This window comes from Oppia nitens, unplaced genomic scaffold (assembly GCF_028296485.1).
Source record: "Oppia nitens isolate AA-2021 unplaced genomic scaffold, nextdenovo-longstitch-racon4-pilon3 scaffold6_pilon_pilon_pilon, whole genome shotgun sequence".
In the NCBI taxonomy this organism is placed as follows: Eukaryota; Metazoa; Arthropoda; class Arachnida; order Sarcoptiformes; family Oppiidae; genus Oppia; species Oppia nitens.
In genome coordinates, this window is record NW_026533250.1 from 5,701,782 (window position 1) to 5,831,739 (window position 129,958).

General features: G+C 27.1%; 5 protein-coding genes across 6 annotated transcripts; 2 read left to right on the forward strand and 3 right to left on the reverse strand.

The window, feature by feature from the left end:
- Positions 1-3,561: 3,561 nt before the first annotated feature.
- On the forward strand, positions 3,562-5,376 carry LOC128962189 (V-type proton ATPase 21 kDa proteolipid subunit c''-like). Its single transcript, XM_054308542.1, has 2 exons — positions 3,562-3,952; positions 4,682-5,376. The coding sequence occupies exons 1-2, from the start codon at positions 3,823-3,825 to the stop codon at positions 5,188-5,190; spliced, it is 639 nt and encodes a 212-aa protein (XP_054164517.1). The 5' UTR covers positions 3,562-3,822; the 3' UTR covers positions 5,191-5,376.
- Positions 5,377-9,545: 4,169 nt separating this feature from the next.
- Positions 9,546-94,165, reverse strand: LOC128962086 (serine-rich adhesin for platelets-like). Of its 2 annotated transcripts, XM_054308419.1 has the most exons (11): positions 93,106-94,165; positions 84,884-85,252; positions 31,286-31,576; positions 30,281-30,775; positions 29,457-29,704; positions 27,779-27,927; positions 26,847-27,047; positions 15,525-26,454; positions 10,498-13,877; positions 10,246-10,404; positions 9,547-10,149 (listed from the first exon to the last, which is right to left on the reverse strand). In XM_054308419.1, the coding sequence occupies exons 1-11, from the start codon at positions 93,186-93,188 to the stop codon at positions 10,021-10,023; spliced, it is 16,434 nt and encodes a 5,477-aa protein (XP_054164394.1). In that variant the 5' UTR covers positions 93,189-94,165; the 3' UTR covers positions 9,547-10,020. The 2 variants fall into 2 exon arrangements, with proteins under 2 accessions (XP_054164395.1, XP_054164394.1); XM_054308420.1 differs by lacking the exons at positions 84,884-85,252; positions 93,106-94,165 and adding an exon at positions 75,999-76,098 and having other exon boundaries at positions 9,546-10,149.
- A 1,846-nt stretch (positions 94,166-96,011) lies between these two features.
- On the forward strand, positions 96,012-98,562 carry LOC128962088 (TGF-beta-activated kinase 1 and MAP3K7-binding protein 1-like). The gene has a single exon (XM_054308421.1). The coding sequence runs from the start codon at positions 96,409-96,411 to the stop codon at positions 98,092-98,094; it is 1,686 nt and encodes a 561-aa protein (XP_054164396.1). The 5' UTR covers positions 96,012-96,408; the 3' UTR covers positions 98,095-98,562.
- A 589-nt stretch (positions 98,563-99,151) lies between these two features.
- Positions 99,152-100,836, reverse strand: LOC128962089 (meiosis regulator and mRNA stability factor 1-like; the record flags this gene model as incomplete). Its single annotated transcript, XM_054308422.1, has 1 exon — positions 99,152-100,836. A coding segment is annotated over exon 1 (1,572 nt), but the record flags the coding sequence as incomplete, so codon positions are not given.
- Positions 100,837-109,679: 8,843 nt separating this feature from the next.
- Positions 109,680-110,924, reverse strand: LOC128962806 (uncharacterized). The gene is made up of 2 exons (XM_054309207.1): positions 110,648-110,924; positions 109,680-110,380 (listed from the first exon to the last, which is right to left on the reverse strand). Exons 1-2 carry the CDS (start codon positions 110,922-110,924, stop codon positions 109,680-109,682), a joined length of 978 nt encoding a protein of 325 aa, XP_054165182.1.
- Positions 110,925-129,958: the final 19,034 nt, after the last annotated feature.

Here is a 129,958-nt window from a genome sequence, read left to right on the forward strand (position 1 = left end):
TTTGTGTGTGTGTGTGTGTGTGTGTGTGTGTGTGTGTGTGTGTGTGTGTGTGTGTGTGTGTGTTAGTCCTCTATACAAACTGTCCCATCAATTTGCAACCTAACTGTCCTCTCACTACAAAAAAATTATCAATGAGTTTGTACAGTAAGTAATGTTTCAGTTAATGTTTGTGTGGTCTCTACTACTACTACTACTAACTGCTTACTAATTGGTGGTTATTGTAATGAGAAAAATATTTTTTTTTTAAATGTTTCATCAATTATACAGCAATTTATTTTATATTTTTCGGGCGATAAGGGAATAGAGTCTACAAATTAATCACTAAAAAACAATATCCAAACCAAATATATTTATTGTTAATATCAATAATAATATCTTATTTTTAAAAAAACTTAATATGATATTAAATTGACTAATATTTTGTTAAAACACATTTCAAACTACTTTAAACACACGGTTTAATGGGATATTTTTTTGTGGATAAATAACTATATATTTTATATAACAACAACAATAAACCAAAACCAAGTTTTAGACTTTAGTTTAGAGTCTTCAAGTGATATTTTAATACAAAATTAAAAAGTCTACTTTTTTTAAAAAAAGAAAAATTGTTTACAAACTTTAACTAATTAGAGAAACACCCAAAATATGTCAAAATGTAATAATTATCTGACACACACACACACACACAAACACACAAACATACAAACACACACACACACACACACACACACACACACACACACAYACATACTATGGCTTAGAGTCTAACATTTCATTGATCAATAATAATATCAATAATTTGTAAAACAAAAAATGTGATATTTTTCACATTTTTTTGTTGATCTCTTTCTCTCTCTCTTTCTCTCTCTCTCTCTCTCTCTCTCTCTCTCGAATTGACTGATGTTTTTAAGTTTTGACAAATGTATAAATGATTTGTTATTTTACAAATCAATCGTAACCAACTATTTTTTGTTGTCAACCATATAAGTAGATATAAGTTGACAGTGTATGTGTGTGTGTGTGTCCTAAAGTACTTTATAATTATTGCAATGTATAGCCAAAAGAGTAATTACTGTACCAACAGATTATTAGTATAATAAAAATTTGTGTAAATTTCACAGACATTTTCCCATTTCCTATTACATCCGTATATTTATATATAGTATTTCCCCATCATTTAGCATACATAGCATATAAATTTAGTAAATTTAAACTATTTAGTAGTATATGCCATATACAGCATATACAGTGTGAGATAGGATAAGCCAAATAATAATAATAATAATAATAATATAACTGTAATAATGTGCACGAAATACTAGATTTGCTTTCAATCATTGTTTTAATTGCTCTCTCTCTCTCTCTCTCTCTCTCTCTCTTCCCAAAAGTTTTAACAGTAATATTACATTATATACATATATATACAATGTGTATATATATAAATTTATATATATCGTATTACAAGTATACTACTAATTTGTTTTTGCAATAATTAGCAATAATAATAAATGCAACTAAATATATAAGTTATATATATATTTTTAAATATATCATATATGATTAGAATAATATAAATGATTGTTTTATATAATGTTTGATGTAAAACATTAGTAGTCATACTCTATTATATTATCTATAAAATATTTAAATTTAAATTTAAATATATGAATTTTTCTTATATTATAATAGAAATACATTCAATTGCTTTTTGCATATGATTTTTGTTTGTCAATTGATGTGCACATTCATAGACAGTACTAGTACACACACACACACACACACACACACACACACACACATATATATATCATATATATAGGTTTAGTCATATAAAAAAATTGTTTAACAATAAAAATAATTTCAATTAGGGGTCTCTCTCTCTCTCTCTCTCTCTCTCTCTCTCTCTCTCTCTCTCTCACTCACTCACTCACTCACTCACTACTAATACTGAAAAAACACATTTAATGCATTTGCTTAATAACATAAATACATGTATGAATAGACTAGTATTGAATATACAGAATATATTCTCTCTCTATATGTGTATGTATTCAAACTATTAATTACAACTATAACAGTGTGTGTGTTTGTGTGTGCCATAAATGCATTAACTTTTCTATATATATGTATTGAATTATATGATACATAAAAATATCATTTGACTTGACTATTGTGTATAATTCACACATATATACACGAAAAACATTGATATAATGCATTTTCAACAACATTAGTGTCACAATCACACACTACTACTACTATATAATATTAATAAAAACTTGTTATTTGAATAACACTCTAAACATAACCTACATTACTGTATGTTGAGAGTACAGTATATATATATATTCATATTAAACATCAATAATAATTGTTATTATTATTACTATTAAGAATCTATTTTATATACAGTTGTTATATATATGTACATCAAATGTCTAATAATAATAACTTCCTGACTATGTCCCTGTCCATGTCTAACCTACCCTTTCCGAGACACACACACGTGTGCCGGTTGGATGGTTGGGGTGGGGGTGAATGAGTGCGTTATGCACTTAACCATTAGATACATATGTATTATTATTAGTTTGGGAATAGATTACTTTTTTTTTGTTTAACCAAAATATATATATATATTGAAAACTTATTAAATTGTTTATAATATAAACTTTAAATATAAATATAATATATTATATAAAACTATAATATAGTATATATAAGTTTTAAGTCCCTTTAAACGCTATTATTAGATAAAATAAAATAACTATTAATTGAATAAATATTGTTTTATAAATAAAATGTTACAGTTTTTAAAATAAATTTATTATATTGTTATATATTAAATATATATTTGAGTATATATATGGTATATATGTATATATATTTTTAAATTATTGTTATAATAAAACTATTAAAACTATTTGATATTATTTTATTAAAATAAATCTATTTTAGTTGAATTTATATTTATATAAATTTATTTAAACTAATTTATTACAGTATCAAATGTAAGTTTTAATAGTAATTGAAAATTATCTTGGTCAAATAATAATAATAAATTAGTTTTAAGTTATATTTTAATTGTTAAATTCAATTAATAAATTAACTAGAACAAATAAAATTTATTTAATATTATTGTTTTTTTTTATTTTTTAAAAAACATTAAAATGTATCCTGGTTAAAACTTTGTATTTTGATTTGTAAAATATTTTTTTATTAAATATTAAAATTTTTAGTCCCCGAGAGCGCCATCTTTTCGAAAATTAAAAAAAAATAATATTTTTGTGTTCGAATAGAACAAACAAATCAACAACAACAAAATTTAAAAAAAATTACTCCCCTTTTTGGGTCATACAAATCAAACGTTACGTTTATTAATTCCCTTTAAAAAAAATATTAATATAAAAATTTTTAATTATTGTACACTGTACCTATATATAGTATTAATAAATATATAAACTAGTTACATTATCTACAACAACAACAAAATTCGAACAAAATGTAACGTTGTTTGTGAACCGTTTTGGTTTCAATTAGTATTATTATTATTAGTAATGTTTACGCCATTTACAGACAGTGTATGTAATAATACTGTATTAAAAAATATATATGATATGAATGAAACATTTCTATAGAATTATTAATTAATTATTAGTTAATTAAGTCAATGAATACATAATTGTTTGGAACACTAATTGTCGGGTCAAACGGTCAACACTAACAAACATACTATTGATTATAGCATTTGATATAACAGTTCTATTAATTACTACTAAATAATATATAATAATAATAAATACCGTATTTTCAACAATCAATATGTCATTACTGTATTCAAGTCAAGCAGTGTTAGCATCGGTAACACTATTCTCACTAATATGTGTCGGACTATACTATATGCTGACCGGTCGGGGCCGGCGTTTCGGTGATATTGCTTGGCTTCTTGAAGGTAAGTCAACTGACCAAACTGTTGTCCACTGTCTGTCCACCGCAACTCCCGAACCCTTACTATCTCTCTGTCTGTCTGTCTCTTTCTCTCTCTTTCTTTCTCTCTCACTGTCTGTCTGTCTCTCTCTTTCTCTCTCTCTTTCTCTCTCTCTCTCTGTCTTTCTCTCTCTCTTTCTCTCTCTCTCTGTCTCTCTCTGTCTCTCTCTGTCTCTCTCTGTCTCTCTCTGTCTCTCTCTCTGTCTCTCTCTCTGTCTCTCTCTCTGTCTCTCTCTCTGTCTTTCTCTCTCTGTCTCTCTCTGTCTCTCTCTGTCTCTCTCTCTCTATCTCTCTCTGTCTGTCTGTCTCTCTCTCTCTGTCTCTCTGTCTGTCTGTCTGTCTGTCTCTCTCTCTGTCTGTCTGTCTGTCTCTCTCTTTCTCTCTCTCTCTGTCTCTCTCTGTCTTTCTCTCTCTCTCTCTCTCTGTCTCTCTGTCTCTCTATCTCTCTCTGTCTCTCTCTGTCTCTGTCTCTCTCTCTATCTCTCTGTCTCTCTCTCTCTATCTCTCTCTGTCTCTCTCTGTCTCTGTCTCTCTCTCTCTCTCTATCTCTCTGTCTCTCTCTCTCTATCTCTCTCTGTCTCTCTCTGTCTCTGTCTCTCTCTCTATCTCTCTGTCTCTCTCTATCTATCTATCCCTTCCGTCACCTGTTTTATCCGCCACTTAATTAACCGTATATTTTCCGACAAACCTATAGGTATATCGCCGTATATGTGGTGTTCACTTGGTATCGGTCTATCCATATCCCTATCAGTAGTCGGCGCAGCCGTCGGTATACTAACAACTGGCGTATCGATAGTCGGCGGCGGTGTTAAAGCTCCGCGAATTCGTACGAAAAACTTGGTCTCAATTATCTTTTGCGAAGCCGTAGCCATCTATGGTATAATCATTGCCATTGTTATGCTAAACGGTATCAATGAATACGATCCGACAAAGTTTGAGACCAATCTGAAAGAAAAAGCGGCCAATTATTATTCGGGTTATATTATGTTTGGCGCCGGTCTGACCGTCGGTTTTGGCAATCTATTCTGCGGACTGGCTGTAGGCGTAGTCGGATCGGGTGCCGCACTGGCCGATGCCGCCAATCCGGCACTGTTTGTCAAGATATTGATTGTCGAAATATTTGCTTCGGCTATCGGCCTGTTCGGACTGATTGTGGCCGTCATATTGAACGCCAGAGTCAATATGGGCACTAAGGATCACTGAGTTGGACGGCGGACAATGTGTGGCCAAAACGTATGGACAGACAGACAGACACACATAGAGAAGCCTATTATCATTCTAGTAGAAGACCTAACCATTCCTTCTTCAAACACATACATAATCATTGTTATTATTTTATTGATATTATTATTATTATGTCATCGACGGTAAACATAACTATTTCCCGATGACTAGACATTTGCTAATCATTATTATTGCTATTAATATAATATATTAAAAAAGAGATATATATATAAAAAAATCAATGTTTTTAATTGTGTTTTACAAAAATAACTATACAATTGAATTGGATATGTATTTAAATTTTAGTTAATTATTATTAGTATTAGTGGTATTTTTTTAAAGATTTAAAAAATTATATTTATTATAATTAAATTAAATTTGTTATTTTTTGTGTGAATTGAATGTATTTAATTAATTATTATTATTGTATATTTAATCGGAAACAAATTGTACTTTAATTATGAGATTATTATTAATATTATATCATTATAATTATAAATAATTTGATGATATATTTAATATGATTGTACAGTAAATATATAAAACTAGAAAATTAATTAATTTAAAATAAATTAAACAAATATGATTTAATTTTAATAATTTTTATTTATTAATAGTAATAATAATAATAATAATTGTTATTATTATCATAATTATAATACAGCAGTTACTTTACAAATAAAATTTCACATCATATTTAATAATAATAATAATAGTAATAATAATCTATATATAAGTTATTTAATACAATAATTTGTTTGTTTAATAAATTTAAATTTTTTTTTATACAAAGAGAGATAAAACAATTACAATTAAAAATAATTACTATAAAATATTTATACAATCAATAATAATAATAATAATAGCATTATAGTATAGTGGAAAATAATATTTATAATAATAATATTGATGATGATGATAATAAATAATTAATTAATTAAATTGAAATAAAAATCAAATAATTACCTATTTGATTTTTAATTGAGCAAATAGTGTGTGTGTGTGTGTAAAGTGTTTATAATTAATTTTGTTTTTATCAATCAAAAATAAACACCTCATTAAATACAATATACATTAATACATATATATATTTATATATATATTTAATTAATATATAATAAATATATTTATAAATGCAATTATAAACAATAACAACAAAAAATTGTTTACTGAATTAGTAAATATCAATACATATATTTGGAGAGAGAGAAAAAAATTGGTTACAAATAAAAAAAAAACAAAAATTGTTTTTTTCAAAATTTAAATTACATGTATTCCCGGCTCGACCCCCTCCCCCCCGTCCCCCACTTTATAGATATTCTAAAACATAGATTTAGCAATTTATCAATTTATTTTCTGTATGTACAGCTTTATTATAATTATTGTAAAAAAAATTTTTTTTAGTTACTATTTTATTAGTTGCTATTTTTAAATAATTTGCTAATTGATGTAATAATATTTTATTTAATGAATCTATTTTTTTTTAATATCAATATTATCAATGATGTTCAACTAATTACTACATATAATGTATGTGTATGTATGTAATGATATTATAATTATTTTTTAAAAATTTAATTTCATTAGTCTAATAACCTTTTTTTTGATTTTATATACATTGTATATAAAAAAAAAGTTTTAAGATATTACAGTATTAATATTATTATTATTAGCAAAAATTTATTTAAAAATAGATTTTTTTACAATTAATTTATCTATTATCTCTCTTTCTCTCTAATTATCTATAAATTATTATTTTTATTTTATTTTATTATCATATTATTTATAAATAATTTATAATTATTTATTTTTCCCTGATGCAAAATTTATTGATTATGATGAGATAATAATATTTGTCAATATATATTTATATTTATATATTGTATATAAAGCATTGTTTTTTGTAATTTTCATTTATTGAAAAACTAAAAAATATGTTTTATGAATATCATATGCATCTATAAATTTCTCAATTAATTTCTAGCCTTTATTTTTATACAAACAATTTTTTTTGTTATAAAAAAATAATATGAAAAAAAAAACTAAATTAATAAATTAATATAACAAAATAAATAATAATATCAATATTATAATATTTAATAATAATAATAATATATACAAAATATTCATCATAAATATATATATTTTACAGCAATTAATAATATCAATTGTACTATACATTAGATATAATTTTTTTTTTAAAAAAAACCTGTATAAGCATATTAAGCCCGGACTGGTTACCCCCAACATACCGTTCCCCTTTACATTTAACTAAAGGGAAAAACATCAATGAAAGGGGTGTAGTGTCCGGGATATATACCCATAGTTTTTCAATACCTAATGATAAATTGTGTGCGTTTTTATCGTCAAAATATCAACTGATTTCATAAATATATATTATATAATAATTAATGATTTTTTTCATACATTAATAATAATAATAATATCATCAATAGTTCGTACAATGATTACAAACAAACAAATAAACAGAAAATAAAACACAAAAACCAATTTTTAAGGAAAAATTTTAAAACAATTAAAAAAGAGATAATAAAAACAGATTTTTTTATGAACTAAAAATTAATTACCAATTTATAATAACACTAATAATTAAAAAAAAAAATTTGAAATGAGAAATATTTATAATATAAAAAAACAATTAGTATAATAATATTTTAATACAGAATATTCTGGTCTAAAATCTATAACAATTCAACAATAATTGGGGAAAATATTAGTTTTGTATTTTGTCTACAAATAATCTAAAAATAAAGCAATTATTTTAATAGTAAAAATTTATAAAATTAATAAACACTCAGAAGTTTTTTAATTTATTTAATTAAATTGTCAACTTTTATTGAATTTTATAATTATATATTTGCAAAATAATTTTGTTTAAATTTAATATTTAAAAAAAAAATAATAATAAGAAATAGTGTTTTGATAAATAAAAAATAAAACAAAAAATAAAACGAAACAAAAATATTATTATCACTAATGAAATAAAAATATTGTTAAATGTTTTTTTCAAACCAGAATTTTTTTCTGTAATAAAATAATATTATTATAAATTTAAATATATATATAGATATATAAAAGCAATCGGTGTTTAGAAAAATACTAATTAATAAAATTCAAGTAAAACAGACAAATCATAATAATAATAATATTAATTAATAAAAAAATTAAAACATTTTTTCAATTTTACACAATTACATACTTTATAATAATAATAATTAAATATTTACATATGAATTACATAATTTATAATTATATATATATATATATACTCTCGATTTTTTTTGAAATTATTTTCAATTTATGATTGATTTAAATGTAATGTTATGTAATATGTTTTACTACTCATATATTTATGTTTGAAAATAATGTACAATCAATTAATTATTTTTATATAGCAAAAACATGACCGAGAGTATTTTTTGTAATATATATATATATGTTGTTATCATCAAAACAAAAATTATTATTAAAACAAAAAAAACAATATATTTATATATTTATAATATATGTCCAAATATTATCTCTCTTTTTTATCTTAATCATCAATAATTAATAATAATTATATTTATAATATTTATAGTATTTATAATGACTTCGAGATCACTATATATTTGTATGAAATTTAATTATTTCTCAAAAAAAGTTATTATTATTATTATTATTAAAAACAAAATATTTTTTTATCAATTTATCCACAAAAGAAATTTTTTTTCATCAAATATTATTATTTTAACATAAAATATAGAGAACAACGGTTTATATATATATATATTTTAATATTTATATTTTTTAAATTTATAATCAATAATAATAATAATATAATAGTTTTTCAATTTATCTCTCATATATATCCAATTATAATAATAATAATCAATATGTTTACAGACCATTTAATAGGTAATAATCAATAATATTAATAATAATAATTATTAAACAATAACATTATATATTTTTTAGGTCTCTTTTTTCAATGATTTTTTTTATGTCAAATATTAAACGCCAATTAAAACCTCAATTATACAACATATACTGTTTATATACATATATATGTATGTGTGTATCTATGTATGTATTTGTGTATGTTTTACAATATTTATAATCAAAAAATTGTTTTAAAAAAATCAAATTATATATATATATATATCAAATTGTCAATTAGATAACATGGGTTGGGAGGGGGATAGATGTCATTGATTTATAATTATTTTATAATATTTCATAAGCCAGTGTTCAATGACATTTAAATTGACAACAAATATATATATATATATATATAAACTAAAGATATCATTTCAATTATTATTGGTTTTAAAATTTATCATTTTATAGGGATTTAATTAAAAAATTAATTTTTAATTAGTTTTTTGAAATAAAAATGAATGATATCTTTAGTTTTTTTATATATATAAATGGTTTGATGAATGAATGATATTAATGAATGATGTAATGATGATGTGTTGGGTGTGTATGGTATGGTATGGTATGGTTTGGTATGTAATGGTGATATGATTCCCGGTTGTGTAGTAATAGTAGGTATAGCTTTAATGATCGCACGCTTTATATAATCCCTGTCCTTTTTCTGTTTTGTTTTACTAATCAATTATTACCAATTAATTAGTTAATGGCAGTGCACTGTATTTATGTGTGTTTAGTGTGTATATATCCCGTTCCTTATCAAAGATAGGTACTCTGTCAGGTGGTTATTGTCATAATCATAGTCATTGTCATCAATAATCTGGTCAGTCAGTCATATATTTTGTTGTTGTTGTTGTTGTCGTCGTTAGTGTCTTAAACGGTTGCAATCACTACCAATAGATGTGATATTTCTTGAAGACTGTGCAATAGGTCAGGCGCTATGCGCACCAGGTTTTCATGCGAGAACTCGCACGTCGGGAATATATGGACCACATAGGCCGGCTATATTATATCGGGTGCAAAACAAACAAACAAACAATATATTAGTTTATGTGGAAATCAATGATAAAAAATTATAATTGATGTGCCCATCCATACCTGTTGAGTTCCCGGTGCGTTCATGTTGACAATACCGGCCGCCTGTTTGCTTTGCAAATAGGTTATGAAACCAGTCTTCAAATTGTTGGACTGCTGGAGTACGTCCATATGATCGCGACCGCACGGTAGGGCCAGTAGTATACAGTGTTCGTCGATAGACTAAATTATAAATATATAATTAATTACAACATCGATCAGGACAGGGATCAATCAATTAATCGTTAACCGACTGATTCACTTGACAACACATACCTGTATCTTTCGGGCCAATCCTTGCAGTTGTTGCGGCTCTAAGCGCATACGTTGGGCTATTCTCAACGGTGATACGCCTCCCTCGGTAAACGGTGGCAACGAGTCGCGTGCGATACGGGCATTGCCCGACACGTAGTGCATCTGGACGGCTGCCTGGTCGTTTTTCAGGGCAAACAATCCCTGCCACATAACCGGATAGCGCTGGAGTAGGGCGTCGCCGTGTTGTGGCACTTGGCTGGCGTGTTGGGGACCGGCCAGTGCCATGGACTGGTGATGCGGTCCTTGTTGCTGGGAAACGGCATGCGCTGGTGGCGGTGGTCCGTGAATGGGCGGTTCGGAACCCATTTGCGGTGTCGGATGCATAGTACTCGATCGACGCATCAGACCCTCCTGTTGGCTCAGTTGTTGGTTGTGGAGCTGCTGTTGCTGCTGCTGTAGTTGCTGCTGAAGGGTGTGTTGGTTCTGCATATTCAATGCCAACGGACCGGGCGATTGGCCCGACATCTCTTTCTGTTGAGGATATTGTTGTGCCATCATTTGCTTTTTAAGTGCCTCCACGTCGTTTGGTGGCGGCATCGGTGATCGTGTTGTTTCTTTACGATAGGACAGTGCACCCGGCGAATGAGCGGGCGGTTGCATCGAGTACTGCGGCAATGGCGATGTCAATTGGTGTCGTTGGTTCATTGCGTTCAGTTCGGCCGCCGACGCCGCCTGATATTTTCGGCTATCGTCCAGCTTGACTACTGGCGACCGGCGCATCAGTTCCTGTTGTTTCAGTTCTTCGGCTCTTTGCTGCAGCTGTTGGTGTGGCTGCATCTGTGACGGCCGTCCCTGTACAGCGCCGTAGCCGTGAACAATGGCCGGACTATCCGTATAGCGTTCGTGCGGCGACAGCATATGCGGAGCAAACTGCCGAATACCTGGCGGTGGATATGCCATACCCGGCGGTATGCGCAACGGTGTCAACGGCGGCGGCGGTTGCATTGCCGACAACAGTCGTTCGTGTGTACTCTCGGCCTGACGCTTGATCTCGGCCTCGGCCTGTCGTTGCAGTGCCGCCTTATAGTCCTGTTCGTCTTGTTCCCGAGCAGACAATCGTCCGACCGATTCGCGGCCCGATTCTTTAGCCTGTTTGTTGGCCTTATCGCGCAACACACGTTCCCGTTCCTCCTGATCGCGGCGTTCGCGTTCTTTCAATTCGTGAGCGACCACTTTCGAGTCGGGTACCAGCGGCATCTGAAAGTTGCCGGGCGGATAGACAAATCGGGGCGATATGTTCATAGCGGCCGCTGCCCGAATCTGAGCCTCCTGTCGGGCCCGGATATCGTTGGGCAGACCGCTGTACGGATTCATCATTTGCATCATCTGCTGGCGAACCAAATCGTTGGCCATCATTGCCTGCAAATCGTTCGGATGGATGCCTACGGCTAACGGATTGATACCCATCATTGCCGCTGCTGCAGCCGAATGACTGGGCGGTCGTAACAGTCCGGCCATATGCGGCGGTAGAGCCGATTGTGGGTCAGGTGTAGCCGACTGCTGTTGGCCAGGACCACTGCGATTTCCGTCGTGATGGCCGCCAGTCGCCGGTGTCATTGACCGTTCCCGCGACGACTGTTGTTGCTGTTGTTGATGTTCTCTCAGTGCTTTCTCCTGTTCTCTTAGCTGTTCCCTTTGGACCCGTTCGAGGAACTCCTTCTGGTGTTCTCGGGGTATGTGGTGTTGATTTTGTAGCAACTCTTCGATAACACCGCGATTGGCTGCCGCCTGCAAGTGGACACTGGCCTCGTGAGCCGGTGCCGGATAACCGGCAACCTGTACGCCGGCATATTTGTCGACAACGACTCGCGACGATGTTTTGCCGCCAATAGAGTCGCGTCGCGATGACGATGAAGACTCGTGTTTCAGATGTACTGGCGGTGACATTAGCGACGACTCGATAGCCATCGATGTATGACTTGTGACAACACTGGTCGGCATTGATGGTGCCGGTGGTTTGGGCTCCAGTGTTAGCTTCGAGTGAGCCGGAGGTGGTTGTGGTGTCGGCTGTGTTGAGATCAACTGTTTGCCGGAATCGTGGTATGACGTGATGGACGGTCTGTGATGTTGAGTGACCGGTGGTGTTGTAAATATTTGTCTCTGTTGTTGTTGTTGTGCTAGAGCTGACTGTGTTGTGTGAACCGACAAATTTTGCGGCCATTGACCCGGCATTGGCTGAGCAATTGGCACCAGTGGCTGACCGACTGGTGGCGGATATTTCGGTGTTATAGTTATAGGTTGCGAATGTGGCGGTAGAGTAGCCGCCGATGTTATGGCTGGTGTCATTTGAATGCCAGATTCGGTGATTACCGGCGATTTGGTGGCCATAGTAGATGTAAATGCCGGTGTAGTCGGCGTTATCGGTACAATAGTGGATACCGATGGACTGGTTGTCGCACTGGTAATAACTGCTTGTTTGTCAATATCGGGCAAATTAAATGGTTTTCCAGTCTTCAGTTTGACGGCAGTTGTCGAGCCGTGAATGCGCTCCGATATGTTCGGTATGTCCTGAATGTTGGTACTGGTAATTACCGACGGTATGGGTGCAATCGGTGCTGTTATAACACTCGTAGCGCTTGTATTAGTGGCGGTGGTGGTGTTGACCAACGATGATATCGCTGATCCAGCGATAACGGTTGCCGGAGTGACAACAGCGGCACTGGTATGTTGCGATTTGCACGCCTGTATGACAGCCGTGTGTTCGAAGGCTTTCTTTTGGTGACCTACCGGTTCCAATAGACCGGTAACGGGATCAATGAGTACTGCAGGACTGGCTCCGCGCGAGTCGTCCGCATCGATGGTAGTAACGCTGCCGGTTGTAGTGGTATTAGTTTCGACCAACTCTTTGGCCATAACCGGCTTCACCGCTAAGTCCGATGGTTTTACTAGACTATCGACACCACCAGCACTAGTAGCGCACAGCACACTATCGTCGATAGCTTTCTTTTTCTGGTCAACAGTGGTCTTGTTGTTATTGTTGTTGACTGTGGTAACAGTGGTAGCGGCAACCGATGTTGCAATCTTTGGTAGTTCCACTTTGAGCACCGGTACGGTAGCCGAGCCTTGTGGTGGTAATCGGCGATGCACTGGTAGGACTGTTGTAGTTTGCGACTCAGGTATAATAGCCGTAGTTTCACCACTACTACTACTACTACTACTAAGAGTGATGGTCGATGTAGAGTTAGTAGTGATAATGTTGTTGTTGTTGTTAGAGGTAGTGGTGTTGGTGCTGGCCGTCGGTTGGGCCGTATGGTCATTGCTGTTGCCGTCGGACTCGGCCGTTATGGAGCCCCGGGTCGATGAACGTGTTATTCGGTAGGAGCGCAACACATTTTTATTATCTAATTATTATTATTGAATAAAATAAATTAAAACAAATATAAATTTATTAATAATAATAATTTGATAATCAATTTTTAACATTTATTAACAAAATGTGTTTTTTTATATAAAAAAAATAATTATTAATAACTTATAAAATACATGTTATAATAACTATTAATAAATAAAATTAATTATTAGCGAAATTCAATACTTACTAACTTTACACACATACAGCACACATACATAATAAAAATCAAATTAATAAATATATATATAATTTAATTGAAAACTTTCCATCAAATTAAATATATATATATTTATAAATATATGTATATATGTTTACCATTGAAAAATTCAAACATAGAAAAAAAACTAGTTTTAAAATTTATAAAATTATATATATATTTATATTTATAATTATAATTATCTACTGATAATAGAGGCTATTATCGATTTAATAATATGATATATAAATAATATATATATATATATATATTATAATATTTCCTAAGCTATTAAATGTTGTTATGTCTCATGTTTTCGCACCACTGATAACACAATTTTTTTTAAAAAATACTTATTAAGTAAAAAATAATAATAAATAAAATAAATTTCATTTTGCTATTTAATCAAATCGATAATAATACTAATAATAACTATTATAATAGACTAGTACATATAATGTATTTATAAATTATTTTATTTTTTAGTTTTCAATGTATCACCACATATCATCAGCACATTTATCATTAATAATAATAATAATAATAATATTGATACTACATTGTGCATACATAAGCTAATAAACTAGACATACCTATAAACCAGACACTATTATATATATATATATATATATATATGTGTGTGTGTGCACACAATTATTATTAAAAAATAAATATAAAACAAATAAAATAATAATTATTAATTATTTTTTAGGTTTTTGTATTGTTATGTTATGTTAGTACCGTATATATATAAAAAAAATTAATTATTGTACTTAACTGCATATGTATATAAATTTTTATATAATTATTTTTTTAAGGAAAAATTATATACTATTAATACTATATCAGCTAAAAATAAACACAATATATATTTATACACCACTTGTGTGATATAACTTTATATAAAAATTTTATACAATTAGCAACACTAACCTCGCACACACACACACACACACACACACACACACACACACACACACACACACACACACACACACACACACACACACACATAGACACACATACATACACACATACATACATACACATATACACACACATACATACATACACAAAAATGTACTGTAAATATTTGATTATACAATCATAAAATAAATAAAATATATTATAAAATTATATCTAATAAAATAACAAAAAATTAACTAATCATTCATTCACTTTTTATAGCACTTATATAATAAATTTAATAAACAAATATATATATATATATACTGTATATACTATTTGTACTAAACTAATTAATTACACAATTATATTGAAATTAATTGCAATAAAAAACAAATAAAAAATTTCAATACAACTTTCATTTGATCCATAAAAAAAATTTTTAATAAAAAATAATTGAAAAAATCTTATCGATATATCCAATAGAAATATAATAGATATTATTATTATTATTATTAAAACAACAATACATACCGTCGTTATGGTCGTCACCGACACCCAAGTCGACCACCAATTCTTCACTTTTGCGCGACGATCGGGTAATACGTTTCGATGACTTACCACCACTACTACTACTACCACCACTATTGATGTCATCTTTATTATGATGACCTTTGATAACATCTTCGATAGTCTCGTCAATGGTAGTAGCCTTCAGGTCTTGACTCTTGGCCAGACGGGCCGATTTGCGTACGGCTTTACTCTGCTGGCCGCTAGTGTCTGTTGAGGAGGCGGCTGCGGCGGTACCAATAGCTCCAGTAGTCATTTCCGCTGATCCGCCAACTTTGATCGCCGCTGTCGGCAACGACGACGACGATTGAATCGTCTTAATGTTGGTCTCAGACGAGTGGTCGGGCTCGGCGTGTAATGCTTTGGACGTCTTAACCACTTCGGCACCCGAGTCTTGGCCGTCCTTCGAGTGCAATCGTATAGTAATTGACAGCTTTCCGTGTTGTGATACTTCGCTGACGTACTCTTTGCTTGCAATTTGTTGGTCAGCCGCCGAGTGAGCCGACGATGACGCCGACGACACTAATGGATGGCTGCTGTGATGACTGTCCGACACTGATGACATGGGAGGCGTCGGTTCGTCAATAACCAGATGTTTCTTACCGGTTGTGATGGTTCCGGCTGTGGCAACAGTGGTCATAATAATCGGCTCGTGAGCCGTTATCGTCGCAGGCGTATCGGTAACCACCGAATGGACACCAATCGTTGACGACGACACTGATTGAGTGCTACTGCTCTTTGAGTGGTCAGAGCTGCTTCCGCTGCTCTTCGAGTGTATGGATTCGAGTTGCAGTTGTGTCGGTGTGTCCTCTTCGTCAGAATCATGAAAGTCGTAGACATCGTACGACATCTTCGCTTTGCGTTCGGTCTGACTCTTGTCCGATGACAACGACGACAACGGCGGCGGCACCGGTAGAGACAATACTATACGTTCTTTCTTTTGCGGTTCAATAATGTCCGCCGATTTGATTGTCGACATCGTCGGTGTCGGCAACAGTTCAGTGGTCGACACTTTCTTTTTGCGGCCTCTTTTGCCAACTCGTTTGACACCTTCTTCATGAACAGGTGTTTCGTCAATCTTGAGACTGTGGTCTGTATCTGATAACTCGTTGCTGTCATTTTGTTGATCGTCGGGTGTAGTCTCGACAGCTCCCGTACGGCCACTGCGACGCAACGATCGTTGCGGCAATGGTTCGACAACTGCTTGTTTGGCACCTCTTTTCGGTGGAGTAGTAGTCAGTATCTGTGGCGGTAATGGCGGCGGCAATGGTGTCAACGTTGGTGTTGTCGTCGATAATGATGGTGTGGTAGTTGACATTGTTGTCATAGTAGTCAACAACGGTTGTGCGCCGCCAGCAGCACCCGCCAGACATCCCGTCTCATATCGAGGCAATTGTAGCGACGATTCCGAATACTTGCGAGTCTTGGCTCTGCGGCCACGTCTCGGCCGTTCGCAGGTCTTCTTGTCGTCCGTTTCGCTTTCGTCACGACTTTCTTCGGCTTTCGACTCGTGATGGGCGACATCGCGACTGGCCATCAATTTAGCGTCGGTAGTAATGACCGCCGCAATCGCTTGTTGTTGTTGTTGTTGCGGCAGTTCGCTAACTTTGTTGACCACCGCTGTTTCTCTGTGATGTACAACATCACGATGTTGTTGTTGTTGTTTTGGATCAAATTCAATATCTTTTTCGAAAACCTCAGTCTTGTCGGACACACGGGTAGTGTCGCGTAAGTCGGAACCGACAAACGGTTGTTGTTGTTCGGCAATTACCAGTCGTGGCGACAATAGTCGCGGCACTTCAGCTGTTCTATTGTCGACTGGTTTTGTTAGATGCTCTTCGGTGTGTATCGTCGTTGTCGACTTTATCGGTTTTTGATCCAATTTGTCGACAATACCGCTAACATTACTACCGGTACTGACGTGTAAGTCATGCAAAGATGACTTGTTGTCCAAATCTTGTTTAATAACAATACTGTTGTCGACTACAACTAATTTATTAATACGTTGTTCAGCCATTTGTGGCTCAGACTTGACCGTCGGAACGGCGCAAACATTGCCGCCGAAGACAACTGGTTTCTGATCTTTCGGTAAGTTAATAATCTCTGGCGACTTGACGACATTGTGCTGTCGTTCGACAACAACAGCAGCCGCCGGCGCTGCCGGAAGCGCAACGTCATCGACAACAACAGGTATTGGTTTTGTTGTTGCTATAGTCGGAATTGTTGTCTTAGTTGGTGTTGGTGTTGTTGATTGTGTTAAACGCAATGCAGTCGACCATTCATTGGCGACATCTTTCTTGTTGTCGATCATTGGCGTCGTAGACACCGGAGTTGGCAACGGTAGCTGTGGTGGTGGTGTTGGTAGTGGTAGTGGCGCAACACTAATCTCACGTTTCGGTTCAATTACCACCAGATGTTGATGATCGGTCTTAATCGATGGTCGCAACTCATCGGCAGATATTTCCGACTTTATGTGCGTCGACGGCATCGGCGGCGAACACTTGTCAGCAGCACTGATACCAAAGTCATCGTTGGTTATAGAGCTAAGGGCAGCATTAGTTTCGTCGGCGTTAACCGAATCGGGTGCCGGTGCAGGCGATTCGGCAATTTGTAGCGGCGGTTCTTCGTCGGCCAACATTCCCATATATGACGACATGTCGTCAATAGGATCGACAGCCGGCGGTACGTACTCTTCTTCTGGTTCTTTATTATAGTCATCCTTGAATACCGGATCACTCATGTCCTGCAACAGTGCTGCCACTGCCAGATCGTCTTCAATGGCTCTCTGGTCGTCCAATAATTCAGTTTCCTTGTTATTGTCGTCAGGCTTGTCGGCCAATGTGTCGACATCTGCGACACCAAACAGTATGTCTTTGCTGTTGCCGACAGTAGTGGTAATGGCAAACATTGTCTCCTCGATCGACACAGGCTTTGTCTTAACGATCGACGACGATGAGGACAACGGCGACGATTCTATTGGCATCGACTTGTGTGCGGCCAAATCGGCCATCAGATCCTCGAACGGCCGTTTGCTGATAATATCCTTCTGATGGTCGTCGCTATGGCAATCGTTGCGCTCTTCCATCAGCTCCTTCTGCAACCGTAGCGACTGTATGGCCGCTTCTTCCTCATAGCGACGCTGTTGTATGACTTTTGGATCCTCTTTAGTAGTCTGTTGTGGCGTTGTCTGCGGTTTAATCAGATTTGTCAGACTAGTAGTCGTCGGCTGATGACTGCCAATCGCCGGCACAGATGCCGTATTGTTCTTAGTCGACATTATCAGATCATCGCTGGAACTGTTACTTGAATCCGATATCTTGTCAGCCATCATACACTCTTCGAGCATTCGGGCGTTTTCGAGAATCTCTTCGTCCACTTTGCTGTCACCTGAAGAACTGTTGTCGTTATCTCGTCCGACCAACAGATCGTCATAAGTGGGCGATGCCATCGATGCAGACGACGACGATTTCATCATCAGCTGAAGATCGGGTGTCTTTGGCGGCGGCGATATCGATGGCGACGATGAAGACACCGACAGACTGTTTCGTCTCTTGAATAATATATTGTCGTCTTTTGTCTTCGGTTTTGTCGTATCGGTTAACAACTTCTTGGGCGACGACGACTCTCGTTCTCTTGTCGTCTCTTTTTCGTCTTTCTTTGGTTTTTCATGCAATGACGACTTCGACGACTCTTTCATCGACTCTTTGCCAACATCTTTGTCCTTCTTATCCTTTTCTTTATCCTTTTCTTTCTCTTTTTCTTTGTTTTTCATTTGTTTCTTCAATTTCTTTCGTTTTTCCTCTTTGGCCGCCATTTTCTCCTCTTTGGTCAGTTTCTGTTCAAACTGTTTCGGCCGCTGTTTGTTTTCGCCGTCTTTTTCCTTATCCTTTTCCTTAATCTCTTTCATAGTGTTGACAGCAATCGTCGACTCTTTCACCAATTTTTTCGGTGATTTAATGCCCGACTTGTCGCAGACACTCAACACAGACTGCTTGTCCTGCGCTGCTTTGGTTACCGATTGAATGTTTGTCGACAACTTGTTTGTCGGCGTCTTCGGTGTGTTGGCTGTCGCTGCCGCCGCCAATGTAGCCGATTTGTCGGCCGTGGCTTTCGTTGTCTCCGATTTCTCCCATTCGGTGTGCGAGACAACACCTCTTTGATGCTCTTTATGCGACTCTTTGTGTGGATCTTTGTGTGGATCTTTGTGTGACTCCTTATGCAACTCTTTGTGCAACTCTTTGTGCAACTCTTTATGCATTTCTTTATGCAACTCTTTATGCAACTCTTTATGTGATTCTTTGTGAGACTCTTTATGCGATTCCTTATGTGATTCCTTATGTGACTCTTTGTGTGACTCTTTGTGAGACTCTTTGCTCGGATAGCACTTCAGGACATGGGTTCGGGTTTCGCTGTCCGAGTGCTCCGATTCGCTGCTTTTAACGTCCGGATAGTCGCGTTTGAGTCGTTCCTCAAACTCCGACATTCCCGACGACCGCATCTCGTGATCGGACGAATCATTTGGTTCTCGTTTCGTTGTCGTAGTGGTCGACGATTCCGACGAATGTTTCATCGGTTTCGACGACGACGACATCTCATCTCTGTTGTTGGCCGACGACGAGTGGCGCTTCTCTTTCGACAACTTCGAAGCCTTTGACTTCTTCTTCTTGCGTTTGGCTAACTTCAACTGTTTGGTGTCCTCATCGGTACTCGAGATATCTTTGCGCTTCTTCATCGACATCAACAACTCTTTGTTGTTGTTGTCTTTGATGCTCTCCTTCGATATAATGTCTTTAGTATCAGCTTTCGATAGCTGTTGCTGTTGTTGTTTATTCTTTGACTTCAGTTTATCCGTCAGTTTATTGTCAACAGATGTTAGAGAAGAAGACCTTTCAGCCGACGACGACAACTTAGTCTCCGATTTCATTCCGAATTCTTTCAGCGAAAACTTATCCGATTTTGTTGTTGTCGTCGACGATGACGACAGCGACAACTCTTTGTCTTTCTTTGATTTTTTCTTCAATTCTTTCTTTTTCTGTTTCATCTGCTGTTGATGTTGTTGTTGTTGTTTGTGTGAGACAACAACCATATCATCATCGCTGGACTCATCGGTCGACTTGTTGTGCTGTTGGTGTTGTTGTTGTTTACTTTTGAACCGATCTTTGTTAGACAATTTGTTGGCCATCGTATGTTTCGGCGAACTTAGAATCGACTCGAATAAGTCATCGTCTGAAGAGCTGTCTGTAGTATAGACTGACGACTTCTCTTTGTGAGACAACTTCGATGACGACGACGACACAGTATTCTTGGATTTAGTAATCATAATATCCGAATCAGAGTCGCTGTCTTTGTCTCGACTGTTTGTAATCGACTTTTTCTTCTGCAACGACGACGACTGCATCGATGATGAAGACTTTTGATGACTACTTTGACTACTAGTCGTCTGTTGTTGTCTGTGCGAAGTACGACTGGCGTCTTCATCGTCATCGTTGTTGTCGTCATTATTATCATCGGACGAGTCATCCGACGAAGATTCGATAATTACTTTGCGTTTCTTTTGCGACGATTTCTTTTGTTTTGCAATAATACGTTCGCGAAGACTATCATCAGAATCGGAATCAGTGTCCTGACTGGTCGTACGATTTTTGTCGTTATCGTGTTTGTGTCGTTTGTCTTTCAATTGGCTAAACTTTTGCCGTACATTGTCCTCGACTTTGGCCACTTGACCGCGAATCTGGTTGGCACTCGAACGGGCCTTGACTTTGTCGTACATCGAGAAATAGATTGGTTCGTCCGGATCGGGTATAGACAACAGCATCCGAATCTCTGATGCCTTCAGTTTTCCGTCTTTTGACGACGACTTCTCGGACTTCTCAGACTTCGACGACTTGTCCTTCTTTTGTTTGTCTTTGTTATTGTTATCCGACGACGACTTGTCTTTCGATGACGACTTCTTATCAGACGAATCCCTACTATTGCTGTTATCAAACTTCTTGTCTGATTTCATGTCTAATGATTTATTTTTTGCAGACTTTTCCTTGTCTTTTGACGATTCTTTTACAGTGTCTTTTGACTCATTCTTCGACGACGACGACGACGACAATTGTTTGTTGTCTTTCATATCTTTATTATTATTGTTGTTATTGTGAGTCTTCATAAGCTTCTTATCGCTCTTCACTTTATTTGTCAATAATTTATTTTTGTCAACATTTTTGTCGCCAGACTTTTCCGATTTCTTATCCGACGAAGACTTTTCTGTTTGAAATTGTTTTTGTGATTTTTGTTGCATCAGATTATCCGATGAAGAACTAGTAGTAGTGGTGGTGTTAGTGTCCTTCAATTGGGAACCACTTCCCTGTGAATGTTTCGATAGTTTATCATTTGTCGACAATTTGTTGGCCGTCTTAGCCGACGAGGAATCGTTGGCCATCCGATGCCAATCCGACGACGACGACTCATTGGTCTCGTCGTTAGTCAAGTGTTTCTTGTTCTGCAAATTGTCAACCTTTTTAGTCAACAAATCGGGTCTCGGCGTCGTTGACGACGATTGTGTGATAGTTTGGACAGTAGTAGTAGTGGTGGGAAACAGGTTCTGGGCTTTGGATGAAAAGCCTCCGGCGGCCAAATGCGGCGGAAGTGAACCCGAATGTTGTTGCAATTGTGACGCCTTTTTGTTGAACTCGTTCTTCAGTGGTAAACCAGAAGAAGAAGAAGAAGACAAGTCTTTTTTCAGTGTCGACTGGTCTTTGAGGAGTGCGTTAGCCGTCAGATTGACGTCCTTTTTGAGTCCGACCCGTGGATCGCGATTTTCGCGCGGATCTCGATTCGCACATTTTGGCACATCTTTGCCGACAGCACTGCCGCTGTTGGCCGGTATTGTCGACTCTTTTTTGATGTTAAGTCCGCCCAATAGATTTGATTGCGGCAGACGTGTCGCTGCGGGAACAGCGGTCGATGCCGTTGAGACTGTCGACGACGACGACGTCAGAATTGAGTTCGTCGGTGTCGTTGCCGATACAGATGACGACGAAGACGTCGATGTAGATCTCGAGAACGGCGAAAACGGATTGGAAACGCTTCGAGCGGGCGCTGATGATGGCGCCGGCGTTAATGGCGTAGTCGGAGTGATCGGCTCCTTTTTGGCCGATGGTATTCGGCCGGTCGGTTCAGACAGTTTGCGTGTTAGCGATCCGGGAATCAATTGATGATGACTACTACCGCCGCCGCTGGCAGTGTTGGTGCCGCTGCCGGCGGTAGTCGTCGTGTGATGCGTGGATGTGATATGAGTGGACAGTGTAGACGATGATGATGTAGACGAAGATGAATGATGTGTGGATGAGTGATGCAGAGATGAGCTCTTTGGCGTCAGACTATCGGTGTTTGCAGTGACGACGACTGTAGCTGTAGATGAATGCGATTGCGTGGATGAAGAAGACAACTGCAGCTGAGTCGTCGGCGTCGAGAACTCTTTGGCCGCCGCTTTCGTCCGGAACACTGGCTTATGATTTATCGGTGACGTTAGCGACGGCTCGTATGCAATGTTGGCGATGTCTTTTGGTTCGTATTTTTCATTGATTAGTTCCAATCGTTTCGAGTCCTGATCGAAGATCGACGACTTTGATAACAGATTTTTCATTATATCCGACGGTTCGCTACTTTGCGAATCAGTACTCGAAGTCGAATTGATTTGACTTTTCTTTTTGATATTATATTTACTGTAGTCAATGGTTGGAGTCTTTTCGGTTTTCGGTACAATAGTAGTGGCCGTAGTGGTAGCCCCGGACCAGGCATTAATCTTGGCGTCCAGCGCTTTGATACGGTCCTCGATTGACGGCGATCTTTGCGGCGACATATCCGGATCGGATATCTCGTCAAATGTCGGTTCCAGCTGTTGTTGTTGTTTGACCGACAGTTTTGCTGCCATCAGCGCATCGACACCAGTAGTATTGGAATCGGGATTATCAGTGGTCGACACCAGCATCTCTTTGCTGTTGTCGATGATCATCGTCGTCGGCTGCTGTTGCGGTGGCGTCGGCGCCACTGCCGCTACTACTACTTGTGTCGGTGTTTTCTGGTCGACAACGACTCCTACAACACTGCCACGTGTTGTCGTGGCGTTGGTCTTAATCTTTGGCACTGCACTGTTGGGTGACATCTGTCCCAACGGTGACATAATTGTCGTACTTTTAGGCGACGCGTGCGACGACTGTATGGGAATGTTGGCCACTTTGGCTGACGCTGTGGCACCACCGCCGCCCGTACTCCCATTGCCGCCGCTGCCGACGGCAACTGCGACAGGAGTGCCCACTCTACTGGTGATAGCAAACTCGGGTAACGGTAGTGTCAGCGGCGACACAACTAGTCTGGTCAGTGTCGGCGACAGTAGCTTTTGGTTGACAGCTTTATCACTGCTGGACGACACCTCACTGGAACAGTGTTCGTCTAGTTTCGGGGTAGTCGTGTGCACCAAATCCTGTTTGGTAATCAATGTCCGATCGATGCACTCGATGCCCGTAGAGGACACCCTCGAAAGTACCGAAACATCTGAATCGCACGACATCTCGTAGATTGCGTCACTTCGTTCAAGTTTTCGGTGCAATTGTTTACAGTTAACGGCTGTATGGGTTGAACACAGTTGAGCGGTACACGAGCTGGCAGTTAGCGATGTCAGTGCCGACAGAGCTGCCGCTGCGGCCACCGAACATGTCGACGACGATAGTGCACCGCCAACAGACGATGGCTGCCGACGGGGATCGGGCCACGAATGGTTGACCAGCGCAGTGGTAGCATCGACTACCCTGAGACCGGGCAGTACCGACGCACCGGTATCTTTTGAACCGTATGAGCATTTCAATGACTTTGTACTAATAATACTATTATTATTATTATTATGCTTGGATCGCAACTTGGATGTCAATGTATTGTTGATGGTGGTAGTGCTAGTAGTTGTATCGGTGCCGATAATATCGACCAATTGCTGATGAGTGGAGCTATCGGTGCTCAACTGTATACAGTGTTCCAGTAGACTAATGACACTGCCTTTTGATTTGATATCACTGTTGATGATGGCACCGCCGGAACTGCTGGTGCGCCGTTTGAGCAATTTGGCCAACTTGCGCGACATAATCGGATCGCCGGCTACCAGTCCTTCGAGGTCGCGACCAGCGGCCGAACCACCCGTACTGCCTTTGGACGAGGCGTTTGTCGACGACGATTGCGAACTATTACTACCGGATCGTTCTTTATGGCCGGCAATGTCGACGGCGGCCAACAGTCGCTTCTTGCGCTCCAAATGGCCAATGTCTTCGCTACTGCACGTCGGTGTGTCCGGCGATTCGCTGTCCACTCGTTTACGTTTCAGCGACTCGCGGATACTGACACCGCCGCTGCCGCCACCGAAACCGTTATCACTGGAGTCGGACACCGAATCGGATCGCAATCTCAGTTCGGTAGGTATGTCGAGAAGAAGTTGGGAATCATCAGTGGATTTTCGTCGCCAGACATTTGATGAGCCGCACGACGGCTCAAATTCTTTGTCAATGTCGCCATCAATACAATCCGTACGAAGTGGCGAAGCAAAACTCGACGAACAAGGACTAGCAGTCGGACTTTGCGGTGTATTTTGGCCTTTCATTGCCGTATTGTTGGCGGCAGTTGTTGCGGCACTACTGTTCACTAATGAGGTGTTGACCGTCAGATGTTGTTGTTGTAGTAGTTGTTTGTCTTTTGGACTCTTGCTATGACTCAGCCTCCGAACCATCGGCGGCGGTGGCGAATGACATATAATGTCTGAATCACAGCTCTTGTGCTTTGGTCGTCGCCGTTGGCCGCCGTCCAGCGATTCAATTGACGCTGACTTCCATTCGTCATCACTGGGCCGTCGACTGGAGCACCGGTCCTTTAGGTCAGTGTCCAATTTGTTGATGATATCACTTTTCTGGTAGGGACTTGTGCTGCGGCCGTCCCGGTGTCGGCCGCCGACTACGACAATGTCTTTTGGACTCTCACTGCGCCGACCGGAGAGCGGCGAATAGGATTTACTGCACGTTTCGGAGGTCAACTCGCGGCCGCTGTTGCGGTCGCCGCGACAATAGCTGTCCCGATCGTCGTCGCGAAATGGTTCGCCATTGTCGTCGTAGTCTTCGAGATCATAGCTGCGATGGCGGCGCTGGTCGACAACGACAACATCGTCGACATAGGCGTCGGCCGATTGCGGGGCAAACCTTTGATAGGCTCGTCCCCGGAAACCGGCCGGCGGATTCCGTGCAAACAGAGGTGACTGTGGCCTGTAATTGCGGGCCGATGTGCGTGACTGATAGCGACTGTGTCCACGATTGTTAGTCGTCGGGTGTGTATCGTAGCACTGATCAAAGTCTTGCCACTGATTAGCACCCCCTGAACCGACACCACCGCCGCCGCCACCGCCGATATTGTTCGACAGTGGCCTACGTTGTTCCCATTGACGATCCGTCGGTGTCAACTGGCCGGTCATTTCCATGTGATCGAAGAAAGCTGTTTGGCACTCACGGCTGGCAAAGTCGACCTGCATTTTGCAGCCGCTCATTACCCGACCTTTCAAATCCTGGACGGCAATCTGGGCGCACTCCACATTATCGTAAAAAATTAGTGCATTACCCCGTTGCCTGTCCACCAATATGTTGACCACTGTACCGAATCGGTTAGCGTGCCACATCAGTAGTTTATCGGTAATCGTATCGATAATGCCGTGAATCCAGACACAAGTGGTTGGCATACTTTTGCCGAAACCGAGTTTAATACGATTTTGGCCCAAATTTTCGCCGTCCAGTTTGCGCATCGCCTTCACGACACTTGTAATGTCCGAGTATTGAATGAAGGCATAGGATGTCATGTTTGCCTGTTTTTTGATATCGATTTCCTGGTGGTGTCGATGCAAATGAATTGATAGAAACAAACAAAATAATAAATAAGAAAATAAGTATAAGATTAAGTGTGTGTATATATATAATCGATGAACAACAACAACAACAATGACATGCACTGGGTATGGGGGGTATAACTCGGGCTCTGTTAGCTCATGGGTTTAGAGTCTATATATATTGATACAAATAAATCGATTTTTAAGCCAATACTGACAGTTTGAACGACAAGTTTTTTTTAAGCCTATCATTTGTCTCTCTTTCTCGCTCTTTATCTGTCAATTGTATTGACAATCGATAGATAGATCCAGAGAGCTAACAATATGGTGAGAGGGAACCGGTAGGTCGATAACAGCACACATAGACAGACAGACAGACAGACAATACTTACGATAATCTCTCCGAACTGATCGAAATGGGCCTTCAGATCGCTGGTCGACACATCCTTTTCAAGATTGCCGACAAACAGCGTTCGGGTAGCTTTCGGATGATGTTCGTCCAGTTCGGCCTCTAGTGGCCTAAAATCGTTGTCCTCGGCATCGATACCTTCGTGAGCCGACACCTCAATCTTGCAGCCGAAAAACAATTTATCCTAAAAAATAAATAAAAATATAATAATTAAATAATTAATTATCAAATAATGATGGAAACAAATCAATAAAATAAATAATTATTTCATATTCATTAGTGAACAACAATAAAAATTATTATTTTTATTTTTTTCCAATAAAAGAGAGAGAGAGAGAGAGAGAGAGAGAGTTGTAATATATCTTTTTAATAACAAAACAAAAAATAAAAGACTAATTTCATATAATAAATAATAAATGGGAGAAAATTTTATTTTAGTGATCATTGAATGAGAAACATAGTAAATGAAATCAACAAAAATATATATATATTTTTATCAAATGAAATATCACATCATAGAGAAAACGAAAAATTATTTAATGTATTAATGAAATACTGCTGTATATAAAGTTGTTTTTTTAAAAAAAAATATTGAAAGAAAAATTGATTTACACAGCTATCCAACCAACAAAATAAAAAAAATATGGACTCAAATAAATATATGACCAAAAAAATAACTAAATAAATCAACAATAAAAAAATGTAACCCAAAAAATATTGTATATAAAGACCAGACATTCTTGAGTTTATGATATATCATAATAGAAAAAAATAATGATATATATCACTGGAAATGGAGATATTATGAGAGAGAGTGAGTGAGAGAGAGAGAGAGAGAGAGAGATCATCAAATAAAAAGGAAAGGCATTATTATTATTATTATTTAATTGACTGATATATCGTTACGAGACTGACCTTTGACTCGACCAGTGCTTTGTCAACGTCTTCCGGCTTTTTGAAGCATACGACCGCAAACCTGTCTGTCCCCTGACCGACCACTTTGACCATTGTGACCTTACCGTGCTTCTTGTACTCGTGGAACAGACCATCTTTTAAGCTCGAGTCTATTAGGGTAGTAGTAGTAGTGGAACAGTAGGATTAAAAATTTATTTATATATATATATTTATTAGGTATGTCCCATATGGGGGTTATGCAATTTATTATGTTATGTATGGCACGTGTATGTGGATGGGTGTGTGTGTGTGTGTGTGTGTGTGTGTGTGTGTGTATGTATGGCGGTATGTGAATGCCATCGGCACTGGCAGACAGAGAGTGAGAGACGGTGTGGTGTTATAAGATATATAAAATAATAATAATAATAATAATAAAACTAATGTATAGAGAAATGATAAATACTATATATTTTTTTTAAAAAAAATCAAAATAACATGAATGAGAGATTATTTAGATTTTTATTTTTATGAATAATTTATTTCATAACACACACATAGCAAAGATATATATATATATATATATACAGTACAAGTATTGATATGTTATATCCAATGAATAATTAATTTTATCAACATTTTGTATATATATATATATATATATATATATATATATATATATATATAGTATATAGTATATAGTATATATACTGTATGTGTCGGTGCGGCAAAAATCACTATTAACTCACAATTTTATGTACGCTTTTAAAATATGTCTATCCGTTTAAAAAAATAAATAAATTACTGTACATATAAAAAAATCATCAATAATAACTATAATAAAAATTAATGCTAAAATTATATATATATATATATATATATATAATAAAAATATTTTTTTTAAATGATGCAAATTTAAAAAAAAAACAACAACAAAATTTCTATTTATAAATTAAATGCTTAAAAAATATATTATTATTATTATTACTATTTTCAACATTATGATAATAGCTATAAACTAGTTTTTAATAGGAAAAATCTAGCTAATAATAATAATAAAGTAGTTAAACTATTATTATTTTTATTATATAATAATATTGAAATTGTCGGCAAACACTAAACTAAAACATTTTAATAAAAGAGAGAGATAGAGAGAGAAAAAAAAACTATTATTTCAATTATTAATAATAAACAGTACAGTACTCTACTGTTTAAATGTTTATGACTTTATTATTAAATGACTTTGAAAGTGCAATTCATAACAACAATATCATTATATTCAATATTATCATAATTATAATAATAATCATTATTATTATTATTATTATTATTTAAAAAACAGCCATAATATACACATATAAGCCATAAATATATATATATATATTAAGTCTAACAGCAAACAAACTAATGGCCAACTATTTTGTAGAGCTTATCTCCTGTATGTACAGTATGTATGTGCACACTGTATAATGACAATAACCCCTTTCCTTTTCGATGCTAATTATTCACTAAATAATTAATAGTAAGCACAGTTGGCATTATTGTGTGGTATGGGTGCTCGTGAGATAATGGCGGGGTGTTCAAGCATTATAATTATTTTTAATGTGTGTGTGTGTGTGTGTGTGTGTGTGTGACTAAAATATATTGAAAGGTATCGTCCGATAGGGGAGGGGTGGTGTGGGTGGATGGGGAACACACATACCTGTCGACCTGACGGGCAGATTCTTGACGCATATGGCCAACGGCCGACTATCGTCTTTATCAACTGAACTATCGGAACCGGGAGTTGCGGCGCTATTGTGTAGTGGCGTATGATTTGAACCCTGAGATGAGGTACTGATGTTGTTGTTGGTGGTCGTGGCGGCCGATATTAGCACTGAGTTACTGCCGCCGACGCCTCCGCCGCCGCCGCCACCACCGGAACGATCTTTGCGACTGCTGTACAATGATCTACAATAAAAACAAAATGCAAACAAATTAATTAATTAATAAATGGTTTTATGGTGACTATGAATCAAAATGTATGTATCATTTAGTAATTGATGATAAGTTGTTAGTTTTTGAAGGATGGGAGGGAAGCGGGAGGAAAGGGATCACTCACACAGACACACACACACAATGCAAGCAAAATATTTATTAATATAATAGATATTATAAAGAGGATAGTATAAAGATAATAGGTGTGTGTGTGTGTGATGTCAGTGGCATACAAATTGATGTCAAAACAAGAGAGAGAGAGAGAGAGAGAGAGAGAGAATAGGATAATAAATTATACGGTTTTGTCTTTCGAGTCAAAGACATTTGAAGACAATAAGTCATAGTATATGAATGGAGAAACTCATCTAAAAATAAAGAGATTAGAGGAAAGGGAGAGACCGTATTGAGATAAAGGGAAGGGCGGGGTAACTGTTCTTAGAGATAATGAGTTGGGGGGGATAGTTAGATTAGTAGAGCTCCGGGATGAAAGAGATGCAAACATTTCTTTTTGTATCATCAAAAAAGCTAAACCAAAAAAAAGAGACATACAATGGGGACTGAGATTTGGCCGGTGATGGGCTTCGGCTGCTGTGGCTGGACGTCGATATGTTTGATGAGGACGATGGCGACTGACTGCGCGCCGAACTAAGCGAACTGGAACGGGATGGCGACGGAGAAGCCGAATGCGAACGCAACGACTTCTTCTTTTTGCGCTTCTTGAGCGGCGGCGACGACACCGTAGACGATACGCCACCGCTGGTCGTCGTCGTTACCGATGTCATACGTCGCTGCTGAAGCAAAACGTTTGAACCGCCGCCGCCGACTCCGCTTCCGCCTGAGCCCAGTAGTAGTGGCGGCAGACCCACGCCCTGTGCGCTGCCACCACCACCTCCTCGGGCTGCTGACGATAGTGTGGTCGTCGTAGAGGTATTACTATTATCATCGAGTAGTTGTTCAGCTGATGATGGATATCGTTGTTGTTGTTGTCCATCAAAGTGGCTTTGGCTGCCGGACCTATTGTACGCCCGAAAGTGACTCTGACTTCTGTGAAAATATCAGAAAATATAAATATTTTTTTAAAAAATTATTGTTTTCATTGCACACACATATAAAAATAATTTAATAAATAGTATACACAGTATACTAATAATACTAATAGAAATTTTTGTTGATTAAAATTTATATGTATTTTTTATGTGTTATATTTAATTAGTTTTTTTTGGTTGTTATGTATTTTTGCAATACTTTTTTTTAAATGGGTTGTTATGTGTTTAGGGAATAGTATTAAATATATATATATATATGATATAAATATAATATATATTCAATTAAATTAATTCAATTAAATCCAAACTACATGTACAATATCTAACTAACTGTCCACTAGTTATTAGTTAAAAGCAATTTAAACTTATTGGATATTATTATTTTCTATCAATATTATACACACATTTTTATTTTTTTATATACAAGTTTAACCATTTAATTTAATATTATAATTTAATAAAAAAATTTAATAATAGGAAAGCCATGTCACGGCTTAAAGACACGTACCTGTCTATGCCATCATTATAACTATTATTATTACTATTATTAATATTATTATTAATAATATTACTATTATTATTATTATTTGTATTATTATTATTAGTAGTAGTAATGTTTCGACTAAAATGTCTATCACGAGATCGGCTTCGGTTGGGATAGTCGTTAGGGTCGTCCAAATACCCGACGTTCCTCTTTATATAAGGATTGTCTAATCGTTCGTAGCTATTGTTGTTGTTGTTGTTCAGTGAGCCACCTGTCCTGCCTTCCCTACTATCGTATAGTCTATCATCTGATAACCTGTAGATTATAAATGAGAAAAATATATAAGAAATTTCTTTAAAATATAAATTATATATTATATACAGTATATAGTCAGTCATATGATTAGATGTGATATATATATATATATATATATAACCCACTCATTCATACACTTATACATACACACAGAATATATAGACTTATTTTTAATGGAGAAAAAATCAATACCAGTGCTACAGTATTACACATCACTACTACATACATACAGTATAGTACACACTATAAAGTAATGGATAAATTTAATATAACAAACTTAACCTAACAGTGCTGAGAAAAAACTAATATAATCTCTATTATGTGAATATCAAATGCTATTACACAACATATACAACAGTAAATTAAATTGATTTTAATTATAAATACAACTCTATATATATAAAGTCTGTATATATAATAGTAAATCTCTAAAATATTTTATTTGTAAATATATTGCTATTTATTTTACAATCATATATACAGTATATATACAGCATATATTTACTGTATAGACATTAGATAGATAGACAACTATTCGAGGAAAGGTAGCTTTTTTTCCTAGTGTTTATTATATAATTTGCATTTTGCTATTGTTTATAATCGGGTAATGCCATAAATCAGTTTTTTACTATACACACAAAACAAAACAAAACAAAACAAAACAAAACAAAACAAAAAAAACTGTATTTCCATTTGAATACGTGAACTCAATGGCATAGAGTTAACCTAACCGTGCAAACAACAACAACAACACACCAAAAATTGGCAGTTCAATGGGTACACTATTGAAAATAATAATAATAATAATAATAATAATCATGATAATATAATACAACACAACAACAATCAGTATTATTATAAAACCAGTGTTTGCCAAATTAGATACATTGTATTTAGATGGCACATACATATATATACACAGCAGACACATAGAGAAAAACTGGTAGTTTTTTTTTGTATAATAGATAGGAACTGGAGGTATAGAGAGAGACAACAGTCCAGACATATTATATAATTAAAATTTTTTTGTATTTATTTAACCCGAGAGTCTACTAAATACATCACATAAATCAAGAGATCAATATCATCATTGCTTAGGCATATATATCATATCATATATATATATGCAAAATGTACGGTAAAAGGAGGTGTGTTTTCAAATTACAAAACTTTTTTTTTTATATATACAGTATATTAATAAAATATATTATATAACAAATATTCAAACAAATTATTATTATATATTGAAATATAATATTATAATAATTTTTAAATAAAAAACAAACATTAAAAATATTAAATTGTGAATACATTATACATTTAATGTAAATTTGATACATAGTATCTGATATTTAAAATTTACATTAAACTAAAATAAAACACATACACACACACACACACACCACTAGTCGCAACTAATATTATATATAGTATATATATAACAGCAATATTACTAATTGAAATAATAACAACAAAACAAACTAACTAACAAACAAACAAAAATAAAACTATCATTAAAAACCTAATGAAGATAAACTTATTTTAACAAAATTGTTTTTTTTTGTGTAACATATATACTGTATATACATAGTATACATATAGCTTAATGATTATATTATATGCCAGTGCTTGTAGTTTTTTTTCAATGACTTTTTTTAATACATATAAGTACAGTACATATATATATACTACTCTATAGTCCAACAACAACAACAAAAATTGTTGCGCCAATTGTCAACACAATTGCTTAATTGCAAACAAACTAATATTACATATACCTTACCTATCTTTCACACACATAAAACATACCAGTCCTTCATTAAACTCATTTTATTATTTAGTAAATTTAGTATATTTCTAAGCAAATAAGTTTATTATATTTGTAACTTATATATATATATATATACAGTATTAATTAATGATACAAAAATGATACAATATAACACTATTAGTGAATCAATTAGTATTATTATTATTATTATTTCTCAATATTTATTTTAATTAAACATTTCACATAAATCCTATGTAATGTAACTAAAACTAAACTAAATATTAGATACAATATATATATATATTTTATACACAAATACAGACAATGACATCAATGTTAGGAAATGCTTGGAGAAAATCCATTAGAAAATTATTTTATTTTCTAATGTAATGTTTTTTTCTGTTTGAACAAAAAATTAACTCAATTTGTGCTTTAAATAGGATATCATTTATTATTATTATTATTATATAAGTCTATTGTAAAAGAAATATATACAATCAAAATAACAAAAAAAATGGTTTAAATGTTAAATCCAATGATACAAAACAATACTATTAATATAACGAGAAAAAAACACATTGAGATAAATATATAGACAGTTATAACATATAAAAAATAATAATAAGAGTACTATCATATCATTTTGAGTTTATATATTTTTCTCAACAAAAAAACATTAGATAAAAACTTTATTTTTTTATATAGAAAGACAAAAGTTGAATATAATGTAATTAAAAAAGTTTTCATAAAAAATTGAGTTTTTTTTTAAAAAAAATTGTTGGTGTTATTTGAGATTTTTATTGCAATTGGATTTATTTAATATATAATCTAAAAGTGTATATTATATACACACTTTTGAAAATAATTTCAAATTTCCAACTAAATCCCTATATATTTAATTTCAAATCACAAATTATATTTATTTATATATAAATTTATATATTATATATATAATCAAATAATAAAAAATATAGTTATTATCATTATATATACAGTATATATATACAATATTAAAGTTTTGAGTTTTTCAAACCCTAAATGTGTTATTGAAAATCAATCAGAAACATTTGAAAAAATATGATATTATATAACTTATAGATATTATATTAATAATATGAAATACTTGAAGAAATATATATATATAAAATAAAAACTTGAAATTGATTTGAACATAATATATATATATAAACCAAAATTTTTTAAGTACTGTATTTATATTTTATAGATATTGCATTAAAACACACACACATATAGATTAAGTTTTCAATTGATTGTTTAAATAGTGAAAGTAATCGATAAAATTGAGAAAATATTAAATTTATATAATAATAAAAATCGATAGATAAAGTCTATGGTAACGTTTGGTTTTTACGATAGGAGACTAGCAGTCAATCAATAAATATATATATATATATATATATATATATATATATTATTTTATATATATATAAAATCATATTTGATTGCAAAAAAGTAGCAAATCTAAGCAAACAGTCAGTCAAAGTAAAGGAAATCAATTGCAAAGTAAAAATCAAAATATATATTGAATAAAATGACAGCACAGGGAGTATACTATATATATATATATATAGTCATAGACATCACTCACTCAAACTCTCACTGTTTTTCTCTCTCTCTCTCAAGAATTTGCAGAATATTCCCTCTCTATAGACAAGAATCTATATTATAAAAAGCAATACAAAGATGGGGAACAATATAGTGATTGAAAAAACATTGAACAGACAGTAGATGAGAGAGAGAAAGAGARAGAGAGAGAGAGAGAGAGAGAGAGAGAGAGAGAGAGAGCAATCAAATAATGTTGGATTTTGTCCAATAACTGGCAATAAATCTTTTATAAACAAATAACTTTGAAATAGCATAGCTATGCACATAAACATACTCACACTAGAAAACCCAACAAATACTAGTAATAATAATAATAATATATAATATATTATACAATACAAAAAGTTTCGCCATGAGATTGAAGACAATAATAATAGACAATATATTCGCATAAATATAGCGATAAAAATAAAAATAAATTATGTTTCAAAGGGATCTCTCTCTCTCTCTCTCTATTTGATGCAATCAAATCAAACAATAAAAAAGTAGATTTCCATTTAATCAGTAGTAATACCCGATAGATATTTTTTTTGTCGATATTTTTTCACAACACACACACACACACACACACAATAACACCCAACAAAATTAAAAAACATGACACAAAAAAATCTAATATATATGCAAAACATATATACAATTTAGTTTGACGACAACTATAACAACAACTACAAAACTGGTGTAGGAGTGTGTATGGAGGTATGTATGGGTAGTAGAGTAAGGAATAGTAGGTTAGGTTAATGATAAATATAACAAAAAATTTAGACAACTAACCAAAAAAAAGATAAATAAAAATTTTTATTTTATTTTATTTTTATTCAACAAATAATCCATTTTTCTGCTCAAATCTTATACTAAATCTATGACATAATGCAAACGACATATAAGTTTCTACTGTTTGTAAAACAGGATATATATATAGTTATTTCAATACATTTTTTATATTATTAAAAAAATCTTTTCTCTAAATAAAACCAAAAGTTAAACATCAAAAACTAAAACATATGTTTAGTCAAAGATTTATATATAAATATGTTATTATTATTATTATTATAACTATTTCATATTAAATGTTGAACAAAAATTGCAAACAATTTTCATGATTGAGGATTATATATAAAATACATATTATTATTATTACAATTATAAATATGTTTTATATATCAATATGTATTTAAAAAAAAAAGTTTATATGCGTAGGCTTTTATTCAAACTAACATTAACTTATTATATATACTTTAATATTCAGACATAACATCTCTCTCATCCATTTGGGGGTCGGTATTAGATCAAAGAGGCATTTATATGGGAATGGCATATTAAATACAGATAAAGTACTATACTATACTATAGTATCTATATATACACACACATCCAGCAAATGTGTTGATGAGATTTAGAGATCTGTATTGCCATCAAAATCTCATATGTTATGATCATTAAGCAAAAACATATACTCTCTCTCTCTCTCTCTCTCTCTCTATATATATATATATATATATATATATATATATATATATACAATAATATACGGTATATGAAAGCAAACACATTCACAAAGTTTTATTATATAAGCAGCAGTAGTTAATGTAAGCATTGGCATTGAAAAAATATACAATCAAATATACATATATTTGAAGTGAGCACCGGGAGTATAGAACCAATAAATGCTTGTGAGTAAAATTTGTAAAGTATTTAAGAGGCTAAACAAGACGCACATCACTACTACTATTACTATTACTAATACAACTAAATATAATGACTGAAAATTAGACCAAAAACATGAACAGCAATGTAATGATGAAAAACAAAAAACAGTAGTAAAACTGTGTGTGTTTTATATAAACATCATAAATATAGTACTGTATATAAAGTGTACTTATTTTTGCTAAACATCACTACTATTACTATTCCTGAAACTAATGGCAGCCAATAATGTATATAATCACCGGAACGTTATGTATTCCCATTGGAATAACCATACAAGTGCTGGCTGTGTGTGTGGCTGATGTTGACTGTGCGATCAAGTGATAGATAGAGAGACAGATAGAGCACCGGGATGTACTTAAAAGAGATGCTTCTCTTAATTAGGGACAAACATTAAGAGTACATGTTTGCCAAACAAATACTCTCTCTCTCTCTCTCTCTCTCTCTCTCTCTCTCTCTCTCTCTCTCTCTCTCTCTCTCTCTCTCTCTCTCTCTCTCTCTCTTATAAGCAAATAAGTAACTAAATACAAGAATTTTGCAAATTCTGTATATATTTATATATATATATATATTCCGAAAAATTCTGGGAAAAAACAACAAAAAATATTCTAACGTTAAGATATTGTTCAATGATATGTTAGTTTTTTTAATGACACAAACATACAGTATTTAATACATCATAAATATAACTAACAATTTCAAAAAAAAACAAAAGTTTTAGTTTTTGTTTGTTTGAATGATTGCCTCAATTCACAACAAACTAAGGTCACAAACACACACACATATATATAATGCTATTTATATGAAAAAAATGTTTTTGAGTAAAAATTTCCGGCAATTAATGCCAAAATACAATTATTGTGAATCACACAGACATATACTAGTGTTAGTCTGACGTATAAATATAAGTCTATTTATATTTATATATATATAACTTATATATATGAGATAATTAGCATTTTTTTTGTTTTGTTTTGTTCAATGAGATAAAAATCAATTGTTTTGTTGCGGTTAAAATTTCACAAACAAGTTGAATACATCATCAATTGAAAGTGATGTGTCAAAAATAGCTATGGGTTAAGGGATAGACAGCAAACAACAACATAGTTTTTGAATAATAGTGCCCTTTATTTTTTGTGGGGTTTGTAATCATTATTATAGTTCAATGAGATGATGCCATCAAAGATCATATATAATATTAGAAAAGAGAGAGAGAGAGAGAGAGAGAGAGTGTGTGAGAGAGAGAGAGAGAGAGAGAGAGAGAGAGAGAGAGAGAGAGAGAGAGAAAAGAAAAATCTCATTTACTTAATATATATAACTTACAGTATTACAGTAATATATGAGCTAAAAATAAATGGGAAAACAATTTTTCGCACACAATATGTCGTGTATATATGTATTTCAATTTAATATAAACAAAATAAAAACCAACAGTAAAATTGCAACTATTAATCTAAATCGTAAAATAAATTGAATTGATTGTTGACTAAAACTAAATACAGTATTATTGTATATAATATTCAATATAGATATATATATATATATATATATATATATAAAAGTTAAAGAATATCAAGAATATTCATATTTTTTGTTTTGTTTTATTTCTCTACTATTATACAAATTTATCGTAATGTTTGCTTATTATACATATGTATTATACATATTATTTATAATAATAATACTATTATATATATATATATATATATACTGTATATCAGTGATGGACCTAACAAAACAATAATATAACAAACAAAGATAATAAATTACATTTAGAGGGATATAAATATAAAAATTTTCATTTTATTATAATTTATAGTATAAAACTAGATTTATTATTATAAAACCCATAGAGATATTGTGTGTTTGTGTGTTTCAGCGGATCTTAATTATAATTAAGTATTTTATCGTTTAGATAAAAACTAATGATAAATAGATAGACAGTTAACTGAAATATATTGAAAGTAAATATATATTTAAAACAATAAGTAAAAATAATATTGAAATTTATTGTTTGTAACAAACAAAACAAAACAAAAAACTACTGATTATAAGTTTTGCATTGATTATAAAAATTTAATTAATTTCTCAAATGTATAGTTTTTTATTTAGAAAAAAATTATTTTAATTAAAAATTTGTATTTTAGTCTCTCATACACATAAACACAACAATTTTAATAATTTATTTTTTCAAGTTTCGTCAAAAATTACAACAACAAAATTTTTAGTGCTGTATATTATAAATATTTAAATTAAAAAAAAGTTATATTTTTGATAAAATATGTAAAGTACTAGTACTTTTAATTTAATTAAAATTATGCAACTGTGTGTATTGTATGTGTGTAGTTACGTGTGAATGTATAAAATGTAAAATTTTTAAATATATATAAAAATATAATGTCAACAAAAATTTAATTACAAAAACACTTTTCAACTGAACATATACTGTATATATATAAAGTACATTAGATTACATCTAAAATAAAAGTGTATTTTTTAAAAAGTCTAACAAAAATCAATAAATATTTTTTTTACTTAAACTCAATATATATAGAAAATAAATTAAAGCCATAAAACATATTTGTTGTGTTCATAAAATTCTCTATAAAAAATATAAACTATATATATATATACTGTATATATACATCAATTTTGTTTCAATTCAATAACAACTTTAATGCAATAACAAAAAAATGTCAATTTATGAAACTCAAGACACAACTGTGCAAAAAATATATATAAGAGATCCGGAATCAGACAATAATAACAGAGAGAGAGAGAGAGAGAGAGAGAGAGAGAGAGAGAGAGAGAGAGAGAGAGAGAGAGACAGAATATTTATTGGTTAATATTATAAAAAAATAATACTAAAAATTAAAACCAATTTTTGCTTTTACTATGATTTCAACCTAACAACTAAATAATAATAATAATAAAACTGTTAATCAATTTAATATAATATGTGTTGTGAGGTGTTGTTAGTTTTGTGTGCCCTATCTATAGTTACAAAAATATACAGCATATATATATACAGTATATATAGAGTAATATTGTGTGTAATATTAATAATAATAATGTATGAGTAGTAGACTGTGTGGTGTGTGATAAGTCATATGAAGATTTTGACGTCAAATATTGATTTAATAATAATAATAATGAAAATAATGCAAAAATAAAATGAAACGACACGTAATGCAAACTGAAAACTCTAATAACAACTATAACAACAACAACAACAACAAAATTTTTAAGTATATTTGCATATAAAGAGAGAGTCTCTTAATAAAAGCCAAACAGTTTTGTTGACAAAAATTTGTTCAAAAACTCTCTCAAGAGGTGTGCAGTATAGTAGTCATCATAATATATATATGATATTATTATTATTATTATTACTATATTATACTAAATTTAATATAATTTTAACTAAAGTGCAGTCACTTATACAGTAGTACAGTATATATATACTCCCAATGAGCTCCGGGAGGGAGTGTAGTTATAGTAGTAATAGTAGGCATATTTTTTGGCATATCAAATTTTTAAAGCAAAGTTTGCACTTTTAGATTTAATACTATATATATATAATTTAATGAGATTATRTATATATATATTTTTATATGGATAAACTCGTAGATAACAACAACAATAATAACAATAACTATATATTTATATATTTTCACTGGAAAAACAAATTGATTGAATATACAGAATATTCTTAAGTCGATAAACTTTCTAATAATAATAATAATAATAATATCGTTATATTTTCAAACTAAATATCCAATTAACTAAATATTCATAAAAATCTCAAATTTGCTGACATTTTTCCAACACATACAGACAGTCAGACACTTATCTATATATATATATATATAAATTTATATCATTAAAAATATTTTATGTTAATATATGAATGACACTAAACTATACAGATTTAGTAAAAATTATATATTTATATATTTTTTTATTAAATAGACAGTCAGTCAAATATATACATATAGTTATAATTTTAATCAACAATTTTAATGAAAAATAGTGATAATAGTATAATAAAATAAAATAGTTTAAGCGTAAAATGCATAAATGAATATATATTTATACAGTATTTAAATTTGTAATTTAAAAAAATATATAATACAATTTATTCACGCATAATGTAATTTCATTTATATAATAATAATAATAATAATAATATGAAATATTTGCAACATATATATAGCAAAATAAAATAAATTATATTATTATTATTATTATTTCTTATTCTCCATTAATATTTTAATAATGAAAATCTAGACTTTAAATGACAGAAAAATTACTGAATGTATATCTCATATAAGCCGAAAAAGATGAACAACAAAAAACAACAACAAAACAAAACAAAAATATATAGAAATTAATATTAAAAAACACATAAAACAAAAAAACCAATTTTCTTTCATCTATACTAAACGCTAAACAAATTTCTCGCTCTCTATTATATCCAAAAAAACAAAACAAAATTTAATAATAATACAAGAAAATTATATTATATTAAATAAATATCTAATGAAAAAATATATTATATTATATTTATATATTACATTATATTATATATTTGTATATATATATATATAAAACAGGAACTATTTTTTTTTGTTGAAAGATTGAGATAACGCTGACACTATAGCAATATATATTTATCAAGTTATACATAGTGTATATAATATTATATAATACTATATCTAATCCCTGAGCAAAATATAATAATAATAATAAAAAAAATACAAAATATAATTAAAGCAAATATTTCTTATATATATATATATATAACAACTTATATAATATAAGGAAGAAAATATAATAATAATATAAAAGATAGATATATAAGACTCATATATATATATATATAAGAGAAACTCAATTGAATTAAATACTGCCATAAATTCTTAACATAAAACACATATTATCTCTCTCTCTCTCTCTCTCTCTCTCTCTCTCTTCAAACAGCCTACCAGTGCTACTATATATATGACAGCATAGTACCAAAAAAAATATAATATTTATTAATATGGACTTAAATCATAGCCATTGAATGATAGATATGCCTATAATTCATACTACACACACACACACACACATACATACATACTAGCAATCAGTTATTGAATAGTGAATTAAATATAATTTCTTTTTTTTGTTATTAGTGTTCAGTTATTACTAATATTATATATTTTGTTTTTTATTATATTAGTAGATATGTAGTAAATAATTTCAACATTTACAGATGAATTTCATATCCGAAAAAAATACCCAGATTATTATTAATATTATTATTATATACAATATTTCGTTATATAATTTTTTGTGTGTATAGTTAAGTCAGTCAATAGTAGAGCAATAATATGTGTGATATAATATGTGGATATATTATATTAAAAAAAATTCAATTCAATAATAAAGATAAACTATCAAATAAATAAAAAAAATATCTTATAATAAGTTTATATGTGATAGATAGGCGTCCAAATAAATAAAATAAAATCTAATAATTTTCAACCATAAAAAAAGTAAAGTTATTGCCATGTATTTCATGTGTCATATCAGATCCATATCTCTCTCTCTCTCTCTCTCTCTCTCTCTCTCTCTAATATAATGTGTTTTATTTTATTTGTATTTTTTATGAAAAGAGGATTTTCAGACAAACAAAATTCTGTACTTTAATATACAGTATATATATATATATTAAAGTATAATATTTGCCCAAAAACTTTATGAACACTTTATATATATATATATATATATAATTTTTTGACAAACAGTGAGTGAGTGAGTGAGAGAGAAATTAAAAGATAAGATAWATATATATATATAAATTATATACAGTATATAAGCTATAAATATATATCAAGCAAAATAATACTAGTAATTCATTATAAATATTTATTGTGTGTATGTCTAAGATTTTTAAGATAATGATGATAACAAATATCATGGGTGTGTGTGTGTGTGTATGTGTGTGTAATATTACATTATATAACTTATATTATACAACACATTATATCACAACAACAAAATTAATTAAATTTCGTATCAAATTATTGCGAATAATAATAATAATAATAATATTACTAAATGTAATCTATGAAAAAAATCAATTAATTTATATATTAAACAACAACAAAAATAATCCAATTCATTATTACATTTATTTTTTAATATATATATACAGGATATTGTTTCAATTCAATTAAAATAATAATAATAATTTTTTTTATAGGAAAACTATTTTTTTATGAAAAGATATAATAAATTGGTGATAATTTATTATTCAAAACAATTTAACTAAAAAAATAACTAACTTTTTTTTTAAAAAAGTGCATTAAGTGAGATAACCATAAATTTTTTTTAGTAAACCCTGGATATCACACACACACAACTAAAATATTATATTTAATTAAAAAACCAATTTTTTGTGTGTGAATATTATCGACCAACAAAAAAAAACAGTTAGTTAAACACACACACACACACACACACACACACACACAGAGAGAGAGAGAGAGAGAGAGAGAGAGAGAGAGAGAGAGAGAGAGTAAACTTGAAAATCTAATACAAACAATAAAAATAAATTACATTTTATTATTGTATTTTCAATTTAATTACATTTGGTTATATGGATACAGTATATATATATATATAACCATAAATATACATAAATATATATCATTTAATAATGTATCGCTTTTTTTATATCCAAACAAAAAAGTCTAATAAATTTATTTATATATTAAAAAAACAGTTTATAATCATCTATTTTCTCATGACTTTAATTTATATTATTGTTGTTGGTTTTTGTATGCTTTTTATACTAATAAGAGGATGGATGGGCTGTATAACCAGCAATAAAAAATTGATTGCCTAAACAAACACCTGTACTATACAGACACACACACTAAACAATGGACAGTCAATTGAATAGATTTATATAATAATAATTTACAATCAATACATTCATCCAATTCAAAAAACAACTATAAAAAATTGTTTTTATGTCTTATAAGAAAATATTATATTATATATAAATCAATGACTTTTTGTTGTTGTTATTATTATTGCTGTCTATTGCTATCGCTATTGTATTATTGAAGAAGTCTAGAGCTCTTAAAAAGTCAAGTTTTTGGCTTTTATTTAAAGTGTTAGATAACACACACACACACACACACACACACACCACGATAGGCCCAGTAGTTTTCTCATAGCTAACCATACCATACCATAGCTGCTTTAGCCAACAACAAAAATTAGATACAGGCAAACAACCTAAACATTATTACTAACACCCGTTTCAATCAATTTCCTGATTCATGAGCTATACTATACACTCACACACAGCAGTCATTAAAAATTTTTATATATATATATATATATTTTATTTTTAAATTATATAACTATTAATCTATAGATTAGATACACCTCTCGTTATATTAGATTTTATATATACAGTATATAAGGGTTTCAAATTAGGAAATGTATATAAATAAAATTTTTCAAAAAAAAAGTCAACTAAACTATTTAAAAAACCTAACAACACGCGCATCACCTATTGGTTCCTTATGTTATATTATGTACTAATACTTCAATCAAAAAATTCAAATAAAAATAGATGAACTTTTTTGTTGTTGTTGTTGTTGTTCACAATGATTGACAAATAGCTACTAAAATAATAGTAATAATAATAATAATAATAATCTAAAACATATTTTTAGTAAAGATAGTGATTAGGTTTTTGTAAATTTTTTAATAACATATTTGTTGTGTGCAATCAATAATAACATTTTTAGAAAATAGTTTATATGTTGATAATCAATATAATTAAAAAACAATTGCTTATGAAATAAGACAACAACAACAACAAAAAACTTAATTATTATCTATAAATTTATTATTACTATACACATACACACACAGTATTACCCCTGTATATAACCAAATAAAAACAACAACAATAAAAATATATCTATCAAATGTCCTGCCGTTTTTTATACATACATACAGTATATACAATATATATATATATATTATGTCTATCATACCTATGACCTCCCCTTTTCCTACAACACACACACATGACTTAAATACCGATAATAACAATAATATAAATAATTTATTCATAAATACATATACTTATACTTATAATAATATTGTACACATAATTGTGTGCCAATTCACTGGCAACTTTTTTTTAAAAAAAATAAAAAATCATAATTATAATTCATCACAATTACATATGTATTTATTATAAATACATTATATACAACAAAATAATAATAATAATATACATATTGAATAATAATGTCATTGTTTTCTAAATAATAAAAAATATATAGTTTCACAGCAATTGTCGACCAATTGTCTGGTTAATTGGTTAGTTCATACATACATACATACATACATACATACAGTATATACAGTATACAACAACAAAATTGGTTAAAACATTTTACCAGTCAAACTACTGGTCCAACACACATACACATACATACACACCACTTATCAACGCACTGGTAGGTTATATGAGGTCATTTAGTATTTAATTATAAATAATTTATTTTTCCTAAACACTATAAACCATTATAAATCAGTATTATTATTATTATCATTATTATTATTGTTAAACTTAATCAACATTAAATTCATGGGCTAATACAACACATAAACTATTATAATAATAATGTTATATCGATTACACGGTTTTAATAACAAATCTAATATTATTATTATTATTGTACAGTATTTCCAATTTAGTGCTGTATATACTGTATATAATTTATAATAATAACAAAAAATAAATAATCATTTTCTTGCAATCACTAGAAGTAAACGCTAAATCATTGGCCAAATGAGTTAACAAAATATTATTAATATTATTAATATTATATAAATTCATTTCCTAATTAAAAAAATCAATCTATTGTATTAATGTTTAGATATATATATATATACAGGTATACTAACAAACAAATGCTATTTAATGCTAAAACACATACATTATTAATACTGTATATATACAGTATATTGCATAAACTTTTAACATTATAAAAACATTTATATAATTTATTATTAAATCTTGTTTTGAAGGGATAGAGAGAGAGAGAGAGAGAGAGAGAGAGAKAGAGAGAGARAGACCAATAAATTATTAACAACAAAAAAACTACGAAAAAATGCATTTAATTTTTTTTTTGATAACAATTATGTGAACTTGAATTTTGATTAAACATTTCTCTTTGGTTGCTATTATTAATTAATTAATTATTTTTTTCAGGTAAACTATTTCCCCCCCTATTATGAAACCTAAAATTACAAATAGTTATATTACACAGTTATATATATATATATATATATATCAAGTTTGTTGGTTGTCATTATACAGTATAAATAAAGCATATATATATATATATATATATATTATTGGGTGTAAAAAATCACTGTATTTATTATTATTATTTAAAAATGTGTAGTTTTTATTCATGTGGGGCTAAATCTAAAATACACCTTATTTTATGAGATTGTATATATCATGAGGGTATGGGATCACCCTTTTTTTTATTTTGTTTTTTGTTAACCAAACAGTTAACTATAAAGTATACATTCATGGTTTGAATCTTTAATATATATTAAATATAAATTACAACACATTTTTCTTCAATATATATATATCTATATAAAGTATTTCTCATTAAAATAAAATACATTACATTAAATAAATTACAATAAAATATATATATACATATATATATATGATATATTACACAATGTATATATACTGTATATTTTCCAATTGAATGAATTTTAAATAATATTAATAATAATACCCAATTTTTTAACATTTTATAAATTATATAATATTGTATTTGAATAAAATAAATTGCAGAAAATATAAATTTTATTTCAATCCCTTATTATTAATAATACTAATAAATTTTAGTTAATCTTTTTTATTTTCAAAAATATTAAGTGCTTTTCAGTGGAAATTATTATTTTTCAATTTATAGCATTAATTTTTAGATATATTTTAAATGACAAATTAAATTAATTTAAATTTCGAAATATTAAATAAAATTATATATATATATATATATATTAATGCATTTTTCATATCAGAAAACTTGAATTATATATTAATTTTGTGCTCAAATAAGCATTTTTAATACACATTTATATACAGTAAATAGTTTGTTAAATATTCAAAAAACAAAAAAATATAATAATAAAATCAATAATTACAAAATAATAATGACTACAAAAATTTTTGTTGTGAATAATTTATTTCAAAAAAATGTTGATCAAAATATCATATTAATTAACGTTTCATACAAAAAACCAAGTCATCAAATATATATATATATATCATATAATATCTTTTAATCAAATAAACGCCAAATTCGACTAAATATCTAAAATATTAATCTCATAAAAATGATTTAAATACTTAAATATTTTTTGAAAAGTTCAGTCATCATTAACATAATTATATTTTTGGTTTTAATAATAATAAAAATGCTCAAAATATATATTTTATATTTTCATAATCTCATATCATATTTAAATACTAAAATTCTGTATATATATATATATATATTAATACTGATACTTATGTATATAATACTACTCTACCGTACTATTACTAAATCATATTAAATCATCTCAAATGTAGTGGACAGGTAGTGTGTGTTTGGGCACTAGACATACAGTCATATCTTTTATGTCTCTCTCTCTCTCTCTCTCTCTCTCTCTCTCTCTCTCTCTCTCTCTGTATATGCTTAGTCTATACATATTTATCTTAAAATATTATCATCAAAAAATCCATAGCCCAATGTGATTGTAATAATGATTTGAACATTTTTATAATAATTATAATGAATATATATATATAGTATTATAGATATATTAATAGATACGATAGAAACCTGACACACGTCGAGTATAATATCATTAAAAAATTTTAATATTTAAATTTTTTTTTATTATTATAAAAATATCTTTTTTAAAATCAGCAAAAAATTCTTGTTCTCTCTCTCTCTCTCTCTAAAAATTATTATTATTATTATTATTATTAGAGAGAGAGAGAGAGAGAGAGAGAGAGAGGGACCGACATTAAGGTATGAAAATTATGTTGAAAAATGTCAACTGATTTTTTTATTCAATAAATAATATCATTAACAACAACTATATATAAAAAAAAACATTTTTTTGTCCACAAAAATACTATTATATACGAGTATTATTGTTATATTATTATTATTATTTAAATATAACATTATTCTATTGAAAAATGAAAAATAAAACACATTATTATATCATTATTAAGAAAATACTGTATAAAACCTATTATTATTATTATTATTACAACTAATATAATGCATAAAAAATATTTTTACTTTTTTTGTTGTTGTTGTTTTTATTATATATAAAATTTTTCTACAATATTATTATTATTATTGCATTACATTATACACGGATATATAATGATGTTTACAGTAATATATAATATAATAGTTAATTCATAAATTGATCCAATAATAAATATATTATATATATATATATATATATATATATATATATGAGCTCTCAGTGCAAACAAATGCATTAGTAATGAATTTATATAAATTATATAATACAATAACATCTATACATACATATATCTAAATATTAAATATATATATATATATATATATTAAAATTATATCACATATACCTTTTATATGAGATATATTACCATTTTGTACATACAGTATATTAATATAATTTATATATACAGTAATATACTAATACCTAATACTACTATAGTATATCAAATATATATACATATATTAAACGAATGGCTAACAAAAACAACATATATATATTAACTATTATTATAATACCGACAACTTATATCATATATAATATAATATAAAAGTATATTTTCAAAAAAAAGTATTATTATATTATTTGTATTATTACAGTATATAAATACTTATAAATGTTTTTGTTATTTATATATATATTTTGGGTGAGCTATTAGTGCTATTATATTACGAAACGAGAGAGAGAAAAAATGGTATGACTTGGAAGGCATCCATTGGAGGAGGACTGGTAGGTTATGGGTACTGTGTATAGTAGTAATGCTTGATGTGTATTAGGGATGGTATGAGTCATCGCATGAGTTGTTTTCTCAACAAAAAAAAATAACTCATACATAATAATAATACACAGTATATTACACACATACTGAGCACCGGGACTACAGATTATACTACTATGAGGACGACACACAACAGTGCAAAAAACAGGTGAAACAATTAGAGAAACAATTTTCCATAGACTTTGTGGGACTTTTTGTTTGTTAGAGTAAAATAACAACATTTTCTGTACATTATATGTAGTAATACTATTAATAATAATAAAACATTTTTTTTAGACATATCTCTCTCGCACTCATACTGTGTTTTTCAACCAAAAAAAAAGTTTTTTGAAATAATTATTTGAATACATTATCTTTTTTTTTTTAAAAAATTAGTTTCATTGCATTCAATGCGATAGCTATTGCAATACATTTTCGATATTATTGTCATATACTAATTAGTCATATGAATACATATATGTAATAATATATATGACTTTCATTTCACTTTGTTTATCAATCATAAACAGTATTAGTATATTGAATATATTGCCAACAAATACTAACAACTATGCAATGCATATATATAAAAAAAATTGGTAAATATAACGATATTATAATTTAGACTTCAATTATATTTGTTCAGCAGTTCATATATATATATTATATAAATATTCAGTAAATAATATCATAAGAGTATAATATACAGTACAGTAAACATTGATAATTAATTAGATATAATGCATATACAGTATATATATATATATTATTTATTTTAAATAATACTTTTCATAGTATACTACTATACAGCTAACTATTATTATTATTATTATTAATACCACACAATTATAATAAGTATGTACAAACATTAGAAATTATTTATGATAATAATAATAATAGCGAAAATAATAATAATATTGTAAAATCCTCTATTGATTTTAAAATACTTAGCAAACAATTTTTAGATTCATACATAAATATAGTTGAATTCAATTCAAACTATATATATATATACAGTATATATATATACTGTATTTGTTTAATAAATATATTTTACTAATAAAAATTACATATCCGTGTATTAATAACAATAATATTATTGTTAGCATTATTATTATAATAGACAAATTTTTGTGAAAAATATTATATATATATATATATATAAATATTATTTATTAATAATATTCATCATTTTATATCAAAACAAGTTTTTAGTTATGTATTATTATTATTATTAATAAAAATTTTTAATATTGATTTAGTTTTATGATGACACACACACATATGGGTTTGAAATTAAATACAATTTCCATTATATAAGAAAAACCAATTTTATTATACTGTATATTAACAACAATAACAAAATATTTTAGACAAAATTATCATCTGAATTAAACCATACAATAAATTAAAAAAACAACAAAAAAATACATTTCCTATTATAAATATATATATATATATATTATATAAGAGGATAATCTTAAAGCAATAATAATAACCAATTTAGGTATTATATTAAATTAATAACAATAAAAAAAAGTTATATAACATATCCCAAATTGTATAATCTTTTTTGTATAATATATATATATATATATATATTATCCTACACTATAAGGAAAGGTTAGATGAAACCAACAACAAATTGCTTAAACAACTATATATATATATATATATATATATAATATTTAAGGGATTAGTTATATAACAAACTTATATAACAAACTTTTTTTCCTACTAATCATCGGATACTTGCAATTTGTGTTTGGTGTCGATGGTCTCATTTGACAGCAAAATAAGCAATAAAAATGCCAAATATATTATATTATATGTAGTATACAGTATATATATATTAACTATGGCTTTATATGGAGTAATAAACAAAAAAATTGTAGCAAAAAAAAACTTGATTTTTAAGACCAGTTTTTTATTAGATTACATTTATTTATTTATTTCAATCTTTTCTCTCTATTATAAGTTTAAGTACAGTATAAGTCAAATAATAATAAAAACTTTTAAAACAAAATTTTATTACACAAAATAAGTAAAGATTTGTTCAAACAAATTATCAACAAAAAAAAATTAAATAAAAATTTTTAAATCAAGTATTAGAAATATTATTATTATTTATAAATTATGTTATTATTGCAACTTTGATTATAATGCAAAAAAATTATTATTATTACTATTAATATTATATAAATATTGCCAAATAATCATAATATATAGTATATTATAAAAAATATAATAATAAATGCTGACTAAATTTGACTTCAATTTTTTAAAAATATAATATTATATATATATATATATTTTTTAAAAACATCATAAATAATGTATATTAACCAACATTTTCATCTAATAATAGCTTAATAGACAAATTTTTCATTCAATCATAATTTCTATCCAATAATATAATAATAATAATAGCCAATGATGTGTAATTTTTTTTATCTATATATTATAAATAATATACATTTAATAAAAAATATTCAAATATTATATTAGATGTTAAAATTTTTCAAACACAACAAAATATTTTCAAATATTTTTTTTCTTATAAAAATATTATATATATATATCTTAAATAAAAAAATACTTTATTTTAAAGGGAAAATAAAATGATAATATATATATATATAAATTTCTATTAAAATTCTTGTATTATAATAATAATAGCAAAAAAATATATTTCATATAAAACATATTTTAATAATAACAGAGAAAAAAACTGCACCTTTTCATTATAAATATAATATATGTGAAAATAATAATAATAATAAATATCTTTTTATTTTATATATATATATATATACAATATTGAAGTAAAAATTATATTAAAAAATAGTTGTTTACCTATCAAAATATTTCTAATAAAATATTACTCATATATAATCATAAATTTACGTCAAAAATATATATATTTATATACGCTTTAAGATAAAAACAATACATCTATTTTTGTAATATATGAATCATATGATACACACATATTGAATTGAAAAGCAAAAATAAAAAAAACTTATTGATGAGACAGACATACAGATAGATATATAAAAATCAATAGTATTATTGTATATATATATATATATATTGCATACAAAAAAAACAAACAAATTTCAACTCTAACCACAATTTTTTATAGATATCTTAAAGGAAAGACATATCATATATATATATATATATATTATTAATACTCTTCAGGCAAACCAATCCATGACATTGCAAACCAATACATACATACAAAAAAAAACTGATCAAAACTTTTGTGTTTGTTTTTTTTCTGGCCATAAAAAACTACCTAAACATCAAAAACACATTTGTGTGGATGGAAAACATATATCTATATATACAGTATTGTATAATCAATTGAATAAGTAAAGCCAACCAACACACACACACACACACACACACACACACAACCAAAACGACAGGACATTAGCTCCGGTATGTCTGACAGAGAGGCATACCTAACCAAACAGTGATGGTGGTAGTTGTAAGATAAAGTCATATCATGGGTAAAAACAATGACACGTAATTTTTTTTCAACAACAAAATAAAGTTTTATTAATGTTTTTAAAAACTGAATAAAATAAAACATTTCTTTTTTGTTTTATATATATATATATATATATATATATATTAGTGTCTGTTTGTTACTCGAGAGAGACTAACAAAAAAAATTCATAAAACAAAACAATAGAAAATATCTTTCAATCTATACTATCCATGAGTGTGTGTGTCTGAAAAACTACCAGTCCTTTACACACACAACCGACCATTTTCTTATATATATATATATGGCATTCAATTTACGACGACATTCATATATATATATTGTGAATGGCATTCAAGTCATAGGAAATAATAGCTTTTTTTCTCTCTTTCTTTATACTCTCTACTCTTTTCATCAAAAAATTTTTAGATATCAATGAAAAAAGTCCTCTCTCTCTCTCTCTCTCTCTCTCTCTCTCTCTCTCTCTCTCTCTCTCTCTCTCTCTCTCTCTCTCTCTCTCTCTCTCATTGAATAGATAAAAGTCATTGAATTTGAGACTACATTTTCGCGTGAATATCACAGTCATTGCTAAGACACAACACCATTACCATTACTACTACTACTACTACTACTACTATCACCACCAAAATGGACTGGTAGTCAAGTCAGTCAGGGATGTAAGAGTGTATTATAGTATAGAGTATATACCATATAATTCAATGCAAATCATTGACTGTAGTATTTAATGGCTACATATTATATATATATATTATACAATATATATATAAAAGTAAAACTCGAAAATTCAATTGATAGTCACTATCCAATGATTGTGCTTCTCCTTCATTATATAAATCAAGTGATAACACACACACACACATACACACAGATATATATTGTATCTATAGCTTAGCTATGGGTTGGCTGGTTATCACAATGGCATCACACATATACAGACACACAAAAGTGCTTACAATTTAGCCAACGATGCAATAAATATGTGCACATAATATATATATCTTAAATGTTAAGAATATTTTCTAAATATCTATTGAATATTATACACAATATATCATATCTTATATTTAATATTGAGAGCTGTTGTATACAATAGTCACATACACACAGAATATTCTTTCTATTGATAACTCCCTGTCCTTTCACTATCACTATTATATATATATACTATACTATACGATCATATATCTCACTGAACTATAGAAAAGCTATTGTTATCAATAATATAATGCAACAACAAAAAAATATGAAGAAAAGGGGAAAAATTTTGTGTGACATTTGATTTTTCAGCAGAAAAATCAAATTATTGTAAAAAATTTTATATACATTATTATTATTATAATACACACAGTAGTAGTATGTGTACAAAAAATATATATACAAATATCAAATACAAATAATATGTATATATATACTGTATATAGATAGTGGACTGACTATGAAAACACATCTATCATATTATTAAATAATAATAATACAAAAAATTGACAAATATATGACAAATATCTTGTATATATATATGGATACTATGGCTACTACTAGACATGTATAACCACAACAAAAAATAAATAAACAAATATAACCATATGATTAAAAAAAACTAACCCAACATATATATATTATAAAAATATTGTAAATATATATTCACAAAAAAATATAAAATATTTTAAACTAAAACCTTGAAATTGTATGAATCCCTAGACTTTCATATATTGTATATAAATTTTTATATTACATATGAAAAACCTGTTTATCATATTTATTTTTTTGTTTTGTTTTAGTTTGAGTGTGACTTTTATTTCAATATAATATTGTTTCTTATTTTATTTTATTTTTTGTTACATTAAATATATGTATATTTTCTTCCTAAATAAGTAAGAAAAAAATAACAAAATAAATAAAAAACCATTTTTTGTGTCTTAAAAAAATACTGTACTCTGAATATTCAATGTTAAGTTTTACACTGAGATTGTATTTGTTTTTATTATTATATAGTTTTTATTTTATCATAGTTTTTATATGTATTAATATTATAATATAAAATCCATATCATAACTCATAATATAAGTCACACAAACACACAGCGAAAAAAAAGACTATTAAAGATATTAAACAAACAAATAAAATATATTTTTAATAACAAAAATGAGTTTTTTAAACCAAAAAAAAAAAATTGTTGAAACAAATAAACACAAACTAATCAAGTATTCAAATAGGAAAATATATTACCGAAAAAAATTAAATAATAATAAAATACGTTTTTTTTGTAATTATAATATATTTTTCTTAAATAAAAACAAGAATATTCCGCAATATTTTTTTTGTTTTTATTTTATGCAAATATATAGTGTATATATATATATATATATAGTATATATATATATATATTTGCTAACATTTAAACATATTAAATAATAAACTTTTTTTGAATAAATTTTTGTTTGGTTAAGTTATGAAAATTATTGTAATAATAACAAAATCTAAACTAATAATAAAATTAATATTTTAATTTTTTTTTTGGTTTAAAGTATAAACCTTTCAAAACTGTTAGTTAACAAAACACATATAAACAGCAAACAAATATATATATATATATATATAAATTTTGATAAAATTATTCAAATTAGAGATTAATATTAAAATATGTAGTGATATATAATATTTTTCTAAAAAGATAAAAATACTAAATAAAATATTAAAATAATAATTTATTTAAATGGCTTATGAAAACTATAAAAATATTGTAATTTTATTTTCTTAGGCAAACTTGATATGAAAGATATAGAAAAACATTACTATTATTATAATAAAACTAAAATTTTAATATATATACCATTATCAACATAATATAATCGTTAAAATTAAAATATAATATTATTATTTTCCATAAAATAAGCTCACATTAAAGTCAACTTAAATATATTATATATATAAATATATAGTTAAATATGTATAAATATAGATATAAACCTAATTTTATAAATTAATAAACTATTTAAGTCCAAAACAAAATAATATCATTTAATATATGTTTTATACATAATTTTAACATTATAAACTTTAGTTTTATATTTTATTAAATGATAATAATAATAATAATACTAATCGTCATCATTATAATTATTATTATCACAATAATAATAATAATAAAATAAGAAAAAATTATCTCCTATTTAGCTTAACATCAAATTCGTGTCTAATTGTAAATGTATTTATAATACGCTATATATATATAACTTAGTTATAAAATGTTTTATAAGAAAAATAAAGTTATCTTTAATATAAAACGTGTCTTTTATTTTAAGAATCTCATAATTAAAGTCTATTTTTATTTATATTATATATCATTAACTTATTATGTCATATAATATTGCAAAGTAATAGACTATTATAAAACTTTAAAAATATAATATCTGTTTAAAAAATACAGTATTTTTATAAATATATATTATCAGCAATTTTTCTTATTGAGTACATTATTTGCAATTTGTTTTAACTAATGGTTAAAATATGTAATATAATAGAAATAAATAATAAAACTTTTTAGTTTATTTTAAAATCCATTATAAATTAAAACAAATAAAATAAAAAAATCTTGAAGTAAAAAATTATAAATACATTTACAGATCGTTATGGTTATCAATACAGTCATAAATCAATATATAATAAAAAATATTTACTATAATTATAATAATATATAAATATTTTAACTTTTAAATGATTTATAACTACTTCTTAAACTATATCTATTCATATATTAATATATATGTATATACAGTATATAGTGTATACTAATGGTTAAAATAATCAAAAACAATAAAATTCAAGCACATTAACAAAAAAAACTTTTTTTCAAAAAATTATTTCAAAAAACATTTTTCTGATAATATAACTAATTTGTAACCATAAGTACAATGCAAAGCAAAAACATATTCAAAACAAAATTATTAAATAAAATAAAACTCAATATAAAAAACATTGAATTGTAATGTTTTTTTAATATAAGTTTTTTGTTTGGTTGAAATAAAAGCTAAGTAAATGTACTTTTAAAATAAAAGTTTAACATTTTTTTGATTAATTATAGTTTTAAAGAAATACAATAACAATAATAACAATGTTTTGCAGTTAAAAAAGTAACCATTTTTACGCTGTTTTATATTTATTTATTAATATAATAGGAAAACGTAAATACCATTAATAATGATAACAATTATAAATAATAAACAATAACTTTATATACAGTATATATATATTTAAAAAAAACTAATAAATACTATTTTATAATTATTTAATAATAATAATGAAAATTTATATTAATAAATAAATATAAAAATTATATTCAATGCATTCATTTAAATAACTAATAATAATAATAATGAAAATGTTATTTAAAAACAAATTAATATTTAATTTATTATCAACAATGAAATAATAATGTCTTTATTATTATTATTATTATCCATACATGTAATGAAATTAAAAAATTATAAATTATTTTTTAACTGTTATTGTTATTATCGTTATTAAACAGAAATAATAATAATAATAATACTAAAAAACTAAATAAATAATAATAATAATTACAATCAACAACCAAAACAAAACAATAGCCAATGAATAGGCTATTAAAATAAAATAAAAGAGATATTAAACTCAAGACAAACACACATAAAACTTAAGTCTCTAATCATAATTAATAGAAATAAAAATAAATAAATTTTTAAAAATAATAATATTTAATAGATATATTAGTAGTGTTAAACACGTCACATAAATTTAGATAATAATTTTATTTAATATTATTATTATACACACTATATGTGTATTATATAATAGTTTATATAATCCATTATCACCTTTGCTAACCATTATTAACCAAATAAAAAATAATTGTCTAAAACATTATTAATATTATATCTAAAATAATGAGAAAATTTTTGTTTTCAAACTAAAAACAAAACTACTATTAAATTTAGTATTTTCATACAATAAAACATATTATGATTATAAATGTGTGAGAAAAATACGTATTTTAAAAAATTCAATATAATTATATTTAAACATAAAAATTATTATTATTATAATATAATTTTTCACTATTTCTCTCTCTCTCTCTCTCTCTCTCTCTCTGTCACTAAATATACTACAATTTAATATACATATATAAGTTTAACATTTAAATTATATAACCTTTTATTTAATTATTTTGTTTTGTGAATAATTGTCGTACAAAAATCCAATGTGACATTTTCTCATAAATAATATATATATTCACATAATTTTTAAAAACATAAAATATATGTAAATATATATCTATATATATATAACTATTGTATACACAAAAAAATCTATCATTAATTACATAATACGTGACGGAAGGGTTATCTCTATATATGTGTGACTAATGTAAAACATTTTTGAATCAAACAAATACAAAAAATTTAAATGAAAGACATTTTCATTTATTATTATTATTATTTCTAAATAATTAATTAACTATTTAATCGTATTGTTTATTAGTGTTGTTGTTATTATTACTATTACTTTTTTTATATATATAAATATTATTAATTAAATACTATTACAATTTTAAACCATAATTTTTTAGACGACGCCAATAAGCTTTTAGGGGGTAAATCCTATGCAAAATATTTAGTTTATTTTATTTTTAAATAAACTGCTAATGTCTTTGCACTCAACAAACTTAAAGCACAGGTAGGTATTTAAGGGATAAAAACACGTATATATATATATACATACATACATACTATATATTAACTTTTTAAAAAATCAAATCTCTCAAAACATTATAATTAAATATAACTTTATATTATTTGTATTTTGTATTAAAGCATAATTTTTATTTTTTTTAATTTTTTAATAAACTTAATAACCAAATAATATGTATAACGCAAAACACCAATTATTAGATCACATTAATAGATAATTAAGTAATTTTTAAATATATAATTATAAATTCATAAATTTTAAAATGTTCAACAAAAACAACAAAATACAAACACATAACTATAAACTAAAATTTTTTAAAAATACATTTTAAAAAATTATTATTGAAAAAATAAATTTGTTAAATTACATCCCTTAAAAATGTTTAAATGTATTACTGACTTAAATATGTTTTTTTTAATTTAATGCGTGTAATAATAATAATAATAATAATGTTTATAAAGGTTGCATAAATAATTATATTTTTAAATTTTTTTTAAAAAAAATCAACAAAAATAAATAAGGGGTTAAAAATACTAATAATAATAATAACATATTACATATAAATAGCTTAATATTACTGTATATATTCATAAAAATATATGCCATTTATAAGGTATAAAATTAAATAAATAGTAATAATAATAATAATATACTTTTTTCAATTAGTTATTATCAATATATTTTTTGTTGTTGTTAAGCTTATGTATGGTATGTATGGGGTATATCCATTAAATTGCACGCTATTATCCAATACACTACTATCCCATCATACATGTCATCCCTAGACTTAGATTTATTTATTTATTTTACTTGAATTAATGAATTTAGTTTTTTTAAAGATTATATAATAATCAGACAGACAACAAAAAAAAAAGGTTTGCAATAATATTAATAATGATAATAATAATAACTAACGCATAAATACAGTGTATATACTTTACATATATATATATATTGTATAAATATTTTCAATTAAATACAGTAACACCTTATGAATGTTTGACATTTAAAAAAATGATTTTCAATGTGTATGCGCTCTCAATAAACACTTTTTTTAGATTCAAAATAAATAAAATAAAATACAGTAATAATTATAATTATATAGTCATGTAGTGAATATATTATTATTATTAAACTTAACATTTCATACTACTATTATTATTAGTTTTTATTATTATATTTTTTAATACCCATATTTTTTAATAGTGTAGAGGGGAGGGTGGGGATCGCCATTGAATTACTATACACTTTGGTATTATATAATTCATAGCATTATTATTGGCAGTCCACACACACAAAAAAACATGATTATATACATATATACAAAATAAACTGTGTATAAGCATTATATGTAATTATCATTTTTAAAAAATAATACTGTATATAATCAAAAACAAAAAAATTATTAAATAGCCAAAACGTGTCAAATATATCAACAATAAAAAAAATCAGCTATTTATGTGTGTGAGATCAAACTTACCCCATACCCCCTCCCTCCCCTATTTAAATAGTTAAGCAAACTAACTATTATAAGTTTTTTTTAATTTATTTAATAATTTGTTGGTAAGATAACCAACAAAAATAATATTAACCATTTTAATGGTAAAGATATTTATTTATGTGTCTATATATATATATAGTGTGTTTTTAATACCAACAAATATCTTGGACAACCATCTCATATCAACAACCAGTCATCCCGGGGAACGGCCTAATTATGACTTTTTATTTCTCTATCTATCTAAATATATATATATAAATCTATCCCAATATATATATATGTGAAATCCAAAAAAAAAAAAAAATAATAATCATAATCATAAACAAGTAGTCAGTCAATCAAATAGTCAGATCGCACGCATATCGGACGTAAAAATCAATTTTCAACAAAAAAAAATAATAATAAAATAAATTAAAGACTGACTGACTATCGGGCAAATAATGCAGACATAAAATAAATAAATATATATAAAAAATAATTATAATAATTACCGATAAAAATAAACAGACATTACTTTTTTATTTATATATATATATACCGGTATATATAATAATAATCATTAGCAAAAAAAAAACTAAATAAATAAAAATAATATCCAATTTGTCCGGGGTAAATTATCCAATGCACACACACACACACACACAACAAAAAATTATATGTGAAAATATATCCACCAAATATTGAATTGCCTATTGACAGCTGAGCACTGGTAGGTAGTAGGTTCCCGAAAAATTTTAATTGCATACAAAATGTGTGTGTGTATTTGCAGTGTATGCCATATACATACTCACTCATACACTATCATAGATTATTTTTTAAAGCCACCATCAAATCACATCCATAATCATAAATATGAGAGACTAAACAAAAAAATTGTTTGACATTACCTATAATGAGATCACAAGAAAAAAAATTTTTAGACAGATATTCAATAATTAATTAATATAAATATTTTCATATACTGTATATATATATAATTAAAAATAATAATTTACATATAACTAATATAATAAATACTAAGCAATAAATTATTGAATAATAATAATAAATAATATTGTGCTAATAAGGTTTTACAGACACACACACACAAAAATAAAATTGTGAAAATTATTATATTAAATATATAATTATATTTATTCACACACACATATAAACTAAAAAATATCAATAATAATAATAAGTATCAGAAAAAAAATGGTTACACTTTTTTTTTGTTTTGTTTATAGTAAACATAGGCACATATAATAACATATATATACAGTTTTGTACTGTATTTTTGTTGTTGTTGTATAATAAATTAAATGTGTTAAATAAACCAAATTTTTTTGTTTTTTTTTGTTATTTTGCAAATTATATATCTTTTTATTTTATTTTCTAATTTGAATTTTTTTTGTCTCTGTTTAGTAGTTTAACTAACATGTTTGGCTTTCAACTAACTAACCTAACTATAGCTCTCTACCCCTGAATTGGGAGTACATTATATAAATATATATATATAAATAAATAGTTAATTATAATATACAAGCCTTATATATACAGTATATAAACTGTATAAACCATTTAAATAGTTTGAAATAATTTTAACTCCAAATAATAAATAGTTAGTTAGTTATTATTATTATGAGAGCAGCAATGACTGTCTTTATTTTATTTTTTTTTGTTAGATATTTTCAGTTTAAATACATTTTAATACACAAAAATTGCTTTCAAACAAATTACTAGAGAAAAATTATAATTAAATTCAAACATATATATAGTATTTCTAAGCAACAAAATAAATGCTCTAAAATTAGTGATATATATATATAATAGTTAAATAAGATTTTTTAAACCAACAAAACATTAAACAGAAAAAATAATTAATGACTTCAAAAAATACATAGTCTTATATAAAGATTTATATATATAAGAAACATTTATATTTATATATTTATAATTTAATTTTTTTTTTAAATATATTATATGTTAAGAGAAAATCACAATAATTAAATGTATTATACGCCTTAAAGTTAGCCCAAAAAACATACATTATATATATATATATATATATCATTGGAAATACAAATTTTTATTTATATAAAATATAAATAATATTAATCTCATTTAACTTAGATATAAATTTATATATATATATATTGTATACGATAACCATATGAGAAAAATACAAATACATATAAACAGATATAATGATAATAAATAAAATAGCAACAAAAACAATATATATTAACCATAAATATCAAAAGTTATTCCCAGCAAAAAGCTATACATTAAGATCAAAAACTATGTATGAGATATAAATTATACGATCATTGGATATATTGTATACATTTTTTTTATTATCTCTCTCTCTCTCTCTCTCTTCCTGTAATATAATAGCATAAAATATAATATATATATATATATATAAATTATAACAAAGTAAAGGGTAGTAACCAACATATATACTGTATATATAAGACAATTATTAATGACAATCGATTTTTGTTTGTTTGTGTGTTTAACACACATATAAACCAAACTATATTAACGACACAATGAAATACAGATAGATATTATAAATTATAGTATTTTTATTAATAGCATAAAAAAGCCATAACTAACAAACCATATATATATATTTATGGCTATATAGTCAAGTAAATCAAACGATAATATAAAAAGCCTAAACCATAAATGTCTGGACACACGGACATTGAGTTACACACAGATAGTATAGTAACTGATAAACAAAAATAAAACAAACAAAAAACTGATATTAAATAATAAATTAGTTTCTCTTTTGCAATTGCACTTCATTGGACACACACACACACACACACATACATACACACACATACATACACACACATACATACACACACATAAATACACACAAAATTAGGGTAAAAGTCTAACACACACACACACAATATATATATAATAAATAATATATCTATTTATTTGATATATTTATTTTTATTTATTATTTAATATATATATTGCAATATATATAGTATTAGTATATATCTTATTTCAGTAAACATACGACAAATTACATTATTAATAATTTAACAAATAGGAAACACTGTACAGTATATGCTGCTGTGTTATGCAATATTGCATTTAATTTTGTTAAAATAAACCCAACAAAACAAAAATGTTATTAACTGGTGGTCTTAACTAGCATTTTAATAATTAACAACAATTTTATTTTCTATATATATATATATATACCTAGAAATTAGTTTATATGGCTATGTCCAGGACAATAGTAAGTTTTTTTTTTGAAATAGCTAATTTAAATTTAATACTATTACTGCTGCTAACAAACATATTATATTTTATATATATATATATTAATAATAACAACAATAATCCCCACTGTCTGTATCAACCATACATATTATATATGTACTGTATATATGTGTGTTTAAACATAATATTAAAATCACATTAAATTACTGTTTGGCACAAAAAACTATAGTCTCTCTCTCTCTCTCTTTCTGTCATCTAAATTATAAATGCAATTAAAGTCAGATCTCAATATACACAGTACAGCCAATACTACTACTACTACTACTGGCACTACTAATACTAGTAATCTAACATAAAAATGGACTTTTTTGTTGTGTGTGTGCATCCATCACATGATGATGATATGGCTTGACTTTTAAATATTTTAATAACACAATAGGAGCTAAAGACAATAGACATCAACTTTTAATGACATTTCCAGTCAGTACTATAGTCTATAGACACACACACACACACACATACACAGGAAAGGGATAAATAGTGAGGGGAAAGGAAATAGAGGATAGGGATGATAGCTAAGAGAAACTAACATATATACATACAGTATATGTGCTGTCGTTGTTGTTATAGTCAAAAGACTAAATGAAATATTAAGTCAATTCACATACAATTCAGTATACAATATGAAAGATAGTAGTATTAGTTGTATTGTATTTAATGGCAAACTAACTATAAGCGCTTGAGCTACCAGTGCTGCTGAGCCAACAACAACACAATACAAAACACAACATACTGTGCCATCAATTCAAGCATTTTGTTTTCATCAACTCATCGCCTGACGAAATGACTGTTCAGTTAATGTTTGTGAAGAAAAACAGAAAATTGAAAGAAATATCATTTTGAATGCAATTTTTTTTATTTTTTTTGATACTTAATAGTTTTCAGTGCATTCAAAATGATAATAAAAAACTAATACTTAAATTGAAAAAATCTTTAAAAACACAATTCATATCCAAACAAAATCCAGACAAACAAATAACAAAAAACAATATTTAGTAGTAGTAGTAGTTGTAGTTGTAGTAATACATACAATAAATAATTAAATATATATGACTTTTAGAAGACCTACAGAATTATAAAACAAATAAAATAAATAAAAAATTATATTTTAAAACATAATAAATAATTTTATATATATATATACTGTGTATATATCTATCTATTATGTAGAGTATTGGCTACAAACACACTTTGTTTGGCTCTAATTCAAACCCCATAGTATTATATATATATAAATACATAGCATATATGATATTTTATATTTGTCTCTCTCTCTCTCTCTCTCTCTCTCTCTCTCTCTCATCACTATTAGAAATGATGAGAAAATATATTTCTATTTTTTTAAAAGACAAAGAGATTGTAAATATAATATAGTATTAAATCATATGAAAAACAACAATAAATAATAATTTATATCAAATTTTCTAATAATAATAATACAGAACAATATTTTCAATAATACATAGAAATATCACACTTAACACTAACACAACAAAATAGTCATAAGACTAGTAGTAGTGATAAGTATTTTGTTTTTGTTATTTTCAAAAAACACAAATTATTATTATTATTATTATTACCAGAAAAAAATCTGTGAGAAAGTCGGTCTGAAAACTAATGATATATTATGTCATAAAATTATAATAAATTTCTCTCTCTCTCTCTCTCTCTCTCTTATAGATAAACTTTTAGTTTAACACAAAAACACAGTATATATATATATATATACAGTATATTCAACAACAAAATTGAGATCAAAAGTGGGACACCAGAGCTAACATTCGGGTAAAACCATTTAAAACACCATTAGATTAGTCGAATAGTAGTAGTAGAGGGGGGGCCTCAGGTAGGCCTCTAGATATATATATACATATTTTATTTTGATAGATATTCAATTTTGAGTGTGTGAGTGTAGGGGACAGGGAGGAAAAGGAAGTCTACCTTAACATAAGGTAGAGAAAATCCAATTTCTTTTGACTCCCCACACACACACATATATATATACATACAATAGGTATTACAATACAAAAACACTTTGCAAAGCAAACAATGGTTTTAATAGATTTTCTCTCTTTCTCTCTCTCTCTCTCTCTCACTCACTGTATATGAGTTCAGACAATTATACCGCAAATGTTAAGATATTATTACATTTCATGCAATTTATTATTAGTTTTTTTCTTGTTGTTTACTGTATTTTTTTGTTAGGTTAGAGAAGGGGGGGGAAGTCGTGTCAAGTATTGTTTGGGGAGAGGGAGGCCTTAATATCTTGTGTATTGGTGCTCTCTCTCTTTCTTTCTTTCGGTATTTAGCTATCTATCCATTTACAGATACATACATACATTAAATTAGGCACTGGTATATACACATACACTGTATACAGTATATATAAAACCATACCGTATAGTGGGTCGACAGTTCATTGCTCGAGTTACCTACCTATCCCACTATGGTATGGTATATACTGTACACACACACACACACACACACAAAATACATATAAGCACTTGCGTCACAATACAACCATAACTTAAATATATGATATAATAGTGAAATTTAGAGATTAAGGATATAATATACAATGTTGTATATATTAAGAGGATATATAGTACAGTACAACTAAAGTGAAAGTTTTATGTATTATATGTATGTATAAAGAAAATTATCCTCAAAATTAAGGGTACGCTTACAACAAAATTGCTATCAAAATGATTTTAAATTTTATTTTTTTTTGGTATTTTGCTGTAGAAAAATACAGTAATTCATTATATATATTATATAAACAACTATTCAGTCATTGCATAATTGGTTATAAAATAAAATTATTTTCATATATATATATATTTAAAAGCGATAAACACTTTTGTAAGTTTTATTTTAAACAAGTTTTATCTCTCTCTCTCTCTCTCTCTCTTGTATTAAATCCGTAAAACATGTACTCAGTATTAAAAATTGTTATTTGAATAGTAGGAAAACATACAACAAATATATTTTGAATAGTTAGAGTTGTTATTAAAAAAAATTTCATTTCAAATCAAATCAAATATATATTGAAATTGTATGTGTATTTAGTTAACATATACTACATTATACAATACATAAGTCCCTTATTTAGTCAAACAACACATACTAATAGAAAAACTCTGTTATTTATGAGTTTTATTATTAATGTTTGCGCGAAAAATAAATATATATATAAGGAAAATACATTTTAAAATTACAATTTTATTAAATTATACATTTTATGTATGTATGTGTGTGTGTGTATTATATACATAAGTGTATATAATAATATTATTATTATATATTACTTTCATTTAATTGATACGAAAACGACATATAAATTAAAAATACGACACAATTTATCGTTTATAAGATACCAATACAACAAACAACAAAAAAACACAAGTTTTTGTTGTTTCTGTAAATTTTTAACTAAAAATATTTATTATTTTAGTGAAAATTTAAAATTATTAGATAAATAAACAATAATAATCACAGTTAATATATTAATATATATATATATATATATATATATAGTTATTTATTTTCTTAAAATTTAATAGTATTTCTGTGTTAAACAAATAAATAAATATAACCTCAAAAACAAAAAAACAAAATTTTTGACTATCACATGATAAATATAATAAATATATATTATATATATACATATAGTAGTAATATTAGTAATAATAATAATAATAATAATAATAATAGGTATTAATAGTTAGGGAAAATTCCTTAAAAGTTATGTAAAAATTATTATCAAACTTTCAATTTCCTGAAAACACCATAAATGGTATTTTAATGCTAATTATTTTTTTTTGTAAGTGTACCTAAATATTAAATAATTATAATAAATAATAAATAAAATTTATATATATATATATATATATATATATATATATATATTGAAATACGAGATATTTTTCTATTTGCTATACACAAACAAAAACTAAAATATATTATTATTAATCATTAATATTACTTTTAAAAAAATATAAGACAACAACAACAAAAAAACAATAATAACTAACTAAACTAGTAATTGCTTAGAAATTTAAAAAAACACTAAACAACATAAACAGCAAATATATATATATATATAATACTGTATATAAAACTTATCGATCGATAAAAATTTATATAAAACACAAACAACACAAAATGCAAACCTCTCTAATAAAGTAAAGTAAAAGTGAAATAAACTTTATATATATATATATATTTGTGTCAGCACTTATGTGTATGTGTTGGGGGAAAAAATATCATTAGAAATGTCGCTATTAAAAGTGCAAACATTGCGACTATTTGTCGATAAATACAATATATATATACCGGTATATAATATATATTATATATAAGTATAGTTGAGTCACACACTCATACAAACAGATAAATATATATATATATATTGCGAAAAAAATATTTATTAGTGTAAATATATATACAGTATATATAACTATTTTCAAATGAAATATAGTTTGTTTGGGTTGAAATGGTAGGGAAATATTTAATAAATCAGCTCCAGGTTTACTGATACACATACATACAGTAGTAGTGTATATAATGTACATTATAATAATAGTTAACTATTAATACACACACACATACACTGTATATAATATATATTTATTTTTTTTGTCGATGTCGTTGCTCATGGCCTTTTAGTTGTATATAAAAGATATATTATATATAGTATATGAGGAAAGGGAGATCAATACATAGAAACATTCAATACAATTGTGAGCACCAGTAGATTCAATTGGAAATTACAATCTAACAGTTGCTAACACACATTGCCTTAAACACATAACATATATAACAAAATTTCAATTTTCAATCCCATAGTATTTTAGATAAGATATCTTTTTAATATAACGTTTCTAAACTCTTAAACTAAATTTTTAATACAAGGAAAGGGATTATTAATAAAATATTATTTATTAAAAAAACACTATACAAAACACTAACTATATATATATATATATATATAATATATTTTCATTTATTTATATAATATATATATATATATATATATATATATATATATATATATTTATATAAATATACACTTATCTTATAAAATGCAAATATTTTTTATTTTTGTATTGTGCAAAAAAATATTACAAGATATATATAACATTTTTTTCTCCATATAATTAATGGCAATACAGTATTACTAGTTATATATTTATATATAATAATCTATTAGTAAATATTAATTAATAGTAACCCTCTGGTGTTAGTTAAAAAACAAGGAGAATATACATGTATATCATATATATAGTACAGTATACCAGTGCCTAATAACACAACTATCCCTTTCGCTAAATATTTTATATTTTTTTTAAAAATATGTTATCTTTTATTGAAATAATTTTTTTTCAACAACAAAAAACTAATAATTCATATTAGATAAAAAACAAAACAAAAAAATCCTAAAAACATTAATAACACATTTTAAAACACATTAGATATTTAAATAATAATCTACTAATTTATAATACACAATAATACACTCTGTATATTATAATACAGTAATAATACATATACTGTATTAATAATTTATTGTTAGCAAAAAAATAAAATAAAATAATAATCATAAATGAAAAATACATTACAATATAACAAATGTAATAATGACAACATAGAAAAAAACAAAAAACTAATATAAAAATCTAAAACATAAAACATTAAATAAAATTTTTAAGCCCAAAATACTATAGCTATAGTGCAATAGTCTACTATTACTACTACTACTACAGTATATACACTGCATATGACATACTTATATATAACACACACACACACACACTCACACACTATGTTTAGAAAATGTTTTGCAATAATAAAACTCTACAAAAAAAATAAAATAAAATAAAAATCGATTGAAAACTACATAAAAATAAAAAGACAAAAAAGAGAGAATATACTATATATATATATATATATATATATATTCTGTCATTATTTTTGATATGTTTCCTACACACACATACAGTACATACAACCAGAATATTCCCATTATTTGAAGGGAAAGGGAGGGCCACACACACAACCACACAGCACATCATCTAATCAATGGATGCACACATACATACTGTACAACCAGCACAACAACAACAACAATACCAACACTACACTGACTGCTGCATATCACTGCCATACCATCATAACCATCATCATAGTAGAGCTACCACCACCACCACTGCCAACAACAACATAACATTATCTCATATTATATTATTATTGAGTCTTTTTTTGTTAAACTCAAGTCAGACATATAACACATTTAATTTTATATTTATTATGGCAGTGGCGAACATTTTTAGGATAGATGGATGAGAGGGATGGGGTGGGCTCTGCCTCAAAAAATGCCTGTGCTCTCTCTCTCTATCTAACTATCTAAATGTATGCACTGATAGTACTGAAAGGGAAAAAATAGCTTTTATATATATATATATATATATATATATATATATATATATATATATATATATATATATATATCAAATCAATCTGTTTTTTATATATGAGGCACACATGTAGTTTAGATTAGATTTTCATATGTGAATAGGGCGAGTCGTCTAACTGCTAGTGTGTGTGTGTATGCTAGGGGAAAGGGATGCAAACACACACACATACAACAACAACAAACACACAGGGAATGTAGAGTTGAATGTATTTTTTTTGAAAGGATAGGATTATATATATATATATATATATATATATATAATATATTAACAGAGAGTGTGGGGAAAACAAACTATTTGAATGATGAGGACTCTCTGGTAGACATGAGAGAAGGGTTAGTCATGAAAAAACATGGCATTCATGCACACACACTAACTAAGGGAGGGTAGGATATGGGAGAGAGAGAGAGAGAGAGAGAGGAAAAACAGGCATAACATAGACTCCGTGAGCTGTTTATAATGGCAATGCATTATTATTGGCATTTATTTTATTTATTTTTTTGTTAAATCGGTTTTTCATACAAAAATCGTGATTACATTCCACACACACACACATTCATATATTATATATTATTGGGAAAGGGCTTATTAATACAAGCACAGGGAGGTTCAGCAGGTTCATGTCGTGTGTTCATGTGGTGAGTATGTATAATATGGTGTGTGTGTTGTGTGTGCTAAATGAGTTTTGTTGGGTTTAATTTTATTTTATTATTATTTTTTTTTTGATTTAAACAAAAAAATATTACTGAGTGCCAAAAACACAGTGTTATTATACAGTATTATATTTGTTATGTATCATTCAATTGATTACTATGGATATATATATGTATGTATATTGTAATCATAATGATTTAATGTTAAAAAATACATTATTATTATTATTGTAATATTGCATTCAATTCAAATACACCTAACATTTAAACATTTACACACAGAGTTAGAGAGAGATAACGCGTTTAACCCAATATATTGTATTAAAATAAAAACATATTAGATATTATATGCACGGGTATGTAATATGGGTATGGCATGTAGTAATGGTGTGGTGAGTATATGGGATTTTGGTGAGAGAGAGAGATAGATAGAAAAAAGTAATAACAAAACCTGGTATTACTCCACCCAATGATATATACATATATTTTGGGTGATTATTATTATATGAATCTCTTTTTTTGACTCCAATATATTTTTATATATATACAGTACATACATACACGTACAGCCTATCAAAAAAAATACTATTATAATAATGTTTGGATACATTTAGATACCAGTGCAAAATCATTGGATAAATGATGTATAACCAAAAACACACACACAATGTATTCAAATTAGATTTAGAGAGAGAGAGAGAGAGAGAGGTTTGGGGTGAGGACTGCAAAAAAATTGTTGGATGGATGGATGGATTTGGGTATGCAATTGGGAAACACCCCATTGAATTGAATGCTCAATACATACATATGTGTGTGTGTGTGTGCACTGAATATTATAATATATGATAAAAATGATGATCAACTAAACAAAACACCAATAAACAAAAAAAAACTCTCATAACAGTCGAGTGAGTGAGATGGGCGGCCACACCATAGCACCCATAGGTGGGGGAAAAAGTATATTTTAGTATACAAGTGCATACTGGTATTTTTGAGGGGGGTTTTATTTATATTAATAAACTAAGAGAACAGGGAGTGATGCCTAATATATATATATACTCTTAGAAACAGTCAATTCAATTCACAATTCAATTTATTATTACAGTATAATAATAATATTATTATTATTATTATTATTATTAACATTATTGTGAACATCGAAATACTGGTGCGCTTTTGCATTTGAATTAAACTTTTCGCATATAATAGTAAATTGTTATTACATTTATCTCTCTCTTTCTTTCTTTCATTCTTTTCAAACAAATATAACTAACTATTGGCATAACTAATAAAAACTTGTTATTCAATTCAAGTGTTGTTTTTGCACATAAAATAAAATAAAGTCTTTTATATTGCTTATGGGATGTACAGTCACTGTCTGTATGTATGTATGTTATGTTCAATGAATGGTAGGTATGGTATGGTATGGTATTGTGCAAAATGTAGTTATATATATATATATATATATATATAGTATGTACAATACTGGTTGTGTTTGTATAAGACATTAGGTAGATAGGGATTGGGGAGAGAGAGAGAGAGACTGCATACTGGCCAAACAGATAGGTGGGGGGCAACCCACTGGTGCTCAATCTATCTATCTCTTGGTACTATAACTTACTATTTCATTATTATTATTATCATAAAAATAATATTATCTTCTAATATACTAAGTCAACCATCAAATAATAATAATCATCATTTATTTTAATCTCTCTCATATTGTGTTGTTATTGTATAAGATAATAATATTGGGCACCGGGAGTACACTATGGCATGCCATGGAAGATAGATAGATAGTACCCCCAATAAGGAGTGGGGAAAAGGGGGGGTTAGACAACAATAGATAGTACACACACACACACATCACTTTCATCTATCTTTTTAAGGTATTACACACACACACACACAATACAACTCAACTATTAAGGCAATACATTATATAACTATTATTTTTTTTAATGTAAATAAATATATGAATAGTTTTATAGTTCAACTCATATCTAAAGGTCTAACACTAACTAACTATACAACAGACAAGTATTTTCATTATTATAATGTCAACAAAAAAAATTATTATTATTATTATATCTATAGTAAAAATTAAACATTAAATATTATTAAATAAATTAATACATTACATGTATTCAGCTTTTTTTAAAACATAAAAAATGGCAAAAAAAATTAATGATAAAATCCTTTTATGTCTATATATTTTTATATATAAAGACAATGAGTTTTTATGTCGCTTATATAATACATTATTATTATTATTATAATACATACATAATATGATAAAACACAAAACACATAAAACATTAATGACTATATATTGCATAAGACTTTTAGCCCTAAAAATCCATGTATTTAGACGTAATCACTATTTTTTCATTATATATATATATATATAATATTTAAATATATGAAACATATAATAACATCACACACACACAGACACTGGTTATATAAGACAGGTATTTAATCATTTCATATTTGCATTCAAACTATATGTACATATAATATATTGTACAGTATATTAAAGACAAAAGCATTTGCCCATAATTTTTCATCACTAGTGCAAAAAACCAACCCCTTTTTTTATATATATATATATAATATAAAGTGCTTTTAAAACACACACACAATGAAAACTACCAGTGCCTGATGACATGTCTAAATACCTAAAATAACAATAGATACACACATACACAGACACAAAATTGCAAACACCTATCAATAATAATAATAATAATATGTGTAAAATCATTATCATTCAAAAAAATTGTTAATCAATACCAACAACAAAATATATACTGTACATACATATGGTTTTTATATTATTAATTAATATTACTAATTATTAGTAGTTTAGTTTAAAATAAAATAATTCAATTAAGTTATACATTGCTTGCTATTGTAGAAATAATAATTTGATACAATTTTTAATTATATTATGCGATTATTATTTCAATATTAGTAATAATAATAATTATAATTATAATAGTGTGTGTGTGTGTGTATGTGTGATATTATATTTCCATAGCAATTTCATTTGATATTTTTATTATTACAAAATTATGATTAATAATAAATTATAAGTATATTTCTTAACAAACATCATATGACACAGATATCTAATATAATTTATATATAATATAAACATTGATATCATTTTGTAATACATAATGAAATAATAAAAAATAATTTTATTAAAAAGTCATTACAAGACAATAATCTATAGTTTTTTGTGTTACGATATTTTTTTGCCCAAAAAAATATGCATTTCATATGAAATTGTATATTTTATTATTGTATTATTATTATTATTGAAACACTAGTATTAATATATATATATATATATATATATATATATATATATATATATATAAGTTAATACATAATATTATACAATACCATATCTATTTTGATCATATAATATATATAATGAGTACATTATCTTTTTTTTCTAGCATTACAATAGTGAGATAGTGCACCAAAAAATAAATGTCATTATATTTATATAATGTTCAATAAAAATATATATATATCTAAGACAACGATATATATATATATATATATATATTACTGCAAAAAAAAACTAATTTAGTTTAACATTCATTGCCATACATATCACACACCAAGTAATCTCTGTATATGTAATATTGATTTTTTTATAAAAAAAATATATATATATTATTAGTGAAAAACCAAAATCAGATCACCAGAGAAACACACAGTGTGTCTATCAATAATATACTTAAAGACTATATAAGTTTAAATAACAACAAACAACAAAACTTGCAAAAAATAATTATATTTTTTCAAACATTGAAATAATGTATAGTATATATAACAACAAAATTTGTGTATAAATTATATCTTCATATACTGTATATATATATATAATAATAATAATCAATTTTCATAATCATTACTACTGTATATAACCAGTGATATAGATATCATATTCACATTTTGTTAGATAAGCTATGACAAAGACAACCAACCAAAACAATAACAACAACAACAAAAACTAGTGAACAAAACACTGTATATATGATAATAATAATAATAATATATTTAAATACAACAATATTTAAATAAAAATCCTCACCAAAAAAAAACCTGATGTCAAAATCCCTTAAAACTAATCATTCAATTGCCATTCATATATGTATAGATAGATAGATAGATAGACAACATGTATTTTTTTGTTGGTGTCAAGTGCTGCGCTTCTCCATGTCTTAGAGAGCATAGGATAGGATATACAGTATAATAATAAATGCCAAATGATATGTAAATGTCAGATGAGATAAAGAGAGAGAGAGAGAGAGAGAGAGAGAGAGAGAGAGAGAGAGAGAGAAAGACGGCCATTAAAAAAAACATATAATCCTCACAAACATTAAAATATATTATAAAAAACAAGCACAGGATGTCCATCCATGGGAATGGTATTATATATTATATATATATATATATACAAACATATGAGGGACTGGGGTTGGCTTCCTCAGCATCGGGAGGTTTACAACAAATAATTATATTTATATCTATATGTTATTTTTAATTTATCAACTAAATTAGCTCTCCCTTGACAATTTATATATATATATATATATATATATATATACAATATCCTAATTTATATAATAAAATCCTAAAAATAAATAAATAACATTTATACATAAAAATATTATTAACTCATTGGGGATTATTGACATTCAAAAACAAATTTCAATGATAATCCTATGGAAAAAACAATCGGATTTATATATATATATATATTCCCAAAAAAGTCAATATTATTTGAAATAATATTTTATTTTCCATAAAATAAGCTAGATAATATTTTATTAACTAAAAATTTTATTATCATTATTATTATAATTAAACATAAATGAATAAAATTTCTAATCATTTATAATATTATTTATTATTATTAAACTAATTATGATTACTCGCTAATAATTTTATTATTAATATAATTTTTTTTATTGAAAATATTTCCTTTACTAATTGTATATATAATTAAGTTTAGTCATACTATATATACTGTATATAATATAATTTTGTAATAAAAAACTAAATAATATATTTGCAATACTTGAAGACATTTTTCAAAAAACTAATGAGTCGTTGTCTATATCACATGATTGTATAGATATATAAAATAAAAATTTAAATATATAACAACTTTTGCAATAATCATTATTTTTTACATTCAAATCAATATTTTCAAATAATTATCATTAGCTATATATATATATTTAAGAAAAAATTAAGTTAAATTAAGTGCTTTTATTATTATTATTATTATTATCATTTCTATATATAAATCGTTGCCTGTTTTTTTTATAAATTTAAATATATGTATATAATTTAAATAATAAGCAACTTTAGCCAATTATAAATAGCAATAATAATTTAGCTACTACTACTACTAATAATAATAATCATTATAATTTCAATTCAAAAATAGCCATTAAAAATATACAGTCATATACAGTATATTAAAAAAACATCTAATGTAAAAATTATTATCGCATATGCTAATAATAATAATGCTAAAATTAAATAAATAAATTAAATAATTATTTTTTAATATATAAATTTTAATTTATTATAATAATAATAATAATAATTTTTAACACTGAAAACTGGATATCCTTCAATAGGTACAAAACAGTACATAAATAAAATATATAATCACTTAGTATATACTGTTGTAAATATTAAATATACAGTACTTATGTATATAATTGAATAATTTAAAAATAAATTTATAATTTAGAAAATAAAATTTATATATTCAACATAATAACTACATAACAACAACAACACATACAATAAATTGGGGGAAAATATATTTCAAGCATTTCAAGTTACACACTAATCGATTGGGGATTTTATTTGTCATTACATTATTTATAAAAAATTATATTACAAAACGAAAAATCGATATTAAAATTCAATGCAAAATAAAATTAAATTTTATAATAATAAAAAAATAAGTTTACCTCAACAACAATACACTGGCAAACATCAGCAACAAAATAGTAAAATACTTGGAAAATATATATATTTAAATATTTTTTACTGTAATTTTATTTAGCATAACATTAATAGGATTTTTACATTTAAAGATATGTGTTGTGTGTATGTGTATGCTATGTATGTGTCTGCAAATTTGAGATTACAATTGGCAAATAAAATTTATTTATTTATTTTTTTTTTTGAATATTTATTTAAATCAAATTGAAATTTAAATAGCAATCTATGCTTTTATATATATTATAGTAATTTTCTTAAATATATAACCAATCAAAAAATCAATATCTATACCAACATAGGGTCATATCTATATATATATATTTTTTTGTATATCCTTTAAATATTTAGTATATATATATATATATATATATATATATATATATATATATATATATATAACTTTAGTTGAAAAAATGTCTATACATAGTAAAACCATTAAAAGTAAAAAAACATAAATTTATGATATAAATTTATACAAGTATACTATAAATATTATATATATATATTTCATAATATACTATAAATTTCATGATATATACACTCAATAAAAAAAATTATATATATTTTTTTTCAATTCACATTAAAAGTTTTTCATCAAAATAAAAAAATGTTTCTCTAAACCAATGAAATATAGTTATGATATCAATAGCGAAACACAAACTCTCTTTATTTTATTTTTTGGTCTCTAAATTAATTTTTTTTTTTTAAAAAACAACCATTTATTTCAGTTATTTTAATCAGAAAATATAAATAATAAAAATAGCATTTTTGTCAAACAATTTTTTTTCTCACAAAAATAAAATTTCCATTTCGACATTTTATAAAATGCATAACCATTTTTTTTATTAATATTAAATATAAAATAATAATAAAACTAATATTTATTAACAAATTAATATATAAAAAAAACCAACAAAACTAATTGCATTTGTGAATTAAATGCTATAATTTTTTTTTATTTAACATCAAATATATATATATAAATAAATATATTGATAATTAAAACTAAAAAAAAATTATTGGTAAGTTGTCAGATAATAACAAAATAAATATATTTTATATATAATATATATATATTATAGTCAGTATTATCTGCTATTTTTTATTTGTTTGAAAAAACACTTAAATCAAATACAGCAAAATATCATGTGATTTATATATAAAACATTTATTATATATTATTATTACTATAACTAACTATAAAATCCATGGTTTATATCACACATTACTCTCTCTCTCTCTCTCTCTCTCTCTCTCTCTCTCTCTCTCTCAAACAAAATACACATTTCATTTATTTAATACTGTATTTGAAATAATTATCAAATAAAACAAAATCATTAATAACTAACAAAAAAAAGTCAATGAAATAAATGCCAAATAAAGTAATGCCAGAGAAAATTGCACTTTTTATAAATATATATAAAGCTATATATATATATATATATTAAATACTAGTTTAGTTTTAACTATAATAAATACTGTATATAATCACCATTAGCTAAATCGAGTGTAAAATATCTATAATATTAATAATAATATACTATTGAGAAAATATATATATATAACATTTTTCTCTATAATAATGATAATACACACTAATACTACTTCAAAAATAATACTCCCTTAATATCGTGTAATATAATAAAAATCAAAATACATGAAAATATATAATTTTATTTTTAAAAACTGCTAATCGATTGCAAGCCATTGACTAAATAGCATTGAAAGAGATATTATATATATTTTATATAAACGTTTTTCACGAGAAACTAATTTTTAACAAAAAAAAAACTTCTTTTTTTTTGAAAAAATACAACCATTAGTTAGCCGAGGATTGTTTGACTCACTTAATACTAGATATATATATATATACAGTATATCTGTACTGGTATTGGGAATGGGAAATAATCACCAGTTATGGTGTGGTTATGGATACCTGTTCCTAGAAATGGTTACCAAATGCTATATTAAGATCGCGTAGCAAAACAACAAAATAAATACATATATATAGCTAAATGAAAAAAATAATAATTTTATTTTTTTCTTTCATTTGAAAATTGCTTTTAATAATTCAGTTTTAAGTCCAAGGATTAGGGCTCAGCACCAGTGGGTGAGTGTATGTGTGAGTGGCATAAACATCATACACACACACACACACACACACACACACACTATATCTATACTTATGGTATAATCATAAGACTCGTTGCTTTTATATATATAAACCACTTAACATTTCTTTTTGAAAATAAATTGTTAACTTATAACTTATATATACTTAACATTTAGTTTTCAAAAAAAATTGCATATTTTGCTTTTAAAAAAATCCTTAACTATTAGTACTTATAATGAGAGAGAGAGAGAGAGAGAGAGAGAGAGAGAGATAGGGAGAGACCATAATTGAAGGTCACATTCACTATAAGTGAAATCACATAATATTAATAATACTAATATATAAAAGAGAAAGAGAGAGAAAATGTTAATGCAATACAAAAAACATATTATTATTTGTGCGCTAAAGTCAAACAAAATACTAGTGAAATAAATTTATCCAAAAAAATATTTTTTTTAAAAAAACACTGTACTGTATAATATACTATTCATGTATATCTATACTCAGAAAAAATAAGCTAAAATCACATTTTGTTAAATAGTGTGAAAGTCACACACATATTATTATTATATTATTTAATGTCTACCACACACACTAAAACAGTATAATATACTGTATATATTAAATGAGTGAATACTAAAAATGTTTTTATTATCAAAATAATATCTGAAAGTCTATTATACTGTACATATAGATACAGTATAAACTACAGTATAATAAAACATATATATATATATATATATATAATTTATAATATAATTTACAGTATAACTTATAATAAACTGTTTATCTCAATCTCAAAGTCAACGAAAATAACACAAAAAATTTATTTCATGCAAACTCAACAAACTAACGAAAAATCATTGCAATTCAATGCAAATAAAATAAAATAATAAAAAATACAAAAATTGTTTGTCGATATCATTATCATTTAATTTCTTATATATATTTTTTGTGTGTGTATATAATAAAAATATTATGCACTTATCGGACACTTATTTTTTTATAAATATATTGATAACCATATATTTATTATACCGGTATTTTTTTGCAGATAGCAAACCGGGTATTTATTTTTTTTAAGTCAATACCCAACCAACCATCTCTATCTCTCTCTCTTTAAATATATTGTAATGTAATAATAAATTTAATAATCAAACGGTGCTTACAATTTCAAATACTTGATAAGTCAAGTACTTTCAATCATAGGTCACAAAAAATACATGCATACATACACACATACAACCAGAAAATCTAATAAAGTTAGATAATTTATTTTTTATTTTTTTTAGAGATACCAGAGCTAAGAGATAGAGCACATACACACACAGGGATCTTATTCATACCATTCCCATACCATAATTTTTTTGACGAGTAAACACATATAGTACTAATATATATATATATATACTGTATATAAAATGGTTGTCCTATGAGAGTGTCTTTTTTTAACTATTTATATAACACATACACTAAATATTTTGTTTATTCATTTAAGACTATTAAGACAAACAGCGAGAGAGAGAGAGAGATATAAGAGATTTTTACGACATGTTTAAGTGCTATAGATATACACACATAATGTTATATATATATATATATATAAATGTTAGATATATATAAATGTTAGATATAAATATATATAATATAATAAATATATGTATACTTTCAAGCAATATAATGAACAAATTTATTGCATATGCCATAAAAAATACTTAAATGTTATGTATATACTGTATATATATATGTTGTTTGCTGTAGTGATATGTCGTTTAGATTATCATAATTGGCAACAACTATATAACAACTATATGTAAGGCTAACAACAGTATGTATTCATGTTTAATAATATCGATATAATTTATATATAATAATAATTGTCATTCACTTCAAATAGTTGCTAACAAACAAACAAACAAAAAAATTAAACAAATTTTTCTTAAATATGAAATCTAATGCAACGAAAATAATAAATCTCATGATTACTACTACAACTACTACTACTATTGTATGTCATGTTTGCCAATAAAACATAATATACTGTATAATAATAATAATAATAATACAATCCATATATGTTGTGTGCACTTTTTTTGCCCATCAATTCATACATAATTTGATTATAATAATAATAATACAACAAAATTATTAGACAATACAATCAAATTTGGGAAATGAATATAAATATATATATAAAAGCAGTTGTATTTCCCAATAATAAAATTTAATTATCCATCCATTTTCAATATAGTGACTGATTTTATATATAATGGTAAAGGTTTTCAAAATTTATTTATACAGTATATATTAAATTTTATTATATAACATCACAATATATATATATAATAAAGCCATATTTATATACAATATTTACAATATATGGTATATACATATATACTTAATTATTATAAGTACATCATAAAAACTATTATATTTTTTTCACAATAAAGTGAAAGTTTATAGAAAATAAGTATTTTTTTATAGTTGAAAGTACTATATGTATAAAGTATGTATAATACCCATTAAATATATATATATATATATATATATAAGACAATTGCTATTGTTAGTTTGTTGAGTGTTATGTTATTTTTGTTGTTGAAAATATTTAGGAGACTTATCTCTCAATAACTTTTATTTCATTTACCAGTAATATACATAATAAATAGGATATATAAAAAAACACTATTACTAACATTTAGTATAGTATTAAGCAATAATAATGTTAAGTGTGTGTATGTATGTGTGATGAAAGGCATCTAAAAAATATTATTATATCTTATAATGAGTGAAATAAATTTTAATCCAACAGTTTTTATTACTACATAATCAACACATTTAATACATAAATAGCATATATCTTCAAAAATCATATTTCATAGTTCATAGTATGTGTTCATAAAAAAATAATATACAGTATATATTGTGTATAAATATATATCTATATATACAATACAACAATACATTTCATTGAGTGAATAATAATAATAATCACTAATGATTGCAAACATACTGTATATCTATATATAAAAAAAACAAGTGGTGAGAAAACATATATCATTAAACACATAGGATATAATAATATAGTAAGATATCAGCACAATAAACAAAAAAAATAAAGTTTAAAAATGAAAGTCCATTATTGCATACCTGGGCATTTGTAAAGGCATTATATATATATATACTGTATATACAGTATTAAAAAAAATCTCGTGTTATTCAACGATAACATCACACAACATATCATACATAGTATTGTGGATATGATACTGCATTTTCACATATCTATAATATACTATTTATACCATATATACAGTATATATATATATATATTTGATAATAAAATTGCTTTATAAACACTAAACTAAGTATATCATAAAAATAAATTAAACAATATACTGTATATTTATATATATAAACTGAAGGTCGACTATTTAATATATTTTTTTTTATATATCTACTACTATTATAAAAATAAAATGTTTTTTACTATATTTTATTATTATATATATACAGTATATATGCTGACACATAAAATATAATTTCGTTTTATATACAGTATTATACACTATTACCTCTCTCTCTCTCTCTCTCTCTCTCTCTCTCTCTCTCTCTCTATTGATATTATAATATATATGATAAATACTACACAAGAGTGGTATTATAATGGTATATATCACACACCATCTCATATCTAATGCTCTCTCTCTCTCCCCTAATATAACATTACGAAACAATCAATAAAATTAAAAGAAATAAAATAAAATGATAAGTAAAAAGTAAAATACAATCTCTCTCTCGAAAATAAATTTTAAAATGTTTTTGTTATTTATTAAAATTATATTATTCTAATAAATTTTTTAAAATGATTAAATATTATATTATGTTGCCTGCTTTTAAGAAAATAATAAAATAATTTTTTATTATTGACGAAAATACCAAACATTATTAAAAATTAAAATTGTGCTATTTTGGAAGACAAATTTAGACCTAATTTTAGAAAAAATTATTTATTAAAAATTGTCATTTGATAAACTTACTGATTTTTACAAAAAAATAAACATCAAATATTACTCTTTAAAATTAATATTTTTTTGTTTAAATTTATTTTTATTTTAAACATAAAAATATCAAAAAAGATTACTGTTTTCTCTCTCTCTCTCTCTCTCTCTGTTTCGTTGTTAAATCTCTCTCTCTCTCTCTCTCTCTCTCTCTCTGTTTCGTTGTTAAAATTCTCTTATAAAACCCATTAAAAAATAAAGGATTTTTTCAAGTTTTTTATTTATATAAATATATAAAAGTTGTATTATAAAACTTTATACTTTAAATGTATTTGTATTTTTCTCAGTAAAAAAAATAAAATAAAGAGAGATATAAAATAAAACTTTAAAATTTAGTTTTTTAAAGACAAATTCAATCAACAATTTTATTTCAACTGTAAAAGAGATAGCATTTAGTTTGTAGAGCTCTTAAATAATAATAATAATAAAGTTTTCATAAAATCTATGAAATGATAGGCAAGTTATTTACAACAAATAAGTCTATCTCTCACTCCACTCACTATCACCCGTTTTGAGACACATACCAGTGCCAGTATTATTATATAAAAAAAAAATGTTACCAATTTTGTAGATACTGTATGACATTAATATCTGATGCCATCACACATACATTATGACACACACACACAGCAACAGCACATCCATTAGCGGCAGCGACAGCCAAGAAAAAGGCTATACTTTATTATATGTAAGTATTGATAGAGAGAGAAAAAAAAGACTATTTAATAAATAATATCTTAAAAAAATACTAGTCTTAAGATGACTGAGTGAATGAGTATTACCACTCACTCAGTCACACTCATACAGTATGTATGTATATAAGTACAGTATATGAGCGCATAGGCCATCATCATCATCAGCAGCACCAGTAGTAGTACCAGTGCTTAAATACATCAAGAAATGGCAGATAACGAGTGGTTGTGTGTGTGTGTGTGTATCGTTAGTAACAGTGCACTCAATGGCTATACAAAGTGTACAATATATATATAAATATATAAATGGATGTATTTATAGAGTTAAAGACTAAGTTGGTGATGTTGGGGGGGGGGGTAGGAACTGGCATTTAATAGGGGGTAGGGACCAAACATGTAATGAGCGACCAGTGCTTGGATGTAGTACTGTATGTGCAGCACACGAGAGATAACAGACACATACAGACAAAAATAAAGTATATATTAGTTGACTTCAACTTCTTCTTCAAACTTCTTGTTTTCGCCGATAAAAGACAAGAATAACTGGTATTTTTCAAAGACATTGCCAACCAATTCAAGTGTCAGTCAATTCACATCCAATAGTTTTTTTTTTTTGAAAAAAAGTTTCGATACCTAATAGTGGAGTTGTCTATTGAAAAACGACTCTCTCTTTTCATTTCATTTTATATTTTTTTCTTTCATTTTCTTTACTACTTATTCTGATTGCTTAATAGGCTTATACTGTACTTATATGTTAGACACCATCATCATCATCATCAACAACATCAATGATGATGATGGCACTGGTATATCAAAAGTTACATAAAAAATAACCTGCCATTCAATTCAATGTGTTTGAAATAAAATGCTGTTTAAGACAAGTCTTATGTGAGATGCAAATGAAATGATGAACCACTTTGTATAGACCTCTCTCTCTCTCTCTCTCTCACTTCAAAAAAAGTTTAATACACTCTCTATTTTTTTTTGTATAGTTATTATCATTCATAAAAAACAGCACACATTTCATTATATCAAATACAATACAATAAAGAAATGGATGTCCAATAATATATATATGAAATAGCGAAACGTCTATCAAAACTCTCTCTCTCTCTCTCTCTCTCTCAAACACATAAGAGATTGATAGCTAATAATAATATAAGAAATAATAAGAATAATATAAAAACTAAAATAAATAACTCCAAGAAAAAAAATTTCAATAACAAACAAAACAAAACAATATATATATATATATATATATATATATATATATATATATATTCGTGAATTCAATAGATTTCTCATTCAATCCTAACAAACAAAATATATAAAAACCCCTTATAATAACAAGTGAAGTACAAAAAATTGATTTTCCCATTATTTTCATATTATATATCAACTAACAAAAAAAAACTAGAAATAACTTTTGTATAATATTATATATATATATATATATATTAATATTATAGATGCCCTCATCAATTGCCATTATTAATTAGAATATATATATATTTAAAAAAATATATAGAAATAATAATTTATATATCAAACAAACAACAAAAATGTTAGCGTATATACAACAATACAAATACCACTCCCTTTTTTTAAAAAAAAAAAAACATATTAAATACCTATTGTTAACAAAAACTAAAATATATATCTATATAATAAAATGATTCATTTTTTTCTAATAATATAACAACAAAAATAATTAATTTAATGCAATTGTTATCAATAATACCAACAACAACAACAAAAATCGTGTAAACCATTTCTCTAAAAAAATTTTTGATATTTTATTTTAAATATATATAACATTTGTGTGATTGAGCAAAAAAAAAAATGAATCAATTTTTTCAACAAAATTTTTTTTATTTATTAGCAATTTATTAGCAGCAAAATATATATATATATATTATATATAATTTAAATTATAAATATATAATTATATAAACTATTTATAAACTTAATAAAACAACACATACCTGTTCGGGTTAGTGGGGGTAGTATTGTTGTTGTTGTTGGTAATGGCGGCACTACTTTGGCTACTACTGTGCCTCTGGTGCCTGATGTGTGCGTCCTCGCGCTCGTGTATGAAAATGGCCGACAGGGCGGCCGTAGACGAGGCCGGCGGCTCGTAGTACGATATTTTCAGTAGTCGGTCGTCCAATTTGTTTTCGGTATTGTGCGCTTTGGCAGCCGATTTCAGGTCAATAAAGGCAACGGTGGCGCACACGCCTCCCTGTGCAACATCGCCACCGCCGCCGCCCGCGCCAATCAATTGGCCACTAGACGATGGCCCGTTACTGGCCTCGCCGGCGGCCAATATCTTGACATTTTGAACCTTTCCATATCTAAATAATAATAGGTTACCGAAGAAAAAATAAATAAATAAAACAATTATATAAAAATTATATTTAAATAAAACAAAAAGTGATTAAAATCTAATGTTATATAAAATTTTTATTTTTTTACTGCAATTATTATTATTACTGTATGTTTATATAATTGCAATCACTTTTAATATTATTTATTTTTTAAGCAATTATACTGTATATATATATATGTATGTATAATGTGAATATTTAAAAATAATAATATGAGAAAAAAATGATTTATATATTTGATAATAATACTTATATTAATAATAATTATTATTATTATTTTAATATATTGTTAATTGTATAAATATCATATATATATGTTAGTTAGTATAATATATATATAAATTATATGCATTTATAACAATTTTTCAATGCCAAAGTTATCAAACGATATATATATTATATATAATAGAAAACTACACATAAATAAAAATACTAAAAAAATTTTCACAGAAAAGCAATAACTTATAATTTATTTTCTCAATTATAACCGATATATATTTTAAGTGTATGTTTTACATGATTTTTTCATTGAAAAAAATTATTTTTATTTTTTTAAAAAATACATTTTTATCTCAAGTATATCTGTGTGTGTGTGTGTGTGTGTGTAAATAAGTGCCATATATTTATTATATTTATATTATATATACACTTAAATATATGTATATTATATATATATATATATATAGACTGTCTATCTCACGACATGAATACACCTAACATTTTTGATTTTCTAGTAAAAAAATAAAAATAAAATAAAGTGCTATTTTTAAGTCACCTAAATTTTTTGATTTTTATTGCCTCAATTATGACAAAAAAAATAATTATAAATAAATTTATTATAATAAATATTTATATATATATATATTTCAGATACTGAATCCAAATATAATGTTTTAAATAACACACATATTTCTTAATAATAATAAATAATAATAAATTATTTTTTTTTCATCTATTTGTCACCACCACTGTATGCCAAGTCATAGCCGTACTAAAAATATAATATATACACACATAAGCCATATAAACATATATAACAATGTATTGCCCAATTACTAACAAACACAGAGCACTGGTAGTTTATATATATAATATATAGACGTAATTTTCTCACATCTATCTATCTMTCTCTCTCTCTCTCTCTCTCTCAAAATGACTGCTAACTTATCATATTATATATGATATATCATATCATATAATGTATATAATAATATATTTATTGATCATCAAAATTTTATTTATATGTAACTAATTTTGTCGACGTTTACAATACAACATAACATAGAGATAGAAAAATCATATTAAAAATCCCCATCTCATCGATGATCTATCTATCTATCTATCAGTACTACTACTACTAGTAGTAGTATATAGTTGTAGTAGTAATAGTCAAGTCAGCACCGGTTGGTTAAGTCCATGTTCTCAGCCATTGCACAGTCAGATTGCATGAGATAGTGAGTGAGAGAGAGAGAGAAAAAAGGCTGACTATAATATGTATGTGTGTGTTGCTAACTGAGCTCTCCATCATATCATACACAACAGTATACTACTATACCCTACACTATATACAACCAACAAAATTATATACAAATATTATATTTTGGACATTACATGATATAGCCCTATAACCTTTGGACATGGACATTTACAATTTATTTATTTTTATTTTTTTGATGACATTTATTATTATTTTAGTTCATACATAAACACACACACAGAGAGATAGTTAGACATAAAATGTCTCATTTTATTTTAATGCCATTATGTACTGTATATAAATGTATAGCTAAGTTGTGTGTATGCCATGAAAAGCCAACACACCATACAAGCACTTGTATATCATATATATATATATATATATATATATATATATATAGGACCAGGGTTGGAAAAATACCAAGGTTTCAAAATTTCACTTTTTGTATAATACAGTAAATGCATGTATTATACTAATTTAAAAACCAATGAATATTATGTTTTTAAAAAAATTATTTAATAATATTTAGTAAAATATAATTTCTAGAAAATGCATTATTATTATTATTGTATCGTTATTTCTAAATTATAATAATCAAATAATTTAAAATAAAAAAAAATAATATAAAAATCTATATTTATCATATAAAACATGATTTTTTTGTTGGTCATGTATTTTACATTGCATTATATACAGTGTATTATATAAAACATTTTGTTTTTCTGCCAACACTGTATAGGACTGCCATTTCATATTATCATCGATTGCATGCATACTCCTAGGCTGCTGTATGCCAGCGCTTATATACCAATAGCACTGGTAGTATAGAGACAGTGAGTGCATGTGTTGTGTGGGGAGGTTTTGGGTTAATAAATACTGTAATGGCTGTAATGTATTTGAAAAATATTTGCAACATTTTTCACAAACACAATGAATAATATATATAAAGTATTTGAGAAAATAAGAAAAAAATGTTAATTATTTATTATTTTTTAATAATATTTTAATAATAATAATATGTATGATTATATTTGTAAAATATAGTGAATGTACTGTACATATAAAGTAATATTGCAAACAAACAAACAAAAAATATTATATTTGCAAATTTGGTTACAACAAAAAATACTTAACTAATGCTAATCATAATAATATACAAATATATATATATATATATATATAACTAATGTCTAAACTATGAGAGAAATACAACATAAAAAACATAAAGAGAAATGAAAAAAAGGTTTTTACATTTAAATAAATAAATTTTTAATTCAATGATTGTTTTTTACAGTATATCTCTAACGTAGAAATAGTTTATAAAACAATACATATATATATATTTTCCACAGAGACATACATGTATAAACAATCATACGATAAATATAATATATAATGAATATATATACTGTATTATATATCTTATTTGAAATTTAAAATTAATATTAAATTTAATATATACCGATTCTGGGTAATAGCTATCTATATATATATATTTTACCATCAGTAATGTTATTTGAAACAAACAACAACAAAAAATATCATATATATATATATAGTATAAGTGACTTAATGTTTCAACAACAACAACAAAAAACATTATATTTTATTTTTCTTATTATAAATTATATATATAATAGAAAATCCAAATCTAATTATTTGATATCCGTATGTAAATTGTTGTAACAAAACAATAACAAAAAAATTGCTTAAATTTAAAAATAAATAATCAACTAAAAATAACCACTATTACAAAATATAACATTAAATTTAATATATTATATATATATATATATATATATATATATATATATGATAGTAGTATACTGTATTTTAATATATGATATATAACCTTATTTATACATACATATAAAATGTATAATCGAAACAAAAACAAAATAATCACTATTAAAAAAATTTAATGATACATAAATAATAATTTTAATAATAATAATAATATCATGGGCTATGGTGTGCATGTGTGTGTGTGTGGGGGGTTTCCGGGTATATACCACTACTATATATAAATCTTCACATAATACCCTTAAAAATAATAATAATTTTTCCCAATACATAACACCCGAAAAAATCAATTGTTTTTTACTATTTTCTAATTTTAGTTATACAGTATATATAGATATATGCTTAAAAAAATCAATCATATCAATCACAAAAGTTCAATTCAATTCAAATTTTTTTGTTGTTGTTATATATATTAAAATCACTGGCAGTTTAGTTGTTATGCTTGTATACAGAGTGAAAATTTTTTAGATATTTTTTCATTTTATATTTATTACAAGTAAAACTACATTTGAATGGCACAACCATTAACACGACTGCGTTGTGTTTGGATCACCAGTTTCTCGATGGAAAGGGAGGAAACACAACACAACACATAGTGTATAGAGAAAAATAAGAGGACAGACATTACAGATATATATATATATATATATACAGTATATATATAATATATAAAACACAACACATTTGCTTCCATGAAATTTATTGATTGCCTTATATATATATGTCTAATATGATGTGTGTTTCTCCTACCAGTGCTCTGTTAGTATTACATAAATATATTTTGTATTAAAAGTTATATATATTATGTTGTAAATGCTAAATACTAAAATGAATAACATAATAATAATAATAATACTATTTATTAAATAAAATGAGACAAAAATCAAAAAATATCAATCGCCTGTATATGAAAATGAAATCAACTAAAAAACTAAAATATTATACACTTTGTTGTTGAAAAACTACTACTTATTTCCTATGGATTCACTCACACACACACATAGTATAGCCTTATATGTATAATAAAATTTTTCTCTGTATATGGCATCCAACAAAATATTTTGTTGTCGATGTTAATAATATTATTTTTGCAGCACTACTACGGTTTATACTGTATATAATATTTAATATTATAGTTGGAGAAGCCATACTCATACACATACTAGTGCTGGTCATACATACAGTGTATATATACATATATATAATATAGTCAATAGACAGGAATATAATATATCCAGAAAATACTGCTTAAAGCCATTCATTCGCTTTATAACTTTCCAACTTTTATAATAATAAAACTTTTCATATATGAATACATGTATTATCGTATGTGTGTGTTGTATAGTATACACAGTATATATATATATATAACCAGCACTGGTATTTCTCGCACATCACTTTGTATGCCCAGTTTGCCTCCAACATTACTTTGGGTATATACAGTATATATATATATACTGTATATATATCCTATCCTCCATATCCATTGCTTTAGTAGTGTTTCTCATTTTCCAACAACACATACACACACACAAAGATCTATCTATCTGTTCAATCAATACCATTATAACCCACTGAGAGTCATGTATTAGATTTTTCTCTAACAGAAAGCCAGTGCTGGTAGTAGTTGTAGTAATAGTGGTTATAATGTATATACACTGTATATGGCATATACTTGGGAACAGCAGCATACATACTGTACATACAGTATATAATACCAAACCTCGATAGAAAGAAAATGAGCACTGGGTAGTAGTACTAGTATTAATAGTTTATACTGGTTTTGTTGGAGAGAAAATGTATATATATATATATATATAATATCATTGATCAGTCACTCCAGTGCTCCCTGTTCCCATTGCTGTAAAGACATACAGTGCTGYATATATATATATATAAAGGAGACTATAGGAAAAACAGGGAGAGAGAAAGACTTATAAGTGTATGTGCTGTGTGTATATATATATATATATATATAACAAAATATAACAAATACATTATATGTATTATTTTATATATATATATATGATATCTAGTTATATATGTGTATTAGAGGACAAGTGATCCCTGAGCAATAGATATATATATATATATATATATATATATATATATACCAGGTATATAAATATATAATAAAACAGGACATTAATATGTATATTATACAATCCTATGGTAGGACTGTATATACTACAGTGGTATCTGCAGTGTATATATATATGTATACATATATATATATATATATATATATATATATATATAAAGTGAAAAATCAGAAAATAAAAATGTTTATACTTGTATAATACAACTAATATTAATTGATATTATAAAACGTGAAACGAGAAAAAGCAATTTGGGGACTCTCATTTAAGTTTTTCTAGGGGCTCTCTATATTCACATAATATAAAGAGAGAAACCTACCAGTGCTGATGGCAAGTTTGACTAGTGCTATAGAGCCGATTCTACAAACACACACACACACTCGCCATACCAGTGCTTTTCATCATCATCACCAGTACCAACAACAGTAGTATGCTATGTGTATGTGCCTCTGAGGCTCAGCTCTCTCACTCACTCTCTCATTGTATATACAGTATATATATTGCCATCAAACACACACACACACAACAGTCAGCTCATACCCCTCCATACATACATAAAAGGTCACCTTCAAGCCCGATAGCTCTCGAGGAAGGGCTGTTACATTGCCCTTTCCATTGCTTTTCGCTAATATAATAATGTCGACTCGTCCGTCGGGTTATACATTCATACACACACAAACACATACATACATACTCTCTCTCACTTTGCACAGTCCCTATCCATCTCCCCTCCCGTCCTTCAATTTAGGCCTCTCTTTCTCACTCATATTTTTTTCACATAACAAAAAACACATCAAACATTTGGCTTAAATAATAATAAAAAAAAATTATTTTTAACACTTGAGGGCTAATACACCAATGGATAGATAGGTATATACATACATATATAAACACACTGTACAGTGGGTGAGTGGTAGTAGCTCAGTAATAGCGAGTGAGTGAGTGTGTGAAATAGTCGGCAATGGGGATGGGATAGGGAGAGAGGACAGTCAACAACAAGAAATAAAGAGAGAGATGATATTCAAACCGTTTTTTATTTCAAAAAAAAACTTTTTCCCAGTTTAAACATTTTTGGCTAATATTATCTGTAACTTGGATTATATATATTTAACTAACTATTAGACCATATAATTAAATTAACCGAAATTATTTGCTGCTAATAATAAAATAACAACAACAAAAATATATTTTATTATAAATTTATATATATATATGTACTGTATATGTGATATTCAAGTTTAATGATAATTATACTTAAAAATGATAATAAAAATGCAAATAATACATTGAACACACATATTATGATTACCAGACTCTCTCTCTCTCTCTCTCTCTCTCTCTCTCTCTGTATGTATATTATCATTAAACAGTTTTAAGCGTTAAAATAAATATAAAAATTTTTAAATATTTATTTTAAAAACAACGATAATCACTATTTTATAATTTAATTTTAATACCATAGTATATATAAACAACACACACATCAGTGCAATAGTTTGCAGTCCCAGAGATAAACTTTTTTTTTCTCAAATATTACAATATATTATTTAGTAGAAAAATTGTAGAGAAATTTAGTACTACATTGAAATAATGTTAATCTATAATAAAAATGATAATAATACTGTATATACCGGTATATATATAAATTGCTTATCAATTATGTTTGGTTTATCGCTGCTAGACTTCGACTATATGCCTGTATTACTGGTTATTGTATAAATAAATTATATTTATTTTATTTTGTTATCTAAAAATATGTCCCACAATATAATTATGACCACACAAACCAACCACTTTATATACTACACCTCTAACCTAACTAACTAACAGTTCTCTCCCCCTACCATAACTAATTTAACAATAGCATCTGGACATTCATATAAATAATACATTACATAATAATAATAAAAACTACTGGTATAACTACTACTACTATTATCACTGGTGCATAACACATACACAGATAAAAAATATATTTATATTACTATTCCATAGCATAACTGGCCAAACAAAACAAAAAAAAACTAAATATCATGACTGGCCATTTTATAAATATATATATATATACTAGCCCGAACCATCATTATCTCCAACAATATGCAAATATATATATATACTGTACACACATATATACAAACGCATAATTAGTTTTTTTCAATATATATGCAAAAAAAATACAATACAAGATATAACTCATTCAACCTATGGGATGGGTATGATATGATGGTATTGTATGCATGAATTATTATGCAAATTACTGGTACTTTTACATGTATATGTGTACTGGTATTAGATGATAACCCTAACAACATTGTATGGCAATGTATCCACACTCACACACACACACAAAATATCATAAAAATAAATTTATAATCTATATATATATATTAAAAGCACAGGTAGATTATTAAAGGAATGGTATGTAAGGAAAAACACATTACCTTTGGAAGTGTTCGATGATCCTGTCCTTACGTATATTATCGGGCAAATTTCCGACCCATAAGTGTCTGGTCTCCCTTACCATTGTCTATCGGCCAATGTGGTCAGTGTTTAGGCGGTGGTGGTGCAATCGTGTCACCCACACCCGTCCTTTAAATCAACACTGGACTATTGTTTGTATTTTTAAAAGTTAATTATGGGGCTACGGGTGCTGCTCTATCGATTGGACACAGATAGACACACACATAAACAACTGGATCAACATACAAACTGGACTTTTATTTTTTAATGGGAGGGTTAACCCTAACCTGTGTCCACCCGTGTGATGTTGAAAACCTATTTGGTATACTAAAACAATAACAACAAAAAAAAACTTTTTTTTTATTTGGGAGGTTATATGCAATATAAAAAAAACACACACACACAAACAGATAGATAGAGCACAGGTATGTGTAGCAGAAACCACTGGATAGATAGATATATATATATTTCAAACAATATATATATATATAACAACAATAAAATTGGTCACAAATATGTGTTTTTGGTTTTTTTATATATAACACAAAATGCAATGAGAGATATCCACACAACAAAAATTTTTTAATTATAATTATAATAATGATATCCACAATCGTCTCAATAATTATAATAATAATAAATTAATAGCAATATTATCCTCGATTGCTGTCGATTATGATAATACATGATATATATATCCAGACACACACTATATATATATGTTATAAACAAAAATAAAACTGTTATCCACTGTGGACTGGTAGGTACTGTAGTGATGGCGGTTAAATGTGTGAACTGGTAGGTTTTTTATATATTTTGGTTTAGTTGGTTATAATGGATGTGCACCTAAAACAATTTGGTCACATCTCAAGTGTTGCTGTAGTGGACATCAATGTATGAACAAATAATTGGTGACAAATAATAATACATTATTATTATTATTAATATAATAACTATTAAACATAGATTTAGTAGTAGTATTGGTAGTAGTATTGGTAGCACTAAACATAATAATCATTATATGGTATATCTATATATATTTGTCGATAAGTTTTATGTATTATTATGTATTAATTAATTATCGCGTTTCTTATAATAATAATAATAATAATAAATATATATTTTTGTATTAATTAATTAATTAATAGTGAGACACAAATTAATAATAAAACGTTTAATACAGTAGTGTATGAAACACATAGCAAATAATATTATTATTAGTAGTATTGTGTATTGTGTTGGCTATAATAGTAATAACGTTGTGTGTACTGACTGTAGTACACATTATGACTGCCTATCAAGCACTGGCTGTCCTCTCGTAACGTGTAATTATGCTCAACACATACTATATACAGGCCTACCAGTGCGCGCCTTAAACACCATTAGATTGTGTGTGTGTTGTCGTTGTTGTTTACGGTGGGTAAGTGCCATTTTTATCAGCTTTATAGGGTAGGTTAGCTCTCAAACATACACTTCCCTGTATATAGTAATGTAGTAAACCTACACTGATGGGCTTACACTGTAAAAGCCTGTAAAATATTATCCCAACTACTAGTGCCCCAGTGTGTCAACTAAAGTTACCATCAACTTAGCAGGTAATACACGTCACACATATACCCTAACCAGTATTTTTTGTGTTGTTGGTACCCATGATGGCTGCCGATCACCAGTTAATATAAGCACCAGTAGTCTGGTATAATACAAAAGGATCGTATGATCTATGGGCTAACAGAGTGCGTGCGCGCGCGCCTGTAGTTTATAGCGCCAGCTGTTTAGTAATGAAACTATTAAATGGTGTAATCAATAGGTGTTTTTAGTTTTTAATTTTATTTTTTTTTTGATTAACATTTTTTGGTTTTTTTTGTTATATAACAACATATACTGTAATTAATACAATAAACAGCTCTATCTATAGGCATACCAGTGCTTTAATACAGTATATATTGCTAATACTACCAGTGCTGGTTTAAATTAGTACTAAAAAAATTAGCCAGTTAAACTAAATAAATAAATAATATATTCACACACACACACATAAACACATGATATAATAAATTATTATTAATACATAATATATTTATAATATATAATAATTATATCAAAGAGCATACATTTTTTATACATTTATATCAATTTTATATATATTATATTTTTTAACTATTCATATATATATATATATTACTTATACTGTGTATTATAATAATACTATATATTTATTATAATAAAACAATAAATTATTTTTACAAAATTATTATTTGTGTATTTTATTATTAGTATTAAAAAAAAATATTTTTTTAATGTTTAAATTGTTATCAAAATTCAATAATTTTATTATTTTCAATGTTAATAGAGAGTACAGTATATATATATTTTTTTCTATGTGTGCAATGAATAACTAAGTATTGAATAATTTTTTTTGTAATTTTTTTTCAATTTTGCTATTAAATTATAGTACAGTAGTATTAAAAATAACAGTAATTATTATTAACGCAATAGCCATCGCATCAACAAAAAAATATAAATGTATGATATATTTGACTGTCAATGTTGTTGTTATTATTATTATTGTGTGTATATTAATGTTTAAATGATTTAATGTGTTTTGATGTCTATATGAATGTCTATAAGTTATAGACACATATAATTTAATACTACTGTACTGTACTCTCTAGGCTAACATTTTTATTTATTTTATTTTTTTTACATACATTCAGCTATTATCATATAATACCAGTGTTTGAATGCATAACACATTTAAATACCATTTAAACAATACATTTAATGTAAATATAAATACTGTTGTATTTGTTTGAAGTTTATTATTATTATTATTATTAAAACAACATAAATATATTTATATATATTATTTGTTAATTAATTGGGGTTTTTTAATGTATTATTCGTGACCCCCTCCCTCCTAACACATACAATGCATTTAAGTTATTATCAGTGATGGATCAGCTGCTGCTTCTACTGATGGACAACAATATTGTGGCCACCAATTGATTGTCGATTTTTTTTAAAAAATTTTTTATTTTAAGATTTGTTTGCATATATTTATAGACAGGCAATCATTACTACTACTACTGGCCATCAAACCATCGGTTGACCGACCAATTGGTCAATTGATCATTCAGTTATCATATAACCTAAAGAAGAAAATATTATGTCTTTGATCTGATCTGACGGCAAGACTCCAACGTATCCGACAACAACAATAACAACAGCAACAACAAGAAGCACATCCCATACGTCAGACACACATCCTATTGATACTTAACTTAATGCCAATACTGTCCGATAGTGGCGGCGGAGGCGGCTATCCGTTGATGATGGACAACACAATGTTGTTGAACGGTATGCGTCAGTTGGGTTCGACCGAGTCGTGGACGGATGATCTGCCAGTTTGCGACCGAACAGGTGTTGGTACTCAACCGAATCACGTCTACAGTCGTAACGGTTCCCGACAAGAGGGCCATCACTGCGAAGACCGTAGCTTTCATTTCAATGTAAACTCGACGACCAGTTTCTATGGTCTGTTCGATGGACATCAGGGTCAGAGTGCGGCCAATTTTCTGGCCCAACATTTGCCCGCCGATGTTCTACTCGAACCGTTACCCGAAACGTCGACCGACGCTGACGTCCACAATCTCTTCAAACAGGCCTTCGAATCGGTCGAAGGCGAGTACTTTCAGTCGATAGACGTATCGTTGGCCGAGAAGACATCACTTGGCTTTCAAATACAAGGAATGAGTCAAACGGAGGCCTACGAAACCTTTCCCGAGATTGTTGATCGATTGAGTACTGTATCGGCCAAAGTTTCGTCGGGAACTACTGCCGTTGTAGCCCTTGTCCACTGTAATCGTTTGCATGTGGCCAACGTTGGCGACACAAAGGCCATATTGTGCAAACTTGATCAGTCGGGCGGCTATTCAGCCACTCAACTATCTACCGATCACGACCTGAACAACGACGACGAACTGTTGCGTCTCCAGAAGCTCGGCCTCAATGTTGACTATTTGCGCGAACGGCAACAAATCGGAAACATATCCGTCACCCGTTGTTTCGGTAACTATTTAGTCAAAGCCGGCTACAGTGATATGGCCGATTTGTGTATGGCCACTGACGAACCGGTAATCGCTGTTCCGGCCATCAAATCTGTACCAATCGACAACAGCGTACAGTTTCTTATATTGGCTTCCGGTGCCGTATTTAGGACACTTGAAAGTGCTACCGGTTCGCCACAAGTGAACAGTGATATCGTCCGAATGGTTGGCGAAGAGTTCAAAGTTCAAAGCACACTAACCGGTGTCGCCCAGGCTGTCATCAACAAGATTTGTCGCATACATCAGGACTACTTTCTGACCGAAATGAACAATCCGGCTCTGCCGCAGTCCAGCCGCCAGATCGACGATCTGACACTAATGGTCCGCAACTTTAATCATCCGCTGGTCAACGGTATCTCCAGTCCGAACAGTCGATCGCCGTCGCTGTCGACAATGCAACGGCGTTTCGACGAACAATTGCACATTTCGGTTACCGACGGTCCTGCTGGCGGTGGCACCAATACCGACGATGAAGACTTCGGTATTGCCACCAGTGGCCATCAGATTGGCTATCGTAGCCGTTCGGCGTCAAAAACGCTGATGCAATCGACAACACCGGTACCGGAAATGTCGGTCACGACCAATGATGACCTGATATTGCCGCCAACGTTCGATGATTCGTCGGCCAATACAACGACCACCAATACGACAACAAATACGACGACAAATTCGACCGACTTTGAGGAACGAGGTTTTAATTCACAAAAAGCCGATCCATTGGATTTGGACTCCGATGGACGGGTAGCTTCCTATGTAAAGTTTGACGACTTTTTGGATGCAATCGAACTGGCCAAACAAGACGGTACCTATCAGGACTTTACGGTCACCAATGGTGGCTCAACTATTACTACTGGTGCTGATTAAATAGCTCACTAATCGCCGTTAGTTATCCCTAAAATAGGATAGTCTTATCTTCACTATCTCTCTCTCTCTTTCTCTCACTATCTACTACTGTTGTTCCTCATAAATACCGTACCATTAACTATACAGTAGAGATATACTTACCGATACTGTACTGTATATAATATCTGTCACTATACAAACAAACAACACAAAAAAAATTATAAAACAAATTTTTAACGTACAATAAGTAAATGAATTGTTTTTTTTTGTTTAATTAATTAAATATTAATGTTTTTTTTTTAAGATCATCTCTCAATTTTTAAGCTATAATTTATATATATTATGTTATATTAATTACTGTAGGCTTTTATATGTGACAAATGATAAGATATTACTTTGAATTACAAAATAAAAGACATACAGTGTTAGATCGGATCGGATCAGTGGATATATTCTTCGACATATATATATATATATAGAAATAATGGGTGTTTATTATTATTATTATATAATTTAAGATAATATGTATATATATTTACAGTACCACTATATTACTACTTATGTCGTCCTATCACAAAATGTTTAAAAAAAAATTATTGGATATTTTTCTAAAAATGATTGTTACATTATATCAAATTTAACTTAAAAAAATCCTAATTATTTTCAATTATTTTATTTTTATCAAACAAAAAACAATTAATTAATTAATTTGTATTATTATATATTTGTTTCTTTTATTATTATTTTTTGTTTCACTTGTTAGATATCTTAGTTTTAATTTATATTACCGGTAATTATTTTTTGTTTATTTCTGATTAATTTATGTCTATAATAATAATAATTATTATTCTCCTGTTTAAATATATTATAGCCATAGAGTGCAAATGTAAATCAATCATTGATTATTGAATAAATTAATAAATAATAGAATCAGTTAATTAGTTGCTTGAAAATCTCAACAAAAAAAATTTAATTCAAGTAATTTTTATTAAATTATAAAGTATTACAAACTTTTTGTTTTCTTCAAAATATTATTATATTAAATTCATTTAGTTTTTTTTAATAATTAATTCTTAATATTATTATTAGTATTATTACAGAAAAAATTATTATTACTATCCATCAGTGATACTAGTGTTTCGTTTTTCATATGAATCACACGAAACTTGTCTTTTGACGGCAATTTGTCCACCAATTCGGTCAAATCGGCCGAATAGTATTCAATATAATCGATTTTCGACTTATATCGACGCGCGTACAGGCGCTCAAACACTGGCACCGGCAGTGTATTTGTCGGTATCTTTCGTAGTATGGTCTCAAATCGGGCGCCCAGTGCTCTCAGCCGATTGTCATAATTCAATCGTAAATGTTTTTCGCCACTATTCTCGTTGTGTTCGACATCCAGTATCTTTGGCGACAGTTCCTCAAGCAGTTCAATCAGTTTACCGAATCCAAAATCACTGACCCGACACTGTCGACTGTAGAATCGATGATAGGCCGGTATAAACATAGAGAAGCCCAGCTCAAAGTCAACCGATTCTTTCGAATCGCGCAACAATTTGATCACTTCCTGTTCAAAATAGGTTGTCCTCTTGTGCTGTTCGTCTGAACGCTCACGTTTCGGCAGAGCCAGCCACTGGTCATTGCTGCCGAACGGTGTTATGGCTACCGTACCTTCCCATACGTCCCGCAGTATATCTTCGATCAGACAGACTCCATAGTCAGTGATATCAAACGGCTTTCCGTACAGCTGTTCGTAGGCCGCGTAAAATTCACTCAATTTCATTTTCATACCGTTCCTCGACTTCAGTACTTTGATCAGATCGTTAGCAAATCGTTTGGTCTGTTCCTTATGAGTTAGTGTTATCATACGTCCGTCGTGTTCGCCATAGATCTGGACAACGTTGGGCATGGCTTCCATTAGTTGGGTCAGTCGTTCGTAGCCGAACTGTCCGACACACAGTTGCCGTACAAAATGCGAATGATAAGTCGGTACAAACTTGATGAACGGTATGGTTGCGTGCGGTTGACTTTTCAAAAGCACTCGTACCTCTTTGGTGAAATGTACCAACGGGTTGCCACCGCTGCCGCCACCACTACCACCTGTCGATCGCTCGTAATGATGATGACTACTAGCTCTAGCGGTATCAACTGTTACCGATAGCCGGCTGGTAGTGCGATGTCTATGATGATGGTGTTGGTGTTCATGATTGGGTATCCATGCAATTGTCTTATAGCCAGTACCGCCAGCAGCAGTCGCCGACACTATCTTAACTCCCGGCACACACGCGATCATGTGTTCCAACGGAACCAACGGCTGGCTAACCGTATCGACCAGTTCGCCAAACTCGCCGTAATAACAGTCGAGAAACGTATGCACCGGTACACTGCCGGCATGTGTATCAAGCATATGATGGACACGAGTGGCCAACAATTTTAGCGATATGTTTACCGCCGGAAGTAGACTTTGTTCACCTAAAGTGCCAGCAGTTGTCTTAGTAGTCGTCGACGACGAGTAGTGTTTTAGTGTCGATTTCGGATGAACTGAACACTTGACGGCCAATTGTTGATGACCGCTGTTAGTGGCCGTCGCCAGTAATGGCTTCTTCGGGCTATGAGATCGGGTGCCGCGTCCTATGTTAAACTTCATCGTTAGTTATAATAACGTGACTTTATATACATATATATATGTATAGAGTATATATAGTTTGAAATACTAGACACCCTTTTTCATAGAGAACCTAAGTTTAAGTAAAAAGTTTTATTGTATGACTCTTTATATGACTAAATAATTACCCAAAAAATTAATATTTTTAGTTTTATTGAGTGTGTGTACTGGTATGTCATGTTATATATATTTAGATATATACTTTATATATATGTGTGAAATATTTTTTGATTATTAACTTTCAAGTTTAATCATAAATATATATTAATAAATTGATTTAAAATTGAATATTATAAGTAATGAGTTATAAATTATTATTATTATTATTATTATTAAGAATCTAATTTTAAATTTTGTATAAAAAATAATTTGCTATTTATATTTATATTTTTCATTTTATCTTTATAAATTATTTTTTTTAATAGTTTAACTTTTATTAAATTTATTATATCTTTTATTTTGTCATATTATTAATAATTTTAGTTTTTTATTTCTAAATGTAATTCAAGTATTAGTCATAGATTTTAAATTAAGTTTAAAAACAACAAAAAACCCCAATACTATTGTATATATTAATGCATTTAATTTATAAATAGTTTAATAGTTAGTAACAAAACAAAAAAATAATAATAATCAAAATGTTTATAAAAATAACTTTTATTACAAATTATTATAATAATATCACATGAATTAGTTAATATGATTCATAAATACAATAGTTTTATACATGAATAGCTCTCAATTGTCATTATATATATAATAAAATAAATATAATTTTATTAAAGGAAATTAATTACTAACGTTAATAAAAAACTTAATTTGTAGTTTATAGTTTTTTATAGTTTTTATAGTTAATATAATGTATTTAAATCAGTAATAAAATAATAGCCAAATATTAAAAGCACAAAAAAGTTGGGTTAGGTTTTGAAAAATCAATTGATGTTAAGTCTATATGACTATTAGTGCATTTGTTTGACATTTTTGAGTTAACTTTTACAAACTTGTATTACGTCTCCCAGTAGTCACCCAGTGATGCCATTTTGATGGTATACTCATAATTCATATCTAAAATTTACGATAAAAACAATTATTTTTTCCTCCGATGAACGCCTCCTCCATAAAACAGCAAAACCCCGTTTTCAGACAAACACGTATTCATAGTATGTTTGGCGCCAAAAGTTTATATAGTATTTCAATGTATTACAAATGCTTATATTATGTTAATAGTGTATTAAAAGTTATAATTTTAAACTTTCTAAACATTGTAATTTATTTAAATCATTGTAACAAATAATACTATAGATAATTTTCAATATTTTTAACAGTAAATTATATATTTAAAACTTTTATAGTTTTTTTTGTTTTTTTTTAAACAATACATATGATATTTTTATGGATTTTTTTTAATTTTTTTCACATGTTATATAATTTTTTAAAAATGTCCATTAATTACCGGAATAGTTCACATATCATCTAATAATTGTTATATTATATTAAAATAATTTATTGGTTATTAATAGTCATATTTTGTTAAGTATTTATATGTTTTTTGTTGTTGTACTATTTTTTACATATATTTCAACAATAACTATATAAGATAAATGATTATTAAAAAACTATTTTGTTATAAGATTAATAATATTTTTTATAGTATTTTATATTTGATTTAATTTTTATGTTATCAAACATTGATTGCCGACACAAATGAAAGCTATTTATATGATTGGTATTATTATTATTATTATAATTATTATAAATATTCATTAATTAGCGGAAGAGTTCACATATCATCCAATGATTGTTATATTATATTAAATAATTTATTGGTTACTAAAAATTATATTTTGTTATTATTTATATGTTTTTTTAAACGCATTTAAAACTGTTTTAATAAAATATTTTAAAAATAATTACTATTATTAATTAGACTAATAATTATATATTAATCAAATTTATAAGATTAATAATATTTTTATAGTATTTTATATTTGATTTAATTTTTAAGTTATCACACATTAATTGAAATGAAAGCAATTTATATGATAGGTATTTATATATTTAATATATGTATTAAATAAAAACTTTTTAAGTTTTTAAACAATACATGTTATATATGTTTGTTAGTATTATTTAAAAAAAAAAAATTAATAGTTTATTAATTACTATAAGAGTTCACACATACAATGTGTTGTCCATTATATGACTCATAATATCATATAATAATAGCTATATATTAAATAATTTATTGGTTAATATAATAGTCATATTTAGTTTTTTGTATGTATTTTTTTAAAAAACGCATAATATTTTCTAAAGATATTTTTTGGACAATTATTTTATTTAGTTAATCAAAGAAATAATTATTAACTAACTATACGATAAATAATACTTTTATAGTATATTTATTTTTGATATAATTTCTTTGTTAACACACATTGATTGCCGACACAAATGAAAGCTATTTATATGATTGGTATTTATATATATTAAATATATTTATTAATTACTTTTAAATATATATAATATAAAATGTGATTTTTGTTGACAGCATTGTTGGTATCGACCATTGCATTGGTTGTAATCATTGAGTCGAAAGATTTCTGTGAAGAATATCTGAAAAATGACAACAAAATTAATGTATCAATGATTTTGTATAAAGACTATGGATATGATGAAGATATGATATTATTGTTTATCGGTAACACCTACTGGAAATTGTCGGTCAAAGATAAAAACACAATTATGATTGACACCCAAAGTGCCGGTCAGTCTAATTTGTTGTCCGGTTCGGACAAATACTTTTTAGTTTGGTCTTTAAAGTTTGATATCAACAATCATGTCAATGATGATTATAAACTGCCATTTTGTCGTATCGTTTATCTACAAGTAATTAATTCATAAATAAATTGAATATTTAATATGTTTATTAATATTAATTAAACTCAACAACAAAAAAAAAATTTTATATTTGTTTAGAAAGATTTTGATTGGATTGAATCATCGTGTGATTGGAAAGTAAATATTAATGATATCCATTGGATCAATTCAACGACAGCAAAATTTCCATACATTGATGACTTAATATGGACTGTCACTAACAGATCCATTATATTTGCTAATAATCAGAAATATTATTACTATTTATTTAAAGAAAATAATTTGTCAACACATAAATATATTATTAGTTTTCATGGCATTGCCTTAACTGCGGTGAGACATGGGAAGTTTGCGGTCAATAATTATCTCGAGAACCGTTGGTCAGATCTTGCGGTCAAACATATAAAAGTTCTAGAGAATAAAAAGTTAGGAACTAGGGTCCACTTGAAAAAATTTTAGGTCCACCAGGAGGACCACAAAAAAAATAAAACATAAAAAATTTGTATTAAAAAAGTGGCGGTCAGGGAGTATCTCGAGAACCGGTGGTCAGATCTTGCGGTCAAACATATAAAAGTTCTAGAGAATAAAAAGTTAGGAACTAGGGTCCACTTGAAAAAATTTTAGGTCCACCAGGAGGACCACAAAAAAAATAAAACATAAAAAATTTGTATTAAAAAAGTGGCGGTCAGGGAGTATCTCGAGAACCGGTGGTCAGATCTTGGGTTCAAACATATAAAAGTTCTAGAGAATAAAAAGTTAGGAACTAGGGTCCACTTGAAAAAATTTTAGGTCCACCAGGAGGACCACAAAAAAAATAAAACATAAAAAATTTGTATTAAAAAAGTGGCGGTCAGGGAGTATCTCGAGAACCGGTGGTCAGATCTTGCGGTCAAACATATAAAAGTTCTAGAGAATAAAAAGTTAGGAACTAGGGTCCACTTGAAAAAATTTTAGGTCCACCAGGAGGACCACAAAAAAAATAAAACATAAAAAATTTGTATTAAAAAAGTGGCGGTCAGGGAGTATCTCGAGAACCGGTGGTCAGATCTTGCGGTCAAACATATAAAAGTTCTAGAGAATAAAAAGTTAGGAACTAGGGTCCACTTGAAAAAATTTTAGGTCCACCAGGAGGACCACAAAAAAAATAAAACATAAAAAATTTGTATTAAAAAAGTGGCGGTCAGGGAGTATCTCGAGAACCGGTGGTCAGATCTTGCGGTCAAACATATAAAAGTTCTAGAGAATAAAAAGTTAGGAACTAGGGTCCACTTGAAAAAATTTTAGGTCCACCAGGGGGACCACAAAAAAAATAAAACATGAAAAATTTGTATTAAATAAGTGGCGGTCAGGGAGTATCTCGAGAACCGGTGGTCAGATCTTGCGGTCAAACATATAAAAGTTGTTGAGCATAAAAAGTTAGGAACTAGGGTCCGCTTGAAAAAATTTTAGGTCCACCAGGAGGACCACAAAAAAAATAAAACAAAAAATTTGTATTAAAAAAGTGGCGGTCAGGGAGTATCTCGAGAACCGGTGGTCAGATCTTGCGGTCAAACATATAAAAGTTCTAGAGAATAAAAAGTTAGGAACTAGGGTCCACTTGAAAAAATTTTAGGTCCACCAGGGGGACCACAAAAAAAATAAAACATGAAAAATTTGTATTAAATAAGTGGCGGTCAGGGAGTATCTCGAGAACCGGTGGTCAGATCTTGCGGTCAAACATATAAAAGTTGTTGAGCATAAAAAGTTAGGAACTAGGGTCCACTTGAAAAAATTTTAGGTCCACCAGGAGGACCACAAAAAAAATAAAACATAAAAAATTTGTATTAAAAAAGTGGCGGTCAGGGAGTATCTCGAGAACCGGTGGTCAGATCTTGCGGTCAAACATATAAAAGTTCTAGAGAATAAAAAGTTAGGAACTAGGGTCCACTTGAAAAAATTTTAGGTCCACCAGGAGGACCACAAAAAAAATAAAACATAAAAAATTTGTATTAAAAAAGTGGCGGTCAGGGAGTATCTCGAGAACCGGTGGTCAGATCTTGCGGTCAAACATATAAAAGTTGTTGAGCATAAAAAGTTAGGAACTAGGGTCCACTTGAAAAAATTTTAGGTCCACCAGGAGGACCACAAAAAAAATAAAACATAAAAAATTTGTATTAAAAAAGTGGCGGTCAGGGAGTATCTCGAGAACCGTTGGTCAGATCTTGCGGTCAAACATATAAAAGTTCTAGAGAATAAAAAGTTAGGAACTAGGGTCCACTTGAAAAAATTTTAGGTCCACCAGGAGGACCACAAAAAAAATAAAACATGAAAAATTTGTATTAAATAAGTGGCGGTCAGGGAGTATCTCGAGAACCGGTGGTCAGATCTTGCGGTCAAACATATAAAAGTTGTTGAGCATAAAAAGTTAGGAACTAGGGTCCACTTGAAAAAATTTTAGGTCCACCAGGAGGACCACAAAAAAAATAAAACATAAAAAATTTGTATTAAAAAAGTGGCGGTCAGGGAGTATCTCGAGAACCGGTGGTCAGATCTTGCGGTCAAACATATAAAAGTTCTAGAGAATAAAAAGATATGAACTCGGGTCCACTTGAAAAAATTTTAGGTCCACCAGGGGGACCACAAAAAAAATAAAACTGCTTTTATTTCTATGGTAAACCTAGTTGCTAATAATTTCTACAGTACTATCTATGATATTAAATATATATTAGATTAACTCAATTAAATGTTATAAATATTTATTTATATAATTTTTTAAATATTACAATAAAAAAAATATTACATTAAAATATTTATAATTATTACATTAAAAATATATTTATAATTATTACAATAATAATATTTTATAATTATTACATTAATAACATATTTATAATTATTACATTAAAATATTTATAATTATTACAATAATAATATTTTATAATTATTACATTAATAACATATTTATAATTATTACATTAAAATATTTATAATTATTACATTAATATATTTATAATAAAATTAATTTAAATTATTATACATTTCGATAATTAATTTGTTAGTTTCTAAAATATCAATTTTAAAATGCGAAACATCAGTAACTGATGAAATATCATGTAGTTCCCTATCGCTGTTATATTTCTCTTCTGTAAAATTTTCTATTAAATCCTTTATATAGCCACGTGTATTTTCAATATACTTTTTGGATATAGTCATTAATTGGTTGCCATTCATTATTGCATAAGTATTTGCAAAAACACATAGACCACATGAAGTTCCATCAGGTTGCTGATAACAGTTAGACGAGATAATAAACTTCCATTCACTCTGTATAAATATCTCCTCGTTTTTTATTAAATATATAATTTTAACTATTTTAATTAAAGCATATATTGCTATAACATAATCTGATATTTTACATTCTTTAGATAATGAGTCAAATAAAATTATATTTTTGAAAGTTAGATCTAGAACACCTAAAATATAGTGTTCTTTTATTGAATGCATTATAATATTTGTATGAATAACAACAAAAATTATGTTTTTGTTATATAAATTTTTATAAAATATATTTCTATTTAATAATGTATAAGCATCATTTAGAACGCAATTTAATGAAAAAGCACCTAAAACACCTACTTTATTGTTTAAATTAAATTTTTTAATTAATGCATTTATACTAAGTTCAATAATGTCATCATTTATAAATTTTTTAGGTGATAAACTTATAAAATTATTATTAAAATTATAATTTTTAATTTTAATTTTACTAATAATCATATCAAAATCATAACCTGTTTTAAATTTTTTACAACTAATTTTTCTATTTTTTTCTGTAAATAATTTCATTGCAAAAGATATATTTAAATCATAATTAACTTCACTTCGATCATTTATTTCTATCATTTCTATATCGCTATCGCTACTGATACTTTTATCTAATTCACTATTTAATGTTTTATTTTCAATTTCATCTATTTTATCTAATTTTTTAAATGCTTTTTTTCCAGGTAAATAATTTTTATCTTTTAAATCACTTGTTATTAAATTGGTTAAATTAATCTTAATTTTTTCATTTTCTATTGATTCTCCTAATTTTAATCTAATAGCTAAAATGTGGGAACAATATTTAGATTTTAAATTACAACTGCATTTGTGTGAAGGAAATAAAGTTATACTAAATTTTTTTATTTTATTGTTATTGTCGTTAACATTAATTATAAATCCTGAATCGCCTAGAATTATTTCATCATTTTTTAAATGTAATTTAGCTAAATCAAATGAATATAATTGACTTATTTTAAAAATTTCATCTGTAGGTATTTTTTCTTCAATATTTAAAATTTCATCTATACTTTTATATTTATGTTCACATATAATTTTATAATCTTTAGGATAGTATTCGTTAATTTTATATTGACCCATGTTTAACTTAGATCTGTAAAACTCATATAAATAAAAGTTTTGTAATTTATATAAAATTAACAATAAATTGTCAATAGAGTTTAATTTATAATCAACTACCCTTTTTATAACTGAATTCATAGTTTCAGAGTTATTGGTAGTGGGTAATTTGTTTTGAAAACATTTATAATTTTTAGAGCTAGCTAAACAACAATAAGTTTTTATGTCAGTTATTAAATTATTTTCATAAAAACTAATAATTTTATCATTATTTTTAAATTTCTCTAAAATTTCTAAATTAATTTCATTAAACTTTTCATAATTATCACATTCAGTTAATTGTCTAATATAATTTTTAAATTCTTTTCCTTCAGATGAAGTAAAATATTTACATTTATTATCATTTATAAACATTTTAACATTTTTATAAATATGATTTGAACACAAGAAAAAATTTAAATTATTTTCTTTTAATGTATTAACTATAGCTTTTTCCCTGTCACACACAAAAATAGTATTTTTAAAATTATTAAAATTCAATTCCTGCTTTAACAAATTAAAAAAATTTAAATGATTTTTTTGTCTTTTAGTTGTATGGATAAAAAACATAACAGGAAATATTGGGTAATTTTTTAAAAAAACATTTCTACATGTAAGTATTGATAGATAATAATGTGTTAAATCATACGTTGTGTCGTAACTATACAATTGCATAACATTACTTTTTTCATTTGTTTTTTCTTGCATATAATTTACCAATTTAATTATTTCATTTGATCCTAAAAAAAAAAAAAATTAAAAAACAATAATAAATATATTTTAACTTACCACAAATAACATTTATTTCAGGTAAAATTGAAAATTGTTTTATAAAATTTGGTAGATTATAAGATATTAAAATTGTATTATAAATTTTATCTTTACTTAATTGTTTTTTTGATTTTTCATAATATAATTTATTGCTGACTTGTTTAATATTTTTTGCTGTGTAAATTTTTTCGTAAACTTGATTTAAAATATTTTTATCATCTAATTCTTGACTTGTCGTTTCTAGTGATTTTCGGTAAATATTGGACGGATTATTTAATCTAATCCTTTTAAATGATTCAAGGACTTTTTTATGGGTTTTAATCTGTTTTCCAACATATTTTGCAGTTTTATCATCTCCTGAATAATGAACAAATAAAACAATTCTTTCATTATTACTACTATTGTGTGTAACAAAATAGACATTTCTTTGAAAATTTCTTGTTTTGTAATGTTGCTTAGACAATAATGTTGAAGTTTTTCGCGCACCACTTCTTTGCTCCCAAATATATTTATCTTGTACATTTACATTTCGGGATTCATTAATATATAAAAATGACTCTCCAGATTTTGCCAAAATTGGACAATAAAACATATAGTATTGTTTATATTTATCATCTGTTAAATACTTATATATTTTTTCACTTGTAAAATAGTTGCTGATTTTGAAAACTTTGTTTTTAATCATATCTATAATGTAAATAATGACACTTTAATAAGTATATAAAATTTAATTATTATTACAAACCTGTATCATCTGTTATATTATTTTCATAATTTTTTTCATTTTCTATATTTATATAAATAAACACAGTAACAAAAAAAATATTTTAATTTTTATTATTTATATATATTTTATTATTACAAATACAGATTACATACCGTTTCCTCTATTTCCATATTCATCATCACCGCCTCCTCTTACTTGTCCTCCATATTCACCGGCAGCTCCTTGTCCTCTATATTCACCGGCACCTTTTTGTCCTCCATATTCACCGGCAGATCCTTGTCCTCCAGATTCACCGGCAGCTCCTTGTCCTCCATATTCACCGGCAGCTCCTTGTCCTCCATATTCACCGGCAGCTCCATGTCCTCCATATTCACCGGCAGCTCCATGTCCTCCATATTCACCGGCAGCTCCTTGTCCTCTATATTCACCGGCACCTTTTTGTCCTCCATATTCACCGGCAGATCCTTGTCCTCCATATTCACCGGCAGCTCCATGTCCTCCATATTCACCGGCAGCTCCATGTCCTCCATATTCACCGGCAGCTCCATGTCCTCCATATTCACCGGCAGCTCCTTGTCCTCCATATTCACCGGCAGCTCCTTGTCCTCTATATTCACCGGCACCTTTTTGTCCTCCATATTCACCGGCAGCTCCTTGTCCTCTATATTCACCGGCACTTTCTTGTCCTCCATAACCATCACAACCACAACCTTGTGCCATACCAGAATTACTATTTCTATCACTGCCACTGCCGCCTTCTTCTTGTCTTCCATAGCCATCGCTTCCTCCTCCCTGACTGTCATGAAAGTTACCTCCATGTCTTCCCCCAACGTAACCACCATCGTCTAAGAAAATATATGATGAAAAATATTAATATTAATAATATTCATAAATAATTACTTAATTGATTTTTTAAAAATATTTTAGATTAATTCAAATCAATATTTATCAAATTAATTAGATTAAAATGATAATTATAATAATACTAATAAATATATTTACAAAAATTGTTTTTTAATAATAATGTTTTTTATCTCAAAAAACTAGTAAGTTAATTATTAATTATTAATAGTTAATTATTTTAATTAGTTATTAATTAATTAATTATATACTTCTGCCAGTCTCTCCACCAGAACCGCCAATATTTCCACGACCGCCATAGGCATCACCACCTCCTACACCATCATAACCTACATCGCCGCCTCCAACACCAGTTTCTAGTCCATTGCTTTCGTCAACATATCCGCCTCCTCCGGAGCCATCATAGCCTCCGCCGCCACCATAACCTCCTCCAGAAACGCCATTACCAGCAATACCGCCGCCGTCAACAGAACCTCCGTAACCACCATAATCTACTCTTCCACCACCGTTTGAACCGCCGTTACACATTAGAAAAAAAGTATTTTTCATTTTTATTTAAATTAATAATATTTTATTGTATTATTTAATTAGATTTAATAACAAAATAAAAAAATATAATTAAAAAAATATTTATTAAAAAAATAAATTTAAAAAATAAATTAAAAAAATTAATTTAAAAAATTAATTAAGAAATAATAATTATAAAATATATTAATTAAAATATATTAATTTAAAAAATTAATTAAGAAATAATAATTATAAAATATAAATTAGTATTTATAATTAATTAATTTAAAAAGTGTTGTTTACATTTTATATACACTTTGTATACATATATCATTGTCATCAATTTTATCTTTGTTTTCTTTAGCTACAAGTAAAACTGTAAGTATTCATTAATTAAGTATATTATAATTATAATAAAGTATTATATTAATTTAATAATATAAATAATATAAATTTTATAAATAGTTACAAAAATGGGAAAAAGAGGCCGATATTGCCGGATCCGCAATAGCAATTTCCGTATTACAGATAAAAGTGAAAGTTTAAAAATTGAAAACATTTTAACTTCAATATTGGCTCTCGAAAAGGATATAAATAGAAAATTGAAAATAACTGAAATAACTGAAAGCAACAATAATTACACTAACGAAAAAAAATTGGAAATTATTGGTGAAATACTTTTTAAAATAAAAAAAAAAGTAAATCTATTAGAGAAAAAAGTACCGTGTCTACCCATTTCTTCAACCGATACCAACAAAAAATAACCGAAAGCAATTAATACAATTCCAATCCCATTCCTTCCAAATCTCAATTGATTTATTAATAAAATGATTTGATGTATAAATTTATTTTATAAATTAAATAATGGAAATAAAATATTAAAGTATTAAATAAATAAAACCGATAATATTTTTATGATAGTGGAATGACTTAGTGGTTATGTTAAAAATAATGAAACTGTTGATAATGATTTAGTGTTTATGTTGTTGGTGGTACGGCTACATTTTACTCTATTGCCTGCTAAGTAGGCGGCTATAGGGGTATATTTAGGTTTGGTATGATGTCTAGTATTTGTATATAAAATATTAAAGACTGAAATCAAAAGTAATAATACATAGTATATATAATAATATACACATAATAAAATACATATAATATACAAGCTCAACAAATCCATTAAATCTAATCAGACATAGCTTGCGGCCTATAGCCCGCCATTAGCATAACCTAACCTAACCTAACCTAACCTAACCTAACCTAACCTAACCTACCCTAACCTAACCTAACCTAACCTAACCTAACCTAACCTAACCTAACCTAACCTAACCTAATCTAACCTAACCTAACCTAACCTAAATCAAAGGCCATTAGAGGTATAATATAATCATTACACTACTGAGGTTCTACAAAAAACTGATAAATCTTGTATTCATGTATAATAAATGTATAGTAATAATTACATTATTTTATATTTATATATATTTTTAGTAATAATTTCTGAACGCCTTCACTCAGTCTCAAAAATTATTATATATTTTTACTAAAGATTATCTCCAACTTAAATATATTTCCCACCCGCGCCTCTGGTGAAGGCCATATAATAAACTCTTCCCGGTGGGACTTATTTTAGAGAAAATTGTTTTGTAGCAAATAGTTTAATATAATATAAATTTTATTAAAATAAATTAATCAATAAATTACATTAAATAATTTTTGCATTTAATTACATTTAAATTTGTATATTGGAATAATTTCTTAATTTTTTTTAAATTTATTATATAATTTAATAATAATTCATAAATAAAATAACTGTTAGAATGTTATCTATAATTAATGTTATATAATTAATATTACTAGTCTAGATTATTCAACTCATATTCTTCTGCTGCTGATACCCGTCTAGGTGATCGAGTTTGTCTTGAACGATTTATTTTTTTTATTGTATTTTTTTTTCTATTAAAAAAAGCATATGCAATGAATACAAGCGTTGCACATATTACTACAAATACAATAATCCAACGTAAATCCATTCTCTCAATGCTGTACCAATCGTTACTATCTTCATCTAACTTATCGATATCTTTACCTTCTTTTTTTACATCATCGGTATATTTTTTGACATTTTTGTCTAAAGTTGCAAATAAATTATCCTTGTCTTTAAACAGGTAATTGTTTCCGTTAGCAGTATGAACTGGGCTAATAAATAAAAAAATTTATAAAATAATAATTTGATTTAATAAAAATTATAATATAAAAAATATCTTACTTAAAATGTTCAAGATGAGAAATAACATGAGATGCGGAATCTATCAAATCTTTTCCTTCATATGACACCTTATAAAAATTTATTTTATATTATTAATTTTTGAAATTTATATATATTACTTTTATTCCGTCGCTTATGAAAATTGGAAAATTTGAGCAGTTATAAGCCGATCCATCTAAAGTTATTATTCCTGGTTGGCAATATAATATTGTGCCACTTTGTGTAATTTTAATTTGCAGATATTCTCCGGGTTTTGTATCGTTAATAGGATGACATACTGTTGTTTTCCACATATCTAAATTAAAAACATTTTGTTAATATTTAATAGTAATTTAATATTAAATAAATGTTTACCTTTATCATTGTACTTTTCTTTTCTTTTAATACACGTGCTATCAGCGGGCTCTAACAGTTTTGTACCAGGACTTAGATTCTGATTGATTTCCTTCAAACATCCCTTTTTTTGACTAAACATTTATAAAATTAGTATTTAAATTTAGTTTAATTTTTAAATGTATTACTAACTTATAGAAAAAATACTGAGGACCAATATATTCTACAACGCAATACATGTTTTCAAATTGTCTTAATAATTTGAATGAATCTGCTTTTAAAACTACATATTTTTCACTTGGCTTGAAAACTTTAGTTTTAAAATACAAAGTTTGATTTAATTTATTTATGGCACATCTTAATGGAAAAACGACATTTTCTGGACTGTATCTTAAATAGCTTGGTATATTAGGCAATGATAGTTTTAAATAATACCAAAGTGGGGCTGAAAGCTTTTGTTGTCTCCAATTTCTAAAAAAATAATAATGAATATATTTATATAACATTAGTACTTACGTAATAAATTGATAGGTTTCCATCTCTAAAAATTTTAATTCACTCATAACTTTTGCCAGATCATACGCTTGATATTGTAATGTTTGAAAACTTTCCGTTAATGTTACGTTATATTGTAATAACTTAAATAAGAAAATTAAAATTATAATATAAATATTAAAATAAATTATATTATAATTACGATTTTTTTAATAGATAGTGTTATCTCAGTGATATCTTCTTGAGTTTTATAGTTGTCTTTAATAATCTGCCTAACATCACTCATTTCTTTTTCTAAATTGTTTATACGTTTTTTATTGTTATCAATTTTCTCATCATTTTGTACTGTTTTACTCAATGCTACACTTCCAATTACCAAACCTATTAAATGGGTTGTATTAAAATGATGAACAATAAATTTTAGTATATATAGATAAAAAATCTTAGCACTAAATTAACATTTTAATGTATATTTTTTTACCTGCTCCGGCTACCACCACAATTCCAATCAGTGCAATCACTAAACAAAAGACTTGTTAATAATTATAATAGTATATTTTTGTAAATTTAAAACTTACAAAATATAAAACGTTTGTGTATTTTATTACTCATAAAATTTGCCAAAGTTGATTGATTAGTTTGTTTGCATATTGTCTATTAAAAATGAGTAAAATTATTTTTATTTTATTTTAATAATTTAATTCAATAATTACCCCAATTTGATCCACAAAAATTTTATTATATGTTTTTTGACATTCATTATAAATAGTCTCATTTACTTCATTAACTTTTAATAAAAAACATGGACTCTCATATAAGCTTTCATATATGACATAACCCATACCTGAAAAAGTGTATTAAAACATATTTTTTTAAAATACAAATTGTTCTTACCATTAGTTACCATGACATCAGTTCTTTGATCAAATATGATAGGATCATACCGAACAATACCAAAAGTATCGTTATAAATACAGAAAGCAAAAATAATACAAAATAATTTATTAAAATTCATTGTTATATCTTTATAACAAAAAACATAAAATGATTTCTAAATAAATGATTTTTATAACATCTGTTTTAATATTAATAATTTTAATTAATTTTATATTTAATTAATAAAAGATTTATATATTTTTCTAGACTATTAGTACCTAAAATTTTTTCAAGTGGACCCTAGTTCCTAACTTTTTATTCTCTAGAACTTTTATATGTTTGACCGCAAGATCTGACCACCGGTTCTCGAGATACTCCCTGACCGCCACTTTTTTAATACAAATTTTTTATGTTTTATTTTTTTTGTGGTCCTCCTGGTGGACCTAAAATTTTTTCAAGTGGACCCTAGTTCCTAACTTTTTATTCTCTAGAACTTTTATATGTTTGACCGCAAGATCTGACCACCGGTTCTCGAGATACTCACTGACCGCCACTTTTTTAATACAAATTTTTTGTTTTATTTTTTTTGTGGTCCTCCTGGTGGACCTAAAATTTTTTCAAGTGGACCCTAGTTCCTAACTTTTTATTCTCTAGAACTTTTATATGTTTGACCGCAAGATCTGACCAACGGTTCTCGAGATACTCCCTGACCGCCACTTTTTTAATACAAATTTTTCATGTTTTATTTTTTTTGTGGTCCCCCTGGTGGACCTAAAATTTTTTCAAGTGGACCCTAGTTCCTAACTTTTTATTCTCTAGAACTTTTATATGTTTGACCGCAAGATCTGACCACCGGTTCTCGAGATACTCCCTGACCGCCACTTTTTTAATACAAATTTTTCATGTTTTATTTTTTTTGTGGTCCCCCTGGTGGACCTAAAATTTTTTCAAGTGGACCCTAGTTCCTAACTTTTTATTCTCTAGAACTTTTATATGTTTGACCGCAAGATCTGACCACCGGTTCTCGAGATACTCCCTGACCGCCACTTTTTTAATACAAATTTTTCATGTTTTATTTTTTTTGTGGTCCCCCTGGTGGACCTAAAATTTTTTCAAGTGGACCCTAGTTCCTAACTTTTTATTCTCTAGAACTTTTATATGTTTGACCGCAAGATCTGACCACCGGTTCTCGAGATACTCCCTGACCGCCACTTTTTTAATACAAATTTTTTATGTTTTATTTTTTTTTGTGGTCCTCCTGGTGGACCTAAAATTTTTTCAAGTGGACCCTAGTTCCTAACTTTTTATTCTCTAGAACTTTTATATGTTTGACCGCAAGATCTGACCACCGGTTCTCGAGATACTCACTGACCGCCACTTTTTTAATACAAATTTTTTGTTTTATTTTTTTTGTGGTCCTCCTGGTGGACCTAAAATTTTTTCAAGTGGACCCTAGTTCCTAACTTTTTATTCTCTAGAACTTTTATATGTTTGACCGCAAGATCTGACCAACGGTTCTCGAGATACTCCCTGACCGCCACTTTTTTAATACAAATTTTTCATGTTTTATTTTTTTTGTGGTCCCCCTGGTGGACCTAAAATTTTTTCAAGTGGACCCTAGTTCCTAACTTTTTATTCTCTAGAACTTTTATATGTTTGACCGCAAGATCTGACCACCGGTTCTCGAGATACTCCCTGACCGCCACTTTTTTAATACAAATTTTTTATGTTTTATTTTTTTTTGTGGTCCTCCTGGTGGACCTAAAATTTTTTCAAGTGGACCCTAGTTCCTAACTTTTTATTCTCTAGAACTTTTATATGTTTGACCGCAAGATCTGACCACCGGTTCTCGAGATACTCCCTGACCGCCACTTTTTTAATACAAATTTTTCATGTTTTATTTTTTTTGTGGTCCCCCTGGTGGACCTAAAATTTTTTCAAGTGGACCCTAGTTCCTAACTTTTTATTCTCTAGAACTTTTATATGTTTGACCGCAAGATCTGACCACCGGTTCTCGAGATACTCCCTGACCGCCACTTTTTTAATACAAATTTTTCATGTTTTATTTTTTTTGTGGTCCCCCTGGTGGACCTAAAATTTTTTCAAGTGGACCCTAGTTCCTAACTTTTTATTCTCTAGAACTTTTATATGTTTGACCGCAAGATCTGACCACCGGTTCTCGAGATACTCCCTGACCGCCACTTTTTTAATACAAATTTTTTATGTTTTATTTTTTTTTGTGGTCCTCCTGGTGGACCTAAAATTTTTTCAAGTGGACCCTAGTTCCTAACTTTTTATTCTCTAGAACTTTTATATGTTTGACCGCAAGATCTGACCACCGGTTCTCGAGATACTCACTGACCGCCACTTTTTTAATACAAATTTTTTGTTTTATTTTTTTTGTGGTCCTCCTGGTGGACCTAAAATTTTTTCAAGTGGACCCTAGTTCCTAACTTTTTATTCTCTAGAACTTTTATATGTTTGACCGCAAGATCTGACCAACGGTTCTCGAGATACACCCTGACCACCACTTTTTTACATTAAAATAAATGGGTTTTATTTTTTTTGTGGTCCTCCTGGTGGACCTTAAATTTTTTCAAGTGGACCCTAGTTCCTAACTTTTTATTCTCTAGAACTTTTATATGTTTGACCGCAAGATCTGACCACCGGTTCTCGAGATACTCCCTGACCGCCACTTTTTTAATACAAATTTTTCATGTTTTATTTTTTTTGTGGTCCCCCTGGTGGACCTAAAATTTTTTCAAGTGGACCCTAGTTCCTAACTTTTTATTCTCTAGAACTTTTATATGTTTGACCGCAAGATCTGACCACCGGTTCTCGAGATACTCCCTGACCGCCACTTTTTTAATACAAATTTTTCATGTTTTATTTTTTTTGTGGTCCTCCTGGTGGACCTAAAATTTTTTCAAGTGGACCCTAGTTCCTAACTTTTTATTCTCTAGAACTTTTATATGTTTGACCGCAAGATCTGACCACCGGTTCTCGAGATACTCCCTGATCGCCACTTTTTTAATACAAATTTTTCATGTTTTATTTTTTTTGTGGTCCTCCTGGTGGACCTAAAATTTTTTCAAGTGGACCCTAGTTCCTAACTTTTTATTCTCTAGAACTTTTATATGTTTGACCGCAAGATCTGACCACCGGTTCTCGAGATACTCCCTGACCGCCACTTTTTTAATACAAATTTTTCATGTTTTATTTTTTTTGTGGTCCTCCTGGTGGACCTAAAATTTTTTCAAGTGGACCCTAGTTCCTAACTTTTTATGCTCAACAACTTTTATATGTTTGACCGCAAGATCTGACCACCGGTTCTCGAGATACTCCCTGACCGCCACTTATTTAATACAAATTTTTCATGTTTTATTTTTTTTGTGGTCCTCCTGGTGGACCTAAAATTTTTTCAAGTTGACCCTAGTTCCTAACTTTTTATTCTCTAGAACTTTTATATGTTTGACCGCAAGATCTGACCAACGGTTCTCGAGATAATTATTGACCGCAAGCTTCCCATGTCTCACCGCAGTTAAGGCAATGCCGTTTTCATAAAGAGTTTAATCCGATTAAAAGTTTCAACATAATAGCCATTAGCGAACATTTTAATAGATTATCAATATTTTTATTAAATACTAACAAAATTATTCAATACTGTAATAATAATTATTGGTTTGCAAATCGTTACAGATTAATATATAGAAAGATAGTATGTCATAATTTTTATTAATTTATATATATATTATTTGATAAATTATTTTAATATAATTTTTGTTTTAATCTTTTTTTTAAAAAGTGTCAATCGGCAGATATTAAGACATTGATTGACTGTTCCCCACAAACCAACCAATCGATGAGTATTATAGTAATGTTGATTGTGTTTGCGGTCGTCATCACAATCGGTGGACGATTTTTATATAATAAAGTCTATCGTCGACTAATAATTAATTTTTAGCAATATATTTATAAATATAACAAATAATTTTTCTTCAATTTTGTAAAAACAGTAAATACATCTATTTTTATAATTATATATACAACTTAATAATTAAGTAAAAATAATTGTAATAATTAGTTCATTGTATAAACTATTCTACTTTTATAATAACAAAATAAATGCATTTAAAATATGTTAAAATTTTATATTAAATAATTTAATAATTTATAAGATTAATAATATTTTTATAGTATTTTATATTTGATTTAATTTTTAAGTTATCATACATTAATTGAAATAAAAGCAAATAAAATACATTGATATGATAGGTATTTATATATTTAATATATGTATTAATTACTAAACTTTTTATTTAGTTTTTAAAAAATAATTTATTGGTTAATATATGTCATATTTATTTTTTTTGTATTTTTCGAAACGCATAATATTTTTTAAAGATATTTTTTGGACAATTATTTTATTAGTTAAGCAGTGAAATAATTATTAACTAACTATAAGCTAAATTATATTAGATTAAAACATTTAGTTTTTTGTTTGTTTAAATATAATAGTATTTTCTTACTTTTTATTTAGTTTTTAAACAATGCATGTTATATATTATATATGTTTGTTAGTATTATTTAAAATAAATTAATTAATAGTTTAGTAATTACTGTAAAGAGTTCACACATACAATGTGTTGTCCATTATATGACTCATAATATCATATAATAATAGCTATATATTAAATAATTTATTGGTTAATATAATAGTCATATTTAGTTTTTTGTATTTTTTAAAAAACGCATAATATTTTCTAAAGATATTTTTTGGACAATTATTTTATTTAGTTAATCAAAGAAATAATTATTAACTAACTATAAGATAAATAATATTTTTATAGTATTTTTAATTTTGATATAATTTCTTTGTTAACACACATTAATTGCAGACACAAATGAATGTTATTTATATGATTGGTATTTATATATGAAATATATTTATTAATTACTTTTAAATTTATATAATATAAAATCTGATTTTTGTTGACAGCATTGTTGGTGTCGACCATTGCATTGGTTGTCATCATTGAGTCGAAAGATTTCTGTGAAGAATATCTGAAAAATGACAACAAAATTGATGTATCAATGAGTTTGTATAAAGAGTATGGATATCCTGAAGATATTATATTATTGTTCACACAAACATCTCTTGGAAAAAAAAATTACCTAGGTGGCATTGTTGGAAAAAATTTTCCAACAAACTAGACATTTTTTTAGCTATAAATTAGGAATTATTTTTCAATAAAATTTTAGACATAATTTGATGTATTTTTTGGAAAAAATTGTCATAAATTTTTAGAAATCAAAATACCATAAATTAGTTATAATAACTGAAAAACTTAGGATAAAAAATGTAATTTTTTTTGAATTTTTTTTCTAAATTTGTTGTAACTTTTTTTCTAAATTTTTTGCAATTATTTATCTTAATTCTTTGTAACTTAAATTCCTAATTTTTAGTTAATTATAATGAAAAAAAATTTTCCAAAAAATTTAGAATTAATTAATAAAAAAGTATACTTTAATTAAATATTTTTTGCATTTTATTTAAAGTTAGATAATTTAATGTATTACTTAATATGCAGACTTAATATAAGTTTTTAAAATATGCAGACATTGAGACTCTAGCCGCTGATGTCATAATTTTGTTGTCAGCATTTCGGACATTGATCTTTTCGATATCGAAAACTATAAACAATAAAAACATTTCAAATAAAGTATACTTTAAATATTGGTTAAAATATAATAATATATTTACCACAAGTGTCACCATAACTCATTTGTTCAGTATCTTTAGGTCGATTGTCTTTATATGTGTACAGATGGACAGGTTTATTGTTTTCGTCGACCATATTGGCATTTAAGCGAAATTTAGCCCAAATTGTTCTCTTAATTTGGTTGTATTCAAAGTACCAATTGTTTGAGTGGCAAATCTATCCTTTTTTTCTGTAATTGACGCCCTTTAAGGACAATTACAGAAATTGTGGTTAAATGCCAGACAAAAGGAACACATATTTGTCTTTATTGTCGGACATTGTTGTCTCAGATGACCGATCTGTTGACAATATGTACAATAAAAATGCGAATTATAATGTCCGACATTTTTAAGTTTGCGAATTATATCTATAAATTCTTCGACATCAACTGAAGACTGGCCAATAAAAGTACATTTAGTGAAAATCTTCGGTTTGCGACCAACTAATGATGTTCTCAAATGTTGAGAAAACTTTCCACTTTTAGTAATTAAAGGCCTATATCTTCTGATGATATCCAGTGGATCTGATAATAAACAAAATCATAAATAAAGTATACTTTAATTTATTATATATATATATTTAGCTAACGTTTTTCAAATTTTTTCTTAAAGTAAAACTCGAAAACCAAACGGTTAGGCATTCTTCGAATTGTATTGTTTTTAGTCATTGCTTTCGATTTTGAATCAATTTCTTTGAATGGACTTAGCATTGAGTTTTGATATGAAGGTCTGGCAAACAATGCTTTATATAACTTTAATTGATATTCAAAAGAGTGATCTAATAAACAAACAAAAAATAAAGTAAACTTTAAATTAAGTTTAAATAAATTATATAATAAATTATTACAAGAATCGTAATTATCATAATTAGGTTTTGGTTGAGATACTGATCCTGAAGTTTTAGCCCAAAAATAATTATTGTCGATGTCTTTCTCGTCGTCATCTAATTCTTCATCGAATCCTTCATTGTTATCCATGTCATTGTCATCAATAGTTTGACCACCAAATGGCATAACTGACGGCGCTTCGGGAAGTACTCGTCCCATATGATTACTTTGGACATCATTTTGATTAGTTGTCTTCAATTGATTTTCCACCAATTGGTCATTATTTTGAGTACTTTTCCCATTAGTGTCACTTAGGCTGTGGTTAAAGTCTACTTTGTTTTTTGCCTTCAATTGTCTTTCATAGCCATTAAAAGTCACTTTACTTTTAAGTAATTTTGTTTCATTTGTCTTCATCTCATTGAGAGTCTTCAAGACATCATTGAAACTGATTATCTCATTGTCGCCATTATTGTTGATTTCTTCATTATCTGACAAATCAGTCTCTGCAGAGACACGAAATTGTTTGTCCATTGTTTGTCTGACTTTGACTTTCAATTGATCCATAAGATTGTGTCAATCATTCGCTATAATAGATATTATAATTATAATTATTATTAAATATTTTTCAAATCAATTAATAGATAAACAAATACTAAATAAAGTAGACTTTATATTATATATTATTAAAAATTAGTTAAAAACTAAGTTTTTAATCAATAATAAAGTTTTATACCTAAACTTATTGATACTAATATAAAACAAAACAATTGATTACTTACTTTACTTTATTTTAATAAACTTTGTTTACAAAAACACAATTATATAAACAAACAATAATATCAATAATTAAACCAATTGTTTATTAATTGTATTAAAAAAACATTTTATTAACATAACAATAGAATCGAACAATTAGTTAATATATTATAACAATAATATGTTTTAATATAATAATCTATATTTCAATAATAAAGTTTCAAATCTATTACGTATATAAAGTATACTTTAACTTAACGTAATATATGTGTGACTAATGTTCTCAAACTTTTGAGACTTTTCCATAAAAGTTCCAAACATTTACACAATTTATTGCTAACTTATGAGTGAAATAAAAGTCCATCAAAATTACCCAGAAGTTTGCAATAAAAATTCCCCAAATCGACTAAAAGATTTTGTGTGTTTATCGGTAACACCTATTGGAAATTGTCGGTCAAAGATGAAAATACAATTATTATTGACACCCAAAGTGCCGGTCAGTCTAACTTTTTGTCCGGTCCGGACAAATACTCTTTTGTCTGGTCTTTAAAGTTTGATATCAACAATGATGTCTATGTTGAACAACATATTGATGATTATGAACTACCATTTTGTCGTATCGGTATTCAAAAATGTAATCAATATACACATTTCATTAACCAATTAATACTAATGTTGATATCAATCAATTAAAAAAACTTTATAATTTATTAGAAAGATATGAATACTATTGATTGGTCGGGAATACAGTGTAATATTCACATGAAATCAATCTATTGGATCAGTTCAAAGACAGTGATAATTTCAAACAATATTGACTTAAATTGGACAGTCACTAACAGATCCACTATATTTGCTAATAATATGAAATATTATTACTATTTATTTAAACAAAATAATGTTTCAACACATGAATATATGATTAGTTTTCATAAGGAGTATAATCTTATTAAAGGTTATAATATAATAGCCATTAGTGAACAGTTTAATAGTTTAGTATCAATTGTTTTAATGAATTATAACAAAACTATTCATTACTGTAATGATAATTATTGGTTTTATATTAGTACTCATCGCAAATATAGATATGCTGTATGTAATAAATTTTTATTTAATATCAAGCCTTTGATGTATTATTTTAATTTTAATTTATTTTTGTTGATTTTTCTTTTAGTGTCGACCAGAAAATATTAAGACATTGATTGACTGTTCCCCGCAAACCAACCAATCGATGATTATTATAGTGATGTCTATTGTGTTTGCGGTCGTTATCACAATCGGTGGACTGTTTTTATATTACAAAGTCTATCATCAACAATTTTTAGCTAATAGTTATGAAATATACAGTAAAATAATTATAATTTAATAATATAAAGTATAAATATTATAGGTATACAAAATATTTTTTAAATACATCACTACTATACTTTTATAATAACAAAATAAATATATATAAAATTTAATATTAAATAATTTAAAAAAAATAGTTGTCTATCTATTGTATATTACAATAAATGAATAAATTAAATTAAATTATAAATAATTAATAAAAATAATTAAAAACAAAATTTGTAATTTATAACTTTTTATATTTAATATATTGAATTTAAATCAGTAATAAAATAGTATGCAATATTAAAATTCACCAAAAAGTTGAGTTAAGTTTTGAGATATCAATTGGTGTTAAGTCTCTATAACTATTAGTGCATTTGTTTGACATTTTTTGAGTTAACTTTTACAAACTTGTATTACGCCTCCCTATAGACACCCAGTGATGCAATTTTGATTGTATACCCATATTTCATATCTAAAATTTACGATAAAAACAATTATTTTAGCCTCCGATGAACGCCTCCTCCATAAATGAGCAAAACCACGTTTGCAGACAAACACGTATTTATAGTATGTTTGGCACCAAAACTTTATATAGTATTTCAATACATTATTATTGCAAATATGAAATTAACTGTGTTTTAGAATTTATGATTTATAACTTAAAAGTTTCTAATATATATACATTATTTTATTTATTTTAATCATTCAAAAAAATAGTACAACAGATTATTTTTATTTTTTTAAATATAAATTTTAATAATTCAAGTTAACAGTAAATTATAACTACTATTAAAACTAATTGTATAGTTTTTTGTTTAAATAGTGTTTACTAACATTTTTAATTTGTTTTTTAATAATAGATATAATATTACCAGGGATAATTTTTTGGATTTTTTTCACAATACATGTTATATGATATATAAATAATAGTTTATTAAATACCGGAAGAGTTTAAATATCATCTAATGATTGTTATATTACATGAAAATAATTTATTGGTTAGTAATAGTCATATTTTGTTAATTATTTATATCTTTTTTTGAAATGCATATTATTTTAAGCAACTATATCAACATAATTACTATTATCAATCAGACAAATAATAATTATTAACTAACTTTTAAGATAAATAATATTTGAATGCATTATTGATTTGACACTAAATTAAGTAAAAAGTTTCTGTTAATACATTAATTGCCTACAAAAATGAAAGTCATTAATATAATTGGTATTTATATATATATTAAATATGTATTACTTAATAATTTTTTTTTTAATCTTATTATTGACAGCACTGTTATCTGTGTTAATCATCGCATTGGTTGTAATCATTGAGTCGAAAGATTTCTGTGAAGAATATCTGAAAAATGACAACAAAATTGATGTATCAATGAGTTTGTATAAAGAGTATGGATATCCTGAAGATATGATATTATTGTTTATCGGTAACACCTACTGGAAATTGTTGGTTAAGACTATCAACACAATTATGATTGACACCCAAAGTGCCGGTCAGTCTAATTTGTTGTCCGGTCCGGACATATACTCTTTAGTCTGGTCTTTAAAGTTTGATATCAACAATGATGTCTATGTTGAACAACATATTGATGATTATGAACTGCCATTTTGTCGTATCGTTACTCTACAGGTAATCCATATATATATATATATATATATATATAATAAATTAAAATGTTTTTGATATCAATAAATTAAAAAAAACTTTATAATTCATTAGAAAAATTTGAATACTATTGATTGGTCGGGAATACAGTGTAATATTGACATGAATTCAATCGATTGGATCAGTTCAACGGCAGTAATATTTTCAAACAATACTGACTTAAGTTGGACTGTCTCTAACAGATCCACTATATTTGCTAATAATATGAAATATTATTATTATTTATTTAAACAAAATAATCTGACAACACATGAATATATGATTAGTTTTCATAAGGAGTATAATCTTATTAAAGGTTATAATATAATAGCCATTAGTGAACAGTTTAATAGTTTAGTATCAGTTGTTTTAATGAATTATAACAAAACTATTCATTACTGTAATGATAATTATTGGCTTTATATTAATTCTCATCGCATATATAGATATGCTGTATGTAATAAATTTTTAATATAATAATATATATATAAATTTTAATTTTTGTTGATTTTTTTTAGTGTCGACCAGAAAATATTAAGACATTGATTGACTGTTCCCCGCAAACCAATCAATCGATGATTACTATTATAGTGATGTCTATTGTGTTTGCGGTCGACATCACAATAATTGTTGCATTGATTTTATATTACAAAATCTATAGTCGACTGATACTCAATTTTTAGCAATTGATTTTTTTTAAAAAAAAGTATAACAATTTAATTTTTATGAATATAATAGATTTTTCCAATTTAGTATAAACAGTAAATTCATTTCATTTTATAATTATATATAACATACGTAATGATAATTGTAATAATTAGTTCATTGTATAAACTACTTGTATAATAACAAAATAAATACATATAAAATATGTTAAAATTTAATAATAAATAATTTAAAACAATAGTTTTAATCATTGATATTAGTATTATAAGTATTATAAATAATTAATAACTATAATTAAAAACAAAATTTGTAATCTATAACTTTTTTTAATTTAATATATTCTATTTAAATCAGTAATAAAATAATAACTTGTGTTACGCCTCCCTATAGACACCCAGTGATGTCGTTTTGATGTTATACTCATATTTCATATCTAAAATTTACGATAAAAACAATTATTTTTTTCTCCGATGAACGCCTCCTCCATAAAACAGCAAAACCCCGTTTGCATAAAAACACGTATTCATAGCATGTTTGGCGCCAAAAGTTATATAGTATTTCAATGCATTAAAAATGCTTATATTATGTTAACAGTGTATTAGAAGTAATAATTTATAACTTAAAAGTTTTTAATATATGTATATTATATTATATATACGTTATTTAATTTATTTAAATCATTTTAACAAATAGTGTCGTAGATAATTCATGTTAACAGTAAATTATACTAAAACTCTTATATATATTTTTTTGTTTTGTTTAAAAAATATTTTATTTGTTATTTTAACAATACATATAATATTACCACTGATAATTTTTAGACTTTTTCACAATACATGTTATATGATTGGTTATTATTATTATTATAATAGTTTATTAAATACCGGAAGAGTTAACTAATCATCTAATGATTGTTATATTATATAAAGTAATTCATTGGTTACTAATAGTCATATTTTGTTAATTATTAATATCTATATTTGAAACGCATAATATTATTTTAAGCAACTATTTCAACATAATTACTATTATTAATCAGACAAATGATAATAATTATTAACTAACTTTTAAGATTAATAATATTTTAATTTATTATTGATTTGACACTAAATTAAGTAAAAAGTTTCTGTTAATACATTAATTGCCTACATAAATGAAAGTTATTTATATAATTGGTATTTATATATATATATATATATTAAATATGTTTTATATTTTTTAAATCTTATTATTGACAGTATTAACCATCGCATCGGTTGTTATTATAGAGTCATTTGATTTCTGTGAAAAATATCTGAAAAATGACAACAAAATTAATGTATCGATAAGTATGTATAAAAAGTATGGAAATTCTGAAGATAAGATATTATTGTTTATCGGTAACACCTACTGGAAAGTGTCAGTTAAGGCTAACAAAACAATTATGATTGACACCCAAAGTGATGGTCAGTATAAATTGTTGTCCGCTGACAACTACTCTATGATCTGGTATTTAATGTATAATTTCAACGATAATGTCTACGCTAGACAACAAATAGATGATAATGAACTGCCATTTTGTCGTAACGGTACTCTACAGGTAATCCATATACTCATTAATAATCAACCAATTGATATATTTTTGATATATTTATTAAACTTTAAATTGATTATTGTTTTTAGAAAGATAATCATACATTTGATTGGATGAAAAATTCATGTATTACTAACATAAATAATGATGATATCAATTGGATCAATTCAACGACAGTAAAACTTTTAGACAATGATAACTATATGTGGACCGTCTCTTACAGATCCATCATATTTACTAATAATCATAAATATTATTACTATTTGTTTTACCAAAATACAGTTCAATCATTTAATTATTTGCTTAGTTTTCATAAAGAGTTTAATCCGATTATAGGTTACAATATAATAGCCATTAGTACAACATTTGATGAATTTGTATCAATTGTTTTAATGAATAATCAAAATACTATCCAATACTGTGAATCTATTGATAGCCAGTCTGTATGTCATAAATTATACAGTATATGAATTTAATACCAAACCTTTGATGTAATATTTTAATATTAATTTTTTTGTTTTGTTTATCTATAGTGTAAATCTCAAGATATTAAGACATTGATCGACTGTTCCCCACAAACCAACCAATCGATGATTATTATAGTGATGTCTGTTGTATTTGTTGTCGTTATCACAATCGTTGGACTGATTTTATATTACAAACTCTATCGTCAAATAATAATTAAGTTATTAAATACAATGTAAACTAATTATAATAAAATAATTTTTTTTTCGTTTAATTAATTAAAAACTAATAAAAAAATATATTTCTATTTTCATTTCATAATTATAATATTTAATTAATAATAATTATTATTATTAGTATTTCATTGTATAAACTACTTGTTTAATAACAAAATAAATACATATAAAAATATGTTAAAATTTAATATTATATAATTTAAAACAATAGTTTTTATTATTGATAATACATTTAATGAATAGCTTAAATAGTATTATAAATAATTAATAACAAAATTTGTAAATATTTAATTTAATATATTGTATTTAAATCAGTAATAAAATAATAGTCAAATATTAAAAGCACCAAAAAGTTGGGTTAAGTTTTTGGAAAACAATTGATGTTAAGTCTATACGACTATTAGTGCATTTGTTTGACATTTTTGAGTTAACATTTACAAACTTGTATTACGCCTCCCTGTAGACACCCAGTGATGCCATTTTGATGGTATACTCATAATTCATATCTAAATTTTACGATAAAAACAATTATTTTTTTCTCCGATGAACGCCTCCTCCATAAAACAGCAAAACCCCGTTTGCAGAAAAACACGTATTCATAGCATGTTTGGCGCCAAAAGTTTATATACAGTAGTATTTCAATGCATTTTTATTGCAAATATCATGTTAAATGTGTTTTAGAAGTTATAATTTATAACTTAAAAGTTTCTAATATATATATATTATTTTATTTATTTTAGTCATTCAAAAAAATAGTACAGCAAATTATTTTAATTATTTTAAATATAAATTTTAATAATTCAAGTTATCTGTAAATTATAACTACTATTAAAACTAATTTATAGTTTTTTGTTTAAATAGTGTTTACTAACATTTTTTAGTTGTTTTTTTAACAATACATATAATATTACCAAGGATAATTTTTTGGATTTATTTTCACAATACATGTTATATGATTGGTTATTATTATTATTATTGTAAATATAAATAATAGTTTATTAAATACCAGAAGAGTTCGCATATCATCTAATGATTGTTTTTTAAAATATGATTTTATAAAAATAATTTATTGGTTACTAATAGTCATAATTTGTTAATTATTTATATCTATATTTGAAACGCATAATATTATTTTAAGCAACTATTTCAACATATAGTATAACAGTTCAACATATAATTATAATTACTATTTATTAATCAGACAAATAATAATTATTAACTAACTTTTTTAAGATAAATAATATTTTAATGTATTATTGATTTAATACTAAATTAAGTAAAAAGTTTCTGTTAATACATTAATTGCCTACAAAAATGAAATTCATTAATATAATTGGTATTCATATATATATTAAATATGTATTATTTAATAATTATTTTTTTTAATCTTATTATTGACAGCACTGTTATCTGTGTTAATCATCGCATCGGTTGTCATCATTGAGTCGAAAGATTTCTGTGAAGAATATGAGAAAAATGACAACAAAATTGATGTATCAATGAGTTTGTATAAAGACTATGGATATCCTGAAGATATGATATTATTGTTTATCGGTAACACCTACTGGAAGTTATCAGTCAATTATAAAAACACAATTATGTTTGAAACCCAAAGTGCCAGTCAGTCTAACTTATTATCCGATGACAAGTACTCTATGATCTGGTCTTTCAAGTTTGTTGTCAATAATTATGTCTACAGACATATATATGATCAACAAATAGATGATAATGTACTGCCATTGTGTCGTATCGGTGATCTACAGGTAATCCATATATACATAGCATTAAACAATTTGATATTTT

Excerpts from the sequence above, each read along its gene's own strand:
- LOC128962189 (XM_054308542.1), top strand. The coding sequence starts at position 3,823 with ATGTCATTACTGTATTCAAGTCAAGCAGTGTTAGCATCGGTAACACTA. Across the intron at positions 3,953-4,681 it reads TATTGCTTGGCTTCTTGAAG|GTATATCGCCGTATATGTGG; the intron begins GTAAGTCAACTG and ends ACAAACCTATAG.
- LOC128962086 (XM_054308419.1), bottom strand. The coding sequence starts at position 93,188 with ATGGTAAGGGAGACCAGACACTTATGGGTCGGAAATTTGCCCGATAAT. Across the intron at positions 31,577-84,883 it reads ACCCCCACTAACCCGAACAG|GTTATCAGATGATAGACTAT; the intron begins GTATGTGTTGTT and ends TATAATCTACAG. Across the intron at positions 10,405-10,497 it reads GATTGGCCCGAAAGATACAG|TCTATCGACGAACACTGTAT; the intron begins GTATGTGTTGTC and ends TTTATAATTTAG.
- LOC128962088 (XM_054308421.1), top strand. The coding sequence starts at position 96,409 with ATGCCAATACTGTCCGATAGTGGCGGCGGAGGCGGCTATCCGTTGATG.
- LOC128962806 (XM_054309207.1), bottom strand. The coding sequence starts at position 110,924 with ATGTGTAACGGCGGTTCAAACGGTGGTGGAAGAGTAGATTATGGTGGT. Across the intron at positions 110,381-110,647 it reads TGGTGGAGAGACTGGCAGAA|ACGATGGTGGTTACGTTGGG; the intron begins GTATATAATTAA and ends ATATTTTCTTAG.